The 144,179-nt window shown below is 38.8% G+C and overlaps 8 protein-coding genes and 1 pseudogene across 10 annotated transcripts; 6 read left to right on the plus strand and 3 right to left on the minus strand.

The window, feature by feature from the left end:
* Window positions 1-4,772: 4,772 nt before the first annotated feature.
* On the plus strand, window positions 4,773-26,507 carry LOC144656593 (uncharacterized). Its single transcript, XM_078516814.1, has 9 exons — window positions 4,773-5,110; window positions 5,448-5,519; window positions 9,471-9,545; window positions 12,164-12,241; window positions 15,193-15,267; window positions 16,376-16,563; window positions 23,839-23,964; window positions 25,262-26,461; window positions 26,500-26,507. Exons 3-9 carry the CDS (start codon window positions 9,472-9,474, stop codon window positions 26,505-26,507), a joined length of 1,749 nt encoding a protein of 582 aa, XP_078372940.1. The 5' UTR covers window positions 4,773-5,110; window positions 5,448-5,519; window position 9,471.
* LOC144657071 (uncharacterized) lies at window positions 26,457-30,620 on the plus strand. 2 transcript variants are annotated; one of them, XR_013571454.1, is made up of 3 exons: window positions 26,457-26,851; window positions 27,365-29,042; window positions 29,082-30,620. XR_013571454.1 is itself a non-coding variant. In XM_078517364.1 (2 exons), the coding sequence occupies exons 1-2, from the start codon at window positions 26,539-26,541 to the stop codon at window positions 27,766-27,768; spliced, it is 717 nt and encodes a 238-aa protein (XP_078373490.1). In that variant the 5' UTR covers window positions 26,457-26,538; the 3' UTR covers window positions 27,769-30,620. The 2 variants fall into 2 exon arrangements, 1 of the variants encoding a protein (XP_078373490.1); XM_078517364.1 differs by having other exon boundaries at window positions 27,365-30,620.
* A 1,242-nt stretch (window positions 30,621-31,862) lies between these two features.
* Window positions 31,863-36,624, plus strand: LOC144657467 (flavin reductase (NADPH)-like; annotated as a pseudogene).
* A 3,311-nt stretch (window positions 36,625-39,935) lies between these two features.
* Window positions 39,936-44,446, plus strand: LOC144656517 (flavin reductase (NADPH)-like). Its single transcript, XM_078516741.1, has 4 exons — window positions 39,936-40,084; window positions 41,268-41,438; window positions 42,075-42,277; window positions 43,292-44,446. Exons 1-4 carry the CDS (start codon window positions 39,936-39,938, stop codon window positions 43,441-43,443), a joined length of 675 nt encoding a protein of 224 aa, XP_078372867.1. The 3' UTR covers window positions 43,444-44,446.
* Window positions 44,447-67,599: 23,153 nt separating this feature from the next.
* On the minus strand, window positions 67,600-78,797 carry LOC144658538 (uncharacterized). 2 transcript variants are annotated; one of them, XM_078518962.1, is made up of 13 exons: window positions 78,400-78,797; window positions 77,578-77,667; window positions 75,620-75,695; window positions 75,267-75,330; window positions 74,702-74,786; window positions 74,202-74,278; window positions 72,884-72,920; window positions 72,064-72,127; window positions 71,125-71,235; window positions 70,503-70,526; window positions 69,794-69,908; window positions 69,072-69,164; window positions 67,600-68,399 (listed from the first exon to the last, which is right to left on the minus strand). In XM_078518962.1, the coding sequence occupies exons 1-13, from the start codon at window positions 78,780-78,782 to the stop codon at window positions 68,269-68,271; spliced, it is 1,350 nt and encodes a 449-aa protein (XP_078375088.1). In that variant the 5' UTR covers window positions 78,783-78,797; the 3' UTR covers window positions 67,600-68,268. The 2 variants fall into 2 exon arrangements, with proteins under 2 accessions (XP_078375088.1, XP_078375089.1); XM_078518963.1 differs by lacking the exons at window positions 77,578-77,667; window positions 78,400-78,797 and adding an exon at window positions 76,100-76,435.
* Window positions 78,798-81,673: 2,876 nt separating this feature from the next.
* Window positions 81,674-86,937, minus strand: LOC144658539 (uncharacterized). Its single transcript, XM_078518964.1, has 6 exons — window positions 86,554-86,937; window positions 85,106-85,735; window positions 84,634-84,840; window positions 83,925-84,054; window positions 82,812-83,158; window positions 81,674-82,500 (listed from the first exon to the last, which is right to left on the minus strand). Exons 2-6 carry the CDS (start codon window positions 85,404-85,406, stop codon window positions 82,238-82,240), a joined length of 1,248 nt encoding a protein of 415 aa, XP_078375090.1. The 5' UTR covers window positions 85,407-85,735; window positions 86,554-86,937; the 3' UTR covers window positions 81,674-82,237.
* On the plus strand, window positions 86,240-87,986 carry LOC144658540 (uncharacterized). Its single transcript, XM_078518965.1, has 2 exons — window positions 86,240-86,291; window positions 86,812-87,986. Exon 2 carries the CDS (start codon window positions 86,812-86,814, stop codon window positions 87,625-87,627), a length of 816 nt encoding a protein of 271 aa, XP_078375091.1. The 5' UTR covers window positions 86,240-86,291; the 3' UTR covers window positions 87,628-87,986.
* A 30,910-nt stretch (window positions 87,987-118,896) lies between these two features.
* On the plus strand, window positions 118,897-138,972 carry LOC144656262 (uncharacterized). Its single transcript, XM_078516497.1, has 7 exons — window positions 118,897-119,226; window positions 131,588-131,821; window positions 132,765-132,895; window positions 133,552-133,623; window positions 138,105-138,176; window positions 138,620-138,691; window positions 138,897-138,972. Exons 3-7 carry the CDS (start codon window positions 132,774-132,776, stop codon window positions 138,970-138,972), a joined length of 414 nt encoding a protein of 137 aa, XP_078372623.1. The 5' UTR covers window positions 118,897-119,226; window positions 131,588-131,821; window positions 132,765-132,773.
* On the minus strand, window positions 124,395-125,547 carry LOC144656140 (uncharacterized). Its single transcript, XM_078516367.1, has one exon. It carries the CDS (start codon window positions 125,545-125,547, stop codon window positions 124,468-124,470), a length of 1,080 nt encoding a protein of 359 aa, XP_078372493.1. The 3' UTR covers window positions 124,395-124,467.
* Window positions 138,973-144,179: the final 5,207 nt, after the last annotated feature.

Consider the following 144,179-nt stretch of genomic DNA (forward strand, 5'->3'; position numbering starts at 1 on the left):
ACACTCCATTGTTTAAACAGAACATAGGTAAAAACTATAGATGCCCGGAACCCCAGATGTGTGCATTGATTGTTGAGTATCGCTGAACGACTTCGCCTCCATTCTCATGTTTTGTTGTTTCAGTTGTTTTAATGATCCTCGATACGGCGTTACCTTAATGGGTCATCCCTTTATCCACATATCTATCTCCCATACCTTATTTCATACTCGTACCTATACCAGAGATTTAAACGTGTAACGCGCGTTCACAGTGTTTGAATATTCAGCTTTCCCAGGTACCATATTTGGGAACACGAAGAGTTTGTACGTGAATACTTTATACACGTAATGACACACGCAACAACATTTTCGGTTTTGCGGTTTATAAAGTTACTTGAATTCCAATCTAAGCGCCGTAACTTTCTTTTAGAAACTTAAGAAATTCATTAAGTGTATCAAAGTTTTAATGACGATGAAACAGGAGAATTTAACCAAATTCAACTTTACTCAACGAAGCTTGTTCAAAAACAAGATTGCGCCATTGAACGTGAGATAGTGCTCGCTGTGAATTTAATCCAAATATTGCAATTTTGATTGGTTAATGTTTTCTCGCGATTTTCTAAATAAAGTACATACTAGAAACGAATATGCGAACGCTTTGTAAAATGCGAATCATAGGGAGTTACTCATTTCAACCCTTATGGGTTTCTTCCCATACATCCCCACAAACCCCCTAAACCTAACTACAGCCTCTAAATCTCACAGAAAGAGAAAAATGAAGATTACCAAGTTATATTTTGGCTCGTCACAAATACTGAAGCGAGAACGCCTGAGTGAATTGTATTGAAGAGTTTTGTCCTTGGTAACTTGCTCTTCGGTCCAAAGCAAGGCAAGCTAAAATATCTCTGTTACCATCCAACGTCATCAATTGGTCTAACTTGTGTAATGTTTAGCCGTTGCCGAGGTCCCCCAGCCAACATTGGCATAACAGATTCCAATGGTATAACAGCGAGAAGAAGAGAAATAGCGTAGCCCCTGCGAATGCCATGCAGAGTCAACCGCCGGTTGCTTAAAGTCCCAGGGAGTTGTTTGGTATAAGAAAATAGACGGACCTGATCCGCCACGGAGTCAAAAAACTTATCAGTAACGTCGCCCGCTTTATTCGCCGCTTTAAAGAGAAAACCTTTTCTAATAGGAACACAGACTAAATCACACAGTTTTATTAGTAATTTTCTTTTTAGGGCGAACATATTACACGTGCCATCCTGTAAAGACTTTGTTAGCGTGTGATTGAACAGGATACCTTCTTTCCCAGGAAAATAGTGTACTCTTTTTTTTCCAACTTAAGCCTCCCTCCCTGTCTCCCGCAAAAAAAAAAAACCTGGGTCTTGAAGAAAGCTGGTTTCGAGCGCAGAGTACGTAAGGCTGAATTGCAGACGTATTGGGATCATTCGACAAACTAGAAGATCTCTGCCAAATCTGTTAATTAAACAAAGGCTCAGTTTGTGAGGGAACTATTCCGGTCTGCAATTGCTCATCTCGCATAGCCGTTAAGAAGGGCGGGGGTAGTTTGTGCAACAAAACACGATAGTTCTTTTTCTAAAGGCGATCTTTGTTTCGAATAGGGAGTCATTTCTGCTTTCTCCAACAAAGCTTGACGCCTTCTTTTAATGCGTTGTATTAACTGGAGGGTCAGAGAACTCCCTAGATTCTCTAAGGAGTATTTGATGCTGACGTTTATAACCGCAACGTTGGAAAAATCGAAAGTCATTGTCATTTGTATAAGAACAGGACAGACATGATACAGAAGTCATGAAGATCGTTAGCACTAACGGAAGGGACCGCAAAAAGTGGTAACGAAAAAACAGTCAGAATCTAGTAGTCATTGCTCTCACACCTGGAAAGCCCAGCGAAGAGAGCTATTTGCTTTTGGCCTCAAACCAGACTTGGTCGGAAAAAGGACCGCATCCGAACAATCTTTGGAAGCAATGAGTTTGCGCCGTTTGGCCATAGCATTTATTACCGAGCACAAGGGAGGTAAAAAAGAAGGTTCTGGAACAACCAGAGTGACCGTCGCATGCTGAGAGCATATACAGCTAATTCGAGAAAAGTTGTCGGAAAAAAGCACAAAAGTGCACGCGACAAGACCGAAAGGTAGTATGGATAGAAAAAGAGGGCTACTACAGGTGCTGAATACTAATAAGGCAGTGACATGACAAACGCGAATTTTCATGTTTTCTTTCTCTTCAGACATATGAAAACAAAGTACTTTAAGCCACAATAAATTTTGCTTATGGCGGGAAAACGTAGGCGTTTATGATAACACCATCACATGGGGACAAATCCTGGTTAAAAACGTTTACACCAGCCGATTTTGGGGTGGGAAAAGGTGAAAAGCACCTGCGAGGTCGTGCTGGGCATTGGAGTTCAATGCCATAAGATCTTTAGTATGCCCGGTCAATCCACCGAAAATAAATTGATCACATACAATGTCTCAGCAACGCGGAATTAACGTGGCACAATCAGACAAACAGCGGAAAGATTCATCGGCTTGGTTAAAACCAGGAGGAACGTAAAACATTGAGAAAGCCAGGTTCTTCCTGGTAACGTCATGAAAGATGCTGTGAGCTACTTCATTGAGTTTCAAGGACCTGGGCCCGCGACCATGCCAAGCATTCAGAGTTTCTTGATTATCGAATTGCGTGTCCATTCTTCAGTCCCTGACACTGGATGAAAAAGACTCAAACTTTTACGTAAATGTGTTCGTTCAAAGGAATGTCGTCCCAGAAGTCGTCCGCACTGCGATCATCTGGATGTTGGTGGAAAGCTTCGTACTGCTGTCCAACGAAAAGCAGAAGCATCAGTTGACAAAGATACGGAAAAACGACGTTCCTGGATCCAAAGAATGGCCGGTATTGCCAGTCGTCAAGAAAACGCCAAAACCCTATTTCATTTCTTAAGGAAGGTGTTAGGATTATTTCACTACCCCACAGCTGACACTCGCTTCCCTGATATAAAATTTTGCGCCAGGGAATGCCAAAGAAAAAGATACGCACTTATCTATTAATTTCTGGATCGACTTGAGGGGAATGGTGGACTCTCTGGATAGAATGGACTTGCGTAGCTCAGCAAACTTGACTCTATATTTTCTTCCAGAATCCCAAACGCGAGACTTCTCGAATCAATGACCATTCCTAGGAAAGTTAACCGCATCGAGGCTGACAAAACACATTTATTCAAAACCAGAAAGTAACCCAAGTTGATTAATACTTTGTAGACTACAAACAGAGCTTCTAAGGCTGACTGGCGGGTGAATCCAGGGCTCCTCCATTCCATAGGTCGAGACCAAATACCCCCTCAGGCGAAAATCTCATTTACTGGCCTGTCGTCAATGAACAGGGTTCCCGTAGTCCCCTAATTCCTAAAATATTTAGTGGAGCCCAAGCTCACCGTCCGATAGACGAAAGGAGAGTTTTTCCAGCCAAAAGGAAAGGTGGTTGACACCAAGTACTAGCCCTTCCATTCCACACCAAAAAACTGTTTTGAATCAGTAGGAATTAAAATATGATCATATCCTGATTTATCGTCTATTGGCAGTTCTGGTAGGCGAAACAAGGGACTAAAACAAGAGTCACCAGGAACAAATGGTGTATTTTTCATCCAGAGGTTGTAGAATCTTGCATTGACGCATTACATAGGCTTGTAAGGCTTAACTGTTAGGGAAAAAGAAGCCAAACCGAAGGAAACAGCTTATCCACATCATGTACCGTACCGGTAGATTAACACTGTAGCAAGGACTGGGTAATAAAATCTTCAAATTGCTCATACACTTGAAAATTCTAAAACAAAACCTTACGAGTGGCACTAGGGAATCATACTTGACTGAAAAAAGCCACATGGCTGGGAAAAAAATACAAACGATAGAGCGTGCCAATGCCCAACAAGTAAAACCTACACCGGCGCTAAAAGAGAAAAACTAGAAGAATAAATGTTACCTCTAAACTCTTTTTCCCTGGAGGCCCATGGGTTTCTTTGACGACGTTTAACCTGAGTTCGAAGTGGTAGTAAGCGTGGTCGGCTGCGACGCTGAAGACTTAGCCGTAACAGTAGTGGGCAGCATGGAAGCGGAGGAAGAAACCGGAACCGTTCAAGAGCCCGAAACCGAAATAAGGTTGGAAACTGGAGCTTGTGTCGGTGAACACAGCTGTAAAACTGTAACAATTCAGGCTGCCTGTCGAGAGTCAACGCTGGACAGGGGCGGTATGTTGAAGCACCACGCCTCGCCTTTTCATGGCCAACGTACGCAACAACTGATAATTCTAAATAATTCGATAAGCTTTATATAACGTCAATGACGTCACTAGGGATGCTAATGAACTACCAATAGCAACAAATTGACAAATATTAAAGGTATACATAAATTTTCGCGGTTAAAGTGCACCCATATTAAACAGCTACGTACCAGCTAATATCCCTAAGGACATGGGGGGGGGGAAATTGAATTCTGGATAGCTTATGAATTGTAAAGTTAAGATACTTGGCTAAAGTTTTTATTTGTGGAGTTTGAAGGATGTAGCTGGGCTAGAAAGCGTTCAGTTAAGTTTTAAATTTTCCATACATTTGTCTGTATTTTTTACGCATGATTGACGTGGTTCGCGGGAAAAATTATAGACAGATGTAAGGGAAATTAAAAACGTGACTGAACGCTTTCTATCCCAGCTTCATATTTCAATTTCGGCGAATAAAATCTTTTGCATAGTATCTAACTTTACGATTCATGAGTTGTCCAAATTTTTGCAAAAGATATTTTCCGGAAGATTCCCAAACAAACACTGCAGTTTCTACCTACTCGTCAAGAAAACCGTTATAAGGCCTATTTTGGAAGGCCTTACCTAAATAATAAGAGACAAGTGATTTTAAAGCTACTTTTTATAAAAAAAATAAAAAGTTTGGGAGACTTTCATTTCGGCTATAACTAATTTCTTGATGATAGTTTGTAAGACTGGAGTTGACTAGTTTGCTTCTTTGATGCACAGAACTTCAAATATTTATCCCTTAGAAATGTGGCAGACAATAAAATCAAGAGCATCGAAGTTGGGCATTTTTCGAATCTGAAGAACCTTCAATATCTGTAAGTACTTATTCGCTAGAAAATAGAATTGTTAAGCTGCTGCTGCAGCTGCTACTACTACTAATCGGACTAAGTCACCTGCGTGGAAATGTTTAGAATAAATTTACTGAAAGTAAACTTCAAAGAATGTTACATAGAATGAACTACGATGATAAGTGTCAGAAAAATGTGTATTTGTTATTTTTAGTATCTGCCCTTGAGGGGTGTCCATTCTACTCACTTGATCTAATACAACCCATGAATGGCATTACATGCACGATCCATACAATCCGTTAGATCATTTTTTTTGTATTGATATATCTTTTGGTGATTATTATTATTTATTTATTTTTACTAGATTTTTACAAAATAACAAGATAAGCCATATACCAAGTAAGGCGTTTAGCAGCCACACAAACCTTGAATATGTGTAAGTATGGAAGCGACACCATTGACCTTGTTACGACAAATAACGATGATTTTAACCATCGGACGTACCAAATTCATACACCAAGTCACCAGCGTGATACAAGGTGGAGGGAAAGAAGGTGTATGAAACCCCCTAAAGATTTCGTTCTATTAAGGCGAAGCGAAATAACTTTTCACCGCGTAGAAAATAGATTCGCCAACTTGGATTTGACCAATTTTTTAGAAAGTCACAAAATAACGGAAATTGATACAAAATTAAATCAAAATGCTTGTGGAATATAAAACTACGCAAATCTTACAATTTTCTTGTAAAAAAGCTGTAAAAAATAAAGAAAAATGTCAAAATTCGCGATCGTTGGCCAGACATGCTTGTAATTATGACGTTGCCATGGCAACGTCAAAAATAATGGACAGGTGGTTGACATCTTAAAATTTTTGTAAGGGAAGAACTAACAGCTATTGAGAGTTTCAGCATTATAAAAAAATCTTACGGGGGGGGGGGGGTGGGTGGTAGCATCCACTCCCCCCGCCCTCTTTGTAAATCCGAGGGTTAATATATAACGAGCTAAGTGCTCGAGTTACCAATATTTTAAAAATGCTGAACAAGTAACTTAAATACAACAGTGAAAAGGGGAAAGTGCAAATTTTGTTAAACAATGATATCGGCAGCTCCGATCGAGTTGAAATATTACGAAATTTCCTATCCATTCTGTTGGTATTAGCTTCAATACCACCAGAATATGTTTCGTCAATAAAAAGAACTTTCAACGCACGATCCATCATAAGGTTTACTAAGTCTAATAGCAATCATGGCAAGACAAGTGAATGATGCGACCGCTGTAATTACATTTGGGCCCCTGTGAAAAATAATCGTCGTTAAGACGATATGCGAATGAGGCGAAATCATAATGGTCTATATATAGGTAAACAAAATGCAGAAAGAGCCATTTTCTCGTTTTCCTATGTCAAACCTCTAATAATTGTAATAACAGCTATTGCGTCGGCACTGCACGATAGAGTCGTAGCATGTAAAGCCAGTGATTTTTTTCTATCTTCAGAAGTGTTGTGTCATGTTATCATGTTTATTTAAAGTAGACAACGGGAATTCTCTAATTTTTCTCAGGGTGCAGTCGAGTAGTCGACTACGCAAGCTGCCGAGAAAATCACTTCGTACAAAAAGGGACGCCCGCGCTCGTCACGTCTCCTTGTGCGAATATATTCTCTCGCGTGCTTCCGTGATTAGTCGACCTCGAGCTGTTGAAATTTTGTTTAAAATACTAAATGATTAGTTGAAAGTTTTGCATCCTACACAGAGACGCTTGGTTCACTGATTATTTACGTCGTTCTTGTTCAACCTTCTATAGCCCGTCTAGTAGCTTCTAGTATGCTCTCGGTAGATGTTATCATTTAGCGCGGCAAATGTGCCGGCTGACAAAGATCAAAGAAAATCGTTATCCTGGACTTCTTTAATTTGAAACAAAAATTACCAAGCTCTCTGCCCGCCTTACTTAGTTAAACATTTCGTCTTACTAAACAGTTTAAGCGATTCTGAACTCAAACTTTCGATTGCAATCAATGTATGCTGAGTTTATTTTCAATTTTACCTAACGTAACAGCGGAACGGCGTTTCTGAGAAAAAAAAATAGCATCATAACAATAAACAATCTTGCACGATAAAAGAAAACAAGCGATAAAAGTTATTTTGAATTCTATCGCTGGGTTATTAGAGTTAAAAGAGCAGAGAAAGCGAATAACACGTTCGCTTTCAGACAACGCAAAAACGACTCGTCTCAAATCGGGGCCAAACAAGAACGTGAATTTTTTTCGCCTGTCATGCGCAGTTGATTTTGTGACCTTTTCCTTAGCCTCTGGCTTCTCGGTCATCGTCCGTGCATACCGCGTTTTCTTTGCTTGAAGTCCCTATTATGTTGAAGTGATTCCTCAGTACCGCCTTGCACATCCTTACCGCGCATAATTTTACGCGTAATTTGCGCGCGCACATAAGCAAAACGGCGGCCAGGAAAATAAATCTTCGTTTTCTTGTAAACGAATATAGTTACCTATATTTTTATTGCATAATTTTGGCTTACAGATTGTCCTCCCTGAGTTAGAAAGTTAGGATTTTTTTCGGAAGGAAAAACGGTATAGTTAAAAGCGTTCACGTTCCTTTGCTCGTCGACGCAATGAATATCCTTGAACACAATGACAAGGACTGGAGGAATATTTTGAGTTGTTGTCGTTTCGATTTGTGTGATTTTTCCTATAAGTTTATTATATGTTACAGTGTTCGTTATGCTAGGGACTTTCTAGCAATTAAGTTTTGCCACCGCAAAATGTAATGTGGACCGATCATAACGCACGTGATAAATAAATGGGGCGTACATGGGGTAAGATTGACCCATCATATCTCTTTTAGCGAGCATGGTGACCTACTGTATCTTTTTTATTGTATTTTTCGGAAAAGCGCTTGGTAGAGAACATTCAGGAAAAGTTTCAGAAAAAGACTCGTTCGACAACATCTATATCTGAGAAAGTACTTTAACTGTATACAATTCCCTTATCCAACCCTGTTGAGATATAGTGTGAGATAACCGATTAAAAGGGCTTCGCACCCAGGCGGACATAGAATACAAAATAGAGCTGGAAGGTTATTTTTTATGGCTGACAACGGTTTCCCAACGGTTTCTATAAGTTTCTGTAAGTTCATTATATGTTACACTGTTCGTTATGGTGGCGCCTTTCTAGCAATTAAGTTTGTTTAAGCATTACCTTAATAAACTGTGCTTCCAGCCACCGCAAAATGATCAGAACGCACGTGATAAATAAATGGAGCGTAAACGGGGTAAGATTGACCCATCGTATCTCTTTTTGCGAGCATGGTGACCTATCTTTTTATTGTATTTTTTGGAAAAGCGCTTGGTAGAGAACATTCGGAAACGTTTTAGAAAAAGACTCGTTCGACAACATCTATCTCTGGAAAGTTAAGGTTTATACGCCGCTTATGGATTGAAAATTTGATAATTCATCTCCACTGAGTGTTCCAGCTTGAAATGTTCTTTCACCGCACTATTTCTTTAACGATTTCTTACAAAAGTTTACCCACTTTCAAGCCGAAAGTTCAAGGCGACGAAGACCGGATGTGACGTCAACTTTCGCGTTTGACCGCTGTGAAACTGGGAGCATAAAATACCAGTTTTGCTAGCATAATCGGGGTGGGCCTAGCGCCAAGTAGTAAACAGTGGTAATATTGATTCATCAAAGTATAAGAGCTTGAAAGTGCTTAAAACTAATTACCAGCCACCTTACGAGAAGACTGCAAGCTTGCGAGAGGCGAGCATGGTAGCGTGTCAGAAAATGTCTTCGCGAGAGAAGATACGACACGCGAGCGCATCCTCCTCGTAAGAAATGATTTTCTCACGAACTCGCATGCTTGTCCACTTGACTGACCCTGAGAAAAACAAGGGACTTCCTTTTGTCTACAATTATTGGCAATAGGCCAGTGGCTATAGCTACTGCACTATTTATTCATTACAATTGGATGAGCAAGTATCTTATCTTGTACATCCTTGGGTTGTCTATGTCAAGACATGTCAGGTTATTGTGTCCGGTCGTCACTTTCTAATCGAAGGAAATCTTAACTTTAACATTTCTGAATTAGGTAAAAAAAACAGCAATGATGTAACAATAAACCAATAAAGGAAAATGTTTATTTTAAATTTATTAGAAAATACAGAGATGGGTTAGGTTAGAAAAATTTAAGAACTGTTGGCCATTTTTCGTATGAATACTTTTGCCTTCGAGGATGTACTTAAGCGCGATAGCGCAAACAAAACAAAAAAAAGAGAGATTTTCAAAATTATTTGAATTTAAAGTGCAAGTCGTAAGGATAACATAAAAAATTTGTGTGATTGAATAAGTTCTTCTCTTTCATATGCTGTTAATTTTTTCGTAGAATGCTTTCAGACAATCCTATCAAGTCAATTTCGTCTGGAGCCTTCACGATTCCAAATAGCGGGAAGCTTTCTATGTAAGTATTGTTCTTAACTGTTTGCAACAAGTTCACCTGCTTACAATAGGTTGTGGCCGTATTTTTGCGAGATGTTCAGACATCTTTAGGGTGACTGACAACGGTTTACAGCTCCTTTGCTTGCACATGTAAATTTCAAGTGCTATAAACCATTACCAATCCACCTTCAGGGCTGGTTAACATGAGAGATGCAAATGGAACACAAATGCATGGGGAAAAAAAAGTGTGAACTAGCATAATACATGCGGAAATGCTTATTCCGTAGTATACCACGAGAATCAAAAGTGTTGTGAAACTATTTTATACCATGCCATAGAAAAAACGCTTACTAAATTTCGTCGAGAAAAAGATTTCAGCGCACGATGGCAAGGTTTAGTTGAATACTGTCAAATATACAACGGCTTTCCTGGCTTGCGCTTGAATTTGCACTTGCAACCAAGCAAGTGAAGCGTGACTTGTCTGCCATCTTGCGCATGAATTCAACGAGTGAATGAAATTACTGTTATATAGCGGGAATCTTTTCCCCAACAGCGCGCTTTTATAAGCTACCTCTGGAAAAATGTTTCCCGTCATAGTTTCTGAGCGGTCACAATGAAGAATCTATGACGTCAGCGATAACAGTGCACTGTTGCCCGCGGATGTTGACTGACCAACGCCGTTCTTCTTTAAAAGTCTTCGCTGTGACTATACAACAAATCACTTAATGACTCGTCCCTCGGAAAATTCAGGGAATATTTTTTATTTTTGCCCGCGTAGTGTCATTTGCGGCCCGAGGGCGAAGCGCAAGGGCCGCAAATGATACTACAAGGGAGCAAGTAAACAATATTCCCGAAAAAAAGTCATTTATTATTATTATTATCAATATACATACTAGTTATGCAACGCTTTCGGGTGGTGTACATATTATGGAATATCCCACGAGTCACTTGTATTTTTTTTTCTAATATACACACGAACCTTTAGGCGAGTGTGTATACCAAGAAAATACAAGTAACAAGTGGGACATTCCGTAGGTATACCACGAGAATCAAAAGTGTTGTGTAACTATTTTATACCATGCCATAGAAAAAACGCTTACTAAATTTCGTCGAGAAAAAGATTTCAGTGCACGATGGGAAGGTTGAGTTTAATACTGTCGAATATACAACGGCTTTCCTAAATTCTGGTTTGCTGTATTTTCTATGGCATGGTTAAAAGGCCAAATAACATCCAGATAGCTAACACATTTAATGAAGTTAACATTTTCAATAACATAAGTACTTCGTCGCAATCAAAATTTTATTTACTCGATACTTCTGAGGCCTATGTCTTATTGTGTAGTTGTAGTATAAAAGAGACCTCTGAATATAATGAGTAATGGGTTGATTCATGGATAATAATACTTTACAAACTTGCATTTTCCAATTGAACTTCCGCGTCAATTCCTGCAATACTTTAGCTAAATTAGCTCGACCGGAGATACATAATTCAAGTGAACGATGTTTTGTTTCTCGCAAGACAACGTGGCAAGAAGCTGGCTCTCTTCGTCTTTACAACAAATAGACTTTGATTTTTCTTCCAAACACAATTCGCTCAGTAAGAAACTTTTCGAGGCTGCGTTAACTTGCTGTAGCAAAGCTTGCTGTACGCGTACGCACCTGAATGGTTTTCCTGCGTCAGCGATGCTGATTGGTTAAAATTCATCGGATGACGAACCTAGAAACAATCAGCTGCAGGGCCGTTAATGCAATAACGGCCCGCTAAGAGTCATTTGCGGCCCACAATGCGCGTGTTTTCAAGAATGCGGTATTCAATTTGGCCGCGTGTATTGATAATAATGGGCCTTTTGTTTCCCTCGAATCTCAATGTTTCCCGCGGCTCCGCCTCTGCTCAGGGAAACAAAATTGAGTGTTTCTTCGGAACCAGTCATTAAGTAATACTATTCGACGGTAGTTCAGCGTGACCTTCATTCGGTTAAACTTCGTAGATTAAAGACCAATCGTGCAAGTTTGCGTGTGCAGTTTTGAACCTCACTTTGTTTTATATCGCTCGCTGGAAATTCAACTTAGTAAATTTAATAGTAATGAAAAACCTACAGGGCAACAGCAAGCGTGTTTCTTTGACTGACCACGAAAGGCCGTGTTTGTTTTTATCCGTGGGGCGAATAAAAAAACCCTGATTAGTCAGTTAACCATGCATGCCCACTGGCGATGATTTAGAGTTTTATTTGCATTCGGCTCGGTTTAATACAAATATTCGCCTTTCATAGTTAAACTCAGTGCGAGATCGAGGGGGTCTAACGGTGCTCCCATGAGCTTCACTCAGTGCAGTACAAAATTAGAAGCATCGATGTCTCAAAGGTAACGGGATGTTAGAAGAAAACCCCGACTTATTTGGAAAGACAAAATTCACAAAGCTCGACGTTTACCAACATTTCATTTCCATCACTGTCAAGTTTAAAATGCTTCACTTTATGCACTGGTCAGCGATTTGCAAATAAATGTTTACAACTGATAGACCAAGGGGAAACTGTGATCACCATGGTACTTCTGAATTCAATTTCAGACGCGTTACTGTTGTCGTTGACAGCAAGCTTTTCGAAATGTATGGTTGCTTACTTAATGTTTTTCTTTTATTAGATTTATGATACGGACGGACTTAAAAACAGTGAGTCTTCGATCTTTCACTGAGGACTTTTCTAATCTGACAGCAGACATGTAAGTATGACGCAATTAGGTTTATCCACTGCACTAAGAAATAGAAAAAGTAAAAATTCAAAAATGAAACAAGAAAGTTGAAACCAAGGTTATTTTGCATTGTTTCTCACGCGTTCTTAAGCTTTTGCGTTGAATTTAACAGTCTACAAACAAAACTTTTCTCTGTACTTAACAAATAAAGAAGCCTCGACTGTGCTCTGTTCTGTTGTAAAGCACGCAGGAAGCGGCTAGAGCACGAAAGAAGTGTAGGGTGAAACGCGAGCCGTAGGCGAGTGTTTCTCCCTACTTCTTGAGTGCTCTAGTCGCTTCCTAAGTGCTTTACAACAGAACAGAGCACAGTCGAGGCTTCTTTATTTGTTTTATAATTAAGAAATTCTTTAATTTCCCCACGAATTCGCGCAATTATTTTCAAAACAAACTTTTTTCAAGCGAATAGCAGTGGCGTCAGCGTACATCTGTACTCTGATAAAGTACGCAACAATTAGCCAATCACAAAACTTGTTAGAATGGTTAAAAGAATTTGATTGGTTGAATAAGACATCAGCTGTCAACAGCTGTCAAACCATCAAGTTTGAAACCATCAAAGTTCAGAAATCCACAAGCTGAAAACGTCAAGTGGAATCCGAATTTTAAACACGAGTCCTTGAAGTTCTTAGGACTTTTAGTACAACACAGGATAGAAAAGTAGACTGTTCAGTGAAAACCGGCTGAATTCTGGCCCATGAAAACTTGCACGTTGTTAACTTGACAACTAGAAAACAAACTGCTCGAAGCTTGTGGCTGGTACTTCACAAAATGCGGCCGTGCGGCGTGTTTCGCGAATCATTTACAGCCATCGGATTCAAGGGAAAAATTACAGTCGGCTGCTGTGGTTGCTGTGGCCTTCCATCCATCGCACTGTTAAGGATATAGAAACAGGATTGTCTTCCTGAATTGCATTGGAGGTTTTTAATTTCTGGACGTCTGCTTCTGGAATGACAGGTAAACTTGTGTTCGATGTTTTCTTTGTTTTCGCGCTTGTTCAATTTTTTCTAACTTTGCAGCAGCTTGATTGAAGCTTGAAATTCAACCCTTTTTGCAATAAAAATTCCTAGGTTTAGGGGTGAATTGTTTAGGTGTCTCTCAATAGCGTTGCGAAATCCAAGAAGCGATGACCTCGAGTAAAGTTCACCGTCTTCAGTTGTTCGAGCTTCGGCGTAGAATTTACCGAAGTTGTTGTCTAGCTTCTTTGTTGGTCATTTTGTGAAGGCTTTTGGCAATTTTTCTTTCACGACACCAAGCTGTTTTGAAAACGCCAGAAAAAATTATTCAGTATGTGATAAGTCTGAGTTGTGTGTGTATTCGCTAGCTAATTTAGTTTTCTGTTTTTTGAATTGCTGTTTGTTTGTTTTGTTTTTTACACGAAAATGTAGCTGTGCGTGTTTTATCTAAAATTCCGTACTTAAATAATGTGAAACTCATATTCAAAAACTCAGATAGCCCATTTTGTACTATCTTTCGTGTTTTTCGTTTCTGCTTTCGTTATAATGTTTTCAATTTCGGCCTTGAGTTGTTTACAAATCTTTGGTTGGATGTTTTGTTGTTAAGCTTACTTTCCGGCTCGGTGTTTTTTTTTCCGTAACTTGTACCTTTCTATCGCCGTGCAATTTGTGCTGTTAGGAACAGGACGTTTTAAATTAACTGACGCTAAAAGCTCGTTCTCATTCTCGTTTTTCAGGTCAAAAAAGAAGATTTCAGGGTCAAGACAAAACCCGAGAAAGACGTTCGGGAATAGTGGTCGGCCATATTGGGTTGATGGCGTGACATTTCCTCCGTACATCTGGACTCTGATAAAGTACACTGTTTCAGCCAATCAGAGCGCGCGTTATATGAAAACTTAAGTGTAATATATTTTATGAATGGACAGCAAATAGACGGACATGATAACCAACTAGTAGAGCCTGGGCTTATAGCAAAGGGAAACCATTGCGAGCCAATCGTGACAATTACTGGGCAAACAGCATTACAGTTGTATATATTAACAAGCTTTGACATAATAGCGGAGCTCTTAAGCGCAGCACCATACGCATGAAAGAAGGAACACTATCGAAATGAGTTTTCATGGTCAACATGGATAGCGGCATGGTTCGCGGGCGCGTACGTCGTACGTACGGAGTTGCGCAAGATGGCCGCCATATATAGTTTGATGGTAGAAATAGTGAAGCAAGAAGGCCGTATAAAGGCGACCGTATAAAGGCGGCCTTTAAAATTTAAAGAGGTTTGAAAAGAAAAACAAGAAGCAATGAAACAAAATGTGGCTGAAAATTACGTGTAGAAAGTAATCGACCGCCAAAAAAGTGGACATTGAGAGCCATATATAATCGATCGATGACTTTCGTGTCTCTCTGTAAAGCCAGCATCGTACATGAAGGAGTATCGAAAGCTAAATCGGGTTGATATAATAAACAAACCATTTTATTGCTACGGGGTAAAAAAAAAAAAAAAAAAACTTCACACTCTGGCATTTGAACTCACGACCTCCCGAGCAGCAGACTGGCACCTTACCAATTGAGCTAATCCGACAAACTCTGTAATGCACGTTGAATATATCCTATATCAATGTAATAGATATTGTGGAGTCTACTAAACTGCTGCGAAACTATAACAGGATCGCGAAACTATTTTCTATTGCTAGAAAGCAGATAATTTACTGTACTCTAAAGTAATTTTTCGTGCCATGAGTAATGATTTTGCCCCGCTTTAAGATTATTATTTTTGTCGTACTGCTGACATTCGGTTTAACCGTGAGCTATTTAAATTTGTCTTGCACCTATAAACCGCCATAAACATTAGTACTTTGGCCGCTTATTCACTAGAATGAAAACAATGTAAACTCCAGTGAAAATTAAATAAATGGGGAGCTCCGCTTTTAGGCGTGCCTAAATCTATATATTATCTTTTGTGTCCTGTAGAAGCATGGAAGATGGACAAATCGGCACCCTGAAAATTGTGGGCCCTAATCAGGAAGAACGTTGTATTGTACAGCTGTACGTAACCGTAACAATTTGTATGCATTTATGATACATTTGATTTCCAGAATATTCCTTTCTTTTATTCTTTATACGGGGTGAGAGGTGCAGTGGTTAGTCAACTGGACTAATGATTGAGAGGTTTCGAGTTGTAGCCTTGACATGGGTCACTGTTTATTAACGTTTAGTAAGAATACGGCCAGGAATACAAGAAAAATTCGAATTGCTCAACTAACCATAAATCCAATGAAAACACAAAATTATAAGCTAATTCACAAAATTATCCACTAAAACGCTGTTCAGCTTCTTCATTTCATCGACAGCGCAAATGTCCCGCTCACCGCCGATATTTAGCTGGTCTGAAGCGTCAATAAACACCCTCATCAGTTTTCACTCAAAGGTTGCATTAGTTTCTTCAGGTTTAAACCATAAATTTTAGATGATTTCCTCATTGAAAACTACTAGATTTGTGGTATGATTCTTGCCTTATCAAGAATGCAGCGCTGAATCAGTTTGAAAAGTTTGACAAAACTTTCGCTCTCATTCGTCTGTTCACTTCTTGACAATAAAAACTAGCCAATCAGCCCACGGAAATTCGCTCAGTTATTGTAAAATAAGAATTCGACAACATTTTTCCATGGTCTACACTCTTATGAACGATAGACATGACGTCGTAAAATGTTTAAATCTCAAGGGAATCCACGAGCCGTAAGGGGAGTGGTTTCACTGCAAAGTTTTGGACATTTTATGGCGTCATTTCTATGGTCTACAACAACGTAGACTATGGAAACATGTGGTCAATTTTTCATACAATAACCTTGAAAATTGACTGGTGAATTAGATGGAAAATCAGCTCGAAGACCTGGGCGCGTGCGCAGCTCGTAAGATCGCGGTTTTTACACTTGAAACCGTCAAAAGTGTGGGAAATTTTGCCCCAAATGTCCAGCTGACACAACTTGTCAGATTTTGGTGTTGGAAACGTGGCGTCTGTTAGCCGCTTCATGCTATGCAAAGAGGATACTTTAAGGCTGCGTCAGCGATTGTCCATATTGCACAGACTTTCTTTTTTTATTACCGAACTTTTAATTTCCTTACTAAAGCTTTTTTTTTTAAATTTACATTCTAGTGGTCTAGGTAGCTCGGAGTACATAACCCTTCCCGAATGGGAAGACCACTTACTAGAGGCCTTTCACCGAGCTGGATTTGAAAGTAAAAGCAATAGTAAATACGAAGTTGCTCCATGTTCCACGGGAACGTTTGTCAATGCCTCTGTCAGCGATCCTGATGAGCTGCAGTGCTTGGAATGTCCTGCGGGTAAGTCCAGTGACTGGTTCATCTTATATGAAACTCATTAACCTTCATTATTAAATGCGGTGAAACGTAATAGCTGTGATCATAACGGTCTTAATTTGTTTTCCAAGCAAAAGCCGAAGATTGGGTATGATGAGATATCAACCGATACGTTCTTATTCACACCTGATAAAAATCAAATTATTAAATGAGGTCCATGTTTACAACAATATGTCTGCAGTTCGTGGAAATAAGTAAAAAATTAAAGACTGTTTTTTTATCGTTACTGGACGAGTAATCTAGAATAACATTTCATCCAACTTGAGTGAAAACCTATAAATTACTTTAAACTAGTAAAAATAATTCGTAACTTATAAAACCGTAATAGATGTGGTTCCATCAGTATGTCCGGCAATTTTCTCACTCCTAGTACATTTTGAATTTCACTCTATTTTCGTAATTTCTTTTTTTATTTGCTATAATTTGTAGCTGCATTAGTATTTGTTTGCGAATACTTGTTACACCGCTTCTTATTAAAGCGTGAACACTTAAAATATGTCTGGAATGTTCTTTGTCTTTTAACCAATCACATGCGAGAACTTCAGACCGCTGAAACCACATGGGTTTCCATCGGTCACGGAACAATATTTGGTTCTCGTTTCGCTCCAATTTACAAGTAAACACACTAATTGTAATTCCTTCCTTTTTGAGAACATTCACTGCTCCACTGAAGAATAGGTTTGAGTGATTTTTTTTTTTATAGAAAAAATCGAAAAACCGATGCGCCCGACGCTACGATTTGCCCCAGTTGCCGCCAATTTTCAAAAATTGTAACGAATACCGTTCGCCTGATGGCATGTTACAATTTGTACTGAGATAAGCTTGCATTTTCCGGTTTTTATCTCACCCCAACTATTGTAGCAGACCTAAACACTGATAGAAGGAAGGTTTGTTTCTTCGATAACAGCGAAACGATAGCGGGAAGGAAAAGCGAAAATCAAACGATTGAGCGATTGAGGTGTTTACTTTGCACCAATCACGCCAACATTTTGAATAATTTTCGTCTGGAGCCTTTGCAGTTTGCAGTCTTACGATCACGGAACCTCTAATTGCCTAAGGGTTGAAATCGTTTGCCGAAATAAATCGAATCCCTTGTTCTACCGAAAAGATTTACAATCAGTAACGAAAACTCCACAATTTTGTATTTTATATTCGGTTTATCGTGTTTACATCTTATGTCTAGACATGTCTACAACATACTGCATGCACTGAACCATGTCGTATATCGTCGCTAGAGAAACCGTCCTTTTTTTTCTTTCAAAAATCCCTGAAACCATGTTCTGGATGTGGCCCTCGATACGAAAGAATAGCAGTTCTTTAAATTCTTAAAAAAGACAGAGCGTGTATCCTGAAACAAAATAAGAACTAAAGTTGCTCCGTGACCGATGGAAACCCATTTACTGTTTGTGGTTTCTGCGGTCTGAAGTTCTCGCATGTGATTGGCTAAACACAAACATTCCAGACATATTTTTTAGTGTTCACGCTTTTATAAGAAGGAGTGTAACTGCGCTGCGCAGTTCTTGCTCTGCACGTCCTTTTTTTTTTTTTTTTTTTTTCTCAGTGACCAGACTGATGCCCCCGCTCGGCCAGGCTGGGGTCACGCAAGGTTTAAAAGCTAGAAAACACTTACTAACGGGAAATTTTCAAATGCTTTGGTCTTAATAAGCATGTTAAGCGTGAGATGTCCGATTTTGAAGCGTTTTATTCAAACAAAATTCTAAATTTTCATGCCACGAAAGAAAAATATATTTCAGCGGGCCAGAATTTGTGAATAAATACCATTACATTGGTGTTAAAGAATGTGCTGACATGACAAGTTTCACTTTCGATCAGCTAGACATCGAGTCACGTAATGTAAAGCGAATCCTTTGGTCTTTACTTAACAAATATATTGTGAAGTATTTCTCTAATGGGAAATTTTTAAATGCTTTGGTCTTAATAAGCATGTTAAGCGTGAGATGTCCGATTTTGAAGCGTTTTATTCAAACAAAATTCTAAATTTTCATGCCACGAAAGAAAAATATATTTCAGCGGGCCAGAATCTGTGAATAAATACCATTACATTGGTGTTAAAGAATGTGCTGACATGACAAGTTTCACTTTCGATCAGCTAGACATCGAGTCACGTAATGTAAAGCGAATCCTTTGGTCTTTACTTAACAAATATATTGTGAAGTATTTCTCTCTTAAGTGTAATCTATTTTTTGGCTGTACCATTGAAAGGATTTTAGAGATATGAAGAAAAATTCCCTTCACAAACATGCCCTGACTTGTAACGCTTACGTCATTCGGTATGCTAGGGAAATTCCCAATACCATTACGTTGTTTTCAAAGAATGTGCTAGCTGACATGACAACTCTCACTTTGACAACTTTGCGTATCCTCTGATCTTTTTCTCCTTTTTTGTCTTTACAAATTAAAGACTGTTTAGTGTGAATTATTCGATTTTGAAACGTTTGACTTATGGAAAATGATAAATTTCCACGCTTTCAAAGAGAAATATAATTCAGCGGAACAGAATCTGTGAATAAATACAATTACGTTGGTGTTAAAGAATGTGCTGACATGACAAGTTTCACTTTCGATCGGCTACACCTCGAGTCACGTAATTTTTCAAGGCTTTTATAAGCTACCTTTCAAATCTTTGCGAATCCTTTGGTCTTCACTTCAAAATTCAGCGTGAAGTATTTTGAAGCGTTTGAATCAAAGAAAGTACTAAAATTTCATGCTTTAAAAGAAAAATAACCTTTAGTGGGCAAGAATTTACATTTATTTACATTACGTTTGTGTTCTGGAATGTGCTGGCGTGGTAAGTGTCACTTTCACAAGGCTTTGATGACGATAGGCAAGAATCACGCAATGTTTTGAAAGCTTTAAATCTGCTACAAATGGAAACTAAACAAATCCTTTGGTCTTAAACTAGTATGTTAAGTGTGAAATATTCGACTTTTTAGCGTTATGTATTTTTGAAGCTGTGTCATCTAGAAGATTTTTGAAATCTGAAGGAAAACCACTGAGACAAAGATGTAAGGCTTACTTCACTGGTAAAATTAATTCCCCGGGGAATTCCCATTCAGCTAAAAGCAGCTCTAGTGTTCTTCTCAAATTTGATTTAATTATTTCCATTTTCGGAGTGAGTTATTCAATCTTTAAACGGAAATTCGATACAACACTGGATGCTGATTTAAAAGATTTTTTGGTTTCATGGATCAGGATCGTGGGAATTAAATTTGGCCAGCATTAGCATATAAGAAAAATAATTAATTGCAGATGGAACTAGTCAACCATGAAATGTCACACAAGGTGTTTTCTTACCATTTTGTTTGTCAGTCACGACAGTTTTTGACGTGACGCGGGTAAAGGGGATCAGAAGGGGGGGGGGGGGGGGTTCATATTTTATTTCCCCACGTGGCTCCTCTAGGGTGGTCACGTGACCAGCGCAGTTTTAAGCTCTAAGAGCTTCTTGTTTTTTCTCAGTGACCAGACTGATGCCCCCGCTCGGCCGGGCTCGGGTCACGCAAGGTTTAAAAGCTAGAAAAAACTTACCAATGGGAAATTTTCAAATGCTTTGGTCTTAATAAGCATGTTTAGCGTGAGATGTCCGATTTTGAAGCGTTTTACTCAAAGAAATTTCTAAATTTTGATGCATCGAAAGAAAAATATATTTCAGCGGGCCAAAATCTGTGAATAAATACCATTACGTTGCTGTAAAAGAATGTGCTGACATGACAAGTTTCACTTTCGATCGGCTAGACCTCGAGTCACGTAATTTTTCAAAGCTATTATCAGCTACCTTTCAGATCTTTGCGAAGACAATAATCTTTCCTTACAAAATTCAGTGTGAAGTATTTTGAAGCGTTTGAATCGAAGAAAATACTAAAATTTCACGCTTTAAAAAAATACGCTTTAGCGGGCAAGAATTTACATTTATTTACATTACGTTTGTGTCCTGGAATGTGCTGGCATTAGCAAATTTTTACTTTCACAAGGCACTGATCGGCAAGAATCACGCAATGCTCTGAAAGGTTTAAATCTGCCACAAACGGAAACTAAACAAATCCTCTGGTCTAAACTTAGCATGTTAAGTGTGAAATGTTCGACTTTTTAGCGTTATTTATTTTTGGAGCTGTGTCATCCATAGGATTTCTGAAATCTGATGGAAAACCACTGAGACAAACCCTGACTTGCAAGGGTTACGTCATATTGCTAAATTAATTCCCCGGGGAATTCCCATTCAGCAAAACACAGGTCTAGTGTTTTTCTCAAATTTGATTTTATTAATTATTTGCTCCAATATTCCATTTTCGGAGCTGGTTATTCAATCTTTAAACGGTAATTCAAGACAACACTGGATGCTGATTTAAAAGATTTTTTTGTTGCACGGATCAGGATCGTGGGAATTAAATTTGGCCAGCATTAGCATATAAGAAAAATGTTTAATTTCGGATGGAACTAGTCAACCATGAAATGTCACGCAAGGTGTTTTCCTACCATCTTGTTTGTCAGTCGCAACATTGTTCAACGCAGGTAAAGGAGATAGGGGGGGGGCGCATTTTTTGTTCCCCCCCCCCCCACATGGCTCCCCTAAAGTGCTAACGAAACCAGCGCAGTTGTAAGCTCTAAGAGCTCTTGTTTAGTTTTGTCGGTGACCAGACGCAGACCTCCACTCGGTCAAGATTGAAGTCACGCGATGTTTAGAAGCTACAAATCAGTAACAAAAGGAAACATGTTCTCTTTTTTTGTCTTTACAAAAAATGTTAAGTGTGAAATATTCGATTTTGAAGCGTTTGACTCATGGAAAATGCTAAATTTCGACGCTTTCAAAGAGAAATATAATTCAGCGGGCCAGAATCTGTGAATAAATACAGTTACGTTGGTTTAAAAGAATGTGCTGACATGACAAGTTTCACTTTCGATCGGCTAGACCTCGAGTCACGTAATTTTTTAAAGCTATAATAAGCTACCTTTCAAATCTTTTCGAATCCGTTGGTCTTTACTAAACAAATTTATTGCAAAGTATTTCTCTTTTAAGGGTTATCTATTTTTTTGGGCCTGTGTCATTGAAAGGATTTTAGAGACAAAAAGAAAAATTCCTCTCACAAACATGCCCTGACTTGTACCGCTTACGTCATTCGGTATGCTAGGGAAATCCCCTCTGTTCTAAAAACAGCTTCAGCGTCCGCGCGTGGGAATTCGGCCAGAATTTGCATATAAGAAAAATTATTAATCGCGGCTAGAACAAGTCAACCATGAAGTGTCACACAAAGTTTGTCAGACGCTTCATTTTTACAGCCGCCTATTGTAATACGAAACCGAAAAGAGGGGCAAAATTTTGACCTGTTAAAGAGGTTCAAAAATAGTACTAACAGTATTGAAACTGCGAAACACTGCCATTGGGCCAGTTTTCAGTTTTATGCAAATGGAGAATATTGTCGAAATTCTCACGGATACTTACGTTCCTGGCGTGAAGCCAGACGTACTTATATATTGATCTTGCAGACCCAGGGGCAATTGTTGTAAACTAACGCCTGAAAATTCCCGTCGTTGGTTTCATGGATCAGGATCGTGGGAATTGAATTTGGCCAGCATTAGCATATAGGAAAAATATTTAATTGCGGATGGAACTAGTCAACCATGAAATGTCACACAAGGTGTTTTCTTACCATTTTGTTTGTCAGTCGCAACATTGTTTGACCCAGGTAAAGGGAGGGGGGTGATGCATTTTCTGTTCTCGCACATGGCTCCCTTAGAGTGGTCACGTGACCAGCGCAGTTTTAAGCTCTAAGAGCTCTTGTTATTTTTCGTTCTGTCGGTGACCTGTACCAAACCTCCACTCGGTCAGGCTCATGTCACGCGATGTTTAGAAGCTACAAATCAGTAACAAATGGAAACATTTTCTTATTTTTTGTCTTTACAAAGAATTTTTTGTGTGAAATATTGGATTTTGAAGCGTTTTATTCAAAGGAAATTCTAAATTTTCATGCGTCGAAAGAAAAATATATTTCAGCGGGCCAGAATCTGTGAATAAATACCATTACGTTGCTGTAAAAGAATGTGCTGACATGACAAGTTTCACTTTTGATCGGCTAGACCTCGAGTCACGTAATTTTTCAAAGCTATTATCAGCTACCTTTCAAATCTTTGCGAATCCATTAATCTTTACTTACAAAATTCAGTGTGAAGTATTTTGAAGCGTTTGAATCGAAGAAAATACTAAAATTTCACGCTTTAAAAAATATGCTTTAGCGGGCAAGAATTATTTACATTTATTTACATTACGTTTGTGTCCTGGAATGTGCTGGCGTTAACAATTTTTACTTTCACAAGGCACTGATCGGCAAGAATCACGCAATGCTCTGAAAGGTTTAAATCTGCTACAAACGGAAACTAAACAAATCCTCTGGTCTAAACTTAGCATGTTAAGTGTGAAATATTCGACTTTTTAGCGTTATTTATTTTTGGAGCTGAGGATTTCTGAAATCTGATGGAAAACCACTGGGACAAACATGCCCTGACTTGCAAGGGTTACGTCTTTGGTAAATTAATTCCCCGGGGAATTCCCATTCAGCAAAACACAGGTCTAGTGTTCTTCTCAAATTTGATTTAATTATTTGCTCCAATATTCCATTTTCGGAGCTGGTTATTCAATCTTTAAACGGTAATTCAAGACAACACTGGATGCTGATTTAAAAGATTTTTTTGTTTCACGGATCAGAATCGTGGGAATTAAATTTGGCCAGCATTAGCATATAAGAAAAATGTTTAATTTCGGATGGAACTAGTCAACCATGAAATGTCACGCAAGGTGTTTTGTTACCATCTTGTTTGTCAGTCGCAACATTGTTCGACGCAGGTAAAGGGGATAACGAGAGGGGGGGTGCATTTTTTGTTCCCCCCAAATGGCTCCCCTAAAGTGCTCACGAGACCAGCGCAGTTGTAAGCTCTAAGAGCTCTTGTTCCTTGTAGCTTTCGTTGTTGCTTATTCTGTTGTTGATGATAATGATGATTATAATGGGGACGACAATATTAATGTAGCAGTAGTTGCTGTTTTTAGATCACATTTTGAATAGAAAGCGTTTCAGTAAAGAGGACCCTTGCTTCAATTTGTGGGCATCACACACAAAAGCCATTCATGATCATCGCATTAGGAAACATGGATGCTCTAATGTAAACCATAACAATAAGTTGTCCATCACTGTTAAGAGCAATGTTTGTTTTCCTTTTCAAACATTTTTATAGGTGGTTTTTACTCGGACACTAAAGCGTATGTTAGCGAGGGCTGCCGGAAATGTCCCAATGGAACTTTTGTGCCCTACAATAAAGCGCCTGGAAAAAAGGCACAAGATTGCATTGCTTGTCCACAAGGTGAGCACATAAATAAAGAGCAGATTCTTGATCGTTAACACAAGATATATTAGTAGGCTTTATGTTTCCAATCTGTAACCCTTACTATAGAAGCAAGAAGGGGTAAGTGAACGAAGGGCACTAGGTCACTATATATACCTTATTAAAACCAATGGAGAGGAGGGAGGGAGGCTTTTTGTTATGGGATTGAAAACCGAATGAAATGTTGCTCAGCCAGCCTAAGCTTATTATTAGAATATTTACCATTTCGCTTTATCAAGTTTGTTGACATGCATTTTACACCGCCGCAACCCGTTTAACATTGAAAATAATTTGTTACACATAACACTTTGAAAGCGTCTCTCAGATTTCTCAAATATCGCTATGTTTCTTTTTATACCATTTTAAAGCCACAGCCTTTTAACCAGGCTGAAATTCAATAATCGGAGAAATCCTTTTGTGGAACAGCTATCTGAGAACATTTCAACACAATTCAGCTAGATCGGTCGACACTGTGCATGACAGCTAGCACATGATTGTCAGAGTGAGATCATTCGACGTTAGAGGATCACGTGCAGGAAGTGATTCAGACAGGAAGTTACTGGTTTATTCTCTCGCTAGAAGGAGTACTTAAGCAGGTCTATGGTTATGACATTGCCTTGAATTTATATTGATGTATAAATTAGCCTTGAGGAAGAAATGAAATAGCGCTCCTGGAAATTGCACTCTCAATTAATGTGGGAATAAAGATTGTACCTTGAATCTTAGATTGTGTTTTACAGGAATGTATAATGACGCTTGGAAGTTCTTATAGTTTTGTCCCCACATGTTTCTTTAAGGAGTGTACCTTAATTTAAAAATATTGATTTCGTTTACCTGCTGACTGTCTTGAGAGTATCGATGGCTTTCTTATTCTCTCGTCAATTCTAATTACAAATTTGAGAACATATCATTGATCCAGCTAAAGAATAGTAATTGCAGGTTAGAATTGTTTTAACAATTCTAAAAAGTCATTAGAAAATTAAGATCGAGAATCGTTTTCGAGTAGCAAGTGACACTGAATAACGAATATCTCTTTAACTGTGTTGTGCAAAGTTGATATTTACCATCATTTCTTTCAACACTTATCCCACGTGTAGACAAATCTATTCAATCCTAGCGGTATGCAGGATGTTTGCCCCATTTAAACCAAATTAAATAGACAGTGAGCTAGCGCTCACGAGTCTACTGTAGCTCATTGGTTATGCGTCCGACTGGTGTTTTATATTATATAATAAATTATATAATTATTAATTTGTAGTTTCCACCTTTATTGCAGGAACAAATACAAGCATTTTTGCAGGATTCAGAGCCTGCAAATGCTTGGATGGATTTTTCCGGATACATCTTTTTGAAGGTTGTAAACAGTGTGATCAACCTGGACTGAAATGCGTAAATGACTATGCTACTCTTGAGTCTGGCTACTGGTGGAAATGGGGAAACAATACACACAAACTATTGTATGAAGAGTACACCATGAATCTCGTGAACATCACTCCTGTTGTAGGAAATTCTTCACGCAATTCTTCGCGTAACGGTTCCCTCATAGAGTACCCTTACGTCCTGCCTAAGACACATAGATGCCCAAGAAAGGAATCGTGCAGGGGAGATCTAGATTCTAAATGTGATGATGGCTATGAAGGTCCATTATGTGAGGTGTGCAGTGCTGGGTACTACAAGCAAATGCAAACATGCAAAACATGTCCAACAAAGACCTGGATGGCCGGCCAGCTGTCAATTGCAGCAGCTGTGATTGCGATAATCATTGCACTCGTGGTGTGGACAAGCAAAAAGAAATGCAAGAAGAGTACTGGACGCTCTACAGTGGATATGATTCTTGGAAGACTGAAGATCGTAATAGGCTTCTACCAAGTAACGTTTGGTGTCCTGGAAGCATTTGCCTACATAAAGTGGCCAGAATCACTCGCGCTTATTGGGAAATATTCAGAACTGTTACAGCTGAACGTACTCCAGATGGCACCTATTCACTGCATACTACCAGGTTTGAAAGTCGATGCATTTGGAAGCTTGTTTGCCATTCTCGCTTTAAATGCTACCGCCATCACGATGTCTCTCGTTATCTACGGACTGAGAAAGCTCTTTCTGATGCGGAGCAGTTTAGATGAAAGGGATCTAGTGGTGAAAACTTCACAAGCGAAAGAACTAATCTACAGAAACTTGTTTTTTGTTCTTTACGTGACGTACCTGAATACATGCTCTAAAGCAGCAAGCGTGCTCCCCTTGGCTTGTCGGGAACTTTGTGACGACGAAAACGAAAAAGAATGTCCAAAGTTCCTCAAAGCCGATTACAACATAATATGCCATGGTCCAGAGTACAATCGTTTGGTCATCGTTGCATACTGTGCGGTTTTCTACATACTCCTTCTGCCAGCCGTATCGATGACAGTTCTTTGGAAACAACGAAAGGTGATTGGTGAAAGCGAAGCTGACAACGAAGCATCTCACACACAGGAACCAAGCACAGAAGTTTCCAGGGGATTGCGATTCCTATTCGAGAATTATAATTCTCATTCGTGGTATTGGGAGTTTGTCGAGATGGTTCGGAAGGTTGTATTGACATCCGGTTTGATACTTGTGGGAGGAGAAAGCAGGGCCTATGTTGGACTTGCGTGTGTCATGTCAGGTCTCTATGGAATGCTCTTTGCATATGTCCACCCCATATTGGATAAATTCGAGAACAGGTTGATGCTGACATCCCTCGCGGTTACCTTCGTCAACCTCGGCATTGGAACTGTTAGCAAGATTCCCAAAGAAAACATACCCGCCTCAATAGACTCATACGTGGACAGCACCGTGTTTACGGTATTAGTCATCGGAGCTAACTCTTTGGTGATTGGACTTTTGGTGGGTAAGTGTCGCGGTTTTGACATGTTTAAAATTTTAACCTACAAAGGCAAATACCTCTTTTGTGGATGGGCGGGGGGGGGGGGGGGGGGTATTTACTCTATGCCAATGTACTGCTGATGGTTTGTAGCCAAATATACCTTGTGGGTAAAAGTTTGAAAATGCATCAATCATCGGTCATTTTCAATGACGGTCATCGGCCCACGGAAGATTCGCTATATGAACAAGCCAGTCCCAGAAAGCGGTCCAATTATCTATACGAATACAATTTATCGTTTACACAGGACCCATATGGATAGCAGTTTTTATAAATAAAATGGTCATCCTGTATAAATATGTTTTAATTATTATTATTATTATTATTATTATTATTATTATTATTATGTTCCTTACTTAATGTTTGCTTATTATTATTATTATTATTATTATTATTATTATTATTATTATTATTATTATTATTATTATCGTGTCCTCATTATTACTTGATTACTAATCCGTAGCTTCTTTTTCTTTGCAGTCCAGTACCTTCTACTAGTTTACCGCCACATAAAAGAGTGGCGCAAAAATCCACAATGGTCCTTTTCGTGTTTTTTGGCCATGCTGCTGCCTCTGAATGAGTTACAGGGCGAATTACGTGGATTGGTTGGCAGGAATGCTCTTAAGCAACAACTGCAAACTGGAAAAATAAACATGCCGTCGATTTCAAACACTTTAAAAGACACCGGAGCTATGGAATTTAGCCTTGAGGAAATCGACGAAACTAACGTGAAGGAAACTCAGAATAATGACAAGAAAGCCGATACCAGAAGTGAGGTGACTAAAATAACAAAACCCAAACCTAGCACGATTTATCCTGAAAGTGACGTAGTCATTGCGGACATTCATGAGCCACCAAACGAAACATACGGGACCTCCTTTTGAGCAGTGTTAAAATGTTGCGAGGTATCACATGGATATCATTGCTTTTAAAGACGCCATAATTCTGTTTGTAAGAGGGGGGCGTAAACCTTTATTATAATCATTTCATCGGGCATTGTGGCGTACTTTGCGGGCTAAAATGGAGAATTCAGTGGCCTAAAATATATTTTAGCCCGCTGCAGTGGACCAACGATTAGAACTGAAAACCATTCAACTGTTCGCGCCGTTTTCTTGCTGGCTGGCACAAGCTGGCATATTTTCAAGCTTCGTTAAATTTGAGTCGAGACGCTTCGAAACTGTTTTTGAGCTTTATAACGACAAAATTTTTAAAAGACTGAACGGGAAAGCAAATTTTCAGTCTTCTCAGCTAGATGAAGAGTAATTACAGAAACTCAAAGAAGAATCCAGGCGGCGAAAAGAATGTGAGTTTGTCTTCGTCGAGCGAAACTCGTTCAGTTGAATTTCAGGCATATTCCAAACTGCCAGTTCAGTTAACAGTACAATTAATTTTAAAACTTCTAAATGACGACTATTTCTTTGCTGCCGATAGAATTCTGTAATTTCTTTTTCAAGCAAAGATTTTCTGCCAAGTTTTGTAAAATTTTAAACCTAGTTTTCAATCAGAAATAAACGCGGCCGACTCACGAGTCGGCAGTTTTCAAGATATCGCTTACTTATTTTAGTTCCTTAACTTAATGCCCTCTGAAATGATTATAATAGTAATAGAGTTGATGTTCTTGGGCGTAAATATGTTTTTGGCCCTTCTCAGAGCTCATTTTTTAAAATGAGCCTGAGTCGGGCCAAAAACATATTTACGCCCGCGAACATCAACTCTATTGTTATATTATGTTATTCTTCACTTAAAAAGAAGAAACTAGTCGAATGATGTTAGCTGATGTAATTTGTAATTAGGAATTTGGTAGCGTTTTCAGACACTAATAAAAAATACGTACTCAGGATTAATAAAGTTATTAATAGTAAGAAATTTGGTACTGACATTTATAAGTAGCAATTTGGTAGTGTTTTTAGTCTCTTGACAAGAAAATACTAAGGTATAATAATGAAATTTATAATTAGGAATTTGGTAACGTTTTTTAGTCTCCTATCAAGAAAATGCCAAGGTCTAAGGTCTTAAATCACAAGATTCTCATGTTTTACAAAGTTATAAACAATAAATCATGAACTAAAATTACGGAGCACTAAAAATAATATTTCACTTCATAACAACAGTTTTATTAAGGTATTTTGTAGTGGTTATAGCCACCAAACAAAAAATCGTGATTTTATTTATGATCAAGAATTAAGTAATGTTTTAGTCTCTAAACAAGAAGATTGTGAGGTTTTTTATTTCATTTATAATCAACAATTTGGTAGTGTTTTTAGTCTCTTAACAAGGTATACTAAGGTTTTCTTATTCCATTTATAATCAAGGATTTGGTAGTGTTTTAGTCTCTAAACAAGAAAATACAAAGGTCTTATGAAGTCACTTGTGATTAGGAATTTGGTAGTGTTTTTGACTGTGGCGCATTGTTGTATTTTGCGTCCTCAGATAGTTTTATTGTAGGATAAGTGACGTTCATTCAATTTTCTCGACAGACATGATAACCCTTGCCCTCTAAACAAGAAGATTGTGAGGTTTTTTATTTTATGTATAATCAAGAATTTGGTAGTGTTTAGTCTCTAAACAAGATATTCAAGAATTTGGTAGTGTTTTCAGTCTTTAAACAAGAAATACTAAAGTTTATTACGTTATTTATAATCAAGAATATGGTAGTGTTTTTAGTCCTAAACAAGAAAATACAAGGTCTTATGAAGTCACTTATGATTAGGAATTTGGTAGTGTTTTTGACTGTGGAGCATTGTTGTATTTTGTGTCCTCAGATAGTTTTATTGTAGGATAAGTGACGTTCATTCAATTTTTTCGACAGACATGCTTGCCTTGCTGTGAAGCTTAATCAAATTTTAACGGCAAATTATTACAATTTTCTTTGACGAGTCAAAATACAAATATTGGGAAAGATTTACAAACGCGAGCTTCGCACTGAACCGATTTATTATCCAACCGCTTTTTTGCTGTAGAATTTTTTAAACTTTCTCAGTAAAATCGCCTGTGTCGGTTTAGATTCTTCAGAAAATTTTTGCAGTACATTTTTGTTTTTCAGTGCAGGTTCATTTCAGTTTTGTGGAACATTTGCAGGAAACTTTCATTAAATGATTTGTTTAAAAGTAAATTGAGCGTTATGCAAGCATTGTTTTACGGAGGCTTTACGATTTGGGGCATCGTCTATAAGAATCTCTAGTTCACGACTAAGAAAGTACGACCGTGCATCTGATCAAAACAACGGAAGAGTACTTCCATTCTGCCTAAAAAGCCCGGTTTGAATTTGATAATTACCAATACCGACTAAAACCGACTTTCTCAAAGTTTAAAAAGGCGTCTCCCGTAAAAACTCCTTCGATTACACAAACCAATCGGAATACACTGCTTTTAGCAAAGGCAATGTGTGATCTTCCTGGTTCTAATTGAAAATTCCTCGAAAGACAGAATACGAAGAGAGCTTTTGGAATACGAGCTGGTAACCACTGGGTATCCAGCCAACCAAAAAGGTAATCTTGGCTGAGTATAACGTGCAAAATACGTATTTGCATCGCGCGTGATTTGTACGCCATGGAATGGTGTTTGATAATAAATTTTCTTGAACAGCGGAGAGCCGTCTGACTATTAATATCACAGCACTTCTGATTAACCAAGCATGTTTGTCGTCGGAAAGGCTTTTAATTATGAGCACGGTTTTATGTAATAGGGTAGAAAATTACTTGTTGTTTAGAAAACACTGTAAAGTGGGTCATGTTTTGCTGGAGAAGGAAACATAAGCCTCTAATAAAGCCTTCCTTTTGACCTTTACTGGTGTCTCTGCTTCTCTCATTATAACCCCCACTGACAGATTGGTCACATTCATTTCTGTCTCGGAGTATGTATCGAGCGTTATTTCCATTCTTTTTCGGGACCAAATTCTCCATTTCCATTACTTTGTACTGTGCGTGATAAGTTAATAGCACGTCATTTTGTATTTGACATGGGGCCTTTCACACAAAAATCTTGCGGCGAACCCCCAAAAAGTAGTATTACGTAGGCGGTTTCACTATCACCTGGGTTGCACTCGTTTTTGTTTTTTCGAGAAGATGAGAAACGCACGAAAGCTTGGGACGCCAGACGGAGCAAAAAGTAATTCAGATTGGCGATGGGAGAAGGACACTTGCTGTTGTTGTTGTTGTTGTTGTTTTTGCCGTCTGAAACACAAAATATCTAGTAATTCCCCCTTTCCCCACTTCCAATGTTGTACCATTGTAAAAGGGGATGGGTGGGAGGGGGATCTCTATTTCCTAGCATTCGTGACGAATTGTCGCGTTTTAAATGGTGTCCCAAGTACTTTTCTTTGAGATTGTGATTTTCATAAAGACGCGATAAAAATTAGCGATTGCTACGTTTATTTATTATTTAGTCAGTCGCTATAGTACGTTTCAACCAATGACGTTTTCAATCAGTGTAGTTTACCACGAGTTTCAAGATCCTCGGGGAGGGGGATACTCAAACATGTTTTGTTTTAATACGGGAAGGCTCAGTTCCGAGGTCGAAACCCCTTACTCTTTCATATACCATTTTTGACAGAAAAGGTAAGCCTTCCGTATACCTTCGATAGAAAATGGTACCCCTTTCAGATACCTAAAGAGAGGATACTGCATTTCTTTTCTTAATTTTTCACTTTCGCCTACAGTTTCGCTTACAGCTTTGTCTCCCCTTTTATAAAATTCCAGCGAAAAGGTAGCTCCCCGGAGCCTCCGAGTAGAGTCCGATTTAAGAAGAGCCCCGTCCCCGACCGGGTTCTCAAAGAATGTACTCTAGTTGCAGAAAAACGTAACCAATTAAAATAACGGAACAGAGCATCGGAATTAGCAGAGTAAACAATCTGCTGAGCATGAGAGACTAACAAAACCTGTCTGAATCAAAACGGCGTGGAAAAGGGGCAGTTTCTCTTTGGTGTCCAGCCTTTCCCGAAATGTGACAGTTCTCTGACCCAGTCCCACCTCAACTATTTCATATCCAACATGGCGGCGGCACCGGGAGACAGCAGTCCTTCCAAAAAGCTCAAACTTGTTGTGTTTGGAGCTACAGGTCGGACAGGAAACGAGGTGGTAAAACAAGCACTGGAAAAAGGACATTATGTGACGGCTGTAGTGAGAACGCCTGAGAAACTGACTACTCAGTGAGTGATCATTTGATTTCAATAAACATCGCGCAGTGAGCTAGCGGCCTGCAAGAGCATTTGTTTTTTTTTCGTCTCCTGAAACCTGGAAATGCCTTTGCATGCTAGCGTACAGCTAAACTTAAGTGTGTTCAAAATCAGTCAAATTAATGAGTTCGGTTCAATGCCTCCGAAAGAAAGCGACTGTAACCAGCCAAGAATGTCTTATCAAGGGTGTAAAATACCTTTTTTTCAAGTAGCCACTTGCTCCTAAATATTTTAAAGCAGTAGCCAATTCCAAAAAGGTGGTCGCCATTTTAATAAGGACAAAAACAAATTTACCCTGTCTTTGTATTAAATAGACCCTCCTATAAAATAAATATATTGCTTTTATTTTTTTAAATATTTTTTTTTTTTTGTAAGCTTAAATAAACAAAAAAAATAATTCCTCGCTCAGTTTAAATTTAAGTTACCTCACTTGTAAAGAGCTGGATATTTTGCTGTTACCGTTTGTAGAACTTATGTTAATGTTCATAAATTGTTTGTTACAAGAATATGAACAAGAGTGAATGGCAGACATTCACTCTTGTTCATATTCCAACATTCTCATTTCAACAGACATGAGAATTTAGTGTTAGTGAAGGGAGATGCTTGTGACGTGGAGAGTTTTTCTGCTGCTCTTGATGGAAAAGATGCTGTGTTGTCCAGTTTAGGAGTTTATGCAAACATTTTTAACCCAACCACTTTCTACTCGGAGTCCATGAATGCCATCACAGAGGCAATGAGTAGGTGAGCAATGTGTTAAACCTGGTTTTTAGCCAGATAGCTCATTGAGTATCCTGTGTAGATGCCTAATTTTTGAAGAACATTATTATACAAGTACTACATGTACTTCACATCTTGATTGTTGAATTACATAGCTTGAGAGTTATTATTAAGTACTGTATGGTGCTTATTCGGGTGCAGCACCTCGCTGTGCAAATCTGAAAACAATAAACACTTTTGTTATACTTTCAATTGGAAGATATTTTGGCTCCATCACAGTCAATTTCTTTATAACTGTTCCCCGCAGATTGAGCTGTCAGGTCATTTGATGGTTTTGTACAAAAAAGTTTCATGTCCAAGTTAAATCAAATTGTTCACAGTTTTCTTATTTGTGCTGTAACTCTATGTTCTGAAAGTAAAAAAAAGAATACTTCACTCATAATTTTTTTTATTATTTTTATTATAACTTCCTTACTTAGGCACAAAATCACTCGGCTAGTGACTGTAACATCATGGTGTACTCAGCCAGGGCCAAACAATTACTGGTTTCTGGAATGGGTTATAAAGCCACTGTTTCTTAATGGAGTGATCAAGGATATGGCAACCATGGAAAAAATGCTGGAAAGCAGTGACCCACAGGCATTGAATTACACTATTGTTAGGCCTTGTCGGCTACTAGTGGGTATGTAGACCCGCTGTCACATTCTCGTCTCTAGAGCCACTTGTTCATCTAAGCCGACTGAGCCTGGGGCACGAAAAAAAATTGGCTCTGGGGCACATGATTTTGATTGGCAGAATTTGTACCCAGGGGGGTACTCGAAGTATACATGTCGGAGGGGGGAACACACCTCGCTGAAAAAAAGTTCGAATGATTATTTTTCCGATCCACTGATCGCAAGGAAAACCCGAAATGAAAAGTTCACTCGATAAGATAAGATAAGATAAGACCCAAAAAATATGCGTATTTTTTAAGACCTAAAAAAATATGTGACAGATTCCTTGACCCAAAAAAATACTGAGCATGTAAATTTTTAACCCCCCAAAAAATACGTCGACTCCCCCCTCCCCCTCCCCGTCATGTATATCGAGTACCCACCTGAGGATTTGAACAAAAGGAACAGCCAATCAAATGAAATATTTAAAAATTTCTTTGTTATACGAGAAATTAAAATGGTTGATTTGATAGGCTAGGTTTGAAATAGGCCATTTCCGAGTTACCCTTTGCCTCTGTTTCAAAACGAGTCTACGTGCGAAACCATTTTAATGAAAATGAGTTTGATTTGCAGGAAAATGGACCTTCATTTTCATATGAATAGTTTCGCACGTAGACTCGTTTTGAAACAGGGGCATAGGATAACTCGGAAATGGCCTATTCCCTTTGTTCAATTCCAGCTAATCAAATCATGTGTCCCAAGAGCCACGTGTTCCTTGTGCCCCAGCCTCAGCCAGCTAAGAGGGACAAGTGGCTCTGGGGACAAAAATGCTGCTGTCAGTACTTTCAATGAGATCCGGCCAGCACCTGCAATAAGATGTTTCCCGCTTATATTATTGCCCTCCAACAGGTGCTGCACAAGGTCAGCCACCTTCTTTAAATCTTATTGAAAGTCCTGCTGTTTGTAAAATGACACAACCCTCCAAGTTTATTTTTTTCCTTAGTGGTCATTTGGCCACCAACTGCTCAAGTTTCGTCGCCAGTGAACAATATTAAGCTCACGCTTTAAATCCTTCTTCTCAATTTAGGTCGCCAATCTGGCGACTTCAGTTCCAATTTAGTCGCCGGCTCCAAAATTTTAGTCGCCATGGTGACAAAAATGGTCTTAACTTGGAGGGTTGTGACACATTGTTTGGTGAGCATTTGCTAACAGATATCAAGATATCTTTAATCAAATTTATTGCTACAGAGGGTATTTTCAGTCATCACTGACAACAGTTTTTAGCCTCACTACTTGCATTGCACACCACACACACCCACTACCCACTTTGCACTTTATATTTCACACCACACACAACACACTTCACACCACACACTTCAAACCTCACACTTCTGTTATACTATTCCATACTATTATTTTTTTCACGCAGGAATAAATTCCTGTATCAGAGCCTTGTTACTATTTCAAATAAACTTTTAAACTGCAATTAGCCTTATTTATCGCAAGTTACTTGCTGTTTTCAGTAATATGCAAACTCTGAAATTCAATCCTCAGCCAACAGTTTATGCTTTTTGCTGCCGTCAATCATCTTAGTGAGCCTATCGGGAAACGGAAGTTCACTTTAACCTGGTCAAAAGGTCACGTCCACCAGTTGTGATTGGTAGATTGTGATCAATTTTGTTTGTTTTTGTTTTTGATGGTTCGTTGGCTGTCACGACAGCAAACAAGGCAATCATTAGTTAAATTTTGAAAATTAGAAGTCACATATATTAACTGAAAACCACAATAAATAGAAGGCTTCTGTGTAGAGAAAGTGGGCTTTTTTAAAAGAGACTGACATGACTTGCAACTTTTTCAGGTGAACAGACCGGGAACTATAAGGTTGAGGAAGGGCAATGTAACACCTGGAACAACAAACAAGATCACATGTGCAGACGTGGCAGAATTTATGCTGAAGACTCTAGAAAGTAATGAGTACGACAGAAAAGGAATTGCAATTGCTGGATTGTGAAAATGTTCAAGAAAAACACTACAGAACTTTATGTTTGTAAACAAAATATCAAAATAGGATTTAGAGTATTTGATTACTGATCCATTTAGGTTTTTTCTGGCTTAAGATTTGATATCTTTTGCAGATTGCATCAGACAATAACGAAAATATTATTGGCTAGCATGAAAGGCGTGCAATCCGCAAGAAAAAAAAGTAACAGCTTTGCACGGCCCTTTGCTGAATAATTTCAGCATGCCTTTGATACTAGTCAATACTTTTATTTTAATACAAAACATTGAAACATAGTCCAACCGGTTAATATAAAACACTATCTAGATAATATATATTAAATACAAACAACTTAAAATAAAGGCAGTGTCATATGTCAAGCGACAAAAAAGGGTCAGATTTTAGTGATTGTCTTAAGATCTTGCAAAAAGTCCAGTTTCCTGTTCTATTGTTGTTTGATTAGTTACATTTTGGTATTTCTTTGGCATCTGTAAGCAATTAACAGTGGAGCCGGCAAAACTTAACTTACACTGAGAAGCAGAAAAGATGTTGAAAAACTCTTCATGTGCAGCTAAAATTTTGAGCTCCAATTCTCCTTTAATTTTCACCCCCAAAATGCTTGAAACGTGATACTAAACTTATTGTCATTTGAATGAATATGATAATAATTCAATATGGACATTTCAAGATCGTAGTTAGTTACAGCATATTTCACAAGATGGCGGGACGAAACTTTCTGACTGCTTAGCTATTAGGCTGAGTTAATAAAACTTTTATTACGTAATGTTTAATAAATGAGCAGCAGTGTTTTATCAAGTTTGTCGAGGCGCAGCCGAGTGTTTTAGACTTAGATATCTTATCTTATCTTAGATACCACACGAACTGCGAATTTATTGAACGGCTTAAAAATCTTCTGATGTAGATTAACTCATTCTTGCACTAATATTTAGATTTGGGGTAATTTTGGCCTAGAAATTTGGACGTTAAGTTTAGCCGTGTCTTTATCAGATATAAAGACACTCATTAAACATTAATTTCTTTTGTATTTTCTTTATGAATTATTAATGAGTTTTTTAATAAAAGTGAATTTGGAATATTTTTTTAAAACATTTGCAGAAAAATATATTTTAATGTATTCACTGAAAGGGGAAAATTATAAAAACAGGTGCATGTATGATATAAATTTCACTTTAAAAGATCTGTTTCATTGTGCTCTCTGACACCAGGTATCTACCGATGTGCAACAAAATACAGACTGCAGTCTGGCTGACTGGCATTCCGGTTAGCCTGAATAGCGCCCCGCCTAACCTAAGAAAAGGTCCCGGTTAGCCTTAATAACGGTCCGGCTAGCCTGTTGATAGTTAGCTCTCAATAATGGTAATGATAACACGATATGTACTTAAAAAATTCTACAAGTCTGCTGGGCTGAATTTGTCGCACACCAGTTATCGAGGGTCTAACATAAGGTTGGCGGGATGCGGGATGAGCCTTTTTTCGCTGCTGTGATACTGGATGAAAGTAACTTTTGAGGCGGGATGCGGGATTGTAAGGGGTCGGCGAGAAGTAGGAAGTTGGTTATTCATGACGGGACGCAGGAATCATTGTTTTCTTTGTTGTTGTTGTTGTTTTTTTTTGGGGGGGGGAGGGGGGGGCGGGAAACGGGATGATGGAAGACGGTCGAAACAACACGGGCAACACACGATAACTCACTTTTTTTCTGGCTTTTTTTATCCTTATCAGTTAATTATTTCGCTGCCGAACTACTGTCTATATAAGCACCACAGATTTGTCAAAGTTTTCTATAGCTGCCTCGTCCCCAGTAGGCTTTAGTACATTATGCTTTTGTTTTGCCACTAAAATGCTCCATCTGAATGCTCCATTTTCCCCACAAAAATGCTCGGTCTTCCAAAAAAAAGTCACTAAAATGCTCGGATAATGCTCATTACACAAACGGAGTATTTTAAGTTAGTTTCAAAGTTTTTAACATGGTGTTAGCTGTTAAAACAAAGTCTTACAAAAACGTTCAAGTGTTGCAAGTAACAACAAATGCGTATACAAGTTCATAAATATGTCTGAATTTATCAAAACCGGGTCAAAGAAAAGTGACGTCAGTATTCTTGAACAAGTACGTTACTGCGCGAATTAGCTTAAAACACCACAAGAAAGGGAGAAAAAAAGAAATACAGCGCTGAAAGGTAGAGAAGAGAGAGGAGAAGAGAAAAAAAGACTGACATTCCCTTTAGTTTTTATATCATGGAGTTTGGAAAAAATGCTAGCATAATGTACAAAAGCCTAGTCCCCAGGTGCCGGTCGGCCGGTCGGTTAACGCGGTAACGCGGGAAAACAGGAAGCGCGGGGGTCGATGGTTGCCCCCGTGCACGACCAAGGAGGAGGACGCCTGGGGACGAGGCAGTTTCTATAGAATTCTAAAAGGAAAGTCACGTTAGCGTTTTCACGCGATAATCTAATCGGCTTAATTGAAGTTAATCGAATGATTGGATTCGTTTAGTTCTCCAGTGCAAATATGGTATACGCGGGTTAACGAGTTACCGTAAAATTCCGGTTATAAGCTCTGGGCTTATACATAAGGGTTTTTGTGTGGGCTTATAAGCGGAAGGGCTTATACCCGGGAGGGCTTATAAGCGGAATAAAAAACGTTTCAAAACGAGCCATTGGAGTGTTGATCGAAATACGTTTTCAAGTTAAAAACTCATAATAAAGCAACATTTAGCCCTGTTTAGTACTATCTTCCGGCACGGGGGGGGCTTATATCCGGAGGGGCTTATAATCGGATGTAGTTTTTGTTTCCAGGTAGATGGGCCTATAACCGGGGAGGAGGCTTATAAGCGGTGGGGGAAGGGGGCTTATAACCGGAATTTTACGGTATCTAACGTCCAGGTCACAGTATACCTATACGGTCCTGAACGGGCAGAGATCTAGCTACAGCCTTGTGGCATCCGGCGTTCCACAAGGCAGTGTTCTGGGGCCCACGTTGTTCGTCCTGTATACAAGCGATCTCGTGGAGTCTGTACAGTCAGCTGCTGTGTATATGTACGCAGACGACACTACTCTTTACTGTATAGGAAACAGTATAGAGGAAGTCTCAGCTGCCCTTAATCAATCACTTAAAGAATTATACGCCTGGTGCACTACCAACAAGCTCACTCCCCACCCGAAAAAAGTCGGAATGTATGCTTATCCACAAAGGATCTATCACTGTCCCCCTTCCTCCGATACTGCTAGGAGAAAACTGCTTTAATTGTGTTAAACATAGCCGACTCCTGGGCGTTGACATAGATGACAAACTTGAGTTGGTCTCCACAGGTCAATAACCCTAAGAGGAACTTGACAGATAAACTAAACTTCATTAAGAAGTGTAGGTTTTTACCTAAGCAAATTCTTTAAAGTTATACTACAAAGTCATTATCCCGTCAGTCACGCATGGTATAACCGTCTGGGGGGGGGGGGGGGGGGGGCATGAGTCATCAAGACGACTTTGACGGACTTGAAAGGTTGCACTGCAGAGCGGCAAGGATCATTTTTAACCTACCAAAAGACATGCGATCTACTGAAGTCCTTGACCGCTCTAAATGGGTCACTTTAAGAAATACGTACAAACTTTCCGCGATTCTGAAAAAAAAATCTACTAATTCCTTCATAATTTAATGCCAATTCCATGAAACTTTCAACATCTTACAGAAGGGCAGTCTGGAATCTTTTACCGCGAGAGTGTCACGAAGCAATATCCCTTAGGAGTTTTATGAAAATGATCAACACGTCGAACATAATTAAAAATTTTAACAACCTCTATTGTAAGAGTTCTAAGCGCTTTTTATCGTTGTAACAATTTAGTAATTTAAATTATTTTTAGCGATAAGTTTAGCGTTTTTACCTTAATATAGTTTAATGTCTTTATCTACTAGTATTAATGTTTTATTAACACGCGACCCCACAAGCTATGTAGCTTTTTTTACCCCATCGTGTCTAAATAAAGGTTTTGATTGATTGATTGATTGATTGATTGATTGATTGATTGATTGATTGATTGATTGATAATCGAACAAAGACCAAAAAAAGTGTAAGAGAGAGTAATTGAGCGAGCAATTGCCGATGTACGTTTACAATTTTGTGAAAATTTGTCATTCACTCTCGGAATATGCTGCTTGAGTAATTTAACGTTGAACAGTTTCTCCCACAATGTCAGATTTTGTTAAGCACTACAGTGAAATTAAGAAAAGTTAAAAGGTAATTTTTCCACGAGGTGGTCTATGGTCCGGGTCCACGGAGATGGTCCACCATGGGGTGGATCCATATTTTTACACCTGGTTCGTCGTATGGACGAACACAGAGCAACATAGTAAGTAGTAAACAACAAACAACAGAACAATCAAACAAACAAACAAACAAACAGGCAGACAGAGAACTCAATCAGTCCCTTTGCTAAGGAGTGGGCCTGGGTAGGGGTTTATATAATTCAAACCCAGGCCTTTCGCATCATTACAAAGGAAAATGGCGGCCGAAAGTGCAGATTCGAGAGCGTTAAAACTGGTTGTATTTGGGGGCACCGGGGGGACGGGAAAGGAGATAGTAACACAAGCACTAGAGCAAGGCTACCTTGTAACAGCCGTGGTGAGAACACCGGAGAAAGTCGAAAAACGGTACGTTTATTTAAGTGCAAGTTTTACAGCGAAATTCACTGATCGTTCAGACTGCAAATATTGAACTGATTGCCGTACCACCCCCCCCCCCCTCCACCCCCTCCAAAAAAAGAGGCTTAGAAGGGTAACATTGTTTTTCCGGTAATATGAGTCCATATGTTAATTTAGAAATGGAAGGGAGATCTCCTTAGAAAAGCGATAGCAAGCTTTCTGAGGTCTTCCTGCTACTTAAAATTTAATATATTCCTCTTTTAAATGATGTAAAAAGGATTTGAGTGGCAAATAAAGTTGATTGATTGATTGATTGTATGTAGCCCAGACTCTGCATATGAATTTTAGTTTACATCTTATATCAACTGATATTCCCCAGTTTTGGCTACATCACATGAAGTGTTTAGGCCAATCGTACGCTTAAAAATCTTTGATGGATTGTAAATCCCATGATATGCCCCCCCCCCCCACCCCCCCCAGAGATAAGCCCCCCTCTCCTAGTACATCATTGATTATATATTTGAAATGAAATTGATTAATGATGAGATTTTAAAGCTAAATTCAAAACCAGTTAATGAAAAATAATTTCGATCAATGCTGCTATAGTTCATTGTGACGTGTTTTTTTTTTAAGCTGGTTTTAAACCCTCACCCCCTAGATATAAGACCTCCTGTTTATTGGCCCATCCAAAACCCCTTACGAAGTAGTATAAACCCAGGGCTTATAAGTGGAATTTTATGTATCTCCAAGAAAGTCTTATTAGGGCTGACTTACGTGTACCTTATGCCCGTCTTGCATTATTTTGGCATCTGTGTGTTCCTGCAGAAGCTATATTTAGACAAGTTGCACTTTCTGGGGTTACCAGTAAATTGCTTCCACTTAAAGAAAACTTACGCTAGTGAACCAGTGAGTCAACATTTTGCACATGTAGCCAGTTTATGTTAAGTCATGATGGGTATTTATAGGTTTGATAAACACAACAATAACAAGATCAGAACTGGTATGCTTAATCTGAAACTTGTTAAAGTGTGTTACAAGTGGTTGATTTCCACAGACCATCCATTGAAAATTGAAAATTGCTCTAAACACTGCTCATTGCGCGAGCTTCGGATACCTGTGCTCTAAAAATAAAAGAATTTGATAACAGTGGAACTTCAAGTAAATTCTATCACACTTTTTTATTTTCTTTTAGGCATCCCAATTTAGAATTGGTTAAAGGTGATGCTTGTGATGTGGAGAGTTTCATTGCTGCTTTAAAGGGAAAGGATGCCGTAATTTCTTGTTTAGGAGTTGTCGCAAGTATTTTTAATCCTACAACTTTCTACTCTGAGTCTATGTTTGCTATACTGGAAGGAATGAAAAGGTAATTTTAAGAATACAATTATATCTGCATTTTTGTTCTGTGCGCCTGAATTGCAGAACTCATTCACGTGAATAATTAATGTGAATGAGTTCTGCAATTCAGGCCCACACTTGATAATCTAAACGGTTTTTGTGAGTTCCTTGTGATCTGGATAATAGAGGTTTGGCCTTGCATTTCTAATACATGACTAAGAATAATAAGAAAATTGCTAAAGGCTATAGAGCACTTATTAGCAAGCATTTTTTTAGTTAGTGCTTGTAATGACTGGCCACAAGGGAAATCTTGATTAAGATTTGTTTTTCCTCATTTAGCTGTTTCCTTGGCTCTGTTTTGGAAAAACTTGATGTCCAGAAAAATAAAATGTCAGTAGCATTTCTTTTTTTCTTTTTGCCCTTGCATCATTAAAATCAGCAAGAGTTCACTAACACCTTTGTGTGCCACAGGATGAAGTTGTAATGTAACTACAGTCCAAAAATTTGATCATTGACTTTTATGCTTAAGGCTAAATGTCTTAAAATAATGTACAATTAAACTCATCGCCAATAGATGACTTGTGGGGATGCCACAAAAACCAGTTTGGGGGCCTTTGCTGTTAGTGCTGAACATTTAAACTTAAATAAATTAACAAAATTACAGGTGTGGTGTAAAAAGACTTGTAACTATGACAGCATGGTGCACGCAGCCAGGCCCAAACAATTCATGGCTGGTGGATTGGATTATTAACCCGCTGTTTCTCAATGGTATGATTAAAGACATGGCTACCATGGAGAAGATGCTGGAGAGTACTGATCCTCAAGTGTTGAGCTACACCATAGTTAGACCTTGTGGATTAATCAATGGTAAGTCGATCGCGCGCAAGCTTCAACTTATGGGTAAAATGATTTTTATGAGGGGTTAAGGCTTATTTTTGGTGGTGGTGGTGTTGGAAGCAACAATGACAATGGTGATGGGTGGCCCATAAAAGGATACCACTTGGTCAAACTCTCTAAACATATTTAGGACATAAAACAGCAAATGAGTTCAATGAACATTCACAGTGGTTAAACACAATTATGTATCAGTCTAATAATATATTAAATAAATTTAGCCAAGCCTAAAAGCGGAGCTCCCTGGTTATTTACTTCGCCCTTTTCGAAAATCCGACCGATAACAGCCCGCGATCCAATGTAAAACATTACTTGGTCAGAGGTAAATTTAAAAAATAAAATTCGACCTCGATGAGTTCTACATGTGAGCCCGCGATATGGTCATTGGATGCTGGTCAGCGGATACCTTGTTTTGACAGCTGTCAATTGACCATGACATGGATGTCCAATATCAAAGATGTAAGCTGACGTTAGCCATAACCTTAAACCTATTTCTGGAGTATGGCCACCATGTCGGGGCGACGTCGTCGTCGCTTGAGCGCACGCGCCCGCGAACCATGCTGCTAGCCATGATGACCATGAAAAACCAAAAGCATGGATCTGTTAATTTTCTGTGGGAATGGGCTCTGCTCTACGGCCCTTCGGGCCGTTGGGAGCTCCGCTAAAATTCAAAAAAAGCTCTCTGTTAAATCTGTATGGAGTGAGGCTGAGTTATGGCTCAAACGGTTGCAACATTCCAATCCAACATCGCGGAGGGAACATTTTGGAACCGTTTCATTACCTACCCTTTTGGACTGATGTTAAAAGATGTTGAGCAAAAGTTTGCTTCTAAGTCCAATCCCCTCGTACGACATGTTCCAAAATTTGAAACAACGCGTGGAATAGTTAACTTGTTGCAATTGCCAAACAAGGCCGAACATTGCTTATCGAGTGTCGGGTCAAATTACTGGGACTTATATTCACCAGGGGACCGACTCTTCTTTGTAGGTGAACGGACAGGAAACTATAAAGTCGAGGAAGGACAATGTAACACTGGTACCAAGTTTATGATGACACGCGCGGATGTTGCAGAGTTCATGCTAAAGGTTTTGGATAGTGACGTGTATGATCGGAGAGGATTTGCAATAGGTGGATTATAAGATATTCCTGTCTCTCTGTGAGAGTATCTGCCTTCTGTTTGTAAGGCGAGGAGTACACATATACAAACATGACAGGGCGGATCCAGGGGTGGGGGGGGGGGGGACTGGGTGCCTAGCCAACCCACTTGATCCACAAGTAAAATTTAAATAAACACGGTGTAAACATTGTTGATATTGTTAGCTCAGACAAAGTTAAACTATTTGATACCATCCACTCCCCCATAAAAAGTCTGGGGCTAAAATAAAATAGTAAACAAACTATTTGTAAACAGCCCCCCCCCCCCCTCCCCTTGAAAAATCCTGGATCCGCCTCTGCATGAACTTTTTTGAAGTGCCAAAAATGTATAAACAGTAAGATAAAAAAAGTTGTAAAATAGAAAAATAATTGATTCAAGCATGAGATACATGATAACAAAATGGGCTATATGTAAAGATAAAATTAAAAATTTCGACAAGCGTGCGTTGCATTTGCATGTTTCGTTTATCATGTCCATAACACTTACCTTACGTATAGCCTTTTTAAAGGGCTGTATGTTCAGGTTTTCGGCGTAGTTCATTAATTGTTTAGGGACCAAAGTATCATACACTGTGTTTTCCATATTTAATTGAATTTTACATAGGAATGGGAAAATCGTCGCTGTGTAAGTGGTAATTCTTAGGTTGCTTATATGGTTAGGTGCTAATGAGTTGCTAACCTTAAACATCAATATAAATATGTAATGAAGATGAAGTGTTCAACATGACACGAGCATGGGAGCATGAGTCCCCGGCGGGAATCGAACCCATGGCCTCCCAGATACCGGTTGGGCGCTCTAACCAACTGACTTTTGTGAGCTGGGCCATTTACTAGGTTGACAAGTGACACGCGTCCTGCATACTGCTAGGGTAAGCAATGTCGAAATCATCAAGTTTGTTGTAAATAACAGTAAATCATCGAGTTTGTAATAAATATTAATAAAGGTGGTAAATTTTGAGCTCGGTAATAAATAATGAAGATGAAGTGTGTCTGTGTATGTCTTGTAAACGTCTTTTCGCTAACCTTGGTAGTCATGTCGTGCCATGCATGCTATTCCACAGCCCCGTACCAATTATTTAAAGAAAAGCTTCTCTTAAAAAGAGGAGCTGAGTTGTAGAACAGCCTATACCATGATCTACGATCTGTGGTGACTTTACAAGATTTTAAACGTAAACTACGTCACCGCAACTTCGAATGAGTTCTGTACACGGCATCCTTGAAAAGCAGTTTAGTGTGTAATTAGATGTAATTCTGTAATTATAAGTTAGTTTAGTTAGGTAGATAGATTTTCATGCTGTTTATTTTTATACTGTATGCGGAACGATTTTAAACGGTGTTTAAATAAAGTTATCTTATCTTAATCATTTTTTTTATACTTAACTTTCTCCTTATTGTAAACTGATCGCAGAGAGCCCCCTCTTGTACCCTTTCTATTCGTAGTGTACATACTAGTTATGCAACGCTTTCGAGTGGTATACTATGGAATATCCCACGAGTCACTTGTATTTTCTCGGTATACAAACGAGCCTTTAGGCGAGTGTGTATGCCAAGAAAATACAAGTGACAAGTGGGATATTCCATAGTATACCACGAGAAAAAGTGTTGTGTAACTATTTTATACCATGCCATAGAAAATACGCTTACTAAATTTCGTCAAGAATACAGTCGCAGCGCACTATGGGAAGGTTGGGTTGAATACCGTCGAATATACAACGGCTTTTCTGTATTATGATTGGCTGTATTTTCTATGGCATGGTATAAATGGTAATACGTGAGATCATGGAGAATTGCTTATTCGTTTAGTGTGAGCTTAGCCGTTTCACAAATTATTCCACTATACAGGTATTTCTTACAACATGTCTACAAGAAATCAGGGAGAATTGCTGATTTGTATAGTGTGAGTTTAGCGTTTTCACAAATTATCCCACCATACAGGTATTTCTTACAACATGCCTACAAGAGACACCATCTGTACTTATGTCAAAGATCTTCGGGATATATAAGAGTACATGTAAGCAGCACCCGAAGACCTTACGACTCTTACCGAGATTATGCGAACACCTGTGACCGACTTCAGTGTTACTTAGCAACGTTTGTCGAAATTAAAATCGTGGCATCAGTCCATTCACCGATTTTGGCCAAGTAAAAACCCAAGTGTGTAGATGGGGCATCGGCTAATGTTGGTTAGAAGTCGCAATTTAGGAAATAATGAAAGTTAGTACTATTTAACAATTAGAATATGAGCTCGAAAATTCTATGAGTTAATAATTGATGAGACCGCGGGCTTTCAAAACGCCATTATTTCGAATCTTCCCATAAACCTTTTTCGCTTGTCAAAATTCTACGGAATACAGAGCACTTCGGCGGGAGATTATGCAAAGAATATTTCGGAAGAAAATTCTGTCTCGCTGGCTTTTCCTCGCGTTATCCCCACGCAACAAATTTTGTCTTGGGACTGCCCTCCCCTTCCCCAAGAGCCTATGCGGCCGGGGGAAGAGAGGCAGGGAGGGCGTGCGCTTACGTCAGAACCAAGCTTTTTCAGTTTGATGGGTTTTTACCAATATTTCTTAGGTTTAGGGCTCCGCTCGCGCGAGCAACGCTAAACTGCTACAATCCACATCATAATTTGTTAGAACACTTGAGCCGAAGTTCAACTTCAGCTGTTCAATCATGCGTGCCCTCTACCTGTCTCAATGTTGCCATAGAAATATAATTTTTTTTTATGGCGGTAGCAACCGACTACTGATGCCATTTTGACTTTTTTAAAAAAATGAGGGGGGAAGTGGAAGTACTGTATCTCTAATAAAGACGTGGATTGCAACATAAAAAACCCTACAGACATGCCGTGAGAGCTTAAGGCTCATTCAGTTGTCACTGAGCTAAGCTCATGTCTAAAGCTACTAGCTTTAGTCCAAAGGTTGGAGCCTAAAATATCGTAACAAACATGTATATGTTTCTATAATCTTCAATGGTTTTTTTATTATCTAGTTCAGTATTATTCTTGCGACATTTTTGCTGAGACCGGGCTGAGACGAGAGAGAATTTTACATGACTTATGCAAATATTATACCGACTTTAATTGGGATTGAGAACTTGTTACAAAAAGAAGAGAACCAGCTAAAACAAGAAGTAAGAGCAATTTTCTGCAGACGTGAATCGTCGCACGAAGATTAACCTTGTCGGAATCAAGAACGTGTTAAAAAGAACAGCTTTACGTAAAAATCGGTTTAGCTTTATTTAAGTCATTTGTGACATTGCCGATACTGTGATACTTTTTTAGAAGTTTATTTTTCAAGCGATTATTGTATATTTTTAACATGGCCTTTTTATATATAGACCGAGTTGCTTTTTATAGAAAATTTTAAGAAGACAAAAAAGGGCCGATATGTCTATATCTTATTCTACTTCCGTATTTTCCTGACGACACTGTTTCTTCCCTCTATTCGCGTAGATCTTTTTCAAGTTCAGTTGTTTTAACTTAAGCTTTTGTGTGGGTGATCGACATCGCGTAACCCAGGCATCAGCGGTCGTGTTTAATTTTGGAGTTTACGAATTAGTGTAAATCCTAATCTCGTACCCAGATGTATACTTTATCCATTATCCTGCCAAATGAACTCAAGCTGCACAATCTTGGCTTCTTAACGAAGGATTTATATCGTATCCTGTAGGATTATTCGGATATTTTCGGGACGTGACTTGAGTATGCCCCTCTATCTTAAGCTGCACTAGAAGTTCCTTTACAATATACCGGGCCTTAAAGGCAATCTCGTTATAACTTCCTGAGAGCTGTGAAGAACGAAAAATAAAAATAGCCAACACCACTTGGTGACACCTTATGCATTGCTTGTACTGAAGTAATTATTGAAAAACAACCAGTGGAGTTTTCTAGCGTTCTTCATAGCCTATCTATAACTGTCGTTTTAGATGCGTAGAATTCGTCGATCAAGATTTGCGTGGTTGTAGAAAAGCGAAGAAGGTAGGGATTGTTTGGCGCTTCTCGGCTTTGTCCCTTGGAGAGAAGGCAGCGACCGCGTTTTGCATTCTAGATTATCCCCTAAAATGAATCTATTTCTGCAACTTTGGCAGGATCGTGTCTAGTTATACAGATAAACGTGCTTCAAAGAAAAACAGATTATCCAAAGAGCCAGACAGGTCACGCCCTAATCCCATTCCGTGTCGTGAATTCTAACTAACATCGTCCGTACGCTCACAAGTGTTCCATCTTGTGGACCTCTTGATCTCAGCCTGTATTTAAGTAACCACACTAAATAATATTTCCTAGCAAAGCAGAATAATCCGCCATTAAGCATTTTTAGCGCCTTTTTCCGTACTCTTGACTGTTAACCCTGGAAAAGGTTTCCTGAAAGTTTTTGTCCTCTAGCTTTGTTGTGTTTTCTTTTTTTTTTCTTAATCTTCACGCAAAGTAATTTGCGGTCTATTGTGAGACCACCCACCGAGTTCTGTAGAAAACTTTAGATCGAATCTAACCTGAGATCATGCCCTCCCTCCCTACTTTTTCCTACTTTTTCCCTCTCTCATCTTTGCAAGGGAAAAAACGCCTGATCGCAGGTTAGATCGAATCGTTCAGTGTAGACTAATTGTCTTCTAGTACGAGTGTTATCATTGCGCAATATTACGCTGACGAGATGGCTTTGATGTCTTTCAAGTGGTCGGTTTGAGACACCTCTTTGTCCGGTGTCTTAACTCAGTTCTCGCCACCACAATCCTTCACCCCACCACACAAAAATTACGGAAAGCCAATTTTACCTGAAGGAAAAGAGCGGTACAATTCTGTCACGTAAAGGTGGGCCATCTCTTCAGCTTTGATGCTGACCTGAGCAGCCCGCTGTAATACCCTGCAGAAATGTTGATCGCCTGTGTTAACTCACACACTGGAGCTTAGAAATCTTTCGCTGTGTTGATAAATAGTAAAAGAGGACTAAAAACTAGGAAACACGCGCCAATTCAATAGCGCGGATGGCCTTAGCTTTAACTTCATAGTTAATCCAGTTTTGCACACATCTATCGGCTAACCCAGAAAGTGTTTTATTTGTCCTTTGTTGTTGCGAAGTTCTGGTCGTAGTACAGAAACTGATAATTCACAATTAGGAATCCAGTCCAAGAAGGGAAAGATTTTTTTACTGCTCAATTATTTGATCTCTTCTTATGAACTGCTGTGATCAGTTATTGTAGTTTTGTTTGAAAATATCTCTCGTGAATTCCATAGTTCGCGCTTTGCAGATCTTATGTCCATCAGGGACACTGATTTGAATCGCTGTAAATTAAGAACAAAGTTGGAAGGGTTCCGAGTTAGCATGCCGAATCTCTAACCTCTAAAAATAAGTTGACGAGAATGTACATTTGTATTGATTATCCTGGTGTATGTAGGTCAGAACGAGAGACAACCGTTGTCACAGATTTTAACCAAAATTAGACAAATATTGGACAAAAGAGGTTAGAAATACTTTGCCAAAAGGCCGCTCAATCTGCCCACGCAATTGCAGGACGTTTATCGCAATACACAACGATCAAGATCCTTTTGCGGTCAACCACAACTTTGGACTAAACCAAATCTCTCGTTTCCTAAACTTCTTTTTCCAATAGATAATACGTTAGCTGTCTGGCTATGCGCGTGCACAGACAGCTTTCCTTCACTGCAGGGACTAGGTTACTAGACTTTTCTTGTGTGGTTAAATTTATAAATACGTCCTAGAACACTTTGTTGAATTTTATTTGTTCAGTGTATGTAAGACATCTTCATCCTTAACCGGCAGATTCATCGTATAACTGCACAATAAACTCGAATTAAGTTTCGTAAATGTAAGCTGAACTCGAGTGTTCGTTAACTAAAAATGACTGAAAATGGATGACTGACTGAAGCCTTGGATTGGCTCAGCGGGCCATGCATGTAACGCGGATTGCAGCTTTACAAAATCCGAAGAGATACCGTTCATTTAATTGTCCCTGATCGTGAGCATGAGTTAAGCGCATGTGTAAAGTTACAAGTCCAAAGATTGCAACTTAAAATATCGTAATAGATAGATCCCTATAATCCCCAATAGTGTTTGTATTATTATTTTCATCGACTTGTTGGCTAAGACGAGAAATTTTTTTTACAAAGCTTGTGCAATACCGACTTTAAGGTGGACGGGGGGATGTAACGTCAACTGTGGTATTACAAAAGTGAGGACCTACAGGAATCCTGTCGACATGAAATTTCGCACGAAGATTAACGTCTCTTGAGCAGAATAGCTTTACTAAATTATCAGTTAAGCTTTATTTCAATCATTTATGACAATGTATACAACTATTGTGGCCCGTTTAAGACCAAGTAGCTTATTATAGAAAATTTCACGTAGACAAAGACCAATATAACTATTTCATCTTCTTCTTTCTTTCTCTTATGGCAACGCTCTGTCTTCCCTTTCTTTGTGGATCCCTTTTTCAAACTGTTTTAATAAAGCTTTCTTTTGACTTCGCGTAACCCATGCAACAGCGCGCAGTCGTGTTAAATTTGGGGGATTACGACTGAAAGCCATCATCCTCCCAAATAACTTCAAGTTGGACAATCCTGGCTTCCCTGCGAAGAATTTTTATCGTTCCTTGTACTTGGGTATTTTCATTTTTTTTTTTCATTTTCACTGGGACGTCACTAGTAATTTCAAATAAACTCGAGAGGTCGACCTGTGGCAAGTCTAGGACGTGACTTGTGTATGCTTTTTATCTCTATAAGCTGTATTAGAATTTTTTAATATACTGGGTGAAGGCAATCTCGTTATTACTTCCTGAGGGCTGTGAAGTTCTAATTATAATAATAAAAAAAGCTGACAACGCTCATTGCCATCCTGTGAACTGCTTGCTAGCTAGTATTTATTGAGATACAACTAGAAGGGATTTTAAGCACTTTTCATAACTTAAAAAGGCTGTTAATGACCTGCATTTTATTTGCGTAAATTCGTTGATCGAGATTTGCGTGCGGTTGAAGCAAGAAGGTAGCGATTGTTTGGCGCTTTTCCGCTTTGATCACTTGGAGAGAAGACAGAAACGGCTTCACATTTTAGATTACCCCTAAAATGTATCTATTTCTGCAACCTTGGCAAAATCTTGTTTAGTTTTACAGGTATAAGCATTCTACAAAGAAAAACAGATTATCCAAAGAGCCAGACAGGTCACACCCTAATCCCGTTCCGTGTCATGAATTCTAACATCGTATGCTTTTAAGTGCTTCTACTTGTAGGGATCTTGATCTAAGCCTACGTAAAAATGACCGTAGTAAGTAATCTTTCCTAGCAGCGCCGCATAATCCGACATTAAGCATTGATGGCTACTAGGTTTAAGGCCTTTTTCCTTACCCTTGACCCTTACTCGGCATGGTAAAGGCTTTTTTTTTTAACCAGGCAAAGTAAATTGCGATCTTAAGTGGAGCCACCCACGGAGTCCTTTAGAATCGTTTAGTTTAATTAGACTGATAGTCTACCAGTGGTAGAGTTATCATTAGGCGGGAAATATTAAAGATGCTATCGACGCTTTGATGTTTGTTGTCTGTTTATGACAGCTCTTGTCGTGCCACAATGCTACACCCCGAGCCTTCATACACCCCAGCAATGGCTTACAAACTCGTAATTAACGGAAAACCAATTTTACCTGAAGGAAAAGAGTAGGAAGAGTGACACATTTCGGTCACGAAAAGATGGCCCATCTCTTCAGCTTTTATTCTTACCTTCACTGCCCGCTATAATACCATGCTAAAAATGTTGGTTGTGAGTGTAAACTCGTACTCTGAGGCTCGCAAATTGTTCGCTTTATTGATAAAATAGAAAAGAGAACAAAACACTAACTAAAAAACGTGCGCAAATTCACTCGTGCGGACGGCCTTACTTTAACTTCATAGTTAATCCAATTTCACACACATTGGCTAACCTAGAAAGCCCGGGGGGGGGGGGGTACTCCCATAAATTTCGGATAGGGGTGTGCCGCCAAGGTTCTTAAATCCTGACCCTATTTAAGGATAAAGAAAGCGAAAATTGATACCCTTTTTAAGGCCCAAAACCGAAAATGACACCCTATTCAAGGGGAGGAGAAGCGTTCCGTGACGACCCAAATAATGACTAACCGCGCACGGCAGGACACAAATCTTTATAAAATCGCTTTTCTAATACCTAAACAGAAAATTCAGTTTTAAGATATCTTTTTTTTTCGTTTAGCTGGGCGTTTATTTTAGCTTATAGAATTTAGGTACCCTATCTAAGGATCACACCGGGAACACATTGCCAAAAGGAGCAAAAATGATACCTATTTAAGGAACGAGAACCTCAAAAACCATACCCTATCGGGCGGCACATACCTATATAGGCCACATATGGGAGTACCCCCACCCCCCCCCCCCCCCGGGCTAGAAAGTAGGAAGTTTTATATTCGTTCTTTGTTGTTACGAAGTTCTGGTCGTAGTACCTAGAAACTGATAATTCACAGTTATCCAATTTAACAAGAAGGAAAAGATTTGTCATTTGGCTTCGTTTGCCATGAAACGACCACGGTCACGTTTTATTATCACTTGATGATTTGATCTCTTCTGGTAAAACGGCTACGAAATTGTTTAAAAATATTGCATCGAGAGTTCCATAGTTCGCGCTAGAACTTAGCTTCGTTAGCGACACTGATTTGACTTGCTGTAAATAACGAACAAAGTGGAAGGGTTAGCATGCCAAATCTGTGAAGCTCTAAAAAAAAGTGGACGAGCATAAACAGATTATTCTGCAACAGCTTGTGTTCAAGTTAATTAAATGGTCGAGTTAAATGTTCAAGTTATTTAAAACGTTTAGGGTTTTTATTGATTTTAAACGCGCCACGGCTTAAAAATCCTCTTAATCAACCTAGGCTTGAGTTCCTACTGTTGATACTTTTTGATTTGTTACGATCTCTTTGTTGTTTTTCCTGCCTTAGAAAACTGTCTTTTTGACGTTTCCTTCTATTGGAAGAAAGTTCTGTGCGTTGAACAAGACGTAAGATAACATGACATAGTCCCTTAAAACCTGTATTGACCTATGTAAGTCAGAACGGGAGACAACCGTTGTTACAGATTTTAATCATTAGACAAATATTGGACAAGAGAGTTTGGAAATACTTTGCCAAAAGGTCGCGAAATCTACCCATGCAATTGCAAGACGTTTATCGCAATACACAACGATCAAGATCCTTTTGTGGCCAACCACAACTTTGGACTATCCCGAATGTCGTTTCAAAAACTTCTTTTTCCGGCAGTTGATACGTTAGCTGTGTCCGCCCGGCTGCGTATGTGAACAGACAGACCTTCTTTACTGAACGGACACATGGTGACAAACTTTTCTTGTGTGGTTAAAACTGTAGAACACGTCATAAGAAACGTCGTTAAATTTTCTTTGCTTAGTGGAAATAAGGTAATTTTAGTCTTAACCGTCATATTCACTGTATTGCTGTATAATAAACTTGAAGTTTCGTAACTGTAAGATGATCAGTCGAGTGTTCATTGTGGTTGCTAAAATGACTGATAATCGGTTGCTAAAAATGACTGAAAATTGATGACCAACTGAAGCCTCGAGTTGACGCAGTGGCCATGTGGCTCGAGTCAGACGAGACACGTTCGCTGTTGGTTCGCACCTAGCTGCTTAGTGTTCTGATGCATTTCCTCCATGTTTTCCAGCTATACTGTGGACACAAAACAAGAGTTCAAATAAACCTACAATACATTTAAGTACTAAAAGCCAAAAATACTTAAAACGGATAAGCCCACAATACTTTGAAAATGCTTTTAAAAATACCCCTACCTAATATTTACGATATAATCTATTCGCTACAGAGCTCAAAGCAATTACTTTTATTAGTAAAATAGTCCGATAGATTCAATTTTCCGAATTTGTTTCTAAAAATAGCTAGATATCGGGGTTTTGTTCGTCTCAGTGCAACGCAGGCTAGAGTAGGCGAAACTGTCAGATCTTTACTTTGTAGTAGCGTGGGCTTACTATCGCGGATTATTGGAAGGAATTTTGCAATTAAAAAAAATGTTTCCGTTTAACGTTACTGTTGAAAAGGGACGATGCCTGTGAAACATTTTAGGTGCTTTCAGGAATACAGCATGGTAAAACTCTCTAAGCATAACACTACAAAACAAAACAAGTTCTACAGTCTATAATGAGCACATAGTTAGTTAGTAGATGCACTTGGTAGAGGCCATAGGGGACTAGTTATTATGAACATTACAGTAAAATGCCGAACAAACTCTAAACAATTAAACGGTTTTAGGCATAGAACAAACCCTACAGTCCTTTAATGAAAATCAAAAAAAAATAAAAAATTGCAAAAAGTTATAAAAAAGGGGGCTCATATAATCGGAAGAAGGTATATCTTTCTTTAGGAGCAAACCTGTGTTGTTATATTTGGGGGGCTAAGGCTTATCCCAGTAGGAATGTAAAATTAGGCTTTACCCTTAACAGATATGTAAGTGGGGTCGTTTTTCCCGAAAACACCAGGTGCTTCATAGCTATAGTTGTATGGTAGTTTTAGCGCCAACGAATTGGTACAATTTAGACAATTTAGAAATTAAATACTTTTATTAACGAGTTTTGTGGCCAATTTGGTCAATTTGCAGCGTTTGTATGTTCGTGATCGATATTTCCACCGGCAGAGGGCGGGTTTATTTGCGGAAGACCGTGGCTGCTAAAAATAACACTTTGCTGTTTTTCTTTTTGCGACCAGCGGAAAGAAGTAATCGCTCCGTAACATAACATATGTCAAAAGCTTGTACACAAATACATGACAGCCTGAAATTTTATGTATATTTTGACGGCCACAAAGTATTTCCGGGTTCTAATTGCGGTGCAGGATGACTTAACTACGCCGAGGGCAGGAAATAAGTGAGCACTGCACGGGAAGCGAGGGCCACGCTCGCGTGCAAGTGGTTATTGGGATTAATGCCTGCGGTTAGATTGTAGAAAGTAGACGCAACGAGAGGAATGCAAATAAATTAAAACATGACGTAACTGTATAAACAGGGTTCGTAGTTTTGCTTGTTGGTCTGCCTGCACAGTTTTATCTTCTTGTCTCGGACTCAAAACACGTTCAATTTGCTAGCAGAACCTTTCTGTAGGGAAGTTAAAAGAAGCTTCGCTCGCAGGGTGAATACTCATAAAAACTGTTGGATTTTGAGGTACCGTATACGTAAATTATAAATTGCTGACAGTTGTGCGTGGGCTTCCTGTGGTTTGTAAAGATTGAAGCAGCTAGAAGCTGATGTAGTTGAAATTTTTTTCTCCTTCTTTTTATTAACAGGTAATTTCCTGACAAGAAAAAAACTAAGTCCTGTCCGTTATTGTATCTACGTGAATCGATTCAGTTAATTTCAAAGTTCCTTAGAGTAGAATATCTTGAATTTTAAGTAGGTAGGAAATGAGGAGGAGGTCAGGGGAAAGAAAAATATTTAACAAGACGCAGATAAGCCCGCTTGTTTGATCATCGCTATTTAAGTGAACTTTGCTGTTATTACAGTCATATTTTATTATCTTTATAAACTAGGAAAAATAGACGTCAATTAACACATAAATAGGTTTGTTTGGCCTGCGACATCGCTATTCTCGGAACAAAATACCAGAGATGTTTCATATGGTAATTTTATGAGAATTTTATGCAAGATTTTTCGAGAAGAAATCTTTTTCTTGAATCGTGTGAGTTTATTTTCAAGTAAACTTTTTTTCTTACCATTTCATCGTTCATTAGTCATCAGAAGGGCGTTTCATGTGAGGCTGTTTTTTCGACAAGGGTCCTTCAAAATTGAACACTCTGGAATTTTCAGAAACGACTCGAGATGGACGCTGGAACAAACTCAGAGTTCAGCAACCCTATTCTTGGAGTTTGTCAGAATCACAATTGAGGAACAAAGGCCGGAAACTTCAAGGTGCCAATCTGTAAAAAACTGGCTGTCAAATATCAGAGTCGTACATGATAACACGGGTAAAAAATATATTAAGAGATATTAAAAGAACAGTATACAATGCATTCAATACTGATATAGCTCAAGAAATCAATTATTAAAACCATTCATTGCTCTTGCGCACGATTTGATCTCATTTTTTTTGTTAAGGCCATCGCAATAAAATGTTTCGTTTCCCATCGCCCGAACGACCCATTTTTTTTTTTTCGAAATGTAAAAAAAAAATCCAGATTCACTAGTCAAAGAGGCAAGTACTTTAATTTACAAACACACGATCTTGTTTTATTAACAACAATTGGTATGATGTGATGTCCTTGTCTTTAATTAACATGGATACTAAGTTTTTCAAAGGCTGTTTCGTGCTAAGGACATTAACGATTGTTCCAACATTCTCAACGAGATCGGCTGAAACAAAATCTTTCGGTTCTGCAACTCCTGGCTTCTTAAATGAACCCAGGCCCCTCAACCGACCGACCGACCCACCATCACAAGAGACGGGGCGATGGGAAATGAAACATTTTATTGGGATGGCCCAACTACAACATCAAAGTTCACTGCGCTCCATGTAGTCGATCAATCAGCACTTGGGTCACCCCAAAAGAGATCATCCGTTCAAAAACAAAAATTACCTATACACTTTATTCATTCATTTGCTTTGAAAGAGACCGTGACAGGAGCCTCCTGACCGTGATGAAAACATTGTTATCCGAGATAATGTCAGCTGGGATCAGAAAAATTCTTAGCTGAGTAAGTACTACTTCCACAACTATTTGAGGCATATACCTAAGCGTATATCTCTCTGTCACAATGTGCAAACATGAACTCAAATGCATTTTATTTTAGGAAAAAATAGAATTATTTTAACATTAGTAAAAGTGTACCTTTTATAGAAATTTTTTTTTTCTTAGATGGACAGGCAGTATTTGCCGGATTTGCGTCAATTTATGGATCATTTGTATTCGTTAACAGTGTGTGATTGGTGAAAAAAAGTCGAGAAACCTCCATCTATTTTTGTTACCCCACATTCAAGGACAATTTTCTCAGCTTCGCCCCATTCAAGAATTTTAACAATTCAACGATGCATGTTGTGAGAGAAATTCCTTCCCGCTCTGCAAATTCTACAACATTTAGACAAAATGTTCTTTTTTGGCTGAAGAAGTATATATCTCTTAATAAAAATAGTAACACCCTTCTACGGATAAAGGTTAGAGTTTTTATACCAACTATTTTGAGGTGAAAGAAAAAACCCTTAGGCGAGAACATGTTTTTCTTTGCAGTCACGCCAAGACCCTCGGTATTCGTGTATTAATCGTTCTCGTAAAGCTTACAGGGCAGCAAAATATTCCTTCTTTTATATTTAACTAAAAGGAAGAATAATATTTGAACACATCGACTAGAGAGTTATTAAGCAGACGGCTTTCTCCCGAAGCATTAGACAGAAGTTTTAGTTAAGTTTTTCTTTGTTTTAGCCGTTTACAAAGGTTTATCCGCTTTAAGACCTTAGCTATTTAGCTAAATTGAACATGAGAGACTCCTCTGGAGTATTTGAAGCTTTGTCTATTTATCGTTCTTTTCGTCGAGTGCTCTCTTGTGATATATGGCTCGCGATTTCTTTAATTTAAAAGCGCTTGGCTTCAAAACAATTAAAAACACGTTGTCTGCTATTGTCATTTGTGATAAACTAATGATAAACACGCTTGTATCCTCGCATTACTCGCTGTGCAAATAAACACGGCAGAATAAGCGGGTTCGAACGGAATTTACCCAAGGGGGGGGGGGGGGGGGGTTAAATAAACTGCTTTAACCCTTAAAATACCACGCTTCTGTGATTTTTTCAGCCGTTTTCTGGGCTTAGGCAATCTTTTGAATTTCATGATGGCATATAAGAAGCTTAAGTAATTAATATGTGCTGTTTCAAAACACTGAGGGCTCAAACTTTCATTGTGACGTCAGTATTCAGCCGTTGCGTCTTTGATAAGCGAGCACACGGGCTCGAATCTGGCAAAATTTTCGTTTATAAGTGTTTTTCCGAGTCATTTTCCACTGCAGAAGCCCCCAGGCTGGCATCATTAAGCTAGAATGGTGGGTAGAGGCAAACTTCTGAAAGAAACCAGAGGTGAGAGATGATTTGACGATGATTAGAACGCCAAAAACATCTGTATCGGAACATGGCGATTTATGAATGAAATTGTCTCTCTGGCCGTTCTGTGGATGGATTCCGAGACCTGCCAAGGCAATTTGGACAACTTTTGACTTCCAAAGAATGCAGTCGGTGCAGTATTTTGCCGGTAGGATTGGATGGCTCGACACTTATAAAAAACCTATGAAATAGAGGTAGGTGGACTTGCATTTCGCCGACAAGGCAGTTTTACCCAGACATTCCTTTCGGTCACCAATAAGGAAATTGCAGGTTTGCAAGCATTGCTGTAATCGAATGGTGATTGCTCAGTCTGCTGAAGGATTTTTGAGAATTTTTCTTGGTGAGCGGAAAGGAATAGGCTCGAAGTTTGCTGCAAATGTACACTTTTGGATTCAGAATTAATTTTTCATTAAAAAAACTGAAAGCGAAGATGTATGTTTTTGTTGTTGTTCTATGGAGTAAAAAACGGGCATTTTCGGATTTGCTTCAGAAAAAAACAGCCATATACAACGGAAATCTAGAACTGTAGTCAGTTAGTTGGCTTTTAAAGCTATGAAAATTATCACTTTGCCATAACAAGGGATCATTACTATCATGTGTCCAGATATGCGAAGGCTGCAGATTTTTTAATCACTGCTGGTATTTTCTACGCAAATATGCGTTGTTGGTAGTTTAAGGGTTAAGTGGCACAAGAGCTTGCCCATTAACTGTTTCGAGAATTTCTTAGGGACTCATTCGCTCGTGCTATAAACGGTTACACTACCCTGGGTGCCAGAGGGGTTTTTTTTTGCGGCGACAAAGAGCGGCGAAGCCGCGATCGTAGAGTGTCTTTCCTGCAAAAAAGAAAAAAAAAACCTCTGGAACCCAGGGTACGGTTACACTAGAAGTAAACAATTCTTGCCGCTGCGGTTTCTGACTTTTTATCTCTTGAGGGGCAGAGCACTAACCTGGGACTCGAGGCAATAATGAGTCTGCAATAAAACAACACGCGGAGACCACTGGACATGACATTCATCCTTACTATGTGGAAATACTGGAACGTGGCGTGGGTAGCCGAAACAAACGCTTATTTTTGGAATCTCTGCATTCCACTGTGAACACCAAAGCGGTTAATTAACGCCAGCCTTTCCCTAAAGCGTATTTGCCACTAATTGTATCGCTTAGGGACCATCACAATTTTTAAAACTTTTACATTTATTCTTTTAGTCATGTTCTGCTGACCAAGGCAACAGAAAGGTTCCAAAAAATTTAATTTTTACATTTCAAAGGTCAGATACAACCACATTTTTTATTTTTATTATGACTACTGACCGCCCAAACAGCATTGAAAGTCCATTTCAATATTAAAGTTTCAACATTTTCGTTTTTATTGGAATAACAGTCACAATTCAATCCAAACTCCGTAAGTGTTGATCTGTTACAGTAATGTCTGACGTCTTGTTTTAGAGTGGCTGACTGCTCTGTCAATGGATATTATGATAAACTTCTGTTCAGTTTGATACATTATCCCCCGAGTTATCGCAAGCATGTTCGCTTTTAGCCCAACGATATTCTAAAATAAAGTCAAAAAGAGACGTTTTTATAGGCGCCAACATAATTTTTGATACACATGGGAAGATGATGGTGATGTGAACTGATATTTCCACTATGGAATAAATGTTTTCGAAAAAGAAACCGGTTATTTCTATTTGCGGGATTTTTTTTTGGCGAATTATGAAAAATATGCAAACATCGAAAACTTAGTAGACTGCGAGCAGTTGGTTTTTGTTCCTGAAATATACAGATGAGGGTAAGAAACGAAGAGGGAATTGGGCGGGACAGTAAAAAAAAAAAATCCTTCGTTTCGCGGCCGCGCTTCTCGCGGCTCGCTTGGGCTGGTTCTTCGGCAAAGTCGGGGCAGCTGTATCGTAATGATCTACAGTCTCTTCTCTATCGCTCCTATTTGCTTTAGTTGAAACGACAACGTCGCTGTCGCTTTCAAGCGAGCTCGAGGAGGATTCATCCGAATCTTCCTCGATTCCACTACGTTCTTTTTCGGATTCGTTATTGTTTTCACTGTCGTAGCCTCCCTCGCCCTGATCCTGGTTAGAAGGTTCAGTGGCTTTCTCTTCTTCTGATAATTCTCCCTTTTCATTAGAAAGTGGTTTGCTACCGGCTCTCGAATTCGTTTCTGCCCGCGTGGTGGTAGAGTCCGGTAGGGGATTTGTTTCTGTATGTTCATTCATATTTTGTAACCCAACAGTCGTCGTTGAGTCGTTAAGTAATTCCACCGGTGGAAATGTTTCCTTTTCATCACCTCTCTGTTCATCGAGGGATGCTTTTAACGTTTCGTCACTCACAAACTCAATACTCTCTCCGTCGCCCGCGGAACGAAGGCTCTTTCCGCTTTTTGATCTTCGTCCTGTAGTCTTTTTCAAAAGAATGTGCTTGACCGTCGTTTCCTTTTGATGCTTCTTAAGATTCTCTTCTGTGAGAGGAGCAAGATGAGCTTGAGTCAGCATTATTCACTCTACTGTCTGTTTTAGAAAGAGAATTCTCACCTTTGAATTAGTACTTCATCTTCTACGCTTCTTCTTTATGGCATCTTATTGTCACTTCCATAAGAGACTCGATTACTATTGGCTGCATTCACGGTCCTGTAAAATAGGTGAATAGAGGACAATCATACAGATTATATATTTTTTCTAAAACAAGCTCTAATCTTGCACCCTATATTAGGAGACAGTTGTAGCAATCGTGAGAAGTTAAGGAACGTTAACTAAACGTGCGCGCGCTTTATCACACTAATTGTTACAGAGATTTCTGACGAAAATAATCAACTGAAAATGTGCGCGTGCCACATAACGCTTTCGAAAATATAATATTTTTTTGAGTGATTACTTTTTCTTTGCTCCTGTTATTTTTTTTTTTGCAGGATTATTCACCTTTAGCAAGAAAGTAATCGCTAGCCAAATACTAATTCCCGAGAAGCGTGACAAAATAGCAGATGTCTAATTTCAGCTCTCTGCGTTGCTAGGGTTATGCAATAATCTGTTTGTAATTTGTATGTTCATTCATATTGAACCGTCACCGCCCCCAGCTAAGCTGGGGGCGGTGACGACTGTCGAGGAATTAACGGCCTCAAAATGCCATAAAAACACAAAATATCACACAAAAGATGAAAGGTAAGTGAACTTTATTTATCTAGCTTACAGTAGATCAAAGTTTGGGATAAAAAGATGCGAAATTAAGTATTTTATGGAGCATTTCTCACGATCAGTTGACTCAAGCGGAGGTCAATCGTTACAAATTACAGTGAATTTATGGGATCAAATAGCTCATACCGTGACGTTCACGTCACGCTGCCTCAAACACAGAGACTTGTCTGCCTGTGGTTTCGCTTTTATTTAAATGTGACTTAATTTTCCCACAATTGCGTCCGAAATATAAACATTTAAATCCTGCCAGAAAAATTTCTTTCATCATAAAAATAAACAAATATCAGTCACAAGGGCTATAAAAATAAACTAGGTAAAGTTCAATAACGAAAAGGTGCTATAAACTTCGCTATTGAAAGTCTACGGAGGTACAAATGGCGAAATTCAACCTGAATTTAACCAAAACTTGTCGACTGAGTAGCGTTCGGCAAAAGTTTGTTTATAACTATAATATACAAATGTGGTTTATTAAAAACCACAGAATGAGTGAATTGCTAGTTAAATGGTGGCTTTCCACAAAACATAACTGAAGTAGGCCTTTAGGTGATCTTAGGTGCAAGCGAGTATCGACGATTTTTTAACTGCATAACCGATATTTTTTGAGCTTGAAATAGAAATTAAATGATCCCCTCAGGGAAAATCGAATTAGCCTTTGTCGTACCTTTTGAGAATTTCCTGCTGCGCCAACTTTATTTCTAAATTCTATGATATCAAACAAACTTGTTTCCGTCGATTTGTTATGCAGTAACTTAGTTGTATCAAAACAATTTGTTGAAACCTAAGAACCGGTGGAATTTATTTTCTTTTTCAGTAGTCAGTTTTCAACGAATTTGCGTTTTTGTAATTCGGTCAACATGCACACACTTTTGGCTCGGAAACATGCTGGAAATCTTTCTTTTTAACCGTTCTTTTTGCTATTATTTGACCGTAAATTTTGCTAATATATATTCTCCGCTAAAAGCGTGTGTATTGACAGAATTATAAACACCGGCAAACAAAGTTTTGGCTTTAGTAAAGCCAAACCAGCGTACTGCAGAATTGGGTGTTTAGACGAGACACTTCAAAAAGCAGTATTTCGCTCATTTTAAAGTAAAATGTACGTATCTTGTTGTCGAGCAAAATGTTAAAAGCTGTTTTTTCTTATTTTTTTCTGCGTTCAGTTTTTATCGCCTTTGCAAAAAGGAAGACAGGATTTATGAAGTGAGAAAAGTAACTCGTATAACAAGGGACAGAGAGCATGTTTTCATGATCATAAAAAAACATTAAGAGGAGTAAAAACGGCAGGAGCTAGCGACATTCCAATTTATATTTCAACTATAGATGAGTTCCTAGTCATTATTATAGTAGCTTTTCGTTTACGCTTTAGTAATATCACCACGAAAAAGGAAATTAATATGCTTTATAGTTAAACGCTTTTGGTCTGGACATATCCAAAAGCATTTTTTGCATCTAACAAAGACACGGATTCAATAAGTCAGTTATTGCTCGCATGCAGGACCGAATATAAACCGCATTGGCTGGCATCAACCGCTTTAAATCAACTGTGGTGTAAACCAATAGCTTTGTATGCCGAATGTAATACCGCAAAACCTATCGGAAGATATGATCCACAATCTATCGAGATAAAATCGGCGAGATTTTTTAGTAAGCCTGCAAAATGTTGCTCCGACAAAGTTGCTTAAATTATACAAGAAAAACATAGAAAAAACTCATTTACGAGCTAAGCAGATATTCGATCGAAATTATGCATTATCTCGTGAATATATTAAACGCGATTACATTCCATACCTTTAATCCAAGGAACTATCGATTTCAAGCGATTCTTCCGAACTTGAACCTTTCTTCGCTGTTTGGGATGTAATACCGGCGACCAAACTTGAAGCCGACTTCGATTCTTACAGGTTTTTGCATAAAAAAAAAATAATTATATACGTATTGATATCGATATTGATAGTCCGAGCTTAAATATGAGGGTCTCAATGGGGTGGTGGCTTTTACGGTTAACGGTTAAAATTTTGGCCTTTTTACGGCTAACGGTTAATTTATTTCCATAACGGTTAACAGAAGTTAGAAGTTAATTTTCATTGTTTTTAATAGTTAAAAATCAATTTCCATTATTGAAAAACATAGTTTAGGTCTTAGGACCATTTTTGGGACGATGAAGTGAACTAGTTTGGTTTATTTATAATCACTGACCGATTTTTACGGTTAACATATTTTACGGCTAACGGTTAAAATTTTCCATTTTTTACGCCTAACGGCTAAATTTTTGGCCGTTTTACGGCTAACAGTTAACCCCATGGAGACCCTCAAATATGCACACGCCGAGTTTCTCTGAGTTTCCACGGTATCCAACAAAACATCAGACAGCGAAGAAATGCGCAAAGCCTGTTAGTCGCGGATCGCTATTGGTCAACTACCACGTGCCAATCAGCTAACGAACGACCAATCTCATCATCTCAAACATAGCTTATGTATGGCTTCCTTCAACAATCTTTTTCGATGTGTCTTGCTGTTACGAGCTCCGTATGGTTTCTGGCTTTCTAGCAGAAATAAAATAAAGTCTATTCTTAGGTTCAAAGCATCTGGTTTGTTATCAATAAACATGGTGTTAAAGTTTCTTGATATAAACACGAAAGTTAATTAGTGCGACTCACGTTCTGACAACTGGCAAAAAAGGCTTTTTCGAAATTTCCGCAAAAAAGGCAAAACGAATTTGTAAATGAAGACGATTCCACAAGGTTGAAGTCGTATCAATGAATGATTACAAGCTCAAAAATGGATAAGATAACTATTCTCATTCATAATTATGACGCGGAATTCATAAGTGCGTGGATTACATAACCCTGTTTGTTTATAGATAGTTGTATTATGTAATGCCTAATCAGCATGTGCACAATCGCGGTATTTAAAGATCTCTTTGCTTAGTTTCGGGACATTTCGAAAGAGATACGCAAGCCGGGAAGTCCGGACGAATTTTCTTATACTCTCGCCGTACGTCGCCGAAGCCCAAGCAAGTAAATGGCTGTTCCTACCCTGCTGCTGCTATAAAAACTACAGGACTTACACTGTATTTCAGCTTATATCCAGTCTCTGCCGTTTTTCCAGTTCCACAGCATTCCGGAGAAGCGGGACAACGTATACAACAATTACTCGGTATTTTAAAACATTTATATGCTTTCTTTTTCGCTTGCTATCTCGTTTGTTTATCGCGTAGTGTGCTTTATATCTAGTTCTGTTTATGGCAATTTATTAGCGGACCCCGTTTATTACGGCTTTAGTAGCTTACGTTCGCTCGTGTGTCGAGCAGAGATTGGCAGACGCCGTGTGTTGGCTGTAGTAGCTTACGTTCGCTCGTGTGTCGAGCAGAAATTGGCAGATGCCTTTTGTCGGCTGTAATAGCTTAAACGTTCCGTCGCTCGTGTGTCGAGCAGAGATTGGCAGACGCCGTGTGTCGGCTGTAATAGCTAAAACGTTCCGTCGCTCGTGTGTCGAGCAGAGATTGGCAGACGCCGTGTGTCGGCTCTTATAGCTAAAACGTTCGCTCGTATGTCGAGCAGAAATTGGCAGACGCTGTCTTTTGGTTGTAGCTAAAACGTTCGCTCGTGTGTCGAGTAGAAATTGGAACATGCCGTGTGTCGGCTATAGCTATGTTCGCTCCTTTGTTGAGCACAATTTGTTTCACGACGTGTTACGGTTTTGGTCTCAAGTGTGCTCGTGTGTCGAGCTAAGTTGGCAAGAGCCATGCGTCGTCTTTGTTTAAAGTTTGAATTGGGTATCGAGGGTATTTGGCAACAGTCATGTGTCGGTCCTTTTAAGTGTTGGTGTGTTAGGTGCTTTGTTATGGTTTATCGGTCAGGAATTAATAAGCTTTTATGTCAAGAAAAATACAGTAGTTGTGTGGACTTTTGTTTAAGAGCTTACTGCTGTTTGAGTGTTAATGAGCTTTGGTTAAAGTGTTAACACGTTGGGCTAACGTAAGGTTTGTTACCTAACACATCCCAGTGCGGAACTTTAAATAGACAATTGTATATTTCTGTAGGTTTAGTTTGTAATTATTAAAAGCTCGCCGGTCGGTCGTTTTTATCCACGGAGTTAAGCATTTTATCCACGTTTAGACGCTACAACCTGGGTTATACGGGAGTTATGTTTATCCTTTACTTCTCCCCTAGCTAGAATTTTAACAATTCAAAATATTATGTCATTTTAAAATAATTAAAAAATAGTCAGTCCACGCCCTCCACTGGCCTTGTCGCGATCAGAAGGGTATTCTAATTTACACCCTATAATCTGTTTACGACGGATTCCTGGTCCGGCTTGGCTAGTGGGGGTTTTCCCTTTTGTTCTTTTTTCGTTTTTGTCTTACGTTTTCCTTTCTCGGCAGACATCACTGGTGTTATTCTGTCCGCCTTAGGTCTTGGCGTTTTCTTTACTCTTAACTTCACTCTCATTATAAGCCACGATCTAAATACATGCTATGATATGGTATAGGGAAGTAACCCCACTAGCTGGGTTGGGCCTCTCTCGTGGTTGGATATACCGGTTGGGGTTTGAGGGGTTTTCTGAGTTTTGGGGAGAATGTATATTTTGTGGATTATTTCATGTAAATGCGGAGATCTTTTGGCGTTTATACTGAAGCAGCAAGGTGCGTGAGCAGCCGTAGGCCACAATCTTTTCCCATATCTTATCCACGCCGGACAATTAGCGGCATAATTAATGAGTGAGAATGGTAAACTATTCTCATTCATAATTATGACGCGGAATTCACAAGTGCGTGGATTACATAACCCTGTTTTTTTATAGATAGTTGTATTATGTAATGCCTAATCAGCATGTGCACAATCGCGGTATTTAAAGATCTCTTTGCTTAGTTTCGGGACATTTCGAAAGAGATACGCAAGCCGGGAAGTCCGAACAAATTTTCGACCCTCCAACCTCCCCTTCGGCGACGTAATACACAGCTATAGTGCTTTCTCACCCAGTCGCTCATTGCCTCGGCCACAATCTTTTCCCATATCTTATCCACGCCGGACAATTAGCGACATAATTAATGAGTGAGAATGGTAAACTGTTTAAACACATTATTAATAATTGACAACATTGCTGACTAAGATGACTTAATTTAGCGCACGGCATGAATCTCATTTAGAACGGATGAAGATTTTCGTAATGAATAAACTATTGAACAGCGAAATCATTACTAGTGTAAATTTAGTGAGTACAATCAGGAAAAGTAGTTTTTTTTATGAGCATTACAATTGAAAAACGAAACATCTAGTTTACCGCATTCTTTCAAGATATCGAATTTCTAATCACGCAGTACAAGAGCGTAAAAAGTTTTCTGTGAATGTCACGTTTACCGATCAACTTTAAATTTCTCTTTACGATAGCAAAAGACTGCCAAGCGACTCGTGATGGGAATAAAGGAAATAATCAACTGAATGATAATGTTCTGTAGTTATGCCATGAATTACATCGACCTTGAGAAATGTGACTGTGTTTAGAACTGTGTTAGTGACGCAGCGCTTTTTAATGGCTATTATAAATGCTAAAAACATGGCAAATTTAACGGCTATTATAAATGCTAAAAACATGGTAAATTTAACGGCTATTATAAATGCTAAAAACATGGCAATTTTTGTCTTGAATTATGCTGCAGGTTTTCACCGAGATAATTATCCAGATGTTTTAATTTCCAGTTGACGCTCTGATAAGCGACCACTCAGATATGGAAAACTTCAAATTGAAAAGCAAGTTCTGCCAGCAATTTGACTGCCTCCTACAGTACATTTTTCTAGAAGACCTTTGTTTATGTTAACGATGAATAACGTCTTTAAAAGGATAGTCAATCAATTACAAGACTCGCCAAGATCCAAAGCACATTGGGTAGATTGAGCGGCAATTTGTTGATCGAGTCAATCAATGGCCACCAATGGGGAAAAACGGGAAAAGGTGGCTCGCCGGCTTAATGCTTATCACGTTGGACTCCAAATCGAGCAAAGCGGTGCGGCAACAAGCGTTTTCCGGTACCATTTAAGATCATGTGTTAGTCTTGAATTGGCCAAGACTAACACATAGTGCCTCTCCGCTCACGAGTATAAATGGGTAACTGTTACGCCTAATTGATTCTAGCGACGTACAGAATCAAATACAATTGGGGAAAACATCGTTCGCGGTACCAGTGTTTCAAAGACTATAATGAGTTAGAGAGAACTGTAAGAAACTCAGCAAGTTTGCCAATTTGTAAGAAGTGTCTTTTTTCTGCTTTTTATAATTAAGTATTTTTAATCCTTTTAATGTATATATTGTAAATATTTTTTATATTTCGGTTTGAGCTCTAATTTATTGATTTTAATTGTATCATTTTATAATATACATCTAGTGTTAGGACCTCTATGTAAACCACTTTAAGTGATGGAGCTTCCTAATAAAAGATTGTTATTATTATTACAGTCGCGTTCATAAGTGCGCCAAGAGAGGATGAGGGGCTCTTGGTGCGCGATTCATTTAAATTTGTGTTTTTCCTTCACGGACCCAGCCCTTAGGGTTTTTCAGGCGCTAAAATCGCAGTAGTGTGTCCGCCATCTTGCATTTGAATGCCTAAAAGACACTGTGGCCCAGCCACGGTTAGCTGGGGCCGCGCAAAGAACGACGAGTGAGGAAAACAAGAGGGCTTTTTAGGCTTTCACAGGTAAACATTGGGCACCGTAACTGCACCGAGATTCCGACCACAGCTACATTCCTCAAACGTAAATTTGTTCTTAACTTTTTGTCTTTTTTTGCTCTTATTCTGCTTCTCGGCTTCGCGGCTTATTTTCCAACAAGAATGACAACGACGACAACCCATTACACACTTTATTTAACAACAATAACATTTGTTTTCACCAAAACAGTAATACAATAAGAAAAGAAATTTTTAAACTGCGTAAAATGTTCCAGTTTGAGTTCTTTAAAAAAGTGGAACACAAAGCGCAGCTGCAGTTGTACTTTAATGTTCTTGGTCCTCAAAATCCATTTTTATCATATTGTCGCGAAGCAGATTTAGGAAACAGAAATGAAGAAGAGACAAGGCTTCTCGGCAAACAGGTTCTAATGTTTCTGGCTTGCATCGATTAAGCTACAACACTAAGGTTTGATTCCCGCCGGGCACTCAGAATTGCATAACGTAGAGGAGACGTGGAACCACGATAGAAACAGCACTGAGCCGATATACGAGTGATATACATGTAGAACCGCATCTTCCTGTTCTTTACAACTAGAAGGCTACGAACACGAAGACGGTACTCGTAAGGACAGCTCAACGGGTCCTACAGGTTTGGGGTGAGCAGGGGGTTGAAAACCCACTCACTATAAAATCTGATCTTCTTGGATTTCGATTCGGTGGCTGTCACCGACACTGGTGGAATTCGAGCGCGATGGAAAGCCGGTACTATGTTCCACACCACCAGGAGCCGGGCAGTCGGGCGATGAAGAACGCTGTCGATATCGGTTGAAACAAAGGCGTATTCGCTTAGGGTCTTGGCAACACAACATCCGGGAATGTGTTCTCTGCTTCTCTCACTGCCTCCTCAGGGAAGAAGGCTGCCACGCACAATTCTGTTGCCTTCACCCAGCCCCGGTCAGGCATGCTATCATTCTTCCCTACAGGGGGTGAAAAGAACTTTGAATAAGTGAATGAGGGATAAAGGATGGGGGATGTGGGATGAAGGGATACAGGATGTGGCATGAAGGATATGTGGGATGAGGGATATGAAATGAGGGGTGAGGGATTCATGAGGGATAAAGGATGAGGGATGTGGTATGAACGATTCCGGATGAGGGTGCCACAGGCTGATTAACACTGATCTTTCTTCATACAGTTTCTACTTGACATTTCTTATGCTATTACTCCCCTGCTTCAAAGTCATCCTCAACCTACCTACAGAGCTACATATCTATATAACTGGATTTAAGAATTCTAGTATTATTTTCCTCGGATTTTAAAAGAAGTATGGTATTATCGGTTAATCATTTGAAGATTTCTGGCGAAACGTTCTCTTATGTTGAATGTAAGTAAGACAGAATTGATGAAATTGTTTAGCACGGCGGCATCATTTCATTTATTCTGTCATCTATTCCTTCATGGGAAAAATAGAACCCACAAAAATCACTTGGCTACCAGTTGCTTCATAGTAAAAGTTGGTGGAGCATCGCACCGGTATCGTGGAGGTCACGGATTTGAACCCGGTGTTCAAAGCCCTGAAATTTTTTTCAGGCATTTTGCCCCGGTTGATTAAATGTATCATTGCTTGTTTCTTAATGTAAGTTACTTACAAAATACTTGTTTAAGATCCACTATGAGAGATGTGGGCGTATTATCTTCCATGACTTCTGCACTTCCTTGTAGGACTACAAACAGGGTACCGCCTTTAGACCGAAAGCAAAATACATGCATCAGTAAAGAACCAGGGCCCGGTTGCATAGAGCAACTAAGATTAAGTGAGATTTTCTGCAACCATTCCCTGTGTTCCAGAGGATTTTCGCGGCCCGTGCTATTATGGATGAATTGGGCAAAGACGGACTAAAGAGTAACGAAAAACCCATGACGCTGCAAAAACATTCAGCGGAACGCAAGGAGCAGTTGCAGAAAATCCCACTTTATCTTAAGTTGCTTTATACAATTGGGCACAGGGGGGATCAAAGATTTTTCTTAGTAGGGGGTGAACCAATAAACCACATATTATTTCTTTGCCGAATACCAGTTGTATTTGAAAGTCGCAGGTCATCTCAGGGGGGAGGGGGGGGGGGGCACCTTTCCGGGCCTCGATCCGCACCTGAGAACTTGCCAATCTCTAAGATGTTTACTTGTGTTGAGTTGCTTAAAATGAGGATTTAATGACGTCGCTTACAACCTCTTCTTAGGGGACGGGGTGTAGAGATCCTGGGAGTGATGTCGAGAGCTGTTCTCTTGTTTATTGCTGCTTGCATTGCATCTGCCATTCCAAAACAAGTGAACCACTCACAGAACACCAATAATAAGAAAAAAGTAGACTAACCTTCTTGGTACTGTCTGGTTGACAACATGACATCATCAGCTTGCACTTCCTTAATAACCATGGACAGAGCAAGAATGTACAGGAATCCTGGTGGACAAGCTTTGAATTCTTCTGTCTGTCAAGAAAATCGCATTCTTGAGTAATGATTATGATTCTGCACTTACATACATGTACGTGGCTTAAACAAAGAGGAAACAGGTTTTAAGAAGTGAGGAAGGATGAAGCATGGAAGATGAGAAATGGAGAATTAAAAGGTGAGGAGTGCGGCGTGTGGGATGAGGGATTTTGCACGAGGGATAAGAGGTGAAGGAAGAGGAAAGAGGGATAAGGAGTATAAGATGAGGGATAAAGGATGAAAAATGACGGATGAGTGGTGAAAGATACAGGATAAGGGATGTGGGATAAGGGATGACAGATGTGGCATACGGGATATGGGATCAGGGATAAGGGGTGAGGGATATGGAATGAGGGATGTGGGCTAAGGGATGAGGGATGTAGCATGAGGGATATGGGATGAGATATATGGGGTTCAGGATGGAGGATAAAGGATAAGAGATGAGGGATAATGGATGTGGACTAAGGGATGAGGGATAATGGATGTGGACTGAGGGATGTGGGATGAGGGATACGGGATGTGGGATGAGAGGTAAAGGACGAAGGATATACGGGATGAGGGATTCTTCTTTACTATTCTTATGTTGTTACTCACCTGCTTCAAGGTCATCCTCAAAATCTTAATAGAGAAAACAACAAATGGAACATTATATAACATTAATTATTGCTTTGTTACGAAGCTAAAATGCATAAATAATTATGCTAAACGATCCCTGTCATTTTAATGGGTGTCATTTGTTAAGGTTGGTGCAGTGGCATAATGCAGTCTGGGTGTGAGCCCTGGCCAGAGTCATTGTGTTGTGGTCTGGGGGGGGGGGGGGGGGAAATAAGTTTTCTCTTACAGTGCCTCTTTCCACCCATGTGTGTATAGGTAGCAGCAAATGTGTTGTTGGGGTCAACCCTGTGATACACTAGCATCCCATTCCCATCCAGGGAAAGGGATGAAGAAATACTCCTCCTCGAATTGCTTCATACCAAAAAAAGACAGAATGAGCTCTTCTGACATGAGCCACTTGGCCTGATCAAGGATGTAGAAATAAGAAAAAATGCAGGAATGTGTTGAACATTTTTTTGATCATCCAACCAGTCTGTTTTCTTTTTTTAATGGACTCATGTGCTCGCACTACATTTCAGTGGACTTGCGTCATCTTTAGCAAAACACAGGTTAAACAGATTGATTGTTATTCAATATCCACAAGATAAAAAGACGGTCAAACCTCCAAATCCAAAGCTCCTCCATACTTTGAGTACAGCCTGCTATCTCTCTGAGTGACCTGTTGTTTCCACTTGACACTTAGCTCTTGGAGCAATGTTGCTTCTGTTGTGAACTGTGCAATGAAATTTGTAATAAGCATGTGTAGTTGTTGTTGTTGTAGTTAATGATCTCTAGCAACTTAATCTGTAAGTGTTAATAATGCAATAAAAAACTTCTTGTTTATGATTGGTTCTCTACAAACCTATCATTTTTTTTGTCAAGGAATTGACACAATGATCATGTGAATGCCCAATTTTAACATCATCATATTTGGCTGATCAAACAACTCAGAAGTCAAGTGATTTGTGCTCATCATATAAATTGTGCAATTTTTCCCTGAACTGTACTCCACTCAATCCAATTTATATAATTACTGATTTAAACAATGCCAATTAAACTTATTATTGCATAACAATGTTTTCAGTGATACAAAAAGATCCATGTATTTTTTTCCACTCATAAAATCAAAATCTTTAGCAAAAAAGCTGCAAGATTACAAACTTGTATGAAATAATTTGAACGTGCTTGTAGATCTGTGTCTAGCACTTACTCTCCCTTAAAGCTAGGCACACACTAGGGGACTAGTCGCAGGGACTAGTCGCAGGGACTTGTCCCTTAGTGTGTACACACTAGAAAATTGACCGATTTGTGGGATTATTGTTCCCTGCGAATAGTCTCAGAAATCAAACCAGCTTAATTCGTGGGACTAGTCGCAGGGACCAAAAATGTGGTCCCTGCGACTAGACTTTCGATGCAAAATACGAGTACACACTATGGGACTGGTCCCCGAAGCAAGTCCCTGCGACAAGTCCCCTAGTGTGTGCCGGCCTTAAGATAACACTGTGTATAATTGCATGAAGTGCAAAGTGTTTAATATATGAAAATAATAAATTACACACACCTGACTAACAGCATCATGGAAGTTTTCCTCTCGTAGCATAATAACCTGGCATGGCCCAGCCGCCCTGTGGAGTACATGTATGTACATTATATACCTATAATTGTACTACAAGCTCTAGGTTTTTATCAGATGGTAGTTGAAAGTGGTGAAACCCAGAGTCTGCTGTCAAAGTCTACAGAAAACAATGGCAGGTGATCTTTATTGTCACAGTGTTAGCAGGCGGCTTTTCTAATAAGCATGTACTCATTTATTAATGGTTACTTTACCGTTTACATGTTTTGGGAGGGTGGGGGGTGGGTAGGTGACGTGAGGTGAGGTGAATCTCCACGGTATTTAAATAGAGTGTGCAAGATACCTGATCTAAAATAGAGCTTGAAGAAGAATCCAATTACAGTCACAACAATAATATGGATCCAATGATCACATCTGGTTTAAGTATTCAGACCCCCCCCCCCCCCCACTAAAATGCTTACAGGTCAGAGTGTTTATGGAGCCCTGAGAAAAACTGAATGGGTTAGGAGGGGCAGGTACCATCATGGAATAAGATATGGCAGGGTGCAAATAACACTCTAGTACATGCTGATGTATGATAAGGTTTTCAGGGTAGAATATGTAAAAAAAGCACATCAAAATATAATAGCAGAGTAATACTGTATATTGAACACTGTCACAAGACTAACTGTAACATTCAATCGAGATCACCAAGTAGTTTATCACTGAAACTGGGAAAGATTGTTTATCCTCCAAGCACCAATTATAATCAGAGAAACATGTATGACCTTTAAAATAATGCTCTTCCATACTGTGTATCTGTCCTAACCTGATGGTGGATCTCCTCTCAGTTCCAGTAAAGAAACCTGCACATCAAAAATAATATCATAAGGTGGGCATGGTATTATGGCTGATTATCCAATGGTGGTCTGAAACATATTTATAAAATGGTCGAGGAATTGCGCGCGCTGTGATTGGTCAATTCGAATTCATTATAATCCCATAAAGCACGCTGCATACGTCACGCGCGTGCTTTATTGAGTTATAATGCACGCTGCTTACGTCACGAGTTTAAGCGCGCGCAATTTCTTTAACATTTCATAAAAGAAATAAAAAACTTTCTCCTCGTGCATTATTGAGTTATATAAGCACTTGGGAATTTTTAAGAACACTCGAGAAGTGCGAGAAGCACTCGGCTGCGCCTCGTGCTTCTCTATGCACTTCTCTCGTGTTCTTAAAAATTCTCGCGTGCTTATATAACTCAATAATGCACTCGGGCGCGTTTTTTATTTCTTTAATAAATTATGCATCTAATGCTGGACAGCTTCAAATGTAATAAATAATATTGTTAATAATATCATTGACTATGAAAAGAAAAAAGCCTGCTGATGGGTGTTTAGCTAGTTAACCCCTTGACTCCTAAACCGGCCTAAACCGGCCGTAAAGGATCCAGGCATTTGTCCCGCTTGTGACGTCATCACCTTTCACCCAGAAAGGCGACATCTATGCTCAAATTGTGAAGCAGACCAAGACCTTTCCAACGATACCTAAACCAGCGTGATTAGATTGATGGAGCTGAAATATGCACCAAAACGCTTCAAAATTTTAGTGAAAAACTCAGAGGAAAGTTTCCCCTTTCCACCCTTTGATTGTCCATGGTAAGTAGTTCTTGCCTCGTTTGCACTTTCGCGGAAATTCTTCTACTAGAAAGAAGCCTGGAAGAGGGCCAAACATTGCAGCAAAAAGAAAGGAAGAAGAGAAAAAGGAAAAGCAAAAAAATATATATATAAAAAACAAAAAGCCTAAAGTGGTAGGATGGTTTATCGTTCAAAAACTATGTCCAAATTTTGATTTGTGCACATGCACGCACTAAAAAGTTGAAACGTGGTTCTGGTGAAAAACAAACATGCATTTTGCGTTTCAAGGGCTGTTTTGAGTGATTTGGAGCTATTTTAGCTTATAATAGACCTTAAAAGGTCAAAAACACCTTACAAATGCCTTTTTCGGAAAAATCTCCAGGAGTCAATGGGTTAAAGGCACCTTTTCACAAAATTGGACCTCTTTTAAAAGGCTAAACAGCAAATAAAAGGTGCATGTTATATATTTATATCAATAATTTCTACAATTCTATTAATTGCCACTGGTACCTTCCTCTCCAAAAGAGAACCCTCTGTCTCCAGCATCAAATGTAGCAAGCTCCTGATTTCCAGTTGAGAACTTCACCCTACATACAGAGCAATTAACTTGATCATTGATCAATGCATACATTAATACTGACTGCTAATTAAGGAGAGGGGTGGATTTAAAAAAAAAGAAAAACAAACAAAAAAACAAAAGAACATGATTTTATGGCAGGAGTGGGTTAGAGAGTGGGGGTTGACAATATTAATGGACCCTTTTCTAGTCCTGTTGGGTGTTTAATTGAAGAAATATGGGATTTGAAGTTAAGCCTACCAAAGTACAACACTGATTATGACCACTGGATTTTTTCCTGTATATGACCCGGGGAACATCCCATGGTGGATAATTTTGCGCACCTCCAACCAATGTTGGTAATAAGGCTTAGTACAAATGTATTTGTGTGTACTTTTACGAGTTTATTCTCAAACTTGCATTTATCAGATGTTTATTGTATAATTTAACTTACTGTCCATGAACTAGAACAAACATTTCTTGTCCTTTCCATCCTTCTTTGAAAATTATGCTGTCAGTAGGATACAGTACAATAATTGCTGCAAACAATTAAAAAGTAATTAAAGGTAAAGGAATTAGTTTTCCCTCATGGCATTTCTAAGTTAAACTGTCTGGTAAATTCTTTTTTCCTGAATTACTTATACATGTAGTTTGGGGTTCAGAAAGTTTTAAAGTAACAGTAGGCATGCAGCTTTATTATCAAAGTAGTTGGCCAATTTTACCATCATTAAGTAAAGAATCAGAGGATATCCCAGCAGAGTAGATATGGCTTATTCGAGGCTGGGCACTTACATGCATTAACTTTTCCTACCTTCAGGGTGGGCGCTTATTCAAAGTGGGCGCTTATTCGAGGTTGGGCGCTTAATTGAATAAATACGTACCTAGTTTATGACCAAAAAGGTGTGAAATAAATAATAACATTAATATTAAAATTTGCTTCTCCATCCACCAGAGAAAGCTAAGAATACCTACTGCATTATATCTATATTTTTAAAAAACATAATTTTAAATTAACTGACCTGGCTTTATGGTGGTGACCACAGATGCTAAAGACTCTTTTCTCCAGCTGTGTACCACTGGGGACTAAGAAGAAGAAAACAGTAAATTTTATAATTATTATAATTGAGTCATTTCAACTCAGACATCTGGGATCAATAGTAACAGGGACGGCGGAGCATTTTTCCAAGTGGGGGGGCTGACTAGTGACTTGAAGTGGGGGGGGGGGGGGGCTAAAAAGACTCTTCTTTTAGTAAGTCTTTATTTTTTCGGAAATTCTGGGGGGACTGAAGCACCCCCCCCCCCTCCCCCCCAGCCCCGCCGTCCCTGAGTAACTATGGCAAACACAGTGTAGTTACGATGTGTGTCTTCCAACCTTTTGAAACACATCTATAGCAATCTCCTTTGACAACTGTTGATTGTCAAACAGTTTACTGGTGTCAAGGTATCTCCTACAATTGACATTGAAAACATTGGAGGAAATATCATTTATAACATCTGCTACAGAACAACTTTTCTTAATTGCAGTCACTGACACTGAAGCTACAATACAGTAAACAAACTTAAGCATCCCATGCAGCAAATGACAAGTGTGTGATTAATTGAGCAGACTAAAGAAAATGATAATCAACAAGAAGAAGAAAGTGCCCTGAATTAATGCTGCAAATTACAGAATCTTAAATGTTGACCATGGAGCATAAACTTTGCTTGAATGTCTGTCAACATAATTCAAGTGCTTTATCGGTACTTATTAGCCTGGGAACAGAAGCTATGAAAAATAATATTTTGAATTTGGCCACATAAAATTTCAGGCAGTGTTAACAAGAAATAAATTATTTCACATACATGTACTAACCCTGAATTCAGATGGGTAAGTTTAAGTCTGATTTTGAGCCAATAGAGGCACATCAGGCTAGAGCTTATTTTGGTTTCTGTAGTATTGAGTGACTAGGAGTATTTTTTCAGATGGGATGCTAGTCCATCACAGATACAAGTTATGCCAAGCATTAATAAGACAGTTTGCTGGTACCCATTTACATGTATACATGTACAACTGCGGGGTTCGTACTCTTTTGAGCTTTTGAAATTCCATGACTTCCCATGACCTTTTCCATGACTTTCAAAGTTTTCCATGACCTACATTTTACCATTTTACTTGGAAATTTTCAAAAATTAACTTGATTTCTGGAACCTTCTTACCCTTTTCTTCACAAATAATAAAGTATTATTTTGTACAATCAATACAATTTTCCATGACTTTCCATGATCCACACTTAAATTCCATGACTTTCCAGGCCTGGAAAATGAAATTCTAAAATTCCATGACTTTCCTGGTTTTCCATGACCCGTACGAACCCTGACCTGGGTGATGAGAGGCACTATAATTATAGTGAAGTGTCTTTCCCAAGAACACAATGCAGTGACCCCAGGCAGGTCTTGAACCGACTGCTCAATCCAGAGTCCAGGGCCGGGTTGTTCGAAAGACGATTAAAGCTAACCCAGGATTAAAGGACGATCAAGATTTGAATTTTTCTTGTTTTACAGGGTTTTCCATAGCTAAATGTTTTGTTAAGTTTGAGATTGGTCCATGTCAAAACTGGGGACAGAAAATATTAACAGAAAACCTCAAAGAAATGTTATAAAATTAAAATCAAATTTCACACTAATCCTGGATTAGCTTACCGGTAATCGTGCTTTGAACAACCAGGCCCAGGACACTAACCATAAGGTCACTGTGGCTTCAGTCTCCACACAACTTAGATGGGGTAATACAAAACATGTTAAAAAAGAAAGAAGAAATGACAATTCCTTATTGTTACTTATTTTCGCGGAACTTAATTTTAGTGATTCTCGAAAAAAAAAAGCAAAATTAAAGACCCGTGACAAAAACGTTCGATCGCGAAAATAACGACGCAAAGTTTAATACCGTTCTATATTATTATTGATTAAACGTTATAGTGAGTTTCCTAGTACATGATTATCTTGGTTCAGTCTTCAAACTCGCTCTACTTTGTTACAAAGGAACAGCGTCCAAATTTTTTAAGTTTCATTAAATGTTTTATGGTTTTGTTCAGTGTCATTGGAAACTATTGCTGTGGAAAAGAAGACTTACTGTTTGTTAATGCAGACAAGTAAATTTTGACAATTTTTCGCGAAATTTAGTTTTATATTTAATGTATTTTTTGGCCAAATCACTTAATTAAAGTCCTACGAAATATGCCTGTTCCATTTTCACGAAATTAAGTTCCCACAAAAATAAGTAACAATAAATAAGGTAACTTGAAATTGCTGCAGAACAATTCTGTATGAAGTTAACACAGTATTTTCACCAACCTTTGTTGAAACCACTGCAGTAGAGTTATCTCACTGGGAAACGTGAGCAGCTGGCGAGCATCAGAGGTCTTCAGAAGTAATATCACACACCTTGTTAAAATATAATACCGGTAATTGTACAACACATTTTAAAAATATTTTAAAATTTGTTACTATTGCCATTATCATGCATGACATTGAAAAGTGACTTGCCAAATTAAGGCATATTTATTTTATACAATTGTAGTTTTATTAAAATTACTGTACTAGCGCAATGTATCCATGGGAGGCATGGTGGTCTAATGGATAGCGCGCTCGACTCTGAGTCGAGGTATGAGGCCTGGCTGGGGCGCTGCGCTATGTTCTTGGGCAAGAAACTTTACTCTTTTAATAGTGCCTTTTTCTACCCAGGAGTATGAATGGGTACCGGCGAATTTACTGCTGGGGGGTAACCAGGGCTGCGATGGACTAGCAACCCATCGGGGGGGGGGGGGGTTAGCAATACTCCTAGTCGCTTAATGCTATAGAAACCGGGAAAAGCTCTGGCTGTATGGGCCACTTGGCTCGGACACAGACTTAGTGCAATTAATCTGTTGAAGAGGAAAGTTTTCAGGGTTATACACATGCACAAGGTTTTGTTCTTAATATAAAATGTCAGGCAGACTTTTCAAACTTTGCTCATTTATCCTGGAAAATTGGGTAGGACGGATAACAATTTTCACAACCTTCAACAAATAAGTAACTTCACCTCAGTTAGGGAAACCTGATGAAATGCTGCCAGAAGGATTAAACCTAGAGACCAATGAGCCTACGACTAGAACCGACATGCACATAATTATGTACCTGTTAGATGACCACACATCAGCTGTGCACTTCATATTATACAGCACAGAAACCTCCCCAAAGCAATCACCCACTTGAATTTCCCTCAAGACAAACTTCTGGTTTTCACTGAAAACAGTTACATTCCCTGACACCAGCACATGAATTCCAGATGCCTCTTGGCCTTTCCTAAGTAGAATTTCTGGGGCATCCTCTGTCTCTTTCAGTTCTACACGACGTATCACTTCATCCCGAACACTTTTGTCAAGAGCAATAGGTAGTCTGTTCAAGCAGTCAGTGAGTCTGACAATAGCTTCTGGTGGAAGTAAAGGATTGATGGATGATGCAAATTGTGGACGTACCAATTGATTTTCCCGTCTTCTACCACTCTGTTTGTTACCCATTTCTGAGTAAATGGAGTCAGGAGTGTTTCTAATCCTGTTCAGTCTAACATGAAATTGGAAACAAAATCAAAGAATAGGATAAATCAAGACATAATAATAAAGATGTTTACAGGCAACTCTCTCTAAAACGGACGCCGTCGGGAACGGCTCCAACTGTCCGTGTTAGAGAGGTGTCCGTCTTATAGGGAGTTTAGTTGCAGTAAAATGACTGAAAAACGACAGGGACAGGGCCAACACCAGGTGTCCGTCTTAAAGAGGTGTCCGTCTTATAGAGGTGTCCGTTAAGAGAGAGTTGACTGTAGTTTGTTTTTGTTCTATTTTTGTTTTTAGTTTGCCTTTGATTCTTTTTTTTTTTTTTTTACAATAGAGATGTATATGGATAAGGCCCTTGTAATAGGTGAACCTGTTCTGCGGAATGGTAGTTATGACAGAATGGCATTAGTTTGCCAGTGGCTAGCTTCACCCCTGTTGCTTGTGTTTAGCTTCACCCTGGTTTGCTTGCAGTTAGCTTCACCCCCATGGCTTGCTTTCTTTTTTTTTGTTGATTAGGACAATACTACATGTAAATGTTGCCCTAACCAAGAAATAAAAGCTAACCACGTACAAGCAAAGTGAGGTGAAGCTAACCGCAAGAAAACCAGTGTGAAAATTAGTGCCATTCCATCAATCCGCCATTCCACTGATTATGGTCACTGATTCCTTTGCAATGACATTTTACAAGCAATGCTTCATGTCGCTGCCTACTTGAACTAGCTTGATTGCCTAACTACTGTATGAAATTTCACCACTGTGAAGCTCCTGAAGATCATGTGTACTTTAACGTTCCAAAACGATCTTAAACAGAACTTTACTTACAGAAACAATTGGAAATAATCGATTAACCAGTACAACAAACTTTAACATACAAGCTGCCCTAATGTTTGCTTTATACAAGCCTTATTTCAATTAATAATTATATACAATTAATTAATTAATTTGACTATATTATTATTTGAAGTAATTAAAAAAGTAATTGCATTGCCAAGTAACCCTTTTTGCGATCTGTGTTGACCAGTCTAGTCAACCATGTAAATAGTCCACGAAAAGCCAGCCCAGATTGACATTTTGACAAAAATAGCCACGTTTCTTTGCTTTCTCCTTTCTTTATAAGCCACTACCGTTCAGTGAGACAAAGGTTTGTTAAAAAAGTGGTATTTTTTTTTTCTTTATAGCTACCATTTCCAGTTTTTGGTGTCAACAAGCTGACCTGGGTCAGCATTGTGGTACAGAACAGAACTTTGATACAACCAGGCAACTCGAGTTCATGTAAACATTTTTTTTTACACTTAACTTGCCAAGCAGACCCGGGCTAGTTGCCAGCTTAGGGTCGTGTAAAGAGACCTGATTCTGACGAGGGTCCCTGGGTGAGGGTTGCTACTTTCCAGTACTTTCGGAACTTAAAACTAGGCTACCAATATGTATGTTATCTTAAGGACGTTCATGCTTATTGTTTATGCATGCACATCCTCACTACATGTGCAAGTAATTCACTGTTGCAACATCATGCCATGCCATATATTGAGCCCACGTGCTGAAAAACGTTCTAAGGACATAGGGTGGGTGGCTGTTCTGCTCACTTCGCTTGCAGTTTGCTTTCTTAAATGGTGGGTGACCCCTTTTTTAGGCCCTACATTTTTCTTAACAGATTACTTTTGTTAATATAGATCTATGTTTTGCAAAAAAATTTAAAAAAAAATACATGGAGTGGGAGTTTGTTTTTATTGTCACACTGACGTTTGAATTTCATGTTTTGAGATTTTCGTTTTGCCGTACGACAGTTTTAAATGCCTTTTTCCAGAGTAAAGTCTCACAAAAAGGATATCAACACAAGGAATAATAACCAAAATGGCAGTCGCTTTTGCCAACATCTTTATGGCAGAGGTAGAAACACAAATTCTTAACCAAAGCGCTCTATTTACGTAACAGATGCCCTCCAATTTCAAAAATCAGGGTAATTTCTCACACGCTTTATCTCTGAAACGAAGTTGGTGATCGCAACTTTGTGTTTTGCATTTCTGACACTTTATCTGGCCGCAGTAAAAATAAACAAAAGTCTATCGAGTAGAAAATTTTGGCGCGAACGTCCTTATAAGCTTAAGCTTACTTGTTTGATGGCTGACAGAACCCTCACTGTGATCAGACCGAAGAGTGTAAATAATAGAAACGCAGTAATAAGCTTACCTCACTCCAACATTATAAAGATGTACGCCTATCACTGGAAAAATGGGCACATTTCCAAATTCGATTTTTATATGGAAATTGTATGGATTTTGTGTGGAAATCAACTATTTTCCATATATGGATTTAGTACAATTTATCCAAACATGGATTTTGACTAAATACCAGTTTGGATTTTTAAGATACCAAACTTGGTTTTCTCAAAATGTGTGCAGGACTATCGTAATTGGAAATTTACAAAACCACATTTGGATTTTATGGTAGGAAGTAAACGAACTAGGATATCCCCATTCCCAAATTTGGATTTTGGTCTTTTTTCATTTCTGGATTTCCACAGAACCCAATGTGGAAAGAATGAAAACCACACCAGATTTTACAACAAAATACTTGTTTGGATTTTAATATAAACAAATTTGGTTTCTAACTATTTTCCCTGTTTGGAAAATGGAACACCATTCATGGAAAATGATTTAATTCCATAGTTGGTATTCTAACTATCGAATATGGTTTCTTGGGGTTTTCCCTATCGGGATTTTCAATCAACCTTGGAAATAACGAACAAACCATGTGTGTTCTTTTTTTTTGCAATACTTGTAACACAGCTGTTCAACTGTTGTGTAAAGATCGATGTAACAATGAAAAAAAGAAAGAAAGAAAAGAAATCAAATAAAACATCATTTAACAAACTGTTGTGATTTAATGAACAATTATTTTAACTACCAAACAAATCATCCACTTGTATCAGACAACAAAATTAATACTATCTACATTGTTCTATTACAGCTAAGCCAATATGTTCATTGCCTAAAGGGTTCTCACCAGCATTATGCTGATTTGCAACCAAAAACCAAGGTTATTAATACATAAGTATATCTAGGCCAAATCATTAACATATCTATGCAGAAATTTAGCCATTTTGTATTGCCAAAATTACTGAACATGCATGTAAAACTTGACAGTAGATATATTGAAGTCACACACACATGCACAGTAAGTGCCCTAAGCCAGACTTGCAATCTTAAAACATGAAATCATGAACACAACTTACTATGACACCCAGAAATTTAGCTTTTTGTAATGCTAAACTTATATTTACTGAACATGTCCAACTTTGCAGTAGATATTGCAGTCACATACATACTTGCACAGTAAGTGCCCTAAACCAATCAATCTGAATGTTTTAAGGCCAAATAATGAACACAACTTATATGACATGCAGAAAGTTAGCCATTTTAGGCTTAGTCAAGAGCAATCTCCTTTGCAATCTGAACATTGTTTCGTGTTAGGGATTCTCCATCTGCCACCTCTGATATTGTGACGTAACCCTCTAATTTCAGCGAATTGGCAATGGCTCGGACATGAGTCATTTTGTCTTTCCCCCTTAGCAATCCAAGGTTGAACAGTTTTCTCATTTTATGCAGCTGCTCCATTTTAACATCTTTGATTGATGATTTCTGGAGGGCTACCATGACAATCAATTCAGCTGTACTCTGGGTCATGTCTAGGGCAAAAAAATAAGTGAAAGTTAATGCAACATTCAACAAAGTATGTCAATACACTTTGTTATTGAAACCTTCCAGCTCATAGACTCTCACACCTTAAAACTTAAAGAGAGAGAGAGAGAACCTCATCTTTTGGTCACCTTGTTAAATTTCTGTGGCCTGTTGTGGTAAGGAAAAAAGTGTTTTGCCCACTCATCTAACTAATTTTTTTTTACCACAATTCATTTCAAAAATTTCCCAAGGGAGAAGCAAAGAAATGCAATGTTCACAACAAACTTTGCCTCCTTTTAAAATCCTCAAATCCACTCACCTTCGTCAAAATATAGGCTGTATCGTTTGACCCTTTCAAACTGAGACGAAGGAGGACTACTGGAATTTGATGATTCACTTTCAGCACTGTCAGTTGACAATACGTCTTCTTGTCTCAAGGGTATTTTTACGTCTTTCTGTTGCCGTCGCTGTTCCCTTATTTTTTTTAACACTATCTCGAGTATAGCCTCCTTTCGCAGTCCACATTCAGGGAAAAGGACACTTTCGTCCTGTGCAATCTTCTCAACAAATTGGTCGACAACCATCGCTTCAACTTTGCTTCTGTAGTTGGGAAGTGTACTTCCTTTTGGCCATTTTTTTTCCACCTCTTTGGTGATCCTCTTTTTTCTGTTAAAGGGACAGATTATATATTTGATACATATCATTTGTTTGCATATTTTATTTATTCTTCTGTTAGACAGATACTTAGACGAGGACCATCAGCAACTTAAGTTAACTAACAAGTGTTACCCTCTGAAAATGAATTCGTTATTGTAATTGAGTAATCATCAAGAGGTAATTTATTGTACACAATCTTAAACAAGTCACTTGACACTTCACTTTTTGAACCCACTTACCAATGAAAATTTAGCAAACTGGCCCAATTATTTGTCCTAAATTTAAGGACTGTAAGGACTGTAGCTGGATCATAAGGTAGATAGCTCAGGGCTGCAAATAACAGTTGGTCATTGGCCGACCAAATTTTGCTCATGTCCGGCGAAATGTCAAGTGTGGTCAGACATAATGTCCAGACAATTTTTTGATCATACATTACTTTAGAGCAACGATGAATAAAAATCTGTCTGACCACAATTTTGTTTTGTCCGACCAAGTTGGTGCCTTTGTAGGACATATGTCCTTTCAAGTGAACAAAATTATTTGTAGCCCTGTAGCTAAATTTGGAAATAAAACTTCCATTCCATTCTTTTCACCAAAGAAAAATAACCTTAGTGTTTCATCTTGGTATTACATGTATGTTCAAAGAAATGAGAGGCTCTTGCCATCACCAGTAATTCTGTAAGTTTCATAAAGGAAGCTCAAGAGAAATAATTTTTCAAATGAGATCCTTTCCTGACAACACAAGAAATTTACAATACTGTTATTAGATACCTACTTTGTGTTGTAAATACTCTTGTCTTTACAGCTGAGATGCTCCCTCTCTTCTCTTGTTAGTAGTCTGTCATAGCTTCGGAATGATGAACAATCAATCTTCTTCTTTTTTTGCCCAAAAGGATGAATGTTATCTAGAGAAATAGCATCTTATTAATATTGGCCGTTCTACGATTAAATGTGATTCACAGTTCAAAGAGTGCTGTTATTTTAAAATTTAAAATTAATTTGATTAAAATTAATTTGATAAGAATATCAACGCTGATACTTGCCAATTTTAAAGAATATTTTAAGAATAAACCCGAGGCCGAGATTTTGAAAAGAATAGCATTTTGAGCTGAAAATTTGTTAATGCAATACAATTTAATATGTTTTTATCTGAACCGTATAAAATCCTTTATTTCTCTAAACGGCAAAACTTTTAACTAGCCAGTAAAACAATAAAAACCTGCACTAACGAGATGTTCGATGCTTATGACAGTTCGATGAACGGTACATTTATTATATAATTACAGTATGTATGATGTACGGCACAAAAGAAATAAACTAAACAGCAAAAAAGTATCATTATAAATTCTAAAACGAAAATGTCAAACGGAATTATTTAAGAATGTTCATGAGAATATTTTCAGCCTAAAATCGGCAGAAATATAAGAATATTCAGCTTGGGTCGGAAAAACAATATTCTTATAAAATAAAAAGAGTGTATCTACCATCTGGTCTGACAGCTCCAAGCTCTCTCTTGAAACGCTCTTTCTTTCCGATTGTTGCGATACCAAGTTTCTCAAGAGTTGAATCCTCTTCCAACCGTTTACTTTCCAATAATGCCCGCCCATCTATCTCTTCCTCGAGGAACTTCTCTGCAACTGCTTCACCAAATAAGCCAAAAATCCACTTTTTTACTTGTTCCGGAGACCAATCTGCAAATAAAATAACCGTCACTAGACTCACTAGTTCCGAGCTTCAACCTCAAAAGAAGAAAACAATGTTTAGATTCTTGGCGTCAGAGTTTCCCTTCGCAGACGTCGGCCTCGATCTAATTCGCATTTGGTCAAAGTTATTACATGAAAGAGTTATCAGGTATAAATTTGTTCTTTACAGAAGCATCTGCCTTTGATCATTTCTTTTAAATCGACAGAAGATTAAAAGTCGAATTAATCGTTGCGAATATAACAAAAAGCTTACCAATGACTTTCGCGGGTCCGACTGCATGTGTTTCCCGCCGTTTCTCATCGTTCTCTGTATCACCTTCTTCCTGAAAATCTTCGTCTGCACTTCTTTTTCGACTCAGTACACTAGCCTGACTCTTGGACATGATTCGCTCCACCTCTTCATCATTTTCCGAACTGGTATCAACCGTTTGCGAAACGCACAAAGGTGACGACCGAAAACCTTTTCCTTTTGCATACGACGACGAATACGCCAAAACTACCGCCAACAATCCCGCCAACACTATAAATAAAAATGCTCTTTCTGATAAATCCATGCGGCAAAGAGGGCGGGAAATTCTTCAACGCAACAGTTTATACCAAAACTGCTTTCATTTGATTGGTTGCTGATGATTTTGTTCCATTTGATTGGTTGGCTGCTGTTCAGGAGCTGATTGACTGCCCGCGCAACACAGGTGAACGCTGTATTGTGGCACTGACTGCTCATATGACTAAAAAGATGGCGGAACGATTGGCGGATCCGGCTCCTTCGTCGTTGTGTTTCTGCACTGAAAGAAGTTCCGTTCATGTTCATTGCCCTTGCGAAGAATGCCGTGGAAAGGCTGTACATTATAAAACTCAGGAAAGGCATCTTTCGGCCTTGAAACTGTTACAACAAGAAAATGGTGAGTTCATTCATTGTTTAGATCATATCACTAACTCTAGGTAATTAAGCGATTGTGGGCATGGATTCTTTGAAATCAAAGGTAATTTTGTATCACTTCATCGATAAAAAAAATAAAAAGCGTTCTCTGGTAAAATATTTTAAAAATTATTAGCTTTCGACAGCCAGACTGCTGTCTTCGACGGATAAAAATAAAGTTCTTCATTTTTATCCGTCGAAGACAGCAGTCTGGCTGTCGAAAGCTAATAATTTTTAAAATATTTTACCAGAGAACGCTTTTTATCTTCTTACAATGAATCCTGGTATCGGATCTTTAATATTTTTATTCATCGATAAACTTAACGACAAGCAGCCGTATTTTTAATTTTATAATTTAAGTTGAAACAATTATACAGCTGCTTCGATCTTGCTTGTCGTAAGTTGCAGTGTATATTATCCTTATAAACCTTTCGTTTGAACAATAAATAATAATAATAATAATAATAAGGGATTAAGGAATGCAACAACAGAAAAGTCAGGAAAATATAGCAGGCAAAAGGTACTATAATAATTTTGTTAGTGCTATAAAATTAACAGTTTCCTACTTTTTACAGCTTTTTGTTTGTTTGTTTATGTGTGTGCAATGTTGATCCTACTATATTGTTGCACCTGAACAAGAAACCGCTCAGATGTTGTTTTACTCCAGAAAATGTACATTATATAAATAAATTCTTTTGAACGAATGTTGTAGAAATCTGCAGAACATTGTCTACCAAAAAAACTGCTTTATAAAATCATGCACATGCATTTAGAATACTTACTGATACTCTGCATGCCAGTTGGGACAAGTTGGTAGTTCTTTAACTCTTTTTAACAGTGTTCTTTATTAGTGTACTTGTATTTCTGCCTCACCTACTGGTAACTTTTATCTTATATGAATAACACCTTGTTCAGAAAACATACATGTATAAGATCATAATTAGCTTGTTTCAGTTATATGGGCATCAACTTTACATATCCTTTGTGATTTGAATGAATGACCTGGTAGTCCTTCTTAACTAGTTACTTTTCTATTGTAGATGGTGGCCTCTTCTCTAGAAACTGCAAAGGACCTTATTAAAGAATGTGCATGTGACAGAGATGCAGCTCGAGCTAACAAAGGAATACTCATTGGAAGTGGCAAAATTGAGCAGTTGCAAAGAGATCAAGGAGAAGCAATTCATGCCTATAACAATCAAATTCTAACTCCTGAGGTGGCTCATTCATTTCGCAGTGCCTACCTACCATTACACAATGAAGGTGCAGGAGGAACTCTTTATCGCACTGGAGATGACATCATAGCCTTGCAGGGGAACCAAGAGATTTGTCTCAAAGTCATAAAATTCTACTTAGTGGAACATGAGAATCTTTTCACACCATTTGCCATTTGTGACGCCTATCAGTATATCTTAGATGATGATGGCCATCCATTGAGACATCAGCTCAGTGATACTATCTATGTCAAGCCTTTTCAGACATGCACTTGTATTGGCTTAAATGACATTGTAAGGCCAATCATGTTGTGGTTGGAACCTAATGGAAAATGTGCAGTGGTGGATCATTCCAGAGCAACCATCCCCCTTCCCAAGGTGATTGTCCCTGTGTATCCCCAACCTGGTGACATGGTCAGTGTGAAAGGAGACCGGGATGAAACATGGCATGCAGAAGTTCGACAAGTTGATGCTGAACAGAAGAGAGTGAAAGGATATTTCTTTGTTAAGCATTTACACTGGGAGAGGAATCACTTGTGGGTTAGGGAATCAAGTGCACGAACTATGGACAGTATAAGCTACAAAAGTATTATTGATATTTTGCCAGGGATATGGCATGGTCCAAACTGGCAAGAACAAATCTAACATTGATATGCCTTATGATAAGTTGGTAAGCAGAAAAATAATTCAAGATATTTGATTTTAGCTACAGTGTGCCAGCTCCTTGCAGAAATTCAATAATTAATTTAAATATTAATTTCTTTTTGCAGTTCAAAGTACAGTAATAAACTGGTGCATTAATATTGTTCTAAAACAGAAAAAAAGATAAGTGTATTAAGAAAGTAAAGGTTTCCTTGTAGAAATGCAGTTTTGCATGCCTGCATTAGTTTGGCAATCAAAAACCCATATAAGGAGATTTAAGGATTTTCCATGTTATCATGTCAAATACATGTGTAAATTTAGTGTTTTTTGATGAACAAAAATACATACTTGGAAAATATAAATTTTTCTGTTAGATTGCAATAATGTTCTAAATGAAGACTGCAAAATAAAATTTCCTTGTTTGTTTTGATTATTGAAAACTAAATTTGGGTGTTTTATCCAACAATTTTCCATACCATAACCAAGTATGGAAACTGAGTAGATGTGGATTTATATTTTACATGCAAAATACACATGTGGAATTTTGGTATTCATTTTTGATCAACAAAAATACATATTTGGAAAATAAAATTCTATTTGGAAATACAATTTTCCAAATTAAGAATGGAAAATAAAATTTACATGTTTGTTTTTAACATGGAAAACTAAAGTGAACTATTTCATCCAAAAAAATTCCATGCAATAACCAAGTATGGAAACTGAATGGATGTGGAGTATTTATTTTACATACAAAATACAAACGTGGAAATTGGGTGCTTTTTTATTGAACAATAATCCATACTTGGAAAATAAAAATTTATCAGTGGAAATGTTATTTTCCAAGTTAAGATTGGAAAATGGAATTTCCATGGTTGTTTTTTGTATGGCAAACTAAATTGGAGTATTTTATCCAACAATTTTCCATACAATAACCAAGCATGGAAACTGAGTATGTGTGGATTTTCTATTTTACATACAGAATACGCATGTGGAAATTGGGTATTTTTTCCAGTGTTATATCCTAACCTAGTCTACTTCGTGACGAGACCAAACTATGGAGTTCAGCAGCCATCTTTTTTTTAAGGCGCGTTGCATTCTGGTCAGTTTAAGGATTGCACCCAGGCCCCTGTTGCGCCGTATAAATCCCTTTTTTCTTTCTTTCTTTCTTTCTTTCTTTCTTTCTTTCTTTCTTTCTTTCTTTCTTTCTTTCTTTCTTTCTTTCTTTCTTTCTTTCTTTCTTTCTTTCTTTCTTTCTTTCTTTCTTTCTTTCTTTCTGTCTTTCTGTCTTTCTTTCTTTCTTTCTTTCTTTCTTTCTTTCTTTCTTTCTTGCTTACTTGCTTGCTTGCTTGCTTGCTTGCTTAATTGCTTTCTTAATTGCTTGCTTGCTTGCTTGATGGGCCGCAGTTAGGCAATTTTCTAAAAATCGCAAAATTCACTCTAGAGAGCAAGCAACTTTTCTAAATTTTGGTGGCAACTTTTTGATATTTGAGCAACTTAAGAGCAACTTTTGGGCATATTGTGAAGCAACTTTTCCTGAATTTATTAGCACAATCTATTCATGCCTAGCCGCTGTTCGCAAGCGCGAAACGGAGGAATTATGTTTCACCCCCCCCCCCCCCCCCCAAAAAAAAAAAAAAAAAAAAAAAAAAACCGGCAGTGGAGAAAAAGCTAGAAAAGTAGAAACCGTAGCTCACTAACTGCTGTCAGTGAAATGGCACATCAGTAAGATCTGACGAAGGTGTAATCGAAGGATAGTTAATCGAGGGTACAGGAATAAGAAATTTAATCGCCACCGTGGAATAACCGCTAATCGCGGGTTGTTTCAATTGGCTGGGCAGCTGATTTTAAAATAATTATGTTCACGTTGTAGTTAGAACAAAAATGTTGAACTCTTTATGAAATTTAAACGCAGTAAGTTAACTAATCTTGACTAGATAGATCAACTTTTTTTATCTTTTTTGCCCAAAAAAGTTTTCGTTGTAGCGCCTTTAATATATCCTTGTTTTTCGTTTTGCAAACAGAACGTCAGGAACCAGACATTAACGTCAACTTCAAGACATTACTTGACAAATGGAATTCGTAATGATGTAAAACAAAACAAACAGTAATTTTCCCTAAAAATTAGAATGAAGAGCAGCTGTAAGGCATTGCAACTGGACTTCTCTGTGTGGAATATTTCGTATTTCCTCCCAGTTAAGTGGTTACGTTCCAACATTACAAGACAAGGAAAAGTTGCCATCTTCAGGTAATTTCAACTACAGTTCTCTTTTTTTGAATAAGAGTTTACTTTCAATTTATATAGGAAAACTAGACCGACAAAACCGTTTAAAACAAATGCAAGGCTGGTCAAACAGCTAGCCCTGATGAAGCTAGATTGGAGTCAGTTGTCTTATCGAAATAATCAGATGGAATAAAGGGGTTGCGAATAAGGTATCAGCCTTACATAATTTCTTTTGAAGTTTCATTTTTAATCCTAATCTTTGCAAGGATTCCGGCAACAATTTCAGTGATGCTGTTTGTTCAATTAGCCCTTCGTTGCATAGCAGAAGCGTAAACTTTATCCAAACATTCAATAGATAACGCATTTTCAACATTTTTAATTTATCTACCGCGCACAATACCGTCGCAACCGAATTTTTTCCACACTCAATCAAGAGAAACTTTGAAAACGAGCAAAGAAAAATTCAAAAGGAGAAAGAACTGAGGTTTGCCAGTTCAACACATTCGCCCCTTTTAAGTCGAAATGGCTGATCATGACATACCTCAATACACAAAGGAAGAACCACTCCTTTCGCCCTTTAAAGCATTCAAATTTTGTTTTTGCGAGATTGAAGGTGGCAAGTTATGAGTCTGTAAAAATGCTTCACTGTTAGACAAGCGGTGAGCTAGTTATACAATGAATGTGGGCATTCTGTCGATTCATAACAGCGTTTAGCATTAGTTTAGTACCTGTTAAAATTCAACATGGTTTTGCTCAAAACAACCTGTGATATAACGGAACAAAATGTGAAAATGGTACTTTTGGAAAATAAAATTAAACAAAAGGAAGACTTTCGAGTAAAGGGCTAATTAAAGGAACACAAGAAACAGATGTTGAAATTTTAAAACCTAGAGCGGGCTAGTCAACACTTTAAATTTGAATAATAAGATCGCGAATAAGGTCATTCTGACAAATTAAGCATTTTCACCTCTCATATGCACCTTCCGGTATTTGCGAAATATAAATTCAAACAATGCTTTATGCTTGCAAAGCCTGCAGTAAAACAAGAAACACTGACCTTCGCCAAAGAGTAGGAAGAAGAAAATCGAAAAGGCGCACATTTAAATTTTTGTTCCGAAAAGGACACCAACGAAAGTCCTCGGTAATTTTTTAAAACCATTCCTTAGATATGCGAAAACAAAAAATTAATCACTAGCTGGCCAGGCTCATGACTGCGACACAATAAAATGAGCTAAAATGAAACTCAAGAAATTAACACCGATAGAAACAGCAACACCGGTACCTGCTCTTTCACGAAATCTAACTATATTTTCTAAGGTTCATTCCAACAGCTTAATCTTAACTCGAGAAACTGTTTGTAGCACAGACTACATCTTTTCTTTGTCCGAACATATTTTTTTAAGTATTCAGCCTCATCACACTCTCTCATAGCCGTACAGCTGGTACAGGCAAAGGGAAAGTGTTTCTTTCTTGCTTTCTTTTAACGATTTGCAAACCAGGCTACTTGCAGCAGCTATTAACTGCGGATAGTTCTGAATTTATAATCATTGCATTCAGAAAAGACTCGACAATTAAGAAAGTCGTTCTAGGCCGGAAAGGAAATAGACGCAAAACAGAGTATAATTTGCGGTTGGAAGGCATGTGTTGTTTATAGTGACAGCCAGAATTTATGCTAGTTGCATGTTCCCTAACATTATTGGTCTAGCAAAATGTGGGTTTAAAATATAAGTGTTTATTGACAAAGAGACTGCGACAACAGATGTCTAACACTTAATGGATGCTAATTTACCCCACAAAACAATGATCGCACCGGCGGGGGGTGGCCGAAAAAAAACAAAAAAAAACAAAAAAAAAAAACAATAAAAAACCAATAAGTTTTCTCAAGAATTCGGACTTTTTTCAATTTTATTTTTGGCTCCAAATGAAATATTGAATTATCGAATGATTGTAAAAGAAAAACAATGCATTTTGTATAAAGACTGCAGGCGCGAAAAAATGTCGCGATTAACTCGAGTAGGTCGCTTGTTTATTTAAACAGATGTTAAACAAATTCTCCAAATTCACAACATTTGTCGTAAAAGATGACAAAAAAGTGTGGAAATTACGTGTTGTGAAAATCGCAAAATTAAGTTGTCAGCTTTTTCCTCAGATCCTACGCACGAGCAAATCAACGGTTGAGAAAGAAAGAGGAAGTTCTTGAGGTTTGCGTTTCACCGCCTTGCTATCAATTTGTCGCCGCTTTGCTTTCTTGCACCACATGAAATATACTGTTCGTAGCTTGGAATTAGAAGTTAAAAGGCTGTAATCTAATGCAATCTTCAACAAAAGCGTGGGCGCTTTTCCCGTGAAGTAGTTTGTCGTGAATTTTCAACGTCATTATATTGCAATGGCTGAAATTCAATCCATCTCTAATGGACAATTTTACAAAACGTCCGGTACAAAAGCAATCATTTTTTAAACTCTCCAAACATTTTCAAAATCCTACAAGACATGCAGATCAAGGTTTTTTTTAAAAGACATCGTCCGAGGTGCTTATAATTCTTTCTCTCTGTGGCCCAATTCTTGTACGTATGCCATGTATAACGTCACAAACAAAACAAACATGCCAATCGGACATGAACGTCCAAGGCATTGACTGACAAGTTAATTTATATGTAAAATGGAACGCATATGGTAAACTTCCCTAAACTTACTAAACTTACACTATTGCATAATGACCGGCAGCCGAACAAGATCTCAAAAACACTAAATTACCGGCAGTACGATCACGACGATGTTTTTTAATTCTTGTAAATCAAAAGAATTTAGCCAATCTAAAGTATGTCGATTCAAACGAAGAGCCTACTCTAGCTTTTTTTTATTCGAAGTGATTTATCATCCTCCGAAGATACTCCGAATGCACTCCGAAGATATTCCGAAGATTTTTCGAAAATTGTCCGAACTCCGAATATACTCTGAGAGATGGTTCTCCGACGATTGCAGAAAGAAAATCCAAAGATCCCCGAAGAACACTCGAACCTGAAAGTGAAAGAAGAACACCCGAGGGATGCCGAAGAAAGTCGGGCACTTGAGAAGATTAGGGAAGGCTTTCAAGGATTCGTCTGAACATTTTGTTCGTGGGAACATTATTTCCTTTAGCTTCACTAAAAAGGAAGGGTTGGAGGATTCGGGAATGGTGACGTGCCATGAATTCGAAGTTTCGGATGCATAACATTTTTTTATGTCGCTTCGTTGTTAAGTTTTTATTCACAATGAAAGAAAAGCTGTTACGGAGAATTTCCCGTATTTAAGTCATTTCTATATTAAACCGTACTTAGCATGTTTATCATTTAAAAAACACTTAAAAAGCCAACAGCACCTAATTAGCCAAAAATAACCCGTTGATCTATTATTTTGGTCGTTTTATATAAAAAGGCGTGAGTTAAAATAATTAATTGTTCCTTTTTAGTTCCGAAGTTTTTGTGTTATTTATTTTTAGTAATAGCGGTTGTTTTGATTGAATACCGTACTAATTACTTAAGAGTTCCGCGCTTGTCGCATTTCTAAAAAGTGTTACATTTTCTCAGTATTTAATTTAGTTTTCTGATTACTTTGCTAATTGAGTCTCGTGCCGATCTCGCCTCTGCTATTCACTTCAATAGGATTAATTAACAACCTGTTGGTCGCTGACTCATCTTGTTTTAACTCTGAATACATTTGCTGACACATCTAGCTTCTTTAATTAATGTTTGGTTACTTAATTTACCAGAGGTGCGAGCGGTCGGCAAGAAACCGCTCGTTAACACTTTCTATCTATTCACTAGTTTTAATTTCGTTCGGTAGTTTTAATTTAGTGTTATTTTAGTTGTAACTTTCACCGCCAAGCAACGAACACTTTTGACAATAAACTCGGAAAGTTGAGTTAGAATTTTTATTAGGTTGCGCTATCCTCAAAGGACTTTATATTACTTTTCACATCTTGGTGTTAGCGCACTTATTATACTCGGTTAACAATAGACGCATGTACAAATCGTATATACCGTATTTACTCGAATAAGCGCCGCGGCGCTTATTTAATTTTTGGCGCCTCAGGTGCGGCGCTTATTCGAGGGCGGCGCTTATTTGAGGGCGGCGCTTATTAAAAATTTCGACGCCACCAAGAATCTAATCCTTTACATTAATTGAAATAACGTTTTTTGATTGTCACTATTCGCCTCTTGCTGAAGAAAGAAGTGGTGCTAGCTGTCCTAGCAAAGTTCACGGCCTTCACAACATTTACAGAACTACGTATTGTAAGAATGTTGGACAGAAAAACTAATGGGCGAGCGGTAAAACAATCACTTTGAACTGCAAAACATCGCTTTTGATGGAAAGAAATATCCAAGTTTTGTTTTAGAGTTGCTTTGTAGTGCTGTTTTTAGTAAAAACGGATTTCCTTGAATAAGCGCCGCATCCGGACTGCGGCGCTTATTCGGGAGCGGCGCATATTAACTTTTTTGTCCGAAATGCGGCGCTTATTCGAGGGCGGCGCTTATTCGGGGGCGGCGCTTATTCGAGTAAATACGGTAAGCAACCGCACTTGTTATGCTTTTTCGATTACATCTCTTGATTACATCTCTTGATTACATTTCTGATTACGGTTCGCTTACGAATAAACTGCTGTTGGAACCAAGCTGAGTTGTTGCTGTTGCTGTCCGTCCAGCTCGTGGTTAGATCCCGGTACCCAAGAGTGTAACGGCTCTTCCTTGCAAAGCGAGTGCCCCGTTTGAGTCTAATCTTCCCCGCAATTATCGTCACAGTTGTCTCGTTATCTCAAGTTCAGAGTTCGCCCGTTTCCCCGTACGCACACAAGGAAAAACCCACCGTTACAAAGCAATCATCACTAGTCTTTGGGTGCACTTTGCAGTAAGAGATCCGATTGTCTTAGGTGAACTTTAGCCGGACTTAGCTGTCTCGCCCTGCTCCTAACAGGCGTAAGTCAACCAAGCGCGGTATTTATCTGAGCCGCGAGAAACTGACACGAGACTCGGAAAGGTAAGAGGAACAGTGCTCACTGTTTGGAGCAGTCAGGGAGGTGAACATTGCAAGCATTAGCCCGTCGATCACTCGTGATCACTTAACAAACAAAATCTTCACAATGCCTTAGTTCTTTTTTTCTTCAGGTCATCATCGGCAGTCCTCAGTAGTCCTCAGTAGTCTTTGATTCTTCCTTGGGAATCTTCGGTTGATTTGGGTAAATAAAGAATAAAATTAATTTGGTTGAATTCTTCTCTAACATTTTCGCTCAGTATTTTGGCAAACTTGCTGCACATACACTGAATTAATTTTGGAAGCTTCTGTAAACAATTTCAGGCGGAAAAAGTCGACCATCAAGTATCTTTTTAAACCGCGCTGTGTTCTCTTCGGGAAGTGAAAGTTCTTCTCGGAGCTTCGGAGTTTGTTTTGAAATTTGTCAATTAAACAGCCGAATTCTGCCAGACGTCTTTATATAAGGCCTTCGCCGCCCTTTGTTTTAAAAAATGTTCTTCAGAGATGCAATTTTATAGCGACAAAAGAAGTCTCGAGAACGGATTTCGGGAGCCCGAGAACTCAAAAGCTTTCGCTCCCATCGCTTCGCAATTTGACACGCAAGTGTTGACAACGTGTTGACATCTTGCTGTCAACGCTCCAAGCGATAGCTAATCATATTTTTGCGTTTTGAGAGCAACGCATATTTCAAACGCTGTGGCTTGGCCGGTAGTCCCAATTTTTTTTTCGCTTCTCGCCTCATTCTCGTCCCCATAGCCCTTTCGTTTCTCTTAGCCGGCTGGGCCTTGGCACGAGAAAACGAAGGGCTCTGGGGATACAGGATTGCCAGTCCTAGATTCTAGGACTTCCGGTCTTCATGTATGCAGTCATGACGTTTCAAAAGAATGTATGAGAGAGTAGTTACGTTTTCGACTTCCGTTAAGGAATTCTTTGTTCCAAAACAGCCAATCAAAAAAATGCGAATTTATAATTCAAGAATCATATGTCCCCTAATCCCTTCGTTTTCTCGTGCCAACAAAAGTTCGAAATAAGTTCGAAATAACAACAAAAGTTCGAAATAAGTTCGCGGTCTAATATTTGTCGTTTTGTTTCGGATTCTAAGCAAAACCCTGGGCTGCACATGGCTTGAAATACGGCGGGTCGCCAAACATTTTAAACCTCGGACTCCTCAAGAAAGCTCCGGTATCCAGACGAGTGTACACATTTTCTTTAGGATTTTGGTGAGTCATTGAAGAATATCGAAAATAAACACGCCAAAATGTTTTGCCTTTGTAAGCATACATGTACGTTGTGAAAAAAATGCGTAACAATGATTTTTCGGGCCGGTTTCTTTATTTTTTTCTGGTGAAATAACCATACGTGATCACTATACATACCTGAAACGCATCAATAAAAACGTGTTATTCTCAGTCGACTTTAATAGTAGTTTTTTTTGGACTTAGTAGGAGTAGATTTTTGCATTTTAGAAAAAAAAAATTGTATTCAAATAATTCAGACAGACTGAAGCGGCTAATTCGATTAAAAATAAAACATCAGTTGGCTCCACGCAAAGGATTTTAATACATAAGTGAAGCGGACAGTAAATGTTCAACACAATCTTCAGTGAACAAGATCATCACAATGTTCCCCAAGTCATGAAGGAAAATAAGGCTATTAATTCTGTAAATTTAGTGAAATCTAATGGAATTCCTTCTGCAGCGTCGAACGACATGAAATTTAATCTCGGGAAGAAATTTATCACGTGCTAGGCAACTACGACGAAGGTCCAACTGATAGAACAAATATTCACGCTTTCGCTTCATTTTACAAGCTTTTACGCCTTCCGCATTAATTTATATAAAGCTGAGATTATTGGAGGCGATTTTTATTTATTTATCAAGTATTCTCAAATATAATGGTTTATTACAAAGAAGAAACATATCATAGCATTGGAATTCAATACCGGTAGTCTCCGTCTTTTTAATTAATTTGTCAACATTTCAACGATTTGCCTTAGCACAACGAAGGTATTTTGTGAAGTAAAAAAAAAAATAACAAGCGAAGGAATAATAGTAAATAAAAATTGCTTAAAGGATATGTGTCCGGACAAGGTGTCTGAAGTTGAAGTTTGACTTGTCAAGTCCCCATATAAACGCTGCTGTTATTTCAAAGCCGGTCTTCGTGCTCTACTAAAGATCCGCAAGGAGACAGAGTTAGCATTTTTCGTTTGCTTTCACAAAAGTGAAAAGAACGTACCTTGACAGCGTCTGGAAAAGAACATACCTTGACAGCGTCTGAAAACTAGTTTCGATATCTTTTTTTTTATTTTTTTTTTTTTTATTGCAATTACAAAAAAGAACATTAATTACACAGTAAAGTTACATACAATTTAGGAATAGGAAAAAAAGAGAAAAAAAAAATAATAATAAAGTTAATTAATAAATATGATATAATTACAATTCACTATTACAATTCTCAAGTTATTACACACACAAAGATAGCCTTAAGGATAGTAACATTTGAAATAATAACAATAATACATTTTTATTATATAGGTTTAATTATCCATTTTTTATTAAAATATTCTTTTTTTGTGATTTTACTTTCTATTTCATACTTAATTTTAATTTTGGCTTTAAACCCCTCAATTTTAGGAAGGGTTTGACTTCTTCTGCAGTCCCACAAGAACAATTTTTCAATAATTATGAAGTAATTTAATAGATCAAGTAAAGGGCATTTTTCCGTAAATATTCCAAATAAAACATCTTTTAGGGAGAGGTGGATTTTCTGTTTTGATAGTAGGTGCCAGTATGATGCAAAATCTGTCCAGAATTGTCTAGTGTGGGAACAGTTATAAAAGAAATGATTTGAGGTTTCTGACTCAGTTTTACAAAACGTACACAAATCATTGCTTCTGTAACCAATTTTAAGTAATTAAGTATTCGTATAAAAAATAGAGTTTATAACTTTATATTGGAAAGCTTTAACATAAGATTCAAGTGCAACAGAATGTGGTAATAAGAAGATTTGATTGATTTGGTCGATTGTGAAATCAAAATCCCTCTGCAATTTGAAGGTGATATTGGGAGGTTGAGCCTTTCTGGAAACAAGTAGAGAATAGTAATCTTTTGATCTTTTTTGTTTAATATCGAATATGTTATTCTCAAATGTAAAAGAGGGAGATAGGGTTGATAATGGTACATTCGCAATCCTTAGCTGTGAGGGTATAGAGTGTCGGAGGCCTGCCCACTGAAGAAAATTGGTTTTGTTAATCTTGTTCGAGAAGTGAGTGAAGGCAACGTTAATATCCCGGTCAAAAAGAAGATCATGCGTGTACGTGATTCCTGCCTCGCGATAATTTTTGAAATAAACCGGTTTTTTATCGATTTTTATGTCTTTATTATTCCAAATAATGTTTTGATAATCCTTTTCTTCAGCAAAGGTATCGCGAAATTCTGACCACCATTGCAGAAGTTCGTAGTAAAATTGAGAGGATAAATTGAAATCTTTCACATCATAGTTACAACTGAGAAAGAAGATCCCCCCAACGTGCTCTAACAGATAAAGAAAATATCTCTTCCATGTAGCAGTTGAATCATTAAATACTCTCTGTAGCCATCCTAACCTCAAAGATCTAATCATGCAATCAACATCTATCATTTTTAAACCGCCCCTCTCATATTCGTTTATTACAGACACACGAGTTACTTTATCTACACCTTTCCACAGAAACTTGAAAAGCAATCGATTCAGTTCACTTACTACTTCTGTTGGTGTTGGTAATATCGAGCAAACATAAACAAACTTCGAGATCAAGAAGGATTTGATTATTGTTATTTTACCATAAAGAGATAGGCCTCTCGAGGACCAGATATTAATAAGCTTTTTGATGCTGTCAAGTCTTTCGATAAAATTCTTCTCCTTTAGAAGTTTCGGATCGTATGTGAAATAAACTCCTAAAGCTTTGATCGAGGTTTTAGGCCACTTAATGCCGAATGGTTCTTCCATTTTTCCTCTAAATGAACCAATCCACATACCTTCCGTTTTTGAGGAATTGATATTGAGGCCAGAAATGTTTTGAAAAAGCTCCATCAGTTTAAAGAGTGATTTTGCTGAATCGACATCGGCTAATGTTGCAGTTGTATCATCAGCATATTGCAGGACTTTTGTTTCCTCTTGTCCAATAACAATACCTTTGATATCAGGGTTCTGTCGAATGGCGATTGCCAGCGTTTCTACCGCAATTACAAAAAGGTATGGAGATAGAGGATCTCCCTGTCGAACGCCACGTTCAAGTGGGAAGAAGTTTGAAGTTGATCCATTGTTTATGATACAGCTTTTTATGTCTTTGTAGAAAACTCTAACCCAGCGAATGAAGTCTGGACCGAAATTGAATTCTTCAAGACATTTTAAGAGAAATTCCCATTCAACACTATCAAAGGCCTTCTGAAAATCGATAAAAACCATTAAACCGGGAATATTTTCCTTTGCAGTGATATCCATAATATCGTAGATAGATCGTATTATTTCGCCTATAAAACGATCTTTTACATATCCAGTCTGATTTTGATGAATTATATCAGGAAGAACATTTTTTATCCTCCATGCAATTGCTTTAGTCATAATTTTTGTATCTACATTTACAAGAGAGATAGGGCGCCAATTTTCTAGAAGCGAACGATCTTTCCCTTTTTTTTCAATAAGAGTGATGACAGCTTGTTTTTGAGAGTTAGACATCTCACCTTTTTCAAAACATTCATTGACACATCTAATAAAGCTATCCTTAAGTACCGCCCAGAAGGTTTTATAGAATTCGATGGGGATACCATCATTTCCTGGGGTTTTATTAAGATCAAAGCTGTTTAGAAGGCGAAAACATTCCTCTGATGAAATGGACCCTTCGCATTGCTTTTGCTGTTCTTCAGATAATTTTGGAATAGTTAGATCGTTTAAGAACGCAGAGATTTTTTGTGTAATTTCTGGATCGATGTTTTTACTCTTATAGAGGTCTCGATAAAAGCGTTCCTGCTCCTTTAATATACAAAACGGATCTGTCTTAATTACGCCACTAATAAAAAGTTTTCGTATATGTTTCTTTACGTGATTTCTTTTCTCCAGATTTAGAAAATATTTCGTGCTTTTTTCCCCGTATTCATGCCAGCGGGCACGCGCTCGTATAATAATTCCTTTGGTTTTTTCTTCGTAGAAGGTTTCCAATTTTTCCTGAACAGCCTGATATCGTGATGCGTTTGAGTCACTTGGTGTCGTTTCAAGTTCTTTCTTTGCCTTACTTAATTCTTCTTGTAGAGTTTTTTCCTTCTCATTCCTTTCCTTTGATTTTCTCTTGGAGAAATTTATTGCGTGAGCCCTTATATTGTATTTAATCCAATCCCAGACACTCCGATGGTCTGAAAGTTCCTTTCTTCCCTCTGCAGCCCAAACTGGCAGCAGTTCTGTTACACTGTTTACATACGCATCATCCGCTAACAACGAGCAGTTTAATTTCCAATATCCAGGACCCTTTAGCTCATTTTCTAGCTTTCCAATTTCTAGCGAAATTGCGTCATGGTCTGTCCTAATAGCGGGAATTATCTCAGTCGATCTCACCATGTCAAATAAATTGTTAGATATCAGATAATAATCAAGTCGACAAAATATTCTTGGAGATTTTTGACTCCAGGTGAAACTCTTTGTATCTGGGTTTTTGATTCGCCATATGTCTACCAAATCAAGTTGACTTTGTAAGCATTCAATACAATTAGTAACTGATTTTCTTTGGAGCAGCACGCCCCCTTTTTTGTCAAGTTCAGGATTTAATGGACAGTTGAAATCGCCTCCTATGATGATATTTTCTTCTGATTCTAGGTTTTCTTTTTGTAAGATTGCAAATAGATTTTTGAAGAAGGTTATAAGATCTTTATCTTTGTTTGGAGCGTATATGTTAATTAACACATACGTTCTATCTTTGATGACAGCTTTTACAATGATATAGCGCCCCATAGGGTCAAGAATCTGCTGATGAATAGAACAATCAAATCCAGCTTTAATCATGATTGCGACTCCACGTGCGTTAGAGCTTCCGTGGGATGTTATGATCTCTGCACCCCATTCATTCTTCCATTGTGTTTCTGTTTTAACTGTGGAGTGTGTTTCTTGCAAAAATATTATGTCTGCTTTGCGTTTTCTGCACCAAGTGAACATTTGTTCTTCTTTTTTGAAAATTGCTAATGCCCTTTACATTGAGCGATACTAATTTAAAAACATCCGCCATTTAGCATATCTGATTTGATCTGAAGTTGGAAACTGCAGAAGAAGCCAAAAAGAGAGAGAGAAAAAAAACCTATGGTGACGAAAAAACATCTTAAGAGTAAGAGAATAAATTATCTTCGAAATCAAAGTAATATAAAGAAAAACTGTTAAAGAATGTGCGCATTGAAAATAACTGAGATTTGCAGGCGTTGATTGGGGCCTATCAGTAGTAAAATCGAATTTATAATTAATTACCGCGTCGCCGTATACAAGAAAATAATTTATACAAACTACAAATAACGTAAATACACAAAATGTTTCTCTACCGTGCATTTGAGCTCATCAGCCCTCAGTCTGCCTAAACTGTGCTATTCATAATAAGTCCATAGTAAGGAAGATTATCGGTCTCCGCACCCCTATATACTTGTCCATTAATAATTAGCTTGTCAACTTTGAAAAAAAAAACTGACTGTTTCCCTTGTTTGGCTTTCTTTAGTACTGGGTACAGTTTCTGATGAATTGCATCAATCTCTTTGGGATAGTCGTGAGAAATTCCTATTCCGGTACCCTTCAATTTTTTAACCTTTGACATTACGTACTCTTTATCCTGATAGAAACTAAATTTGGCGATTATCGGCCTAGGCTTAGTACGTGTTTGCGAGTTTCGCCGAGTTGGTAGGCGATGCACCCGGTCAAAGCGAATTTCATTCATATCTTCTCTTATTATTCCCAGTTTCTCTTCCATCATATTTCTCACTAAATCTTCAGTTTCTCGCGGTGTCTCACCTTCTGTTTCGTCGAGATTAAATATCTTTACGCTTTCCCTTCTCGTATAGGCCTCTAGTTTGATGTTTCGGCACTTTATCTGCTCCATCTCCTTTCTAAGTTTTCGCACCTCTTCGCTGTCTTGTGCTTGTTGCGTGCATAAACTCGCCACGCTGGGTTTTAGTTCTTGTAGTTCTTTCTTCGTGTTTTCTGCCGCCTTCTTTAATTCTTTGTTTTCATCTTCAATGGTTTTTAGACGATCCTTCAGAGTAGCAATTTCGGAAAACAAGTCCAGCAGTTTATCCATCTTGGCCTCCAAATTAGCCAGCCTTCCAGAAGCTTCGCACCAATGGTCGCCATCACACTCTTCATCCGTTTGAGAACCGGTAGATTTTGCCTTCACTACACAATCAAACACACAACACCGCTATAAGGCATGGGCGCGTTGGTCAGCCAAGCCCAAGATAGACATTTATTGACACATCAATAAGATACAGGAGTCATAATTAGAAGATATAACTGTTAGCTTACATGCACCACAGCCGGACACGTAAACCCTAAAAAACCCGCTACGGGAAAAAATAGGGACCGTGTACCCCCAACCAATGCTATGGCGCGACCTTTGGGGTTTTAAGGTTTACAACAATTTTGCAAAAGAAGCAAGGTAACAAATAAATAAACAGATGAAATAATCTAAACAACGTAGTGTGAAGCCGAGGAAGGCTGACCGTAGAATGTCACAACTTTCTCAACGGACACTTTTCAAACCGCCTAACCGTGAGGCCTCACGCACTACCCTCGCCCCAGTTTTCTGATACGTGTCGGCAAAATATTAATTTATGTTAATCAGGACCAACACAAATTACATATTTTGCCTTCACTACACAATCAAACACACAACACCGCTATAAGGCATGGGCGCGTTGGTCAGCCAAGCCCAAGATAGAAAGTAAAAGAAAGGGCTTGAGCTCATAGAGATAATGATTTAGATACTTCAAGCCTACTGGCGAGAGAATCTTTAACATAAATGTTCTTTGCTGTGGCAGTAGCCCATCGACCATGGCGCTGAAGGTTCCTTTCTGAGACACCGGAACTAGCTGCCGAAGTAGCGCCCCCTGACCTAGTGGAATGCGTACTAAACTTAGAGATATCAGGCACAATGCTCGCAAAAGAGTTCTTAAAAGACTGTCTATAAGTTGAATAGCTGATAGGCTTATTTACAGAAATAAGACGCTTACGATTACCAGAAGAGGAAATAGGTCTAAACAAATATTCGTCTGAATTATCAGCAATAAGAGCTTTCTGCATATACAATTTGAGCAAGGTGCAAGGACACGTATCCGTACGCGTTTCTGCGATAACAACAGATCTCCCCTCTCTTAGTTGGTCAGTCTTGCTTTTCTCAATATTAATGGTCATGAAACCCTCACTAAAGAGAACATCCTTGCTACGAATAACGCATAACTCAGAACTTCTAAGAAAACCAGAAAATGCAAGAATGAACATAACTAAATTTCTCAATTGCAAAAGATCTTCTAAGTTAAAATCTGCAACAAGAAGCTTTAGGTGGCTCACATCCAGGGGTTCCTTCCTGTTGGTTGAAGGCTGGCTAGCAAGGCGAAGAGCTCCTTCTTTAACAGCGATAACAGTGGGGTGTGTAGTAGGCGAATCGACTCCGGCAAGGTGGTGAGCCCATCTAAAAGCATAGAACGCACAGTTAATGGCGGAGGCAGACTTGGACGACTCAAGAAGGTGCTGCAAATAAAGGGCACAGTCGATCGGTCTAACGGGAAAGTCCTTGGAGTCCAAGACTTCTCTGGCGAAAGCTCTCCATTTGTTGAAAGCCCTGAGGTAGACTTCGGATGTCCCGGCTGCTTTAGAAGCTAACACTGTTGATTTAAGGTTCTCTTTCAATAGGGACACAGTGGCAGTGTTCTGGGTCTCTGAAGACCAGAAACCGGAAACGAAGATATCTATGGAAAAAAAACAAATGAGAGATACGAAATATGAGAGATAACGAAAAACAGCATATAAGGTCCGCCGGCGGAAATTTAATGTGGATTCAAACAAAAACAATATTCTCTCTAAGGAATATCGATATTCGAGGTCCGTACATATCCGCAAACATAAATACCCCTCAAGGGTGAAAACGCATAGAGAAAAAGGTACAAGCGAAAAATCAGTGCCCTACAGGCAAAAAACAACGTCAATAACATCAAACTCTCATAGCCCTCAAGGCATACCCCTCTAAGGTTTAAATACATGGTAAACAAAATACCCCTCTAGGGCAAAATAGCTGATAAGGAAGACACTACTACACAACTCGGAGCGAATAAATAAGGCGCGTAAAAGAACGACTTAACAACTAGTATTCTAAGCATACATAACCCCTCCAGGGTATGAAGCCATAACAGGTACGAGCAGCAGCTCAAATACCAGGGACACGAAACGACTCGCGTGAAAAATCAGAATCTAGTCTGGGGACGATGCCAAAGTCAATACGCAGAGCTAATGAAACAAAAGGGATTGGCCTACTGCCAAAAATAGAGTTCTTGGCTTTTCCTCTAATGAACAAATTAGGAAAATTAGGCAGGATAACCCAGTCATGAATAAATGTACTCCAGTGTAAACCATCTGAACACAGGATGGGCCAGAAGTGGGCTGATCTCCAAAGGGGAACAATTAGAGTTCCTTTTGCACTGCAAAGCTTCATGTGATTGATAACTTTACAAGTTAAATAGACAGGAGGGCACAGCCAATTATTGTGATGAGACCAATCCTGAGAAAATGTGACCTTGCACGGGAAAACGTACTTTAACGCTTTTTCGTTTAACGACTTAAATCGTTAGTTAGTCGTTAGATTACCGTTAGGACGACTTAGAAAATCGTTAGAAGCGTTAGAATGGTCGTTAGAAAAATTTTCTTTGTCGTTAGAAGCGTCAGAAAAATCGTTAAAAAAGATCATGCACGTCGTTAGATGTATCAAGAAAATTCGTTCAAATCGTTAGTGAAAATCGTTAGAATCTCCGTACAAGTCGTTAGTTAAAATCGTTAGAATCTCCGTTTAAGTCGTTTGAAACGTTAGAAAATCAGTTAGAATTACCTTTCAAGTAATAATGTGAACGCTAAAGGAAGTAATACTTGTTGGATTATCGCTCTGTTATCGTTTAAATCGTTATGTTAGTCCAATTGTTTTATAAACGCACCTGATGATCATCGGTGTATTCGACTCGTGTTTAGGAGAAATGCGAACACGAAGGCAAGCAAGCAAACAAAACAGTTTATCTATACCTTAACGAATTTTTAATAAAATTATGCATACATTGAAACTCGACTGGACTTCGTTCCTTAGTCAATTCTTTAAGAAGTTGCCAAACATCAAGAAGTATCATCACTTCCGTTTCTCCAAGGAAAACCCTGGAATGATCTACTTCAAGGAATTCGTGTCTTCTCCAGAACAATCGTTCCAGTTGTTAAAGAACAATGTTATTCTTCCGCCTGCTTCAACCCTTCCTCGCGAAATCAAACCCGATGGACTGACCGAGGAACGCAAGAACTATCTTTACCGCGAAATAAGGCAGTTTTGTAAACCAGGAACCGAGCACCTCGTAGCTCCAGCGCCATGAATTTCCGAAACGGCTCTTTTAGAGTCAATGCGCCCTGCTTTCGTCGTTTTGGACGTTTGTAGGTCGCTTAAAACGGCTCTTTTAGGAGCCACCAAATCTATGAAAGTCATGATCAACATTGAGTTATCTGAGTACTTTAATAATTGCGGAATAAAGTCTATTCTTTTTATTAAATTAAGAGCTGTAAACTGCGAGAACCTTCACCTCCATATACGCTCCACATGGTATCCGGTCGGATCATAAGCCTTCCTTAGATTAGCCCCAACCCAAAGTCGAGTAGTCCTCAACCCAAAGTTTATTTTCCCCAGTTTAAAAGACTCTTTAGACGCCGTACTTTTCAAAAATAATTTTCCTAAATTGACAAAAAGACGCCTCTTGATTCAGACGCCAAACTTTTTGGCCGTTCCTAATACAGTTCCAAAAAAACCAGTCAAATTACATTATAATAATCTATGAATTAGATCGGCACATTAAAAGTACGGCGTCTGAATCAAAGGCGTACTAATTTAATTCAGACGCCGATCTTTTCATGCACAGTAAAAACCCGCGTGTAAGAACCTAGGGATTTAAGAATCTTCTGGCAGAAATTTGCTTTTTTAATACCCCAAAACATAAGAACCTGTTTAGCCAAATAAATTCCAAAGTCATTGAAGTATGGAAAAGTTGCCGCCAGATTGGACCTTTAAAGTTAAGGTTTTATAGGTTTTGTGATTGTTGTTTGACCAAAGGAAAATTTCCATGTAAGAAAACTGAACTTCGGTCAATATTATTTTATATAAATATATTTTTATCGAACGACTATTTGGACTAAGTCTCGTTTAATTATTTCAGTATTTAGGTTGCGCGCGCGAATGGCATCGTTTCATGTTTGCTTTAACCCATTTTTGTTTTTGTTTTACAAAATTCTGTCCTTAAGTCCGTCTGAATTCCGTCAATAATTATAAACACGCACCAGTTCTTGAATAAGCCTTCTTTGTCCATAAAATCACAAGTATAAACAATTGAAAAGTTTTAAGATAAAAAGGGAAAAAGATCACACGTTCCTTGCGCGGGCCACTAATGAACTGGTATTGTTAATAAGGCCAAACTGTAAACAACTAAGTTTTGAAATTTGTAGTAAACCTTGCCGCGAATGTGTGACATTCCAATAATTAAAAATATTTTTTGTTGGTCCATGTTCGCACGCGCGGGAAAGTCACAAGTTTCATTGAGTATAAACAATAGAGAAGTTGACAAATTCACATTTACCTCAGGCGGGCCACTGACAAACTGATATTGTAAAGGAAATCTTTACTACAGAAAGTTGCTCCTTGTTCCGTTCGCACGCGGCCAAAATTTAATTAATTTTGCGCGTGTGACGAAATAATCCAAAATTATGGTGCGTCACTAAGTGAAAGACACTAGTCTGCGCGCTGTTATTTATTAAGAATTTGCTTATATAAGAAGTTTTAAAAGCGCATTAAAGAAATTTTTATCAATAAAGAACTGAGAGAAAAACTTGTTATTTTAATCTTAACAGCGAACATCTTACACTTAAATTACTTTTTTTCTCTTCGGTCGATGAAGAGAGTGGATATAGCGGGACCTGGGGCCAAGCAATCGGTTGCTATGACAATGTTAAACCGGTTGTGTCCTGGGCACAAAGTTGCTTCGCTCATCCTTAGACGTTGCCCAAACGTTTTTGCCGAAATAATTTTACACTTAAAGACTTTTTAACGCTAAAGTTAAGGAGAAAAACACTAAAGAAACTTCCTCGCACTGCTCATTTTAATCTGATGTGGTCGAAGAGTCGAAAATATGCGACAGTTATTTTACATCTGCAGCGAATTCTGCTTTCGATGTCCGAAAGCACTGTTTTATACCATTATAAACACTGAACTTTCGGTAAGTAATAAAGATTTTATCATTTGGAAATGATTTGGCGTCCTTCTAATAAGCTAGACTAGTTCTTAGACTAGCTGTGTATCACTTCTCGTTCAATTTCTTGCTCAAAGCACATGTTTCAGTCGTAATGTCTTCTCGATCTCGGCGCGAAATGATAACTTATGATTTTAAGCTTACTTGGCAAAGTAAGTCCGCTCGTTTATGTTTATGTCGTTAGCCAATTCGTTAGTCCGCTCGTTTATGTTTATGTCGTTAGCCAATTCGTTAGTCCGCTCGTTAGAGTCGTTTGAAAAAGTCGTTAGGCACTTCGTTAGAATGTTCTCGCAAGTCGTTAGATATTTTTGCTTGAGCGTTCAACTCGTTAATAAAGTCGTTAGAGCGTTATGAAAAGTCGTTAGTTACTCGTTAGTTAGACGTTAGTTTTTGCCCGTTTAACGAAATATCGTTAAAGTACGTTTTCCCGTGCAAGGTCACAAATGCGTTGACCCCACTGGAACCAGGCTGATAGAATCTGGAATTGAACAAGGGGATCTTGGCGTTGTAAGAACAAGCAAACCTATCGCAGGAATGTGGGCCCCATAACTCGTCAAGGGCATGGAAGACTTCATCATTGATAGTGTAATCATCGTAGTCGATAAATTTACTGACATCATCAGCCGCACTATTAAGGTCTCTTGGGATCCATTGAACATCAATGTTAATGGCATTAAGCAAACAACTTTGATAAATATCCATGGCAAGATCCTGCAACAAATGAACTTTGGAACCAGAGTTAACAATCCGAACGACGTTCTGGTTGTCAGTAAACCAGGTGACTGTCTGTGCTTTCAAAGATTCGTTAAACGCCTTCAAGGACAAAGAAACAGCTAACAACTCTCTGTACGTAGAACTCTGAGCTTTCTCGAAATCCGACCAGTTTTGATGGAAGATCTTGCCCTCGAAGTCAATAAAACTAGCACAAGCAGAGCCAGAGGCATCCGAATAGACAATCTTGGAAGGTTTACTGCTAACAGGCCACATAGGAATCCCATTTAAGCTTGCCACATTGGATGACCAGAAATTGAGCTCAGCCAAGGCGTCTGAAGAGAGGTATACGGAAGCATTCCAAGACGGCGCAGAGTTGATGACAGCAAACAGATTCCTGGACATAAGTCTGGAGACATTGCCGACGCAGTTGCCAAGAGAAATAATCTTCCCGCAAACACTAGCAAGCTTACGAACTGGAAGACAAATTGAAGAAGTAGCCAAAAGAGACGACAAATCTTGTTGTAAAGAAGTAACACGCTTCTCAGTAGCAGAAATTTCAGACGTTGCCGTGTTTAAAACGGTCCCGAGCCACGTAATAATCTGCGTTGGCTCCCAAACACATTTAGCTTCGTTAGGGAGAAAGCCAGATTTAAACAAATCAGCATGAACTTGTAAACTTGCAATTTTCGCTTTGCTCTCGTCAGCAGCAGCCCCGAGGCCATCATCCAAAAACACAATAATCGCTTTCGACTCTGACCTCCATTTCTTGACTAAAGGCTTAAGCAACTTGGTAAACAGAAAGGGAGCAGAACTGAGACCGAACGGTAAAACAGTAAACTCAAAATATCTTGTGCATCCTGAAGAAAAAGTCCAAGCAAAAGATAGAAATTGCCTGTGTTCGGGAAAAATCTCGACGTGATGATACCCTGATTTAAGGTCAAAAGAAAACATGAAATCGCCTGGATTCAGCACTTCTTTCGCGACAGTCAAATCTTCACACCTGAACTTGATTTTGTAAAGAAACTGGTTAACGTGACGAAGATCTAAAATAAGCCGTTTTTTGCCTGATTTTTGAATGGAAACAGACAAAGGATTGATAATCACAGGTGCTTGAAATACTTCAGCGACACAACCTTGCGAGATAAGCTCATTAATAGCGGATTCAACAAAAGGTGATTCATCCAAAGCCGAAGAATTGTTCTTAGCCACAAAGGGCGTCGGAATTTGTAAAAGTGGTAGCTTGTAACCAAACTCAATCACGTCCAGAATAAATTTAGGTGCGCGGATGTCCTTCCAGAAATTTAAAGCTCTACGGAGTCTTCCCTTGACAGATACGCAATCAACACCAGATTTCAGCAAACAGGACGCTCCATTAACGCGAAGAAAAATCAGATCATCAAAAGTTGAGTTCTCCTCTTCAAGCACAAGGTCCAAATCCAGTTCGGAATCCGAAATTAGTCACTTAGATTGTTGAGCGGCCTTCGAGGTGCTGGCAAACTGTAGGGTAGGGCAACAAGCCCTCCAATGACCCGGTTGACCGCAAGCAAAACATACACCAGAGCTAGATCTCTGGGACAAACTCTGAGGACGCACACGCGAAAATAAATTAGGCAACTGTGAGGCGGAAAGTTGCGGTGTCGCAGCGGTGACAGGCGTTACAAATCTTCTTTGCTGAGCTGAGCGAGAAGCGAACCGCTTGGTAGATCTAGCTGCTCTAGACTCTGCCCTGTAGATCTTTTTCTCGTCCTCTTCATCGTCCGCAAGATCATGATGCTTGTACTCAACCACAGTTTTCCAACCGTAAGGCGATTTGTCTGCCAACAAAATTAACTTCTGGCGTTCCTTCAATAAGTCCATACCTTTGTCGAGCGCCTCCTTGGTCTTTTGCAAATCTTTGTTATCAAGGGCAGTCTGCGCGTCCTCGACGGCATCCTTAATAGCCTTGTTAGCGTTGAATTGTTCCTCGTTACTCTTTTTATTGAAATGATGGACGGGATCCCGCTTCAACCTTTTGATTTCCGACATTTGGTGCGATGCAATGGTCTCATTAGAACGCTTGAGATCCGATATAGAGGATTTAACAAGATCCTGAATCTGAACGAGAAGACCTTGATTGTTATCCGCGATGACTTTTCGAACGCTCTCTTCATCCATAACGGGAAAAATAGGGAAAAGGACAAATACAAACAACGTAGTGTGAAGCCGAGGAAGGCTGACCGTAGAATGTCACAACTTTCTCAACGGACACTTTTCAAACCGCCTAACCGTGAGGCCTCACGCACTACCCTCGCCCCAGTTTTCTGATACGTGTCGGCAAAATATTAATTTATGTTAATCAGGACCAACACAAATTACATTTTGTCGCAGTCGCTTGCGTGAGGTAGTCTTCGAATCGGTTGGGACCTCTTCCGTTTCAAGTTTTTCCATTTTTTGCAGACAGAGCGCTGATTAAATTGAGATTCACATACTTTTTTAAAGATTTCTTCAGGAGAGATCAAATACACGTCTGTCTTCTACCTGTGCTACCGCGCCTTCCCCACTAGTTTCGATATCGGTCCGTGTAAAATTTTACCGGCCAACAGTTGTCGAAGCTTCTTTTGAAAACAAAAACTTTAACTCTGTTTCCCTGCAGATCTACGGTCCCTTTCTGCTTGCAACACAGAAACAAGAATAATTACTAGACTGTAAACTCGTTAACCCTATTCAGACCGGGCTTTTTTGGACCTTCTCAGACCGGGGGGGGGGCTTCGGAAGCCCCCCCTATCTAACTTCCAGAATATTTAAGCAATCACAATGAAACTTATAGGATGTATTGTATGTCCGAAAATCTTTCTTTTGGTATATGTCACGTGATATGGTGACGTCACATCACGTGACAATTACATCATGATGTCAAAACAGCCGCCATCTTGGATCCGCCATCTTGGATTTCAAAATTCTTCCAAAATGCCCGAAAACCACCCAAAATTATTGCAAAGTACTCAAAATCAATAAAAATGTGCTTTAAACCCGTAAAAATGTAAAAATAATTCCATTTAAGTTGATTTTTATTGACAGAAACACGCAAAATTACAAATTTGGGAAAACATGCCTGTCAAAATGACGTTGCCATGGTGATGTCAAGTTCATGACACATCATCCAACCCTACCAAATTGTTGCCAGATAAATTTTAGGAAAACTCAGAAAGTTTGGGAGCGTTTGATGTAATCTTAAAAAAGTTATAAAAGTTCAAAGTCAGCGCGGGCCTCAAAAGCCCCCCCCCGGTCTGAATAGGGTTAAGAATTCCTTAATCTCGAAAATTTGGAAGGAAAGCGGTCTATTTCCCCGTTTAACAAACAAAAACTTCAGAACTCGCGTAATTTTCACTCTATTCCCCTTGTAACACGAAAGTTGTTTATCCTAAAACGCCTCGTTTTCATGTCTCGTACCAGTTTTTTTCCGCGCGTCCGCCATTTGTGAAATCGGTGTATCGGGGACGAGAATGTTCTCGCCTCGCCCCGCCTCGTCCCCATTTTTCGCGCGGTCATTCATTTTTTGGCTTCAAGCTCGACGGACTCTGCGAAAAAATAGGGACAGCTCGTAGTCTAACCGCACGTGGTAAGCAATTCCAAAGGGTGATAGCGCTATATCGTGCGTTGTCCAGAGGCCGATTTATAACCTGGGATATTGAAACTGTTCTTCTTTCTCGTGTTACGGTCATGCACAACAGAACGTGTTACAAACTGATCACACAAATAATTGGGCGCTAGTCCCTTGACACATTTAAACGCAAGAATGCCTACCGTATACGTCAAATAATTAACTACTCATGTTATATGGTCGCACGGCATGCTTTGCAAGCGTTTGTTTTTACTTTGCTTCTGTCGCTAAAGGAAGGCGTTTGAAAATCGAAAATATTTGGGGCATTTGGTGGTCTAAAAAAATAATATTTACTGGAAGTAAAAAAACACAAGATTAACATATATTTTTTGACAAACATGATCGTAACGTTATGTCGCGCACCGCCATAATTCTGAAATTAAAAATGCGCTGGTTTCCGAACGAAGGGCGCTATTGAGTTGAAGTTTCGAACAGACATAATTTTAATACCTCTTATGCCTGGTGCGGATAAACACGTTAGGGACTCCTTAGTTTTGTATATTATATAGTATATTATACTATTAGTACGCAAAAACGATCTATTGAATGAATTTCACGCCGTATGTTATGAACGACAATTCAGTCCAAAAGTAACCATTTTAAACTCTGCCATGCAATACTTCAGAATTGACGAGATAGATCAAAGTTTTTTTTTTCTGAGGAAAGCATCTGCTGGCTGAGGTGAATTTAATCTTTCATTGTTCTTTTAGCCAATAACAAGCCATAAACCAGACATGAACGAGGGTCTGAAGGGGGTTTAGTGTTTAGTGTTATTCGGCACATAATTTTTTAGTGTTTGCTGTTAAATTGGCCAATTTTTTAATGCTTACTAGTACTGTTTCGGGAGAAAATGCCGTTAAGTATTTAGAGGGTATTTCGTAAAAAATCCATAGTCTTTACACTGCAAACATATATCTTTCGCATGTAAATATAACGACGACAATATGGTGGAAATTTTTCGTATTTTTCCTCGGAAATATTCGGTAGTCTTCGGACATCTTTTGTAGTCTTCGGAAATATTCGGTAGTCTTCTGGAATCTTTGGTAGTCTTCGGTAATCTTCCAAAATGATCGGGAATCGTCGGAAAATGACCGAATACTTCCATGAGCGTCATTGCTGATCCAGATCTAAACAAGGACGTCAACCCGAATACAATTTGCTGTTGTTTTTGTGACTGGCCCTTGCCCGCCTAAATATTATATATAAAGGCTTAAACATTCCCCAGACATGAAACATTTTACGCTTTTTGAACCTTTCCTTATATTTCGCGCCTCTTGCCCGCGCTCAGTACCAGTGCAATAATGAACACAAAGGAAGAACCAGTTCTCTCGTTTTTACCGAAGTACTGAAATTTTGTTTCTGTGAGATTGAAGGTGAGAAATTACGAGTCAGAAACAAATGCTTAAAACCGGTAGACAAGCGCGCGGTGAATTTTGCAATAAATGTCGGCATTCTTTCGATTCTTAAAAGCGTTTAGCATTATCTTAGTAACTGTTAAAGTTCAAATTGTTCGTCTCAGTGAAGTCTATTATATAATTGTGAAGTTGGTATTTTTGGAAAATAAAAGTTTAAGGAGCGAAATTTATTTCCCTTTCGTGTGTAAAAGTGGAGAAAAACGAAAGACTAGAAACAGATCTTGGAGATTAAAATTAAAACCTGCGAGCTAGTCAATACTTTAAATTTGAATAATTAGATCATGAATAAAGTCACTCTGACAAATTAAACATTTCCACCTTTAATACATATTTTCTTATATTTGCGAAATAAACATTCAAACAATATCTTTAGCCTGGTATAATGTTACAAAAACATTGCCCCTATCACTGTTTTAAACTGAAACCGAATACAACTCAGCAATAACCAACTTCGTCAATGTATGATTTGTCAATCCCTTATGGAAATGTGCCAGCGCATCCTACAGAAATGTTAATGTTCTCAGAGAATTAGAAAAGCAAAAACACAAAGGATTCGCGTTCCCTAGCTTATATGAAAAGTCAGCGGCATGGCAAAAGTTTCGGATTCTTCAGATCTTCATCACTGTGATAAAAATACCTACACGCGTATTAAATAAGTCAGTGTTTAGTATAATAGCAGTTTTGAGGGAGTATTGGGGCTTGCCGTGTTGCCATTTTTTTTTATGCGGTGTTACGGTGAATAAAACCCCATCTCGCGGTGTTGCGGTGATCTCAAACCCTTGTGTTTTTAAACCGACTGTGTTTGGTGAAACGAAATTATTAGCGGTGTTACGGAACTAAATTCGTAGCACATACACATATTTATATTATTATTGTTATCCTCTTAATGGAGCGCGGAGTATGTTAAAAAAGCGCGTCCGCTACGGGGACTTTATTTTTACCGTAATACTCCAAAATGTTTAGACGACGTTTTTCTACGGACGAAAAATATTCAAACACTCTTTTTGTCCGACAGTTTTATCATCCGAACATTTATTCATCCTCATCGCTAATAAAGCGCCTGCTTTGCACGCACTCTAAGGTAACCGTACAGCTGCCACTGGCAAATAGAAAGTCTTTTTCTCTGTAGCTGTCATTTTTACTCGGTTTCTCACGATTTATAAACCAGGTTACTCACAGCAGCCTTTAACTGCTGATAGTACTAAAATTATAATCTTTATATTCAGAGAAGACTCGACAATAAGAGAAGTCGTTCTAGGGGAGGAAATAGGCGCAAGCCGGAAAAAATAATTGCAGAAGTTCGAAGACATTTCTTGTTAATAGTGACAGCTAGAATTTATTCTAGTTGCTCCTAAACATTATTGGTCTAGCAAAATGTGGGTTTAATAAACAGCAGTGTTTATTGACAAAGTGACTAGGACTGCAGATGTCTTTAAAATATATATATATATTTCCACAAAAATAAGGACTTTTTCTATTTTCTTTTCGGCACAAAATGTAAAAACCAAAAAAATTCTCAAACCAGTTGTTCCCAATAATTGTAAAAGGAAAACAATGCATTTTATATAATGATTACAGGTCGTTACATGAAATTTTCGCGCCTTTTAATTTTCAAAACAGCGAAAAATGTAGCGAATAATTCGAGGTCGCTTATCTATTTGAACAAATTTGAAAAAATATATATCCAAATTCACAACACATATGTCGAAAAATGACAAAAAGCGCGAAATTATGTGTCGGGAAATAGCGCTCTTCAAACATCGCAAAATTAGTTGTCAGCTTTTTACCTCAGTCTCCTACGCACGAGCAAATAAACGGAACATAGTAAAAAAGACAGAGGAAGCTCTCGAGGATCACGTTTCGCCGCTTTTCTCTCAATTTTCCGCTGTTTCGCGTTCTTAGCGCCACATGAAATACAGTCGAAGCTCTCGTAAGCGGGCACCCTCGAGACGCGAAAAAAGTGTCCATAACTGGAGCTGGCCGCTTACGAGAATGGTTTTCGTAAGCGGCCACTAGAGGTGTAGGGGATAGATGGCCGCTTACAGGAGCTTGCCCAGCAAACAATAACCGGACGGACGTGGATGAGGACAAAACAAGCACTGAAATGTGGTACTCTAATTATTGTAAAATCATTGTCACGAAAGGCGATGTGAAGTTGGTTGATAAAAACAAGATACAGAGGTTGTTAGTAGGATTTTCTTTGGGGTGTTCGCTTACGGGAGCTCAAAAACAAAGAAAAAGTCCAAATCGTAATCCCTGCAAGTGTCCGCGGCCGCTTACGGGAATGTCCGCTAACGAGAATGTAAAACTACAGAGTTTGTATGGGAGTTAAAACGGGGTTTCAAATAAGGTGGCCGTAAGTAGAGCTGTCCGCTTACGAGAGTGTCCGTTAAGAGAGCTTCAACTGTATACTCAAAGTTTCGTATTCTGATTAACATGTCCAGTTTAAAATTAAAATTAAGTAAAAGAGTATAATTCATGTCATCTGCTATGGACAATTATACAAAGCGTCCAGTACAAAAGCAATCATGTTTTTAAACTCTCTAAACATTTTTAAAATCCTACAAGACATGCAGATCAAAGTTTTTTTTAAGACATCGTCTGAGGTGCTTATAATTATTTTTCTTTGTGACCCAATTCTTGTACGTATGTCATGTATAACGTCAGAAACAAAACAAACATGCTAACAAAACATCATAAATCAGACATGAATGTCCAAGGCATTGATTGACAAATTAATTTATATGTAAAATGGAACGCATTGCTGGTTTGCAACCACGTGACAAAGCGGCCATGTTGGGGGTCAAAACAATAAAATAAATTTTCGCAAAATTTGCATGATAAAAACGTTAAATTCCCAGTGGAGGGAAACGCTTTGTTCTTGTCTCCCGGCATGGCCACCGTGACGTCAGTTGCAAGCCAGCAATACGGTTAACTTCCTTAGTGTCTCTCTGTTGTTAAGGTTTTATTCACAATTAAAGAAAGCAAACATCACTAGTCTTTGGGTGCACTTTGGCAGCAAGAGATCAATGACTTAGGTGAACTTTAGCCGGACTTAGCTGTCTCGCCCTGCTTCTAACAGGCGTAAGTCAACCAAGCGTGATATTTATCTGAGCGCAAGAAACTGGCACGAGACTCGGAAACACGAAAAAAACAAATTTGGGAAAACATGCTTATCAAAATTCCGTTGCCATGGCAATGTCAAGTTCCTGACACAACATTCTGTGCCACTAAATTTATTCCAGATAAATTTTAGATAAACTCACAAAGTTTGGCAGGGTTTGGTTGAATCGTGGAAAAGTTATAAGCGTTTAAAGTCAGGGCGGGTCTCAAAAGCCCCACCCCCCGGTCTGAATAGGAGGTATTCCGCCTATTGACGTTTTCGATAAAGAAAACAATTAAAACAATTGCGATAAAAACCATTTGCGGCACTGACTTAAACTGAGATACCTTAGAAAGAAGCCTTTCGGGCCATTTGTGACCCTGATTACGCCAGCATTACCCGCTGTCTAGTCAATGCCAATAAAAGTCCCTCCTAATTCACATGTTACGCATTTGCTGATAATGAAGCGCTTTTGATTTTCAGTAAGATCGTATCATAGGTAAAGGTAAAGGTAAACTTTATTTATGCAGGGTGGCCCATTCAGCACAGTGGCTGGTATCCGGAGGGGCCCTGCTAAATACAATTTATAAAAATATAATATATCTAAAATTTAAAAATAGTTATAAAAATAGAGTTAAAACTTATGTCTAATACTTGAAATAGTTATATAAAAGAGAGTTTAAAAACTGAAACGGATTACAAGCAAGTAATCAAAAGAGTCGGAAGTAATCAAAGGAGTCGGAAATCAAAAGAGTCGTAAGGTCCTCGGAAATACTCTGATACGTTTTCGACCACAAAACGTTTTCAATCCTTAATGAAATGTTTGAGAAAAACAGACGACCCCTGGCCAAAAACCACACCTGAACATTCTAAAACACATGGAAACCAACAAGAAACCGATTAACCAAATGCAAGGCTGATTGTCCGAACAGCCTTGCATTTGATTATCGTTTTACTCTATATTGCTGATCCTGATCTACGCCAAGATCCGGCTTCACTTTGCTTCTGTTTAATTTGTACAAGTGGGCCTTGCATTATTTTGGTACCGTTAACAAGAAACCACTCAGACGTTCTTTCACTGGGCAACATAGTGGCGCATTTTCTTAGGTGTAAAGTTCTACTTCTTTAGGTTATTTTATATAACTGGTCTCTTGTAACCCTTCCTCTATTGACTCTATCGCTTATAACTGACTTTCTTTATGCACATCTTATACGTATGCGCTTGGACGTGCTTTCGACCTTTACGGACCTCTTCCAGATTTGGCAGTGGTAGTCGTATGGTCGCTGTATAATGTTCTTTAGAATGTTCCAGATTTCCTGTAAGAGATCCGAAGCACTCGAATGCTCTTCGTAAACAATCGCGCGAGATCGACAGATAGTCCACACTAACAAAAAAAATGTAAAATTAAGGTGAGGTAAAACTAACTACTTTCTGTCAAAATTTGAACCGAAAGCTGAGAAATAGGTAAGATGTTATACGAAAGTTAAGAAATGGCTGAGATCTTAACTGATAACTAATATCCAGCACCCCACCCTACCCTTAAGTTGAATTTTTACCTGGCACATAAATTAAAAAAAATGTCGTTTCTTTCTTTTAGCAAAGTTTGAAAAGAACTTGTTAACGATGTGCAAGTGGATCTATTTATCGCTGCTAGCGATTCTCTTATCAGTATGGAAATTAAAAGGTAAGATGTTAGATGATAAAATCATTTGAGACGAAAACATTCCTGCGGCATGAAATACTTATAATTGTCATGACATGTATAAACATGGAAATATTTTGTTTACAGTAAAAGGTAGATACAGTAGGTAAAAATCGGACGAACGTCGTAAAATGCCGGTTATACCTTTCTGGGCTTAGAATTTTGTCAGGGGTTTTGGCTTGGCTGTTTACAGTTGAGTTTATTTCTGAGCGGGCTTATCAGTAACGTCATATAAAAACCGTTTCGCTAACATGCAGCGTTTTAAAGTATCTCATGAGCGATGTATTGCAAAAGCCACTCAGATGAAAAGATGTATATAATTGATGTGTACTTTGTTTGCAAACTTGTTTATTGTCCATTTTACATTGAACTGCAATGTTCTATGAGGACGTTACTGGGTTGACATGGACATTTTGAATGGAAGGGAGATTATATCCAGGGGGACTAATAATCGGAATAGGACGGGTATAACCGACATTGACGGATTAAACATTTAAAAGTCGGTTTTATAAATTAGATAGGGCTTTCATATGTCTAGCAGTAAGAGAAATTGTCTACTTGGCGCCGAGTTTGGATTTTTTTCCGCTGCGAAAAAAAAAAAACATAAAAACATTGCAATTTTGATTGGACCAACGACCTTGCTTACAAAACATAAAAAAAACATCACATGTACAAGGAGTAATCTGGAACAATTAAACTTCTACTTCTTAACAAACTGTTCGTTATTTTTGTTTTCGAGTTATTTGCCTTTTGCAACAGCCTAAACAATATCACGTTTCTCATAACAGTTTGATTTCTTTTATCTTACAAGTGTTGCTATTTCTTTTTTTAATTATAACGACATATCTGACATTATCGCATTCTATTTAACAGTTGTGTATTGCACACAATGCGACTTTGACTTAGACTTAGACGCCAGAAGGACCATTCACTTCGATTCATTGGGGAAGGATCGGCGGTTCTGTGCAAGAAGACCGTATTGCAGCTGTGTTATCACGGCCTTACCGGAACATCATATCCGGTTAAAATTTGTGATTTTCAATCTGGCGAACTATTATAACATTTACGGTGATTTGACACAAGACTGGCTTTACGTATATAATGGTAATTCATCACACCTGAATACGTTATTGGGGAGTTTTACCGGAACAAAGCAATCATTCGCAGTGCAGTCAAGTGGCCGTTTTATGATGATCCAGTTGAAAAGGGATGGCTGGTCTCGCACTATCTTCAAAGCCTCTTACAATTACAGCACAACAAAAGGTAAGCAGTGTTTATCGTCGTACAGAGGGTTTATTTCAGAGGTTGAAACTGTTACATTCCTACACTTATCAATTTAACTGTCAGACGGACGTTTGAACATCTTTGAGAGAAGCTTTAGTTGACGAACCTTATATTTTACACAGTTGCTTTTTTATCCTTTAAAAAACGCTTTGCACAAGGATCGGTAGAAGAGACGGAAATTTCTAAGAATAAGTGAGGTAAAGTTGCAGACAATTTGGATAGTTTTATGTGATAGGGAGGGAGAATAAATTATTTTTTGTTACTTTGAACTTGATTTATTTCCTGTTATCTTCATTGAAGTCATCGGCTTCTTAGTAAAATTCTGCTAGTATACTAATGCAAATGCTGTAATCTGATTGGCTCGGCTACTGTACAGTAAAGGGGCGGATCCAGGGGGGAGTGTATTGTGTGGCTAGCCATTCTCGATCCAGCAAAAACTAAAATAAATACAATGAAAAGGAAGTAAGGATAATGACACTTAGTAACGTGTAAAATTGTTGATATTGTTAGCTCAGACAAGGTTAAAATATTTGCTAACATCCACTCCTTCCATAACAAGCCTGGGGCTAAAATAAAATAATCAACAAAATATTTGTAAACAGCCACCCCCTTCGAAAAATTCTGGATCCGCCCCTGTACTATCAGCCATTGGTTTGCAGTGGCTGAAAGTCGTCAAGAGAATGGCGAAATTTTCTTGTTTCTCGTAAGTTTTGATAGAACGCCTAGAAATATAATTGGAAAAGACTAAAAGAAGGAAATTTACAGTCAAAACGTCAAAATTTACCGAAGGAACGGATTAGTTTCAAACCACAATTCAGTCCGCGAACGATTTCATAAAGCGCGAAGTTCAATGTTACTTCAAATGTGAAAAATAACTGCATGTGTCATTAGAAATTGTTATCTAGAGGGAAATGAGTTAGAAACAATAAGATTATTTTCTCTTGATTCTATTTAAACAATAGAGTGTATCTGTCGAGGAACTGTCGGCTGATAGTTGCCCCGCAGAAAATTGATGTTCTTAAAACAAATATTAGCCCGAGAAGCGTAGCTTCGAGGGCTAATATGCTAGTTTTAAGAACATCAAATTCCCAAGGGGCAACTATCAGACCGATAGTTCCGAGACAGAAACACTCTATTGTCTTTATTGTTTACCACTAACTTTTTTTCCGAGCGCCCATACAAAAACGAGCATCGTGAATTAGTTTTTACTTTTTAGGATAAAAATCTCAATTGAAAGCCGAAATTTAACACACGAAACAAAACCAGACAAGAAACCCACTAAATGTAGTGAATTTGGTTGGGTTTTTTTGTCTGCAGGCTCGCTTGTTTACAAAAAAAAGTCACGAGCGGGCACTATCGATCCGGGCATTTTTCTTCTGCGGGCACCATTTTAACAATAGTGTTTCTGTCGAGGAAACACTATTGTTGATGTTCTTAACACTATTGTTGATGTTCTTAAAACAAATATTAGCCCGAGAAGGGAAGCTACGAGGGCAAATATGCTAGTTTTAAGAACATCAAATTTCCAAGGGGCAACTATCAGACCGATAGTTCCGAGACAGAAACACTCTATTGTCTTTATTGTTCACCACTAAATTTTCTTCCGCGCACACATACAAAAACGAGCATCGTAAATTATTTTTACTTTTCAGGATAAAAAAACTCAATTGAAAGCCGAAATTTAACAAACGAAACAAAACCAGACAAGAAACCCACTAAATGCAGTGAATTTGGTTGGGTTTTTTGTCTGCAGGCAGCTTGTTTACAAAAAAAAAGGCACGGGCGGGCACTATCGATCCGGGCATTTTTCTTCGGCGGGGCACTATGGGCTGATAGTGCCCTCCGGCGGACGGGCACTATCGCGTCACGTGATCAATTTAAACCAATCAGAATCGGAGAAAATTTAGTGGTGAACTATAAGGGCTGAAAGTGCCCTCCGGTGGACGAACACTATCGCGTCACGTGATCAATTAAAACCAATCAAAATCGGAGAAAATTTAGTGGTGAATTATAAGGGCTGATAGTGCCCTCCGGTGTACGAACACCCCCCTATCGCGTCACGTGATCAATTTAAACCAATCTGAATCGGAGAAAATTTCAGTGGTGAACTATAAGAGGTGATAGCTGATTCGGCCATCGGCCTCAACTATACATCACCTCATAGAAATCTCGAGCTCATCTAATTGTTAAATAATATACGAAACAGACTTTTATAATTAAGAAGCTGGCTGTGTAAGATCGGACCAGTCAATTTTTAGCGGAAAATGAAAATCTTTTATTTTCTTTACGAAAGTTAAACATCCCGTGCCACACACAATTTAACAAATCGTTAACGTCACATCGTGCATTATTGAGTTAAGGATGAACGCGGGAGGTTGCTAGACAAGAAAGAACTAAGAGTCGCTCGAGGCGACTCTATATTGTTAAGTGTTTGACAAACCTCCCAAGTGCATCCAGTTTGTTTCCCATCAAGGGGAACATCGAAGGGAAACAAACTCACTGTTTCCCGCGGGACAGTCATTAAATGTTTTGTTATACCCCCTAACTGAAATTAAACGCTTTGTTGTCTTCATTTGTTCATCACTAAATTTTCCTTCGGTGAAAACTACATAAATTTATTCACTGAAATTGTTAACACTGCGCGATACTTCAAGCTTTCCAATTTGCATTGAGATGTTTTCTTCTTTGAGCCAAATGAAATTTTTGTATGTACAAAACATTTATATCTTAACTGTTGACTCCCGAGTACGAAAAAACACGATGACTAAAAGTTTACCATTTATCCACAACTTTGAATGGCTTTGCGTTGATTCCAGGACTTGATACCGTGGTTTCCTGATCACATGCAAGATCAAAGGTTCAACCTGTTGTCGCCCTAGGGAGTTAGTGAGTTTTCTTCGCCCTAGGGAGTTATACAGTTTTGACGCGCGTCACGTGATATGCTCTCTTCCATGCAGTAGAAAACTGCATTTCAGTTGGGGGTATAACAAATCTTGATAGTTCACGCTGTGGCGTTTACCTTTTTTTGTAGCACAATTTTATGCGCTTTACTGCAGTTTCTCTGTATTAAAACTGCGCGGGCAAAAGTTACTCTCTCAATTCAGAATTGAACTTTGAATTGGATTCTGAATTCTGAATTTTTGAATTTAAAGTAACATGTGTAGTACTCACCAAAAAAGAGGTAAATCTTTTTAATAGGTGATTTTTTTTTCTGTCTATATCTTTCTCAGGTCGTTTTCTTCTGGTCAGATTTTTCTCATTTTTCTTTCTTCGCTTGCATCACTTCCTTGATCTTCTTCCTCCATCTTTCCTTTTGCAGGATAATTCTTTATATTTTTTGTATCCTTTTTGGGGGTAAATGATTCGTTAATCCACCAAGACAGAACAGAGATGCTTGAAGAGTTCGCGGAGCAATAATAAATTTGAGGTTCGAAACGCGCTCAAAGCGGAGGAAAAAAACCGTTGATAAAACAAAGTGTTGTACAAAGTTGTCTTGTGTGGAAAAATAATTAAAAAATGTTGATCAAAAACATAAAATGCTAAAAGTCGAGAAAAACCAGAATGTCAATCAAGAAAGACAAGAATAAAATGTTGAACCAAAAATAATGTTTTGTCGTCTTTGCGCGTTCGAATCACAAATCTTCAAACTTTTTGAAAATAGGTCAAATAAAAAAAAAATAGAAAAAAGGTGACCAAAAAAAAGAAAAACATAAAAATGAGGTCTGCTGAAAATAAAAGATGTGGACTGAAAATAAAAGATGTGGAAAAGGTGCTAATGTCAACGTCTCTGAAGAAGAAAAATAACAGAAGATTGAAATTAAAAAAAACAAACAAACAAACAAAACCAATAACAAAGAAGGGACGACGCGGTAAGGGACATGAAGCAGTGGTGGCGCAGTGGCGAGAATGCTCGCCTCCCACCGATATCTCCTGGGTTCGATTCCCAGACGCGGCGTCATATGTGTGTTGAGTTTGTTGTTGGTTCTCGTCATTGCTTCCCGTTATCCTGATTCTGGAAGCCGGTGCACCAAGAGTGTTTAGAGAAGTGGAAGAAAACGAACTAAGAAAAGCACGAAAAAGGATCCGTTTTGTCCCCAACGCTGCAACCCGTTCGAAGGTGCACGTGGGACATGCCTTTCTGTTGTTTTTTTGTATTTGAGGCGGTTCGAGGGCCGTAGTGCAATGGACCCCCTTCCATTCACTACAGAAAAGAAAACAACAGAAACAAACGGGAATGAACCGCCAAAGGTGAGAGGGCACCCTCATACGAGGCCGGCCCGCCAACTTCGCCAGGGAGTCGAACCCCGCCTCACCTACAGGATAAAAAGACTGGATAAAAGACGCGAGAGGAAAAGCAATACGAAAGACCAAAAGAGAAAAGAGAACATGGTTAAAAACTCAATTCCAATTTGGCTAAAAATGCGACAAACAATTTCAAAAGACAAAAAGAAAGAAGAATTGGGTTAAAAATATCAATTTCGTAATTTGGCTAAAAAAGTAACAAACAATTTCAATTTCGTAATTTGACTAGAAAAGTAACAAACATTTCCCAATGCAGAATGCAACCTTATTTAGGTTTCCGCACAGATCATCTCACAACGTCCGCTAAGACCAACCAATTAACATCCAAATAAGGACCGAAACCACACAGTGGAGCCCACGAGAAGGAATAGCTTGAATAACTTAAAAAAGATACAAGAAAAAAGTGTCCAGACGGGAAAAAACCGAATACGAGTGACAAAGGACCTGGGAAATGTTTAGAGACATGGAGATGCTAAAAGGAAAGTCCCAAAGGCCTCCCATGCAGGATGCAACGATGTTCAGGCTTCCCTACTGATCTTCCGACAACGTCCACGAGGACCAACCAATTAAACGTCCCAATTAAGGCGACCGAGAGCACCCACCAATTCATAAGCAAACGGAAGAAACAGCTTAAATAACCTGAAAAAGAGGCAAGAAAAAAGTTCCGAAAGCAAGTGACAAAGAACCAGGAAGATGTTTAGAGACATAGAGATGCTTAAAGGAAAGTTCCAAAGGTCTCCATGCAGGATGCGACAACGTTTAGGATTCCCTACTGAACTTCCGACAACGTCCACGAGGACCAACCAATTAACCGTCCGAAAAGGACCCAACACGCACAGTACATCCAATTAAGGCGACCGCGCGAACCAACCAATTTACAACCAATTATTCAACCAATTAAAACGTGTGAGTAAAAAACTAAAAAGACAAAGAGACTAAAAGGCGAGGGAAAAAAACCCCATCTGAAACAGTTCCAATGGCACCGTTCGCACCCCATTGGCGATTGAAATAACGACGACGACGCTCAGAGATGAAACGCTTGAAGAGCAAGGGAAGATAAAAACGGACTCTAGACTTCAAACATGCCAGGAGCCGAAGGGCGCCCGGTCGCTCCGAGCGAAAGCGGAAATCATTCCGCTGACACCAAATGAGAAACTTACAGACATTTAAAAGATAAGCAAAGACCCTGGGCACGCAGCGGAATTCGTCCCTGCCAAAACCAAAGAGCACATGACGCACCTCAATGGACGGAGCCAAAGGAGATGCTCGTGTTAAAAGTGACTGGATCCAAGAGATGCCACTCTGGGCAAGCGGGCAGTCGAAGAAAAGGTGCCTAAGACTCTCGGTGTGATGACCACAAAAACAAGCCAGGGGAAAGTCGTAGCCGAAGGAAACTAAACGCTCGGCGGTGTACAGGACCCCGTGAGCAATCTTCCAACTAAGATCAATGACTTGCCTATCAAGAGGCAAGAGAAAAAGGGAGCTCCAGGTGGAAAGCCAGTCAATGTTAGGAAAAAACGGGCGAAATTTGACAACACAATGCGGAGTGCACGGGTTGAAAGACAGAAGGAGCTGGTAACACTGCTTGCAGGTGATAACATTGACCGGAATAGGACTAGCAGAAGAAGATGCAATGACAAGACCATTCGGAGATCCAGAGCCGTCAAGCGCGCGCCAAGCTTTCAACAAGGCCGCGTAAAAGGGGGGCAAAACATCCGGGTCAAAACTAAACGGGTCCGAAAAAACCTGCATAGGCGAAGCATTAAAATGGGAATAAAACCAAAAAGACATCAGGCCAACCCAACCACTCGGGGAGGACGCAAAACGCTTGCTCCATTGGACCAAGAGGGACTGCACTTTAAAACCGGTAGAGACGACGGAAAAGCCACCATTCTCTCTAGCATGGATGACCACATTCCGAGCAACCAAATCCCTCTTTCCACTCCAGAAAAACTTGAAGACAAGCGAAGCAAGCTCAGACTGGGCCCAGGGGGGCATGTGGACCAAGGAGGCCACATACCACACCCTAGACAGAGCTAAAGCGTTGGAAACCAGAGCCTTGCCACCAAAAGAAAGGGATCTCGAACGCCAGGAGCTCAAACACTTTTCAACCGCCTCAATACGAGGAAGCCAATTTGAGTCGTCCAAGAGGCCATTGCCAATGAAGACACCCAACACCTTGATTTTAACAGAGGTCCACTGAATGGCAACGGGCGCATCGGTGCGACCGCGCCACGCCCCCAGCCACAAACCTTCACACTTGGAGAGATTCAACTTCGAACCAGTGCCTTTCTCAAAACGGTCGTAGGTGAAGAAGACTGCACCAGTGGCATCGTCAGACAAGGAAATGACGGATGTGTCGTCGGCATATAGAGAAAGCACAGGAAGAGGCTCAGGGACCCAAGGGAGCCTGAGACCAACAATGGAGGGATGCGCACGCAAATTCGCGGCCAACACCTCCATGGTAACAACATAAAGCAAAGGCGACAAGGGGCAACCCTGGCGCACACCACGCGATTGCCAGAAAGGTCTACTAGTGTAGCCGTTAATGAGGACAGCGCTTCGAACATTAGTGTGCAAAAGCCGAACCCAAGATACAAAAGACGGTCCAAAACCCATGTGTCTAAGTGTAGAAAGGAGAAAACCCCAGTCGACTCTGTCTAAGGCCTTTTCCTGGTCAAGGGCAAGAATTGCGGCCGGTACATTAAATTCATTGGCATAATGGGCGACGTCACTGAGTAAGGCAACATTTTCACCGATGTAACGGCCCCTAACACCACAAGTTTGATCGGGATGGATAACCAAATGCAACACTTTCAAAAGGCGACCAGCCAGCGCACGGGCACACAGTTTGTAATCTACGTTTAACAAGCTGATGGGCCGCCAGTTTTTATGGAGAAGTCTATCTCCCTTCTTGAAGATGAGTGATATTAAAGCAACTCTCTGAGAGGAAGGTAAAAGACCAGCATCAAAGGAAGCATTCATGACCTCAACAAGGTCAGAACCAAGAATATCCCAAAAAGCAACGTAAAATTCCATCGGCAGGCCGTCCGAACCAGGCGACTTGCCTCTCGCCATACCACCAAGGGCAACACGGACCTCACTAACCGAAAGGTGACCCTCACAGACAGGCACTTGATCAGCGGGCAAAGACAATGTGACTTTCGACAAAAGGTCTGCTTGAATTTCGGAGTCCGTATCACAAGCAGAAAAGAGAGAAGAGTAGAAAGTCCTCCAGGAATCACAAATCCCATCCAAATCAGAAACAGTTGAACCATCCGGGTTCTTCATTGCCCCGATCCAGTCCAGGGCACCCCTCTTCTTTTCCAGCCTGAGAAAGTATCTCGATGAGGACTCTCCTTCCTCAGCCCACTTAACTCTGGACCTAACTTTGGCCCCCTGGGCGGCAGAAAGATCCAAGTCAGCAATTTTAGACAACACATTATGGTAGATAGGCAGAAGGGACACAGTTCCATAATCAATTTTCATTTTGAGATGGTCGGCTAAAGCGACAAGGACAGACCTAGAAACATTTTGGTTTTTGGCTCTCTTCTTTGAGAAATCAATAGCAATACCCTTTATTCGCTCCTTACCACGATCCCACCAAGAGAGGAGGGAGTCAAAGGAGTTCTTCCTGAGCTTCCAACCGCACCAGAAAGTCTTAACAGAGTCCACAAAGTCCGCATCAGAAAGGATGGAAGTATTGAGCTTCCACCTACCAGGCCCACGAGGGATCGGATCCGGAATAACACACTCAAGAGCAACAGCCGAGTGGTCCGAGTAAGGACAAGACAAGATGTCACAGGACTCGACTAAATGAAGCCAAGTGAGCGGACAACCAAAAAGATCAATGCGCGAGGAAAGCGAACCATCAGGCTTGAGCCAAGTGAAGGCCACAAATGAGGGATGTAAATGACGCCACACATCAGCAACACAACAATTGTTGAAGAAAGACGCAAGAGCAACGGAGCTCTCGCGAGAAATGTCAGACACATTTGAACCACGCCGATCCAAAGCCCGATCAAAAACAGCGTTAAAGTCACCCCCAATTAAAGTAGGAACGGAAAGATCAATTTTAGATGCATAAAAATCATAAAACACATCCCTCTCGGGGTTACGGTTCGGCGCGTAAACACAAGCGACACCAAAGGAAGAACCATTATGTTTGAAATGGGCCAAAACAAACCTTCCATCGGTATCAAAAGAAAAACTCGAGATCGTAAACACCGACCTGTACAAGATGACCGACCCACAAGAACGGGTGGTTCCAGGGGAGGACACAGTCAGGAAACCATAGGGGGAAAACCAGGAGTCACACTCGCTGCAAGTGGAGACATGAGTCTCTTGCAGTAAAACAAAATCAACATTAAGGTGGCTAAGCCACTGCAACAGAGACATCCGCTTGTTCGGGTCACGTAACCCGTTCACATTTAGAGTCAAAAACTTGAACGTAAGAGCAGGATGAAATAAATACAAAGGAACTACTTGCGTCTGACGGGTGGCCTAGAGTTCGCCACAGCCGGCAAAGACACATGAACACCAGGCTTATGCGAAGACTTGCTAACACCAGCTTGAGAGGCTGGCCTTCTTCGAAGTAACCTGTCAACAACACTCGATTTTTCAACAATTCTAGGGTCCCTAGGACCCTGATCAATGTCAGAAGACTCCAAACCAATTCGGGGGTCCCTAGGACCGTGATCAATGTCAGGAGACTCCAAAGACTCCAGGCTATCGATATCGTTATATCATTATCGACTTCAACGATCTCAGGACGTAAAATACTTTGACTATTTTGGCTTGAAGGATCAGAACCATTCTCCAAAGAAACACCACCAGAGGACTCCGTGGAGTCGACTCGCTGCCCACAAGTTAAGTGGTACGCCTCCTCAGCAGTAGAAAGCGGGGGGGGAGAGTCCTGAACGGAGGAAACAACATCACGGGACGGGGGAACAGAAGCAACACCCTCAGCATTTCCCTGGGAACCAGGCTGAGGGGACACGACCATAGAAACACCATCATCCGAAGGCATACTAGCATCATCAACAACACGGGGAACAGTGTCATTCCCATCGGGGAAAAGGCTGACACCGGAAACACCAACAGCGTCCGAGGATGCAACAGAACCCCCGGACGCAGCAGATCGGGAAGACATGATCAACCAACCCTCGGCTCTATCAGCCCTATCACGCTCACGCTCCTCTGCGTTAATTTCTGGGGGATCATTTTCATCCGCATCACCAGAACCAGATGCACGAGAATTAGAACCCCAAGGGTTTTTACACTGGCGGGCAAAGTGCCCCGATTGCCCACATTTACGACACTTGTCTTTATTCGGGCAGTTGGCAGATTTATGACCTTGAACGGCACACAAGTTACAGACGAGCGGCTGCCCGCGGTACCAAATGCGACACGCATAACCATTAATAGTGACAAAGCGAGGTAAGGTTTCCGAAAGGACAACGCTTACAAGACGGGTACCAGTATACACATTGGGGTTGCCGACGTAAGACTGGCACCTCACGTTTCGAACTTCACCAAAATCACTAAAAACCTCCTTAATGGCGTCATGATCCTCCTCATAAGGGTAATCAAAGAGGTGAACCAAGGTGGAGGGAGGTCCACCACCAAGAACAGCACAGTACATGCCAAAGAGATGAACACCGGAGTTCCTCTTTGCAGCGTCAAAATTGTCTGGGTTATCAAAAGTAACCCTAATGATATCATATCCAATTTGGCACGCAACAACACCGCGCGAAAAGACCCTCACAACCTCCTGCATAATTTCATCTTTAGATTTATCAGTCAGTTTCCTGCCCATCTGGACATTTAAGGTCTTGGGAAGCCGCATATTAAGGGCTTCCTTCTTAAATACAACAAGATATTTGTTTCAAACTAAATTAAATTCCTTTCTTCAATAGTTATTGTTTCTTAGATACTATTCACAAAATATTTCAAAGTTTATTTTCTTTCCTAAATAATATTTCCTTAAATAGTTTTTCAAACAAAACAACAGATTGTTTTTCAAATTAGATACACTTAAACTAAATTCCTTCTTTAAGTAATACTGAAAACTAGTTATTGTTTCTTAGGTAATATTCAAACTAAGTTAATTTTTCTTTCCTAAATAATATCTCCTTAGGTAATTTTGTTTCCTAAGGCAATATTTCACTAAGTATTTCAAACTAAATACACTTAATTAATTTTCTTTTAAAGTAATATTTCTTCAATACAATTAAACGTTTATTAAAGCAATTTTCACTAGTTATTTCTCTACAATTAATTTTCTTCAATTAGTTATTACTAAAGTAATTTCCTTATATATTTCACTCAAACAATTCTTAGCTAACAATTGAGAGAGAAAAAAGCAAGCAAATAGAAAAAAGAAGGAAAAACGACCAAAGGCCCAAGAAAGCGGTCAAAAAGACCAGCCAAAAACACACAAGCAAAAACCGGCCCCGAAAGTGACTGCAAAAACACGCCAAAAAAAGCGGCCAAAAAGACCGGCAAAAAACACACAAGCAAAAATCGGTCCCGAAAGTGACCGCAAAAAGCGAAAAAAGAAGGCCAAAAAGCCTCCCGAAAAACACGAGGGAAAAAACGGTCTAAAAAGCAGACCGTAAAAAGCTTGCCGCAAAAAACAGCCAGAAAAAAACACACAGAATCAACAAAAAGCTGGGTAACAGCAACCCAACCAAGAGTGCAAAAGGCAAAAAGCCGGATGGGCAATGGAGCCCAACCGCACGGAAGAAAGACGAAAAAGGGTTCAAAGAACCCAAAAGACTGGCTTACCCCAAGTTACGGCAAAGAACGCCGAGCATGTGTCCTTGGGAGGGTCACCAGTAGAAATTTGGACAAGAAATCAGGACGTAATTATACTTTACCAAATCCTGACCACAAACGACTTGAACTCTTGTACAGCACGTCTTCTAGGAAACAGCGGCACACCACAAGGCTCCGGGAGAAAGAAGAACACAACTAGTAACCATATGGGTTTTTCGTCCTGTCTGGCACTACCCGAACGGATCGGAGAATGTTTCGGCCTCATTCAGGACGCAGATTCGCGTAGACGCCATTGGTATAGGAAGGACGGAGACAAAAATACCAAGATAACATGTTTGTTGTTACGATCCCATACAAATATTTTGTAATATTAAACGTTAAACATTATTAGCTTTAAACGGCAGAGGAAGTCGAGCGACACCTTTCCTTCTGGGTAGAAGAAGGAGAAGGCCGGTTCCGAGATATCTACAATATTGAAACCAGTGGAACAGAAACTGTCTATCTAGGATACTATCAAAAAGACGATGTACTGGAGTACGGATGGTTTAAGAGAGCTGTTAAAAAAGCCATTTATATCTGAACTCACAAAACTTTCCTAAATGCGCACAGAGGCAGATATTAATTACCGCCCGTATGTAACAGCGTTCTGGAAAGCGGACCGAATCGAATTGAGCGGTGAACTGAGTCGAACTAAAAAAAATCAGACCGGCTTGATAGATTTGCTCTGCAGGTAGGGTTTAAAATCAGCCCTAGCAAGACAGAAGGTTTGCTTGTGAACATCACAGCACCATTGCCAATCAAGATTGGACAGTTGCACCTTGCGATGACTAAATGCTTCACCTATTTGGAAATTACACACTGCAGTAGAGAGGGAACCGACCTGGAAAACCGACTGATGATTAGTAAAGCTGAGGAGCCTCCACAAAATTGCGACCTTTGTGGAGGAGCTTTAAGTCAAGCCCAAGGCACAAGCAGAAAGATCTACCAAGCTTGTGAACTCTCCGCGCTACTGTCTTTGGATCTGATTGTTGAAAAACGATTATGTACGATCTAAAAAAGCTTAAGGTTAAACAGAAAACCATCGCCATATTAAACAAATAAATATGAACGTAAATTGTAAACGAAACTTTATCCCGCCTGAGCTCTCGGTACAAGATTATAAATGTTTCTCCGCGAGGGAAGGAGGGCTACATTCCTATACCTTTGATATCTGTTTAATGGTCCTTCGTTTCTTTCATATGTCACGATTTGCTTGCAGAAAGACCAAAAACAATTGTTCCATCGCCAGTTGTGAGGACAGTACCAGGTCATTTCCTGTGGTGTTCTGCTGAGGGGTTTCCACCCATTAACATGACGTTGCTTCGGCACTATACATCTTTGGCTAATGGAGTTGGAATGGTAATGGAAAAAGCAGACAAGGAAGACAACTACACCTGTTTTGCTAGGAATGAGGCTGGCACTGACTCTAAAGAGTTCCCAGTAACATTTGTGGGTGAGTCTCTCCTGTTGTTTTTTTTAGAAGCCATACCTAAAATTTACAGAAGTGAGCTCCTTCCTTTGATGATACAAATTTATAAATAGTGTGCTATTGTGCACTGTACGGTAGGGTGCGGTTAGTGTGATGCAGTATAGTGTGTTGATCCGGTGTGATGCGGTGTGCTGTAGAGTGCTGCACGTGTGCGGTGAGATGCGGTACGGTGTGGTGTGGTGTGGTGCAGTTTGGGGTAGTGTGGCTTGGTGTAGTGTGGCTCGGTGTGGTGTGGTGTGCTTCGGTGTGGTGTGATGTGATGAGTATGGTTTTTTGTGTTGCGGGGTGGTGCGGTGCGGTGCGGTGCGGTGCGGTGCGGTGTGCCATGAGTTGTGGTGCGGTGCGGTACGGTGAGTGTCGTGCATGTGGAATGGTGTGCTATGGTTGTTGTGGTTTGGTGTGCTGCGGAACTTTGTGGGGCAGTGTGGTGTGGTGAGTTGTGTTGTGGTGTGATGTGGTGTACTGTGCGTCGCAACGGGTGTGGTGAGGTGCGGCAGGTAAAGGCGTAGTTGAGTGTGGTGCGGTGTGGAATTGTTTGCTGCGGTACGGTGCAGTGTGGTGAGTGTGTGCGTGTGGGGTTGGGTGCGATGTCGTTCAATATGGTTCGGCTCGGCAGTTTGTGGTTTAGCGTGTTGTAACGCAGTGTGGTGTGGTGAGGTGTGGTGTGGTGTGCGGTAGTTTCTATGAAGGAATTTAAAAATATGCCAAGTGTGCACAATGGCTTATAATGTTGTAATCAGTAATGCATGCGACTGAAACAAACTGATATATTTTTGTTACACAGGCTCAATATCATCTGTTTTAACATTGCCTTGTTTTTATAAGGCGATAGTAACCCTCATAATTTTTAAGTAGAGAATCTACTTTAATCCGAATGCTAGCGCTGTTATACATGGATATTTTTCAGGTTGCGAGAATGTTTGCTCTGGCGATGGCAGAGTTGATGAAAAAGACCAAGTTAACAATGACTATAAGTTGCACGAATATCGGTTCAACGATTGACCTATTCAAATGCCTTCCGACAACAGCGACAAAGTTGTAAGATTTTGCTATTCTTTATAATATAATTTCCTCTGTTTTGGTGTCTGTCTGTCTGTCTGTCTGTCTGTCTGTCTGTCTGTCTGTCTGTCTCTCTTTGTTTCTGTCTACAAAAACTTCTTTTAAAGCCAGTTTAAATAAACAATTTTTATGTGACAAATTTATGCTCGTGTAGACGAGGGAAGTTGGCCAATTTTTATGTGACAAATATATTTGCTGAGAAGCTGGCGTGTTAGCTTTAAAGTGACAAATAAAAGCAGTCACATACAAAAAATTGCTCGTGTAGACGACTCGTCACATAAAATGTAGCAAATATTGCGTTAGCACATATTTGGTGAAAACTAACCGCAAGAAAACCGGAGTAAAGGTTAATCGCAAGCAATCCGGAGAGAAAGTTTGAGTCCCGAGCTCGAGACCTGAGCTCGAGTCCTGGCTCGGCATTTAGGCATCCTCTTTTATTAGAAATTTATACGAACTTACACTAACGTTTCTGAAAAGAAGGGGCCATTATTTGACTCAAAGGGGGGGGGGATTAATTTTAAAAAACGGTTGATTATTAATGGAAATACGGTTAAAATAGTATATGATTGTAAATGTGAATTAAGCATAGGATACTAAATTTTATCTCTCTCATGCACATTTTCAAATGGAAACAGGTCTTTACAAAGGAATAAGATCAGCAACCTTCCCACGGGTGCATTTCGTCATATGGCTGCGCTTAGAGTCCTGTAAGTTTATATAGATTAAGTCATAGAAAGAGCAACGTATGGAAAACGCGCAGCGAACGAGTGACGAATTTTTGCAGCGAGGGAATGAAACTTATTTTAATTATACATAACAAAAAAAAAACATTGTAAAATCTTTAAGCGTTTTTCAATTTACAATCTGTCATACAAGGCAGCGCGAACAAAACAAAGCTGAAAAATGCACGTTGATTTTCTTTACATAACATCGCTTTTCCGGAAAAACCGCTAGAAATCGAAACTGAGCAGGAAAAAATAGTGGCATGAAACTCTCCTAGATAGAAGATTTATTTAAATAAACACACTGATGCGTTACAAGGAAACTTTGCCACAAGCGAATCAAATAAATACGCTGGCGACTACTTTTGAACAAAACTATGTTATTACGACGACATAACTCAAACACATTCAAATATGCAATTTATCTTACCATGGCGCTCGAATATCCTTTGAAAGCTTGCGGATGGGTTGTAAATTCCGAAGAACTAAAAATGAACGAGCGAACTTAAAATATCAGTGAAATCTACACAAATTAGCTAACCAAAATGACACAAAGAATACAAAGTATCTGAATATGCCTGCAAAATGTCTACAATTTATTGCAATAAATCATCGTAAAGTGTTCACATTTTCTTTGTAAAATCAACATGTAAAAACAAAAGTGTGTAGAGATCATAGCTCATAAATTCAAATAACCTCTACAAAAAGCGAAAAAATAAGTGCTTAATGTACATAACTATTGTGCATGCTTTAAATATCTGTAAAATATAACGCAACTAAAATCGTGACAGGGTAAGTGGGAGGTACTCAAACCCACCGTTATCTTGATTGTATGTATTTTGTAGTTTTATTTTAAAGTAATAAATAAAGTTTAAGCTGAGTTGAAGTTGTGACAAGAACAAAGCACGCAAATAACAATGTGGCTTGATGAGGGGGGGGGGGGGGGGAGGGGGCAGCAATGTGGCAGGTTAAGCAAGATTTTAAGTAATGTACGCAAAATACCTCACTTATTCCTCCCAATAATGTTGGAGTAAAATAAAAATATTGTAAGATTTTTCCTTACTGGCTGGATCGGACAAGATTAAGGCAAGAGTATATCATGAGATGGCAGCAAGACCGACACAACAAACGCTAAAAACTTAAGGGAAGTCGCTACGCAGACTTAACCGAACCACAAGGAGCTTACAAAGTTAATGATGTATACCTAATTGTCACTGCCCTTCACCAATGGAGGGAGGGTGGGTAAAACTAGATTATTACAATTTTAACTCTTTCGTGCAAAAGCTGCCAGAACAATACCCTGGGATATTTTTCTGCTGCTTTTGCAGCAGGACAATGCCTCAAAGTTCAGCCAAAAGATAAAGTTGTATTATAAACGAATCAAAGTGGCTATGAGCCGCTGAACTCTGAAAGTGACTATGAAACGAGAATATAAAACCGAGAACTTTGAAACATAAAGTTTGCCTAAAACAAGTCAAGTTTTGAACCGATAAGTTCAATCCCGGTATCTTAAAAACTATCTTTGTACTGATATGTATAACATCAACTTTTGTAACGGAAGCTCCAGCTTAATTTCCACACTTTTGCATTCGAGGTAAACTTCGACTACCAGCCTAATATATTTAAACTGTCATTAACTTAATTCAACCCGAAATCAAATCACTTTAACCCTATTCGGACCGGGCTTTTTTGGACCTTCTCTGACCGGGGGGGGGGGGGGTAACTTCCAGAATATTTAAGTAATCACAATGAAACTTATAGGATATATAGTATGTCTGAAAATCTTTCCTTTGGTATACGTCACGTAGGGTGATGACGTCACATCACGTGACAATTACATCATGACGTCAAAACAGGCGCCATCTTGGATCCGCCACCTTGGATTTCAAACTTTTTCCAAAATGCTAAAAAACCAAACAAAATTAGTACAAAGTAATTAAAATAAAAAAAAAATTTTTATAAAAAAAAAAAAAAAAAAAAAATTTTATAATAAAATTTTTTTTTTTATAAAAAAAAAAAAAAAAAAAAAAATTTGAAAAAAAAACTCTCCCAATATCCCTCCCCCGGGGTTGTCTCTTCTCTCCCACCCACCACCCCCCCAACAAAAAAATTACAAAAAAAAAAAAAAAAAAAAAAAAGAAAAAAAAGGGCAATAAAAAAAAAAAAAAAGTTATAAGAGTTCAAAGTCAGCGCGGGCCTCAAAAGCCCCCTCCCCCCCCCCCCCCGGGTCTGAATAGGGTTAACACTCCTGCGAAAGTTTGCCACGACTTCGGTACTGGCAGAACTCACTTAAGCCTGCTATGGTGCTGTTCATAACTGATTATCACCAAACAATTATGTTGTCGCGATGTAGTGTGATGGATGAGCTTCTGGACTTGTAATTCAAAATAGAAAGGGAAGTTGTGGGTTCGAATCGTTATCGGGAAACTTTTTTCTCCTTCATTTTTTTGTCCTCTTCTCTCTTTCTTTTTCTGTTTGTTTCGCTACGAATATACCATTTATTGTACCGTTGTCTGCATTTTAGAAACCATTTACTGAGACGCAAGCATTACCGAAGTCGTTGTTTGATCTTTTTGAATTTTGGACGATACAATCTTATCAATATTCTTGACATGAAGAACTTAACGTTTACTTTTTATTTACGTCACGTGACTCAGAAACGAATGTTACCGGTTGGGGACTTCGGATATAGGGTACAGAAAGTAAAGTTCAATTGATCATTTCTGTGTGTAGTTCTCTTAGTTTCTAAGAGTTCTTCAAGAAATATAATTGTATTTATGTACTCGTTGAATGAGAATCGCTTAAGTAAACGAATAGGTCGCGTGTCATAATAAATAATTTAATACCTTCTAATGCAAAATAAAAAGAAAACAAGTGGCAGCTTACAAGGCAGACATACAGTGCTATTATGCAGTTCGACAGTTAAACAATATTTGTTTAAATTTTTGCTGAATAACCTTACCCCATTTCAAAAACGTATTAAGTGACGTCACAGACAAAGGTTGGACCAATAAAAATTATATATGTTTGATTTCCTATTAAACTAGTGAAACAGAGGTCAGGTTAATTTTGAAGACTGACTAATGCTGTGTTCACACTAGGCCGAAAAAAAAGTAGTGTGATCGCGATGAAAACATGTTTCGCTATGAAAAGTGTTCACATCAGACTGCACATTGCGCGAATCATGATCGAAACATGTTAATTCTAGATCTGAGCATGATTAAACAACAACACGAGGTAGTTTCAATCATGATCAGACGAAACGCGTTAGACAGAATGACGGACATGCGGAGAGGAGGCAAACCGATTAGTTGATTTTTTTTTTTGCCTTAAGTTGATTTTCTATTGCCTTTGAGTTAATTTGCCATAACGCAGATATTCTCTTTTGCAATAACGCAGATTTTCCTTTGTCGTCAATCAGTGATTTTATATTGCCGTGCGTTGAGTTGCCTTTGCTGTGAATTAGTTTTCGTTTGTTGTGAGGTGATTTTCTTTTGCCGTGAGTTGATTTGCTTTTCTTACAGTGAGTAATTCTCTTTTGCCGTGAGTTGATTTTCTCTTACTGTAAGCTGAGTTTGTTTTACCCTGAGATGATTTTCTTTCGTCATAAGTTGATTTTCTTCATTTGCCGTAAATTGATTCTCTTTTGCGTTGAGTAAATTTTCTTTTGCCGAAATTTTATTTCTTTTTGGAGCGGGTTTATTGTCTTTTGCTCGGTTCATGAGCTGATTTTTTGGCGTGAGTTTTATATATAAGTTTATTTTCTTTTGCCGTGATTGATTTTCTTTTGCGGTGAGTTAATATTCTTTTACCATGAATTGAATACCTTTTTTTCCGTTAGTCGGTATTCAATTTATTCTATGGGCCACCGTACTTTAAATATTTTGTACGCTTAGTTACCACAGTAAATATATTATTGTAAATTCCTGTAAATAATGAATAACTGGGAAGCTCCGATTTTAGGCTTGATTAAATCTGTACCGATTTAAATTTTTTTGCGAGTTGTTTTCTTTTGCCGTAAATCAATTTTGTTCTGCTTTAAGATAATTGTCCCGTGAGCAAATTTTGCTGTGCTGTAAGACAATACCATAATTTTTATGTCGCTTAAAAACCAGAATGGAAAGTTAACACTATTAAAGTTAACACGTAAATTCTACAATAATAAAAATATAATTAAGTGGGGTGCTTCGCTATTGGGCTTGCATTATTCTAAATACTACTCTTACGCCATACTTACGCTATTCGAAATACTTGCAATAATGGAAATACTGCGCAAAAATTAATTTAACTTAATTAACTATAACGTTCATGATTTAATTAGTCCTGAATCCGAATCTTATGTACTTTAGTGACATAAAAAACAACCGAATTTAAGGCATCCGCTACAATAAGTTTATTTTAGAAGATTTGTTTTTGCTGCGACTCATTCCGATTTATTCATTGTTTTTTTCTCTATTTTTTAACAGAGATCTACAGCTGAATGAAATCAGTAGTATATCTTTAGACGCCTTTGCTGACGTGAAGGGACTTAATACGCTGTATGTTAATTTATAAATGTAACTACATCAATCGCAAGTCCCTAATGTCGCCTTTCACCAAGATTAACGCTTAAAGTTTAGCCTTCATAAACGCTTTAAGTTTTCTCCCCCAAGCAAATTATGCTAAGTAATTGGTTGCATTTGCCATTTAGATACAACAAAATCAAGAAATTTGTACGCCCTATTTAAGTACATCCTTACTCCCTGATTCGTGAAGGAATCCACAGTATCACAATAAAACAAATACGGTAAACAGGAACAAAGGTTGCTTTTCCTGGAATGACCAAGAGTATTAAGTAATTTTAAATAACTCAGTTTTCTTTCACTTTCTTATTATTAGGTCTGGATAAGGCAGGTGTTATTAATATAAGTGAACGTGGACAATTAACAAAAAGAATAACATCTGGATGATTTTGTTGTTCGTATTTTGTTTTTTCTCCTAGAAACTTACAAAACAACCGTATTCAGAATTTAACAGCAGATATTTTCTCACCTCTCCTGGCCTTGCAAACGCTGTAAGTACGTCAAAATTAACAATCGCTTTTAACGAAGAAGCCAGCCAACTTCAAAGAAGTCAGCAAATTTTGATAACTCAGTTTTCTTTCACTTTCTTATTTATTAGGACTAGGATTAGGCAGGGATCAGTAAGTAAACGTGGAAAAGTAAACAGAAATAACATCTGGATGGTTTTTGATTGTTTGAATGTTTGTTTTCTCCTAGAAACGTAAAAGACAATCAAATTCAGAATTTAACAGCCGAAATTTTCTCTTCTCTCATGGGTTTGCGAGTGCTGTAAGTACATCAAAAATCGTTTTGAACGTAGAAGCCAGCCAATTTCAAATTATTGATTTTCTTTTCCTGTAAATAAAAAGTTTAATAGTTCCTCCCCGAATTATTGCACATTGATTAAAATAAATCGGATCAAGGTGTAATGATTTGCACGGTAATTTGTTAAAAAGCCTGAGATGATAACGTTTAATTGCCATCCAAAGCTTTACGTGAAAGTGCTAAAATTGGGTATCTTCAGAAGCTTACAATGTATCTTGGTATGTCGGATGCACAGATACAATTAGCGCGAACATCCTTAATATGTTGTTAGTCAATTGTGATTTTGTGCTTTTAATGTAATGTATAAAAATGAAAAGAAAAAGATGCACGCACCGTTAAATATCAGTGACAAGTTGGGGTCGCATTTCACATCTGCCGAATTTAATACCCGAATTTGAAGAGTCGCAGTTAATTCATGAGCGAGTTTCATTCTCGTTACCATAGTCCTTTTCGCGTCTCTTAGCCGGTGGGTCTTGGCACGAGTAACGAAGGGCTCTGAAGACAAAGGGAATTCAAATAGTTTCAAAGTTTTTGATTGGCTGTTTAAAAACAAGGCTTGAACAGAAGTCAAAATGTTCGCGCCCATTGCGTACACGAAATTATAAACAGCCGTATTTTCGAAATGGAAGACATGAAGAATTTCGGAGAATATTCTCCCAAACTAATAGCGTTCAACCTGTTACTACTTTCTCCATCCTGGAGTCTCGTTTTTTTTTTCAAAACCCAAGCCCTTGATGCAGAATGGAAAAGCGCGTTTTAAACATGTGTATTTGAGAAAAACAAGAAAAACAATCGCACCCGATTCCGCCATTTTGTTTCTGCCGATCCGCTCATAGCATTTAGGAAAAAATGAAGAATTGTGAGTTAAACATAATTTAAATCATTTTGTTTAATTTATGCATTCGATTCGACACATGTCAAGTTCGTCGTATAAAGCGACTGTCGAACCTCTGTCAAATATTCGACTTGCCCAGTCGACGATGCAACAGAAGTTGCATTTAATCGATTGAAACGTCGAAATTTGCAACATTTAATTCCTGAATTAGATTCGGCAAACGCGAAATTCGACGTATAAACCGAGCCTAAACTCAGGCGGACTACTGCCTCGTCCCCAGGCGTCCTTCTCCTTGGTCGTGCACGGTTCGCTGGGCGTTGTGGGACTGATGTGCACGGTTCGCTTGGCGTTGTGGAACTAATGCGGACGGGAAAAAGGACACAACCTAGCCATCAACCCTCGCGCTACCTGCTTTCCCGCCTTACCTTAACCATCCGGCCGATCAGCGCCTGGGGACGAGGCAGGGCGGGATATATACTCGCTGTTACGTGACAAGCATCACGTCAATATGTTTTTGACAACTTTGATTCAGAATTAGCTTTCTTCATATTCAACATGGGTCAACATGAACAGTTCGTTTGCTCAGTTGTAACTGAGAATCCTAATTTTTTCGCGGAAAGGTCTGTACAAAAATATTACTCACACATGTGTGAGTGTGGTAAAGTGGTAAAGGGTTTTATTATGATCGATGAAAGGCCCTTTTTCCGTAAATTGTGTAATTTTTTTGTCGTTAAACGTGATTTGGTTACACTGTTGTGAACTGTGAAACGACTTTTCTATGAGAATTGCGAAATGACCGTTGTTAATTCTCGTTTACTGTGACTGTAAATCGTGCTTTTTTTTTCTTTCCAGAAGATTCCCCAGTAAACGTTTGAAAACAGGACTACGTGTGGTAAAGTGCGTGACTAGGGACTGATCGCCTGGCATAAATTTTAATCGAACTTTATCGAACTTACCTGCCATACGGAGGTAGATCCCGCAATATGAGCGGCGGGCAAAACTGAGTTTTCCTACGTCATCGCTACAAACATGAAGTGACACTTCACTGTCGACTTAATAAAGTATATTTCGATTTCCCATTGTTTTTCTCCACCAAGGCTCGAAAGTCGTGTATTTTTCCGAAGTTAATAAAAATAAAGCCCAACACAAACCTATTTCCTGCCATCTTGGAACTAATCTCACTGATACTGAGTTTCATTTGAAGAATTGCATCCCAAAACGTTAAAGAACTTGTTTGGTAAGCGCGTCGTCGGCTACCCGGTAGCTCAATTTTGCCGTCACTGATTTTTTATTTTGTAATTTTTGTTTGTGTTTTGGACTTCAAATGTGAAATTTGCCATTCGATCTGTAAGGTATGTGTTCACCTGACGGGGGTTCCTCCAACTTAAGGACGACAGAAGTGAACATCAACAAAAGAGATTGTTGCAAACTGACGAGAAGTGGCTAGTATCTCGACTGAAAAGAATGGCGAGGCTTTCTTTACAGTCTTTAGCATAAATCAATTGTCAATTTTCAGCCGCTGCTCGTCCACTTGAAATCACGAAAATGCCCATCCCCGGAGATATCAATCTACAAATAAACGACTTATAACGATGTACAAATTCGGCGTGACTAAAAAAAAGCAGTTACAATAATTCTATATGGCAAGCAGGACAACAGAAAAAGTTTTGGGGAAAAATTTTGGCAGAAAAAACTGGCCCTAATCAGAAACTCTTAAGGTAGGAGAATAAAATATAGACCTAAAAAAGCGGCTGTTTTGTATCAAAACACATTAATACAAAATATTAATGTAAATGCTGTTTTGAGACGTATTAAGAAATACCTATCGAGGGATTCTTTAATTACTTTGGTTCATGCTTTTATAACCAGCCGTCTTGACTATTGTAATGGTTTATTGTTTGGCTTACCAAAGGCGCAGATTGCTAAATTACAACGTGTACCAAATGCAGCAGCAAGACTTATTCTTGGCATCGGAAAGTTTTCTCACATTACACCGGCGCTTTACGAGCTGCACTGGCTGCCGGTTTCTTTGCGTATTGATTATAAGATTTTACTTTTGACTTTTAAATGTATTTATGGCCTGGCGCCAACTTATCTTAGCGATCTAATTAGGATAAAATCGAATTCATTATACAATCTTAGGTCTACTGGCATGCCCTTATTGGACCATCCCAAGGGAAAGATGCTGTCAACATTGGGAGCTAGATCATTTTCAGTGGCAGCTCCGAAACTTTGGAATGTTCTACCTGTGGAGCTTCGTCAAGCCACATCACTTGACTGTTTCAAATCTCAACTTAAAACTTATCTTTTTAAGAAGTATTTTTATAATCTATAACTTTATTTTTATTTTCATAAGATGAAAAGCGCTATTGATCAGAACATGAAAATATGCGCTATATAAATTAGCAAATTATTATTATTATTATTATTATTATTAAAAAATAAAATTTATGGCGTACTATCAAGGGACCAGTGATCAACAGTGTTTAACTGTTTTGTAACAGTGCTAATCAGTTACAACTCCAAAATATTGCACCTGTTTCTGATGAAGTAGCACTGAAGTGTTTATAATCTAGAAACTAAGAAAACCACCAAAATATTGGCACATTAAATCTCAGAATCAAGCACTGTTAACAGATCTTCACATGAGGGTTTCTAAACTCTTTGAGTAGCCATTTTTTCAACTTACAGGACTACAAATTCTGAAATCATTAAGCCTTTTTGCAAATGGATTACATCCTTTACAAGGATAATGGCAAGGCTGTTCTTATTTTAAAAATTGGATTTACACACGGGCATTATCCAATTAAGATGGAAAATATGTTGTTTTGTATTAGGGACTTAATTAACAAGCCTGAAAATCTAATCCTAAAAATAGAAACCAACAAAACAAAACTTGAAATACAAAATTTAAATTATTATAGTCAACCTTTGTATTAAAATTGAAGTGATATTTATTTTGTACTTTAATTAAACAGTCCCTTAATAAGGGCTTCCTAGTATTTACTGAGAAAGAATCTTTATAAACCTAAACGAAATTAAAAGCTCTTGCCAAATGAAATGAGACAAAAAGGACATAGCAGTTCACAGCAAAATTATTACAATTCTTAAACTGGAGAAGCCTGACTCTATCGATCTAGAACTTTGAAATTCAACAATTGAAAAGTTGATTTAAAAAGTTTAGTTTAGTAAATCTCACTCGAAAAGATTTATCTTTTCCTAAAGTAAGGATTTCAATTGTACTAAGAAATTTACATGCAGGCACAAAAACAAAACAGAAGATATCATCTTTAAAAATCAAACAAAACAAAGTTTCTACTCTACAGTTTCTACCTGACAAATGCTACAACTGTTTGAAAGGCATCCATATCCAGAATTCATCATGTCCTTTTACTATTCATGACTTCAGAACTATAGCTGCGAATTGAACAATCTTCACAGGAACATCCCAGTAGTACTCTACCCAACGCTAGTTAAAGCGGCGAACATAACAGCGATCAAACTTTTAAATGTGGTGAAGAAGAAAGCGAATTTCTCGTTAAAATGTACTTTGGTCTGGGAGGCAGTTTAACGAACTTCCTCGATGTCGAGTCCAACCATGGATAGTACTATCCATGGTCAACCGACCAGAGCGTCGGAGTCTTCAAATGCAGCATGAATCTCGCCCAGCGATCGCCATTCCAGCAAGTCAGACACGAACAGCATCGCACAGGAAATCAAAATCAGTCGCTGCACTTTGTTGAAAAAGACTGTTAACTCAGTGGGACGACATCAGAAACCAGCGATTCGACTTCGAGCCATGTTGAACATTTTCCGCACCTTACTTCATGTAATTTCTCTGTTTTTACCTCGTTAACCACAACCAATCAGAGAGCACAAAACCTAAGTGACGTAGGAAAACTCAGTTTTTCCCCGAAGCCGGGCTCTGATTGGCTAATTTAAATTTTGATGGCGCGGACCGTATGGCAGGTATACCTTGGATTGAGTTCGATTGAGTTCGACAATCGAACAAAATCGAACACGCGCAAACACAAAAAGTTGCAAAATGGTCCATTTTCATTAAAAATTGCTATATTAAAGCAACGAAATTAACAAGCATTTTTGGCTGCGGATGGCTAGGATGGAAATGGATTGCAATTGAAAAATTTAGTAAGGCTAAACTTTTCAAAGTTTTCAGTTCCGCTTGTCGTAAAAGATTGATATTTGTACCGAAGTTTGATTATGATTATCTACAAATTAAGGCTGTATCTCCCATTAGATCGATGTTCAAAAAATGTTTTTCATGGGTTTGGTCGCTATCACTAATTAATTCCGGAACAGTTTAGTTCAAAAATCTGCAA

This window comes from Oculina patagonica, chromosome 6 (assembly GCF_052425735.1).
Source record: "Oculina patagonica isolate OP01 chromosome 6, crgOcupat, whole genome shotgun sequence".
NCBI lineage: Eukaryota > Metazoa > Cnidaria > Anthozoa > Scleractinia > Oculinidae > Oculina > Oculina patagonica.

Bases quoted from the DNA above. Each gene is read 5' to 3' on its own strand.
- LOC144656140 (XM_078516367.1), bottom strand. From the start codon at position 125,547: ATGCCCCCCTGGGCCCAGTCTGAGCTTGCTTCGCTTGTCTTCAAGTTT.
- LOC144657071 (XM_078517364.1), top strand. From the start codon at position 26,539: ATGGTTCGGAAGGTTGTATTGACATCCGGTTTGATACTTGTGGGAGGA. The intron at 26,852-27,364 runs GTAAGTGTCGCG...TTTTCTTTGCAG, and splicing joins GGTGATTGGACTTTTGGTGG to TCCAGTACCTTCTACTAGTT.
- LOC144656262 (XM_078516497.1), top strand. From the start codon at position 132,774: ATGTTTGCTCTGGCGATGGCAGAGTTGATGAAAAAGACCAAGTTAACA. The intron at 132,896-133,551 runs GTAAGATTTTGC...AAATGGAAACAG, and splicing joins CCGACAACAGCGACAAAGTT to GTCTTTACAAAGGAATAAGA. The intron at 133,624-138,104 runs GTAAGTTTATAT...ATTTTTTAACAG, and splicing joins ATGGCTGCGCTTAGAGTCCT to AGATCTACAGCTGAATGAAA.
- LOC144656517 (XM_078516741.1), top strand. From the start codon at position 39,936: ATGGCGGCCGAAAGTGCAGATTCGAGAGCGTTAAAACTGGTTGTATTT. The intron at 40,085-41,267 runs GTACGTTTATTT...ATTTTCTTTTAG, and splicing joins CCGGAGAAAGTCGAAAAACG to GCATCCCAATTTAGAATTGG. The intron at 41,439-42,074 runs GTAATTTTAAGA...ACAAAATTACAG, and splicing joins ATACTGGAAGGAATGAAAAG to GTGTGGTGTAAAAAGACTTG.
- LOC144658538 (XM_078518962.1), bottom strand. From the start codon at position 78,782: ATGGGTAACAAACAGAGTGGTAGAAGACGGGAAAATCAATTGGTACGT. The intron at 72,128-72,883 runs GTTAGGACAGAT...TGTACTCCACAG, and splicing joins GAGAGGAGATCCACCATCAG to GGCGGCTGGGCCATGCCAGG. The intron at 68,400-69,071 runs GTAAGTAACTTA...CACCCCCTGTAG, and splicing joins GGATCTTAAACAAGTATTTT to GGAAGAATGATAGCATGCCT.
- LOC144658540 (XM_078518965.1), top strand. From the start codon at position 86,812: ATGGTGGCCTCTTCTCTAGAAACTGCAAAGGACCTTATTAAAGAATGT.
- LOC144658539 (XM_078518964.1), bottom strand. From the start codon at position 85,406: ATGGATTTATCAGAAAGAGCATTTTTATTTATAGTGTTGGCGGGATTG. The intron at 83,159-83,924 runs GTAGGTATCTAA...TCCCTTTAACAG, and splicing joins AAGAGTATTTACAACACAAA to AAAAAAGAGGATCACCAAAG. The intron at 82,501-82,811 runs GTGAGTGGATTT...TTTTTGCCCTAG, and splicing joins CAGCCTATATTTTGACGAAG to ACATGACCCAGAGTACAGCT.
- LOC144656593 (XM_078516814.1), top strand. From the start codon at position 9,472: ATGCTTTCAGACAATCCTATCAAGTCAATTTCGTCTGGAGCCTTCACG. The intron at 16,564-23,838 runs GTAAGTCCAGTG...ACATTTTTATAG, and splicing joins GTGCTTGGAATGTCCTGCGG to GTGGTTTTTACTCGGACACT. The intron at 23,965-25,261 runs GTGAGCACATAA...CCTTTATTGCAG, and splicing joins TTGCATTGCTTGTCCACAAG to GAACAAATACAAGCATTTTT.